The 121896-nt window shown below is 42.5% G+C and overlaps 1 protein-coding gene and 1 long non-coding RNA gene across 11 annotated transcripts; one reads left to right on the top strand and one right to left on the bottom strand.

The window, feature by feature from the left end:
* The first annotated feature begins 509 nt into the window (after positions 1-509).
* On the top strand, positions 510-1537 carry LOC123281376 (uncharacterized). The gene is made up of 2 exons (XR_006520805.2): positions 510-628; positions 1090-1537. It is a non-coding gene; the product is annotated as an uncharacterized lncRNA (long non-coding RNA).
* Positions 1339-86556, bottom strand: IRF2 (interferon regulatory factor 2). 10 transcript variants are annotated; one of them, XM_070499935.1, is made up of 10 exons: positions 86302-86471; positions 86033-86180; positions 38843-38935; positions 31014-31113; positions 29818-29994; positions 29452-29498; positions 22182-22299; positions 11007-11171; positions 3997-4043; positions 1339-2693 (listed from the first exon to the last, which is right to left on the bottom strand). In XM_070499935.1, exons 3-10 carry the CDS (start codon positions 38927-38929, stop codon positions 2385-2387), a joined length of 1050 nt encoding a protein of 349 aa, XP_070356036.1. In that variant the 5' UTR covers positions 38930-38935; positions 86033-86180; positions 86302-86471; the 3' UTR covers positions 1339-2384. The 10 variants fall into 10 exon arrangements, with proteins under 10 accessions (XP_070356036.1, XP_070356040.1, XP_014694977.1 ...); XM_070499939.1 differs by having other exon boundaries at positions 11007-11165; positions 86302-86453; XM_014839491.3 differs by lacking the exon at positions 86033-86180 and having other exon boundaries at positions 86302-86556.
* Positions 86557-121896: the final 35340 nt, after the last annotated feature.

Below are 121896 nucleotides of genomic sequence, written 5' to 3'. Positions count from 1 at the left end.
GGCCTTACCACCAGATTGCCTCTTCTTCTAGGGCTTGGAGAGGGTCCACCTGACAGATTACCTTACTGTTTCTAGACCAGAAAATTCCACACTGGTTGATGAAGATTATATTTCTGGGAGGGGCTGAAACTGCAATTACATCAGGAATCAAATCTAGGTTTGGTAGCACGGGCTTTAGCACGAGTGACGCCATTTTGGGCCTGTGGTTTTCTTTTTAACAGTCTTAACCCAAGAGCATAGTGCTAAGGAAGCCGGGAGCATCTCTTTCCTCCTCGTGACTCCTCTTTTCACTGAGAAAGTGGGCCTTTCCCTTGAAATTGAGGTAAACACATGGTCAGCAAAGAGCTCCCCACAGAGACAGTCGACCATCAATACTGGCATTTCAATGACGACACATCAACCAGTAAAATGCTTGGTTAATTTTTGCTCAGGGCTGGATAATTTTATGACCACTAATTATCTGTGCAGCCACACATGGAGAGAAGCATAAAAATAGCCCTTTGTCCTTCCATTGAAGGAAGCTCTTTAAATATTAACTTGGCCATCTCCTCCACAATCCCCCAGAGGTAGGAGGTACGCAGCTGAGTCTTGGTATCCTGCTTTTACAGACATCATGGAAGATGGAGAGGTGAGTGCAGTGGGCTTCCCCAAGATCACGGAAATACCTTGAAATATTAATTGGGTGAAGGAGTCTGGAGTTCTGGAATTCACATTTCTCACTTGCAAAGACGTGCCCTAAGTTCTGAGGGCAGGTTCTATGTCTAAGGCCCCAGGTCCTCAAAGGACAACTGTCATAGAGTAGAAACCCAACAAATATTTCCTGTTATTGACAATGTCTTATCCATGGGCCCAGTATGTGACATAAACACAAAATTTTAGTCATCCATATAGCCTACGGATGAGAACAGGAGAAGCACAGAGATGGGTGGCATTTGGTCAGAGTAGAGAAAGAGAACAGGGAAGTGAGTAAAAAGACTCCCCCCAGTGTCACACCAGACTTGGGCTTAACTTTTGCCCTTGACTCTGACTACCTGTGTGACCTTGAGTAAAGGTATTTTCATTTTAAGTCTCTGTTTCCTCCATGTGAAGTGGCGACAGCTCCATCCCGTGCACACCTGGATGCGTGAAGAAGGGAACTCACGTGAGACACTCAGCAGCGCTCCTGGTTCAAGGTGAACACTCAGGAGAGGAAGCCATTCGCATCCTCACAGAAGGAACCCTCTGGGGTTTCTTGCGGTCAACAAGGGAAAACGTTTCGGTCCCCAAGAAGAAACGCTACTTTGTCAGTCCTGTCTGGTGTTCTAAAGCAGACACACACAAAGCCAGGCATGGCGCCCATTAAAAATTTAACTATATATCATATTCATTTATTATCAATCCACAGGATAATTTGATTGCTACATGAGCTCATAAAAGCTTTTCCACCTTTACAAAATTAAAAAAAAAAAATGTGCCACAAGGATGTAATAATAACTGCTGAGAAACAAGAAAAGGAATCTTCAAATTATAAATTTGCTGTAGAAAAGATAAAAAACAATTATATTTTCTTTAGAATTTTACCTTGAATAAAATACTCCCCTGTATAAAAAATAAAAAAGCTTGCTCTGGTTAGAATTAGAGTGTTTTCGTCTTCAAATCTGGGAATTTGCATAATATCTCCATGATAGTTTTCCTTTGTACCGCGTGGCATTCAAGCATAGCAGATTAGAAAGATTTTCTTTTTCTTTTTGTGTTGTTAAAGCAGTCTTAAAATGGGACATCTGGGGAGAAGTTCATTTTCTTCTTCTCCTCCTCAGGGATGTGGAACACAGCCTTTGAGGGGAGGAAAAGGAGGAAAGGAACTGGGTGGGAAGGGACGGGATGGGAGGCGAGAGAGGGGACATGAAAGGGATGCTGAATGTGCTGTGCTATGAAATAGAGCAAGATCAGAGAAGGTCTATCTGTAAGTGCTTTAAGATAAGGTGCAGAAGCAGACTGCAGCGTCGCTCGTACTGCCCTATGTACATATTCACAAGAATAAAAAATTCCAGCTAGTTCACATTTTCTCATCCATTCTGAGGCACCCACTCCACCATGCTGGCCTTGACCGCAGGCAATGCAGCACCTCACTGCCCATGCGGCTGTTGGTCCTATGACGTCCTTGAAGTTGAGGGAGCAGCCCTGGGAGGTCCAGCAGGCTCTAGAGATACACGTCTACCAAGGGGCTGGAGTCCTGAGTTAAAAAGAAGCTCCAGTACTGGAGTTGGACACAGCAATCAATGTTCTATTGTCAAGGCTTTTTCCCTTAGATTTGTCTAAAATAGGTGTCAGAGAGAAAAATAAAATACAAACAAACAACAAACAAAGCCAAGAACTCCCAACAACCACCAGGGGAAGTCAAAGGCCTAACAGCTCTTGACGCGGGCCTGGGTGATATCGGACGTTTTCTTGATGACGCTGGCCCGAGTCTCCCGGTCGGGCCGACTGCTGCTGGGCGCTGGGGTCACGGAGGGAGTGAGGGGCAGGTCTGGGAAAGGGGGCCAGGAGCTGTTGAAAGGCACCGGACAGCTCTCCTCTTTGATGGTGACCTGGAGATCCGGCTTGTTGGAAGTCACGAAGGTCGCCATGCTGGGCAGCAGGTAGGTGCTTCTGGTGCCCATGTTGCTGAGGTACTGTTTGCCTTCAATGTTCCTCTTCCTCCAGTGTGGGCGTCCCTTTCAAAGAAAAGAATTCAGATACGTATTTTCTTTGCCTTCTGTAGAACAGCTTTTTAAAAAAATTTTTTTTTAAATGCACCACAGTTCCCACATGTTGGTGTTTCAACTGAATTTCTTAAGAGTCATGGGATGAGCAGAAGCTTGGCACCTCTACATCCCTCAACTGAAATCCAGACCCCAAGCTGTTCATGCCCCAAGCAATGGTTTCTCTTCCCTTTTTATCAATTCCCATTTGCTACCTCCCAGAAATACAGGCAAGACTGTTCTAAGAAGGCAGGAAAACAAGGCAACTTGGTTTCTAGTTCCCCTCCACTCCGGCTGCCCAGTCTGAGCATTAGGTGGGTTTCAGGCCATGAGGGCTGCTTTATCATGGTGACTTGGTTCCTCACTGATGGCCCAATCTGATCTTAGAGTCAACCTGCATTTTCAGAGGGAGGGAGGTGAGAGACTCTGTAACAGACAGGGGACGCCCCTTGAGGGCTTTCAAACGGGTGCAGCTTCGAGCTCCAGTGTGCCAGGCAAACAGCTGGCCTCCAGGCTAGCTTCATTCAGAGAAGGAGCTGGAATTCTGACCTTGAAGAAACAGGGTTGAAATGTATGGAAGCATCTCTATCTACTGTCCTTTCAGAATTCCTGGACTATACTTTAAGGATTTAGTGTACTAGGAAATCACTAATTCAAACAACCATTAGTCAGTCAGCCATTCTTTCTCTCTCTCTCTCACTCAAAGACAGACACAAAGCAGGCAGTTAGCAGGAATGCTATCCATCACCATTACAGCTCTTTCCTGCCATTGTGGGAGCCCAGCCCAGAGGAGGGAAATCGGAGCAGGCCACTCAGAATCAAAACTGAACACCCGCCTGGCCTCTGGGCACGGAGCACAGAGGGCAGGGACTGCAGGTGTACATGGAGATCTATTTACTTCGTGCTTTCTGACATTTACTTCTGGTCATTGCTCTTGGACACTTGGACACTCTATTTCTGCTTGTGAAGTAGGATGTTTATCGTGGTAAGAATATCAACGTTTCCTGTCCTTACTTCAGTTTCCTTTTCCTGCAGTCACAAGCTCTCTTTCTATGGTAACATCTTTCTTTCCTCCCATTCAGTTCCCAAAGCTCCATTTTATAATTCGAAATCCAAAAGCATCATAAATTTTACGTTACGTATATTTTAGCACACTCACACACAAGAAGTCCAAAAGTACAAATGGCGATCAAAAGAAAAGAAATGTACCTAGCAGCAAGGAGACCCCAGTCCCCAGCACGCCCTTCAGGGGGTGGGGGCGGGGAGCCACGCTTACCTCCGTGCTCTCTTCATCACTGGGCACACTATCGGTAGTTTCACTTTCTGTTCACAGAGAGAAAAACACAAGGCCATCATTCCTGCCACTCAAACAGTTTTGAGGCTCAGGCAGTGTTTAAAAAATACATCAGCACTTCATTTTTCAAAAGAGAAATGGGTAACTAAACTCATAATTCCGTCCCCTCTGTAACGTCAAACACTTGCACTTGGAAGATGCTAGAGGGAATTCGGTTTCTCTAATTTGGGCCCTTCAGAGGAAGCATTCAGAGTTGAGGGGGAGCTCACTTTCCAAGGCCAGGCTATGTTTCTTCACGGCCACTACTTCCCAGTATGGGTGTGGGCCCGCCCCCCCTGCCGGTGCCAATCCGCTTTCCGCTCCCCATGTCCTTGGCTCACCCTGCCTCCACGTGAAGCCCCTTCATCACTGCTGCTCTATCCACAACGCCCCACACTGGTCTTCTTTTCCAATCCATGAGCATTCGTTCATTCAAGTCCCAACTCAGAGCCTTCCTAGGTCACCCTAAGTCTGCTCAGATCCCTCCTTCACCTCATGTCTCTGTAGTAATTATACATCTTGAATTTATAACGTTGCATCTTCCACTTGGGTTACTGTGGGTGGACAGGTTTTAGGGCAGCTCCCATGATCCTCATCTCCTAGAGTTTCCTTTCCTGTGGGACTCCCTCCTGTGGAGTGCGCGTGGGGCCTGTGACTTACTTCGAATCCACAGAACACAGTGAAGGTGATGAGATGTGTGTGATCACATCTTATGCAGGGACCCATCTTATGAAGAGACTCTCCCTTGCTGGCTTTGAGGAAGCAGGAGCCAAGCTGGGAAGACTCGCCTGACAAAGAACTAAGGGCTCCTTCCAGCCAACAGCCAGCAAGAGACCAAAGCCCTCAGTTTGACAACGTGCAAGGAGCTACATTCTGCTGCAAACCACGCGAGCTTCGAAGCAGAGCCTCCCCATTAGATCCTCCAATGAGGCAGCAGTCCTGGAGCGCACCTTGTCTGCAGGTCTGTGCAGGGAACCCCCGAGCAGAGGACCCACCTAGGCCAGACCTGCACTCCTGACCCTCAGAAACTGTGGGATAACAAGTGTGTGTTGTTTAAGTCACTAAGCTTGGGGTTATATTGTTCAGCAGCAATAGATAACTCATTTGGCGACTACACTGATTCAGCCTGCTGGCTGTAAGGCACGGAGCAAGGCACTAACTTCACGCACTGAGCTGCAGTGTCCTCATCTGTACAAGGGGAGGATGAACACCTTCCACAGAGGATTGCTGACGAGAGAGAGTGAGGGTGTGTGGGGAAAGGCCGAGCAAGGGCCCAGCACACAGCTCTCACTCTGTAAACGCTGGTGTGCCTCTGTCCTGAGCTCAGCAGCCTTGTTCAACCCTGGATTTGCACAACATGCTAGATTAACAGAGTCCAGAGTCAATAACTAATGGTTACACATCATCTGAACATATAATACAAGATTTTCTTAAGTGAAAAAATTTTTGGTTTTTTTTTAAGTAAAAAAATTTTTGATTTTTTTAAATAAGAAATCGGTGATGTGCAGTGTTTCAATGTTCACAGCACCGAGAAATGAAAGCACAGAGGGCAGAATTCCTAAAATACACAGACCCTTAGAAATCCCTGAGTCTGGGGCATTCATTTTACAGACAAGGCCGAAAGAGGAACCATAATGGTGAACATTTACAGAGGGCTGGCGCCAGGGCCAGGCTGGCGTCTCTGCATGCATGCCTTGTTTAGCCCTCACGAGGACCCTAAGTTGGGAAACAGCTCCCAGCATGCAGCTCGTGTGCTCTGCTGCCTTCTACCTGCTTCCATCCTGAGCCTGCTGAGGGACTGGCTCCCAGTCTCAGGTCTTGCTGGTGGCCCTGCTCGGACCAAATGGCTCCCAGCCCAGATAGGGCCCTTTCCACCACCCAGAGCACTAACCACAGACCAGGCTCTCTATGAATTAAAGGCCAAAGAACAAACAGACAAACCGAGCTACAGGTTCATTCCTCAAGCAAAGAAGGTGAGAACGTTGGCCACACTGGGCCTACCCTGTGGCCTTTCTGCACATTTCTTGGCCACTGTTCTCCAGTGACTTTTCCTGGGCGTTGAGTGATGGCCGAGGGCTGACCATGAGCATCTGGAGGATGTGCCTCTCCTCTCCTGAGAACGAGCAGACTTCCCCAAAGCATCCCTGACTGGGAGCAAGAGGGGCCCAGAGAAGCCCCCTAGCCACCCAGACAAGCCGGCAATGCCAGGCACAAGAAAAGTTTCTACACAAAAACAAATTACAAACAGCAGAAAAGGAAAATTCCCCTCTTCACATAACCCTCAGGCTAGCCCAGTATCCAGGGAAGGCAGGAATCGGTATAGCCACTCCCAAGAAAAATGAGGAACAGAGACGTTGAGAAACCTGCCAAAGTTGTGGACTGAGTCAGCAAAGAGCAGAGAAAACAAAACTGCACTTCTGGCTCCAGGCTGTGCCCTGAACGCAGCGTCTGCTTGCCGAGGCACTCCACTGCTCAGCCTCTGACGAAATTTCAAGATCCCCTTTCCATTTTTATGCTTAGCTTTCTTTGTGCTCCAACGCCAAGGTTTCTCTCTTCCTTCATATACGTCTAGGCCCCCTCCACTCCTAATTACCCTGCATGAACGCCACCATCTTCTGTTCCTTTCCCCTTCAAAGAAAAACCAGGCAGGCTTTGGGAGCTGGAACTATGCAGAAATGAGCAGTGGACACCAAGGTTCTGGGATTCCACCGCAGTCCAAGCCCAGAGCGGGAGAAGTTGGAAGGTGGACCTGGGTATGACTCCTTGGTAAGAGCTTGCACAGACCATGAGCATGATCGCAATGCTAACCGCCTTTAAGTACCCAGTTTTCAACCTCAGGGAAATAGTCTGAGACAAGAAAAGACATACATGTTCTGAGCTTATGTTTTCAGCTGACACAAATGCTAGTTGAGAGCATCATTTCTAAATTAAGATCAACTGCTTCTGAAGCAGTTATGAAGACTCTCCATATTAGCAAACTGAGATTTCTAATTTTTGTTGTTTAAAGAGTGGCCTTGAGTGCCGTCGGCCTGGGAGCAGATGCTTGAGGACCCAAGACCCTTCTCCCAGAGTAACAGTGGTTCTCACGGGCAACCCTGAATCGCTGGCTCCAAGTGCTCGTTGGGTGTACTCATGCCCATTTTCCTCTGTTTCCTTGGTTTTACTTTACCATTGCCATTTTCAAGATCACTTCTTATACACAAATGAGTTCAGTGCAGCTGCTGCTTCCAGATCCATGTTACTGCTGAAATACCAACATAAGTTGTTATTTCATTTCCCCTTTTGGATTGTTTTGGATTTGGTTTTTTATTTACTTTGAATACAATGGAATAAAAAAATTTGAAGTTGTTTCACTAACACGCATGGTCTGAATAAGTTCAAAGTGTTTACAGAGTAATAACAGGGACTTGAGTAGCTCATTTCATCTTTCTGGTCTCAGTTTCCCCAAAAGTAACGGGGTTGACAGGGAAGGGGAGGTATGGATTAGATGATCCCAAAGATGCTTCCTCCAGAGCTGCAGTTCTAGAAGGATGCTTGTCTTAGGTCCACACTCCAGCTCAGTTTTTATTGTCAAACCATCTGTAGGGAGGGACACCCTATCTTCTATGTGAAAGCTTTCTTGCACTCTGATCCTGGTACATTTTCTGGAAGGCTCTTGTTTGACAAGTTTGATTAATAAGATTGGCAAGGATTTCTTTCCTTTCGTCATTTCCTCAATTACTTTCACTAGAAGGTTCTATTAAAAGGTTCAAATCAAGAGTCCTCTTAATCTCAAAGCACTCTTATCTTTGCCCTACCCAACAAAAGGCAAGCATGCTTTGGTTTCCACAAAGACCCAAAGTCTTTACTGTTGGCTGCTGGTCAGTAGGCAATCTCCATTCTCTCATTCACAACCAATTAATCCTTTACATCATGCTCTCTTCTCCAGCTATTCTCCATTCTCTCATCCAGCCTCCCCCAATATACTAGTGTGGCTTTCTTTTACTAAACCATCAACAACCTAATAAAATCCTAGTGCCACACACCAGACACGAAGCCACTTTATGGGAGACGTTTAAGAGGAAAATGACTCTCCTCTAGAGTTTCCCAAGGTTGGGCTCCCAAGGATGAAAGTTTTACGAATCCGACTAGAAAGTGATGTCGTCTTAAAACATCCAATGCAAGTACTTCCACTCAAAGAAACTGTCTCATTTCTTGTTCACCATATTTAGCCCATAGAGAAAGCCGACTTGCAAAATGAACGTGGTTTTGTAATCCGACTGGGATTATATTTCAACGATCAGTAGGGGAAAAAAATAGCAAACAGCAGCCTCCAAAGACCAGTTTCCAAAACAAGTGAATGAAACGATTAGAGGAGGTTGAAATTCAGTTCAATAGTCCAAACAAAGGAAGCCTGTGATGAAAAACAGGCAAACAGGCTCTTCTACTGGGGAACAAAAAGTTAGAATGGGGAAGACAACCAAAAAGCTGTCTTTCTTAGCAGCAGGCGATAAAATTCCTGACTAAAATTAGACTTAAGCTAGCCATGGTCAGTAACCGATGAATTTATGTGTCTGTAAGCTCTAGAAAAGTAGCAGTGGGAAATATTTTGGCTCCCTCCAAAAGGTTCTGGAGAATTCAGACAATGAAAACAAGGGAAAGAACTAAAGGGGAGGCTGAAAAGCCAGGCTCTAACAAACCCCCCCACTGCCTGCCAGCCTGGCCCTAAAATCCTTCCTTTCAAATCTATGCAAATGTCCTGGAAAGGGTAATGAAATTTTCATTTCTCTCTGCATGGATCAGCTGTTCTCGGCATTCTTCTGCTAAAGCAAAATGCCACTGCTGGCAGAACAGCAAGAAGAGGTCTTTCCAGAATTCCCCAGAAGACTTCGGAAAGTCTTACTCAACAGATAAACAGATAAAAGTCTATTCTAAAGCTCCAATCCCTTAAAAAAAAAAACCCCACATGGGATGTCACAATGCCTGCAGCAGCATGATATAGAAGAAAGTCATATATTTTTAGCCATAGCTATGTAAATATAAGTAGCTTAATGTTTCAAGCCTTAGTTATCTCAACTGTAAAATTAAAGCATAAACATTCTGCTCTGCCTCCTTTGGTGGGTCCTTGAGATCACGAGATGTGGCTGTGTTCTGAACAGCAGAGCCCCAGGCCGTTGCACAGGACAGCATTATAGTGAAACGGTCAAGAACAGGCCTTTGGCATCAGCTACACGTGGGTTCTAACTGTGCTACCAGTTGCCCATCCCTAGACACACTACTTTACCCTCATCACCTTACATCCCTAGAGTTTAAAGAGGTAATAATGATACCCAGGCTGACAAGGTTATTCTCATGATAATTAAATATAAGTCCATCGCTTCCAAGCATTGAGCACAGTTCCCAGGGCACAAACACATGCAACAAAGAGTCGTTATTATTACTGGGGATTGGCCAAGGCTCAAGAGAGACTGGCACACATAGGACTTCAAAATATGTTTGATGAATAAATAACTGACAAGAAGCTTATCCTGTTTGACAGATTATAAGCTCCCTGAAGCCAAGGTTTGTTCTCACATTCCTTTTAAGTTCCCGGCACAAAAGAAAGTTAGGACCTTGAGGACATGATGCGAAGTGAAATAAGTCAGTCACAAAAGGACAATACTGTGGGATTATTCCACGTGTACAAGGTCCCTAGAGTAGCCAGATTCATAGAGACAGAAAGTAGAATGGGGGTTGCGAGGGGCTGGTGGGGGAGGATGGGGAGTTAGTGTTCAATGGGCACAGAGTTTCAGTTTTGCAAGATGGAAAAGTTCTGGAGACGGATGGCGGTGATGGCTGCACAAGAGCGTTAAGGCACTTAATGCCGCAGAAATGTACACTTAAAAATGGCTAAAATGGTAAATGTAATGTTATACAACTTTTACCACAATTTAAAAAAATAAGTTAAAAAAAAGGAAGTTGGAGTTCAGGAAACACGAGGTTAGTGTAGTGACTGATAATTCATAAACAACCTGGCATTTGAATCAACGTAATTCTAATGCTGATTCTGGGCCAGTCGCTGGGGTGGCACCTTAAATGAAGGACATTCTATTTGGCAGCACATAAAGGACATTGCGGGGAATTCTTGAACCATTTATTCGAGCTGACTCACGATAGGGCCTCTGCTTTTTGTTTTTAATATTTGCAAGCAATGACATTGATTCAGAATTCATATTTCATAATTATGATTATATCCCCCCAAATTAAGTGGAGTTCATCAGGAAGAGAGTATAAGATGATGTAACGTTGGCAGGAAAAAGGAGCTATCACCTTATTCTGTAAGGATGGAAGAACCAACGGACTCTGGTTCTAATCTTGTGACTGTCTGGGCCAATTCCTGCAATTATGTGGCCATTTCCTTGGGAATCAGAAATGGGCTCAGTCGCCTGGTCCAATCAGAAGCTGTACTAAATGAAAAAAGAAGGGGGAACTATGCGGGAGTGAGAAGTGAACTTGGTGGGATGAAATGGAGCTTGAGGTCTGAAGCTTTAGTTCAAGTCTTGGTCTAAACACTGTGCGACCTTGAGCAAGATCCCTCAGTTCCAAAAATGAAGGAACTTGAAGAGATGATCCCTAAGGCCCTCCCCAGCTTGGTCAAACTGAGATGCCAGTAAAAACACTCTTCCGAATTTCTGATAACGTGTGCAAATAAAATAGACTCAGATGAACTACTTCCCCCAAGAAATCTTATTATTTGTAGGTCATGTATGAAAATGTTACGGGTCATCAAGTAAAGAAATACTGTGACCTTGGCTTCTAACTGAGAACAAGAAGATGTTGGTTGAGAAAATTAAAGGCAAGAATAATTCTAGCAGGAATAATTCTTGGGACAGAGGAGAAGGTCTCTGCTGTGTGGTGAAACGGGTGACCCCAGACTAAAGGACAGCCTCCTTTGTCCCCTGCTCAGCTCCAGAATTTCCCTCCTGCCCCCGTACCTGCGTAGGAAGACACGGGGGAAATCTGCAGAGGGTAGAGCTCACTCATGCTGACCGGCTGCTCATCACTCTCTGTGGTCACCTCCACAACTTGGCAAATGTCTGGCGGATTAGTGACAATCTCTTGATCCTCGATGTTGCTGTCCAGATGGGACTGTCCTACAACTTCAAAGAAGAGAGATCCATCATGCACCAACGTCACTTGACTTCACAATTCTAAGACACACTCTCAAGAAGGAAGACCTTCCCCAAAATTGCCAAATAGCCAGGAGTGAACTCCTGGTCACCAAATGTCGGCGCCATGGGAGAAGAACAAGCCTTAGCTTCGGGTGAATGTCTCCAGAGAAGCAGCCTGCCAAAAACCTGGCTTCCAGGGCTATTTCTAGCATGCCTGCCAATGGTGGTTACAATGTCCCAAACCGAAGCCAGTGACAGCCAAGGCTGCAGGACCAGAGGCTGCATCCAGATCTAGCCCCAGGGCCAGAGAAACAGACAATGCTTTGAACATGACCCATTTCTGTTCTCTGCTCTTGCTCCGAAAGAAGCTGATGTGCTATTTTCTGGGTTCCTGGGGTCCAGAGAGACATTATCAGATCTTAATAAGGAGGAAGGACCCCCAAAATCCACCCCATTGTGTCATTTCTAGCTGTGGGGTGCTCTGTTCATTCTCCCAGTCTCTGCAGGCAACATGACCACTGGATGAAATATCAGAACAATGGAATAGAATGGTATCCCAATTCTAACACACAATAGTAGCATCAACTCCCCAGGACGCTGACAAGATGAATTCTAACCACTTTGGCTCTGAATCCTGCCTTTTAGTTTTAGATCATTGTAGATTCACCTACAGTTTAAGAAATAATACAGAGACCCTGTGTGCCCCTTATCCAAGTTTCCTCCGATGGTAACACCTTGCAAACTATCGTACAATATCAGGATATTGATGCTGATAACAATCTACGCAGCTTGTTCAGATTGCCTCAGTTTTACTTGTACTCCTTTGTGTGTGTGTGTATTTAGTTCTATGCAACTTTATGACATATGTAGTTTCACATACCTGCCACCCCAGTCAAAATACTGAACTGATGGTCATCACAAGCACCTTCTATGCTACTCTTTTGTAACTATATCCACCTTCCTTCAGCTTCCTCCCCTGGTCTCTGACCCCTGACATCCACTGATCTGTTCCCGATTTCTATAATTTTTGTCATTTCAAGGATGTTTCATAAATGGACTCACACAGTAACTTTCTGAGATTGGCTTTTTTCCACTCAGCATAATTCCCTGGAGAGTCATCCAAGTTGTCGTGTATTTCAATAGTTGGTTCCTTTTCCTTCCTGAGTAATGTCTCATGTTATGGACGTATCACAGTCTGTTTTAACTATTCACCCATTGAAGGACTTCTGGGTTGTTTCCATTCTTTGGCTATTACAAATAAGGCTGCTATGAACATTCATGGACAGGTTTTATATGAACATAGTTTCCACTTCTCTGGAATAAATACCCAAGAATGCAATTGCTGGATCATATGATAATTGTATGTTTAGTTTTACAAGAAACTGCCAAACTATTGTCCAGAGTGGCTATATCACCAGCAATGTATGAATGATTTAATCTATGCACATTTTCACCAGCTTTTGGTGTTGTCACTATTTTTTTACTCTAGCCACTCCGGTAGGTGTGTAGCAACATCTCATTGTGGTTTTAATTTGAATGCCCCTAATGCCGTGTCCAACCTTTAAACAGAGCTGACCTTACACTTCTGTTGGCAATTGATTGGGTGGAATATCCCTGAAAATTGGCACCAATAAACAAATAGGAATAACGGTGTTTTCCCACGGGCCTCAAGGCACTTTGCCATCATAATCAATGTTTTGCTCACGCCTGTCTAAGTTACTCCAACATTCCAGCCCACGAGAATGGCAGGGCAGGCATGATTAGCCTGTCATAAACAAAGAAACTCGGGCACAGAGGAGAGTGACTTGGTTTACACACAGTGCTCCACGTCCCTGACATTTTCTGGGCCATCCGTGAAATGTCCAAGATAGGCTGGAGGGCAGCACATTCCAGTCTCCTTGAGAAGTTAGCCATTGTGGACAAGTTCCTGTTTTCACTGCTCAAAGTATTTTAATTGCTCAAATATTTTTGTTTACAAATGGGTTCCTGTTTTAACTGCCTTGAGCGGGTAGGGCGGAGGTGGTGATGGAATGACTAGATGAGGTAGGGAGGACATTTCTGATTTCTACTTAGGAAGGGTTTCAGAGGGAGTGAGAATTGATGGGTTCTCTAAGGAAGAAAGGAAAGGCACCAGAGAGGCTGGCAAAGGACATTTCGGGATGTGACTGGAGAGTCCACAAAGCCATAGCAGACAGAATGGAAGGGGAACTGGATTCCGTTTAGGTTTTCCTGGAGGGGATAAAATTAAACAAAAGGCAGGCTGGCTAAACACGGCAGGTAGACTCCCAAATTCCTATTTCATCCTTTGGACTATCCTATTTGAGCATGAGAGCATCAATTACACCCGTCGCCAGACACAGACTGAGTGCTGACACTGACCTCGCTCTAGTTTCTTCTGCCTCATCTTCCAAGTAAAATAAAACAGCAGGAAGACGAGACATGTCCCGTCCTTTCCCAAGTCATGGGTGGAGACAGAAACCAAATGGGGGTGCGTGTGTGTGTGTGTGTGTGTGTGAGGAAGGGGTGGGTGCAAGCAATATTTTACATGCTAAGGCAATTAAGGTCTTATACAAATTTGATTTAAATAGAAGTCACTTTAACTCCCAATACTCCAAAATTCACTTCTCTCTTGCACTGTCCTTCCAAATAGAGAGACAGCAAGCTACTAGGGGTATAAACCACGGCAGCAGCTCAAGCATCTTCCTAACTATATCCCTTGGTTCTCACCAAGAATTCTCTCCCTCACTGTTTTTCCCCATAATGCCCAACTCGGTCATTCAACTAACAAAGATTTACCGAGCACCAACTTTGTGCAGGACATCGTTGTCAAGTGCGGGGAAGGGCAGAGAAAGATCAGTCTAGTCAAGGATCTGGTTTGTAAGAAGTCCATGAGGGCTCCCCACCAGCAGACAACAATCTAGAGAATAAGTTTAGGACACTAAGTAGTGAAAAGAAAGATGTGGTGGGGGAGGGGAGTGAGGCCACATGATGAGAGTTGAGGAAGTGGAATATTTTTTTCCAGTTAAGGAATCAAAGGCTTCAATGAGGCAGTACCATGGGGCGGGAGGGGGGAGTATTCAGTATTCAGAATTCAGAACACCTCTGTTTTTCTGGAGCCTTTTCCTGACTACCCCGGGAACATACTGACCTCTCTTTCCTGAGGGCGTCTCACTTACTGACCCATTGCTCAGCCAAAACTGCAGTGTGACACAACCTTATGACAGTTCTTGACTTCCTGCCTCGCATTCAAGTTAACTCTCTATATCTTTACTTAACTTTCTTCTTTTTTTGTTTTTTTGCTGAGGAAGACTCACCCTGAGCTAACATCTGTTGCCAATCTTCCTCTTTTTTTGCTTGAGGAAGATTGGCTCTAGGCTAACATCTGTGCCAATCTTCCTCTGTTTTGCATGTGGGTCACTGCCACAGCGTGGCTGATGAGGGGCATAGGTCCACGCCCAGGATCTGAACCTGTGAACCCAGGCTGCCAAAGGAGAGCGTGCCAAACCACTAACTACTAAATCACAGGGTTGGCCCCTATTTAATTTTTTATTTGTGTTATCTCCCAACCAAATTATGGCTCCTCAGAGAGTTGAGACCCTGCATTTAGAATTTTTTGTAACAAGTCATAGCACATGCTCACGGCTTACGCCAGAGAGCAGCTCAACGAATCTCTGCTGAATAAATAGATAAACGATCAGACTAAGCTTCACTGTCTGGAGCCAGAATCCTGCTGGAGTTCATGACCACTTGCAAATACCGGATGTAACAATGAATGTTTTCTAGAAAATCTGAAGACTTCTGGCAAGTGGGCTTCTTAAACCAAGATGAAGTGATAAGGACATAGCAGGCTGTAGTTGCCAGGGGCTAGCGCAAGGGGGAGGAAATATTTTGGGGTGATAAAAATGTCTTATGTCTTGACTATAGTGGTGGGTATGGAACTGAATGCATCTTTCAAAATTCATAGACCCGTACTCCTAAAAGGGGTTAATTTTACTGTATTTCACATAATATATAGGACTTATGATAAAAAAGTAGATAAGCATCTCTATTCAAGTTTTACATGCATCCTCAATGCTGGTGACCAGGATACGAAAACGAGCTTTTGTTTTCTCAGCTACAACCTGGATACCAGTTAATCTAATCACATCACCTCTAAGGCAAACATCCCCGGAGGAGTGTGTAGTCTTATGCTTCGGACAGGAAGGACCAGTTCTCTCCATCCGAACATCACCGAGGGCACTTTAGAAACTTCCCAACTCACAAGTCGCAAGCCCAAGAGAGAAGCAGGGAAAGCCCAACATCTGAGATGCCCTCCAGAGGTGCTTTAGGCCCCATCCCTCCGCAATCTCTCTCTCTCTCTCTCTTTTACGCCAGATGAACTGATTTCCCTGAACCACCAACCTTTGCCCCCAGTGACAACACAGCAACACTGACTCCTGACCACTGAAAAGACACAGAACAGCAACCTTTCAGCCGTCTGCTACAACAAAGAGGGTCAGACGTGGCAGCAGTATCCTGATGGATAAATAAGAGTAACAAACCTAACATCCACTGAGCGCTGATCTTTGCTCTTCCCACCATGAGACCAGCTATAAGACCTCACAACCCCACAGGAAGGTACAATTATCACTCCCATTTGAGACACGAGGAAAGGCATCATGGAGAGTTAAATAACTAATTCAAGGTCAGACAGCCAGTAAGTGGCAGAACCAGGACTCAAATTCAGCTTTCTCTGATCCCAAAGCTCAGCTCAAGTACTGAGCTGAGTACACGATACGGCCTCCCTAAGAGAAGAGTTCATGGGGTCCAAACTGAGCTACTCGTGGCTTTCTAAGCCCCTCTCAGGATAAAAACTTTCAAATCTCACCTTATGAGACTCCGGGCTCCTAACCAATAATGAAATTGCTTTTCAACAGTTCTATATCGGGCGCCAAGGAAATCCTCAAATGGTTGGAGGCGCTGGAAATCCAGTAAGCTTCTCCAGCTTATTAAGGTCAGCACATTAGGAAAAGAGTCACCCACAGGAATGTAATTTTATCTAGACCCAGTTGCTGAGAAGTACAACAATATTATTCATGGCTGGTTACTGAAGGACCGGTTGGATTCCTTAAAAGGTCATTCTTACTTTGTGAACAACTGTTGACCTAATGGAGGGCCCCACCTGAGAAGGCAGGTGCCCCAGGCTTCAGAGAAAGGTCTAAAAGCAGAGACTATTCAAAATGGAAAGGCGGGTTGGTGCTACCACTTTACAGCTGCAAAAAGCTAAAACCCAGAGAGTCCCAGTGAATTGCCAATGTCACCCAGGTAGCTGCAAGGTCAAGAATAAAGCTTATTAGTGGGGCGTATAAAATTAGACCATCCGCATGGTACCGTGGAGAGAAATTCCTTCTCGACCCTATCTGAAAGTTTGAACACCAGCCCTGAAGACACAGCACAGATGGATGCCACTTCTCTTCCTCAAATAGAGTTTAGCATGATTTTGATAATATCACAGCCATAATATTATTTTACACCTCCTAACCACACAGTGATTTTTCCGCTACACTCATTTGATCCTCACAACAACCCTGTGAGGTAGGCAGGATCAGTATTACTATTTCCGTTTTATATATGAGGAAACTGAGTCTCAGAGAGGGTCAGGGGTTTGCCCAAGGTCTTGTGGCAAATAAAAAGACTGCAGGACTAGGTCTAGAACCCAAGTCTTTTAACTTCTAATCCAGTGTGCTTTTTTCCTTTTTTTTCTTATGAGGACGATTTGCTCTGAGTTAACATCTGCTGCCAATCTTTCTCTCTCTCTTTTTTGCTTGAGGAACATCAGCCCTGAGCTAACATCTTTGCCAGTCTTCCTCTACTTTGTACGTGGGGTGCCTCCACAGCACAGCTGATGAGTGGAGTAGGTCCACGCCCAGGATCCAAACCCACGAACCCAGGCTGCTGAAGCACAGCATGTGGAACGTCAACCACTCGGCCACGGGGCCAGCCCTCCTCACTTTATTTTTTGTTAAATAAAATATGGTTATGGTTTATTTAGGTGCTCAAGAGCGATGGTGGAAGAGACAGTCTCTATGGGATTAGTGATTTCAGAGAACAGAGTTCTGTCCTTGCACGGGCCAGGTTGATGGCTCTGACTGCAACAGGTTGACACAGGTGCAAGGTGAAGTAAGACTGTGATTGGCAAAGTATATTCTCTTCACTCCACGAGAAGACAGCATCACACGCTACTAGAAAGGGCAGCAAATAATGTGTCCCAATAAAAACTCAGTAGAGGTCATCAATATGTCTCAAGGGTCAACAGTCGGGAGGCAGAATTCTGAGTAAGACTCCTTGGGTTGGCAGCTCACACTGACCAGTGGAACCACCAAACGTCCCTTTCTTCCTGTGCTGTGTCAACACAGTCTTAGTGGCTGCTCCCAAGACAAAACCCACAAACAACCTCGCTTTCTCTCTGAATAGGCACACGGAAGTCAAGTTGTTCAGCATAATTCAAGTTCAAAAACAAGTAAAAGAGGCGCACAGGGGCCAGGTCACCAGGACCCCGGGGACACCAAGGAGATTCGGGTCTTTGCGCTGGGGCAATGGTGACATGACTGTACATTTTTAAAAAAATCATTGTGAGTGGAGAATGAATGGAGAAGGGGTGGAATGGAATCAGAGCTCAGGCAAGAGCAAAGGCGACTGCGAGTATCGGAAACAGAAAGAGGGCACGGATTTAAGAAATACGATGAGGGAAGACAGGAAGATTTGATGCTTAATTATAAATGAGGTGGAGGAGACAAGGGGGGGGAGTAGCAAAGTAAATAAGCCTCATAAAAAGATGGCAGGTTTCTAGAGTGAATAAAAACTTCTTAAGGTTGAGAAAACAACAGCCAAACTCCACTGCCGAGGGCTCCCGGTGGCACACAGTGACCGGCAGCGCATCCCACGCAGCCTCACCTCTGTGCCTGGCTTTCCAAGGCCCACTTCACCGAAGAAAAATAGGACGTATTCTCGATTCTGTGCGTGGGTATAGTGTGACACCTTGGTTCACATCTCACATGGAGTTTCACATTGCTAAGAGTTTCCTAGGGGTCCTGATAAAATCGGATGCCTTGTCTCTGGCCCCTGCTCCTGAGGGGTGAACAGCTCAGCCCTCCCAGGAGAAGGGGCACAACAGACAGCCCACCGAGAACGAGCATGGAAGACCCTCACTGGCTCCTTCTTAAGAGGGGAGCCTTCCATTTAAAGACGCATCCCAAAGCTGCTTCTTATCCTATAGGTGGGATTTTTCATATCTTAAGTATCAGGAAAAATGGCAAAAAGAACAAGGAACAATGGGGTGGAAAAAGATGAAAACATAGTTCTATAGCCTAGCGTCGCCCTTGGCCATCCCCAAATCACTATGAATTCTGGTGCCAGAGGCTGCCGATGTTGAGTTAGAACCATGAGGCCCTCGTGGGAACCCTAAAGTTGGTCTCTAAGTTGCGAATCTGTTCTGTTCTTTGAGCCCTCCCTGTTGATACTCAAGTTTCCAAGCTTGGCTAAAAAAGCTACTCAAGGTTTACTTTAGATAAAGTCAGTCAAACTTGGAAGCGATTAATTAAAAAGTACATCCTATAAAGTTCACTTTGGGCAGCTGAAATCAAGGCAAAATCACATTATTTCCTAGTTGCTATATGTCTTCTCACTAAGGATTGTTTGACTGTCTTCAGAGTCATGAACAGCCTCCCTTGTTTCATAGCAATCCTTGCTTTATGGAAGGGTGGGGTTACCTTTTATCAAGAAACACAATGGGGTTATAGAGCCCTGCCTAGGCTAGTCAGACAGAATGTTCGCACCTGCAAACATTTTACACTGGCCTGGAGATGATTGCAATGCAGCTCAGCCGAAGCATTGCTAGCCTGGGCAAGAGGCCAACGGGGTATTGTCAGAACAATCCAACATGTTGCTGGCTTCTTCCGCTTCCTAAAAACAGAAGTCGCCACACACACAAAACAATGCAATGCTAAAGAAAAGCAAAAATAAAAATAAGGAGGTTTTTCTCCCTCCCCTTAAAGGGAAAGCAGGGATCACTCCTTGGGGGTGCTAACCTGTGCATTTAACACACAGGAGAGACGGAACATAAACGATACGTCTTAAGTAATGGGACGCCACACTCTTCTTCAGTGTGCACAGCTAGCTACATCTGGAAGGACAGTCAGCTGTTATGGACAAGAGGGTAAGATGAGGACGCAGCCCGCTGCCAACTGTGAGCGCGCGCATGTGTGTGCGCGTGCTTTCCTGCTATGATTTGTGGCAAAAGATAAAACAGCAGCAATCAGCAAGAGTTCATTTGTCAGGGCAACAGTACATTTCACGTTTTACACCCTTACTGGATTCGCTTAGAAAACAGCCAGAATAATAATGTCCTGCGTGGCTGGCCTCCACTGGATTAAGTTATTGATTTTCAGTCTATTTCCCTAGAAAGCCAGCAGATGAGATGAAAAAATACTATCCTATTAAGTACTCATTCCAGCTCCCAACTTTAATCTTATAACACAATGCTTATGAAAGTAGATTGAGAACACCCTGAAGCTTTCATCTGGGTGCCAACATAGAAAACCGGAATGAACTCTGGGTTTAGGACCAAATGAACCAAGAGCAAGAAATGAGGTCATTTTTAAATAAAGCACTTTTAAAAGGTAAAGAGAGACAGAAAGAGCATCTCTCAAATTCCACAGTGGCCTTGGAATCAGAATCCCTGTTTCTCATCTCTACCCACAAATCACAAAGACTAATTAATAGCTAATTAACGGTCACATGGGAGAGTGTGGACTAAAGCTCTGAGAAGAGTTTAAAATCTGAGGTGGTGCCATTGTTAGCAAAGACCACAAACTACCCATTTCTTTAAAATACTTGTATGGATCCACTTCATATATAATTGACATACCTTCATAAGGGCCACCAACAAATTAGAAAGAGTTTTTCAAACTCATTTTACTGCCAGCCCTTCTTATTTTATTATAGCAGCAACCATACAGAAGGACAAAGGACAATCACCCAATGGAGAATTCACATACTGAAGACTCAATCGAAATGTTTTTAAAAAGTAAAGAAAATTCCAGTACAATTCTGGCTTTTGTTTGGCATTTTATCTGGGGCTGAATTCACCTCATAAATGTAGGGGAGCTCCAAAAACCAACCAGCACACTCAAAATAAAGCTGAATCTTAAGAAAAAGTGCCTGGAGATTGGGCGAACATCTTCCGTTTTCTAAAAGGCTTGATGGGCACAGGCTTTCCAGGGACTGCCTGCAGAGGAAGGGAAGATGGACCCAGGAGGGTGGGGAAGCAGCACGGGGCCTTGGAAAAAAGGGCCCAGGAGCGAGGAGAGCTGGGCTTCTGGTCAGGCAAGTCCCCTGGCCCCAGAGGGGAAGTGAGAAGAATGCTCCATCTCGAAGACCTCTCTCAGCTCAGAAACAACTGTGGGACCAACCCAACGGCCTCTATCCTAAAGTGCTGGTGTAGACCTGAGCACTGGGAGGAAGGCAAGGATGCACCTGTCCTGAGATATAGCTGTCACTCAACATCTGCTTCATTCTCCCTCCACACCGCACCCTGCCGAAGACTTCAACGTTCCCGGGAGTCCCTGCTACAGGATTCTACTTCCCAAATTCCAAAACCAAGGGGAAGGAGGGGTGACTGATGTCTGCAGTGGCTGCCACCTCCTGTCCATACTCAACTGAGAATCCAGAAATGAAGGGACCAGGACATGAGGCCTGCTCTTGTCGCTCTGGTTGATCTCTCTGGTTCTTACCAGCCTCAGAAGCCCTGACTGTTGACAAAATGGAGCAAAGTTTAATGGACCAAAAGGGACCTAAGGGCAAAGAAGGCCCAGTACTGGATTCTGGGGCTAGGCCTGCCCTCTTGCACAGAGCCCCCACCATCCAGTCACCACAGCATCCCAACGGGCCTTTATTGAGATGTCATTCACACTCGCCACCCTCCTGCCTAAAAGTCTCTAAGAGGTGTTTACATTATGTGTGCGTGTGTGTGTGTAAAACACCTGTGCACTTTACTGTCTGTTATACTTCAATTAAAAAAAATTTCCTTTGAAACACACCCTCTAGCAGTTTGGGAATGAAACCCAACCTCCTTCCCACGGCCTGAAAAGGCCCCCACGACCCCGCCCTGCCTCCTTCTCTGAGGGGACCCTCATGCGGCTGTCCCCATGCTCACTATGCTCAGCCACACTGGCCTTCGTTCTAGTCCTCCAAGGGTCTTCCTACGTCGGGGTCCATGTTCTGCTGCCTACCCCACGCTGCCCCGCCTCACCCACTGGCTTCAGGAGAAACGTCGCTCCTCCAAGAGGCCTCCAATCTAAATCCAGACCCTGATTATTCTCTCTCAACTCTTGGTTCTTTTCTTTTGCAGCATTTGTCCCCAACGGTAATGCTGTCATTATCTGTGGCTTTACTTGTTTACCATCTCCTTCCATGGCCTTCCTTCTTCCCCAATCTATTTCCTGCTCATGGTACTGGGTCTAGGATGCAGAAGGTGCACACAAATCTTTGTGGAATCAAAGTATGCCTTTTAACAACATGGCTCTGTGCCTCAGTTTCTTCATCTGTAAGATGTGGGCCACCTGTGTGGCAGGTCTGCCATGGAGCAGGCACTGAGAGGACTCATGAAGATATCTTCCCTTTCCTTGTTCCCAAGTGAAAGAAATAACACTTTTGTCCATGTGACCAATTATTGAAAGATTGAGAACCACTAATCATTAGTCACTGGGGGAAAAAATTTTTTTCATCTATTTGGACTCCCCTGAGAAGTCACTTTTCTTGAGGCTGACCCAACTAAAGTTCCTTTATCTGATCTTCAAAGGTCTTTATTTTTCAGCCCTAAGATCTGGGAGCTGGAACTTGCATTTTGAGATGGTTCCAAGACCTCCTCCCACTGACTGTTATTTCAGACCATGTTTTACAGATTTTCGACCACAGGGGGCTCCTCATGTGTATAAGAAATGAGACGTCAAAACAGTTTACCTATGATGTTCACCGTACTATCCACTTCATTTTTTATAGCTGAAGTCAGGACCGCATACTCAGGAGAAAGATCACTTACTCCATTACTAAGCCCCAAAGATGACTCAACTGGTTCTTGCTAGGAAGAAGAAAAGAAAAAAGAATTGAGAACACTTCCTTTTCCCTCCCTTTTCTTAGCTTAAATTCTACCCTCTGTCTACTTTCTTTAATGCTAGGGTCATGTTCATCTCCCAAATGCATTTCCTACTTCTTTAAAACAGCCAGGAGCTAAAAAAAGCAATTTCTGCAGAGAGTATACTGCTAGGTATCTGCTTTCTTTCATTTTCCTTCAAGAAAACGGTACCAGCACATCTGGCTTGCCTTTCTGAAACGCTTACACCTGCGGACAATAGCTTTGGGGTTCAGGAGAGCTGCATAACTGTCTATCAAGGTGCGGAGCTGCCTAGATTCCAAGTCTTCCTTCTCTGAGGGAGGGAGTGCTCACAAGAGTCAACTCTTGGCTTTCCCTCTATGGGAGGAATCATGGCACCCCTCTTACAATTATTTCCAAGGAGAAGCTCTGCCTTAACCATTGGCCCAAGAGCAGGAACCCAGAGGATGTTGTGGATGAATTCTTCTCAGATATGGTTTGCCCAGGACTCTGGCCACTTGAGCATCCTGTGCTGGGTGCCTGGCCGATAACATGGGCCAGACTCACAGCTGAAGCCTCTCTCTCCTGATGGAGTCCAGTCAAGCAACCTCACACCCATGGCTTCACATAAATGCCTTTCGAGTGCCTGAATGTCCCATGCAGTCTGAGAGGCTACACGTTTGGACTAATGAAACAATGAGAACAAGTTCCTTTTCCTTAGTACAGCTCTCGATTCTGCTTTATTCAAGTGCACTAGAACTCTCCAGTCTCTGAGAGTGCCAACCTCTGGGAGAGCCAGTCTGGAGGTACATATTGACTTTGAGCATTTTGATGAGACAGCATCTCCCCAAGGTAAGATTGCATTTGCATCTATGACAGCAATTGAGTCGGACAAAAAAGCCACACAGGACACCTCCTGGGAAAACCAAAATGGACAGGAGGGAAGAGGAGTGGAAAGAACACAAGACGGGAACAGAAGACCACATGAGGCAGATGTGACTGCGCTTTGAAAAATCCAGAGTGGTGGACGCCTCTGAGGCATGCAGGGTGTTCTTACCAATTTATTTTATGTGCTATGTGAAATCAATGATGAACCTCTTAAAAATCTTAGGGAAGGAGGGGGGGATTACCTCCTTCTTCATGATCCCACCTGGCAAACTCCCTCTTTGATAACCATGACTTCAAAGACATCACTTCACCGTACAGCTTAGTTCTAAAAACTCCCATACTGCAGCGTTGACAAGATGCACCAAAGGGCGAACACAGGAAGGGCCTGGGACAGCCCCACTGGGCAGAAGTTTTACCCCTTTCTCTTGCAGCATCTTGCATTTTCCCCTCTTTACAAGTTCCAAAGAAATCTGTTGTTTCTGGAAAAAAACTTCACTTGCCTGTGACTTGAGTCACCATCTTTTCTCCTCCTTTAGAGCCAAACTTCTGAACTAGCATCTGCCTTCCCCACCTTGGCCTCCTCACCACGCCCTTGTTAGAGTCTGGTCTCGCTGCCACTCCACTTGCAGAATCAAGCTCCTGGCTGCCAGGGATGGTAAGACAGGCCCGGCTTTGCAGTCACACAGCCCTGGGCCGCAAGCCTGTCCCTAGTTGCATGACTTTATTTAACCTCTTTAAGCCTCTCTTAGGGCACTGCAGATGGCTGTAAACTGACGACAGTAATGGGACCCAAGTCACAGGGATGACGTGAAGACGAAACAAGATAAATATGCACCTGGCACTTATTACTAAACAAATGCTCACTATTATCTAACGTCGCCAACAAAACTCTGCTCTCCCAAATCCAACGACCGTTCCTCATGTCCCTTTCCCTCAGTCCCATCCTCTGGCATCCAACAGGAAGGCCACTCTTCTCCCTCTTGACAGCACGAACTGTCTGACGTTGCTGCAAGCCTTGATCTTTCTGATGGCACCTTCTTTCTTGCTGGCTTCCCCAATGGCCCCCTTCCCATCCCCCTCTCCCCAGTCATGCCCCACATTTCATCATTCCACTGCCTTTTCCTCAATTCCCTCAAAAGGAACTAACTACAGAACATTTGATTGTATGGGTTTCTTTTCTTATCTTAAGTTACTTTTCTCTCATTCTGCTACTAGGTTTCTTATGAAAGTAATGAGGTAGTCAGACTTGCATATATTTAAAAACCTAAATTATTCTGATTTCTCAATTGAAGACATCTAACTGTTTCACATGATCTACAGTTTAATTAGTGGCAAGTGATACTTTTATCACTTTTCCCTTGCGAAAACCATGACTCAGACTAAATTAATTTTCTGAGATCACACTACTTTTAGTCAAAGGAGATACAAGAACTTATCTCAGAGTCTGGTCATGCAGCAGGGTGCAATTCCAGCGCTTACTGTCTTAACAAACCCTGTATCCTATGCTAATTCCAATGGGGATAGAGACACAACTATTTTCAACACCATTTTACTGCCCCCATCCCTACCTTGTATCCTGCACCCCTTCTATAATGGAACAGTATTCTACCAATGGAGGCTGCATCAGATTGGTCTGAACCCTGTTTTACTCCTCCCATCCTCACTTCGGAAATAACCTGTTGATTTCCAAGTCTTCAGTGTAAACCATCTCATTGGTACCATCACTCTAGAAGGACAATATGGTAAACTGTATGGCGAAATACAGCTAGCGTCTCCCTGAAAGGTTTCCATCTAGGGTGCAGAACAACTGGGATCTTCACCATACTCACTTGAAATTTTTGAAAAAATGATTAGAATAGGAATATCTAAACCTAAACTAAAATCTTTTTTTAAAAGCAAGGAACCGAAATTAAGAGAAGAGGCGAACAGTTCTCTATGGAACCTGTGCATAGAGATCGTGCAGGTCACGAACGACCTCTTCCCACAGCATCTCCTGGTCCTCCATGGTGCCCACTCCTGCCCCATCCCGCCCTGCTGTACCATAACCTGGCCTGGTTAATCTGGAACCAGCCTCGTCTTTCTGTTCCCTTCCTTACTTTACACATAGGCTCTCGTGTCAATCAAGTAGTCTTAGTTTCTAATCCTCTCATCTTGCCCCAAGAAAAGCAAAAAAAGATTGTGCCTAGGTTCAGGATCCTCCATGGTGCATTTACTCTGCCAAATATTTATACCCAAGAATGATTTTGTCAATACAGAATCCAAGGTTTGGTCTACAGTTTAAGGGATTTTAGGTGAAAGCAAACTGACACAAGAGAGCATTCAGGGCAGGGGCTGCCTGCTTTAGACCTCTAAAATAATATACCTTGAGTTGTCTCAAAGCTACACTTGCCGGAGTGGTTTGGGTGTAGGCCTGAGTCAAAGGACCACCCATCCCTCTACTCAAGGCCATTCTGTCTCATCCCTGTGAGATAGCCCCTTGTCTAGATGTCTCTTGAGACCAAATATAATGGCCAAAATACCATTTCCTATTCCCAACCCAAGCCTCCACCCCCAGAAATCTCATAACTCATCTACACAAAGCCAGTCTACTCGAAGCCAAATTTAAGGGCATCTCTAGGTCTCTCCACTAACAAAACTTTCAGGCTGACAGCTGATCTTTGCCTTGTGACATTTTTTGAAACACACATATGCACTGATGACGTGCAGTCTAGTCCTGCTCACTATTGTGTTTCTTCTTCTTATTTCCTTAGCTGTTTACCTCCACACAGGTGAGGCCTAGTTCAAGTAAAACACAGCTCACTGAGTACGCAGCATATACTCACAAAGAGAGCATCAGGGAATACTGAGGCAGCATTGCTATACCTACTGTGTGTCCAGTGGGCTTTGCATCTCCCAGTCTCAGGGAAGCTATGTGCTGAGGGAACATACAGCATAGAGATAAATTGCATGAATGACCCAAGAAAAATGCTGACAGTTGGCTTGCATGTTCTAAACATCCTTCACTAGTTAAAACTTCAATTCAACTTGAAGTGAATGAAGATTGGGAAGAGCCTGTTTCAACAGCAAATTTTCGTCCTTAGTTACTACACACAAGACAACTCTTCTCAGTGGAAGAAAACTACCCAGTCCATCCAGTTGCATATTCGCACAGGACACATTAATTCAGAGCTGAGGGGTTCTCACATACAACAAAAAGTCATGTATTAACAGCTCAGTAAGGACAACGTCCTTGAACTACACAATTCCAGACAATCTGGAGAGTTAACTTCTGAAACATTCTACAGAAACATCAAGTGAATACTATGGCATGAGCAGTCATGAGCTACAGAATGTGGGAAGCCCACTGGCCTTATTTATGCTCTGCTGCTACACTGGAGGACAAATGCAAGTAGATTTAAATTCAGAAGTTAGGCAGTGCTTATTTCTGATGAACCATCTGCCTTTTGCTGAAAGAATAACGTCCCTCTGAGGGATGAGTTTCAGGTATTGACCATATCTTCATCACAGAAGGATTTCACAACATACACTTTGCTGGGCTGGAACTTGACCCGCACAATTGCACCTAAGAGGAAAATTCTTGCTTCCCTGGGCCAATATGGCCAGCCCCAGCCAGGGCTGTGCTTTTTATAACTTGCCCATTGGAGAGGACATGTGATTGCCATTGCTGATGTGACTGAAGATGTCCTTTACTTACAAGAACACCACGTGTCAACAATTCTAAGATGAATATTTCCTCAAATTTCCACATCCTTGAAATAAGATGTGCCTTATAATTATTTATGTGTCATGGTCTCACTGTAATCAGTTTTTCTTGCTTAGAGATACATACAATAATGGTGCGTCTGATACTCATTGGCACCTGACGTTCAGTGGAGTATGGTGGATATGTCTGAGCAAAGTCTGTTGAAAAGTGAACATCTGTTACTCCATTCTTATCTCTCCATTAACTGAGATTATGAAATTGAGTCTGCATTCTAATGTCAAAACCCACACTCCCACTCCATGTATTATATTTATTCATGCATCTATTTAGCCAACAAATACTCATGCATCTATTCAGTGATCAATACATGTTAATGATCTGTTCTGTACCAGGCACTGAGCCACATGCTGTATAATATACTCATGCTTAAGATTATAGCAAATTGTTTGTGGGGAAGTTACCACATATTTGTGGGGAAGCTGTACTTTTCTGCCTAAACAATACTAATCAAAATGTAGGCCCTAAAAATATCCAAAATGTGGGAAATTTCATACAACTAAGTTTTTTCAATTGCAAGAAAAAATAAACTTTTTAAAAAGTGATGTAGGGGAAACCTATAGATTAAAAAAAAGTAAGAGAGAGGGTATTATGTTGAGTGAAATAAGCCAGACAGAGAAAGACGAACTCTGTACGACTCCACTCATAGGTGGTAGTTAACATATAGACAAAGGGAACTGATCGGTGGTTACCAGGGGAAAGGGGGTGTCGGGGGAGGGCACTAAGGGTGAAGTGGTGTACCTACAACATGACTAATAATAATGTACAACTGTAATTTCACAAGGTTGTTAACTATCATAATCTTAATAAAAAAAATAAGAGATATATCCAAAAAACACAATATTGACCTTATACAGCTCTTGATTCAAGTAAACAGACTGTACAAAAATTGTAATGTTTATGAGACAACTGGAGATCTGACCAGTGACCAGATATTTGATGATACTCAGGAATTACTGTTAATTTTTTTAGATGCAATAATGATATTGTGCTATCTTTAAAGAGTGCCTATCTTTAAAGATATATACAAAATATTTATGGAAGAAATGATAGGACGTTTGGAATTTGCTTCAAAATAATGAGCTGAACCACATGAAATTGTGTTTGGTAAGTCAAAACTGGTTGGATATCTGTAATTTCATATTGGATGTCAGGAAGTGGGTGGAGGTGCTAATGAAATTAATTGACCACGAGCTGATTAATGTTGAAATTGGAGTAATGGTCTATGGAATAAATCTTACTCATGTGTCTTCTTCCTGTGTGTATAAAATTTTTCCACAATAAAAAGTTAAAACAAAATTAGGCCTTAACACTACGCTGTATATAAAATAAGTCACAAACTAAGAACATTGAAAGTGAAACTGGAGGTTATTGTTGCTGAAACACTCCACTTAAAATACTGATTTTCCACTGTTGAGGTAAATATGTCTGAGACTTTACCAATTTATCTAAGTGTTCCCTCATCACAAGTCTAACCTTACATCTGAAGTAAATTTCGCTGTATTTTTTCCAACTATTTTGACTAACTGGCTTGTTTTTAAACATTGTGCTGTCTGGACAGTTTTGTTTTTGCTTCAACAGTTACTCTAGATTAGAAATCAGAATACTTGGCATCTCCTTTAAGTTCAGTTCTAAATAACCATGTGACCTTGGCTTCAGTTTCTTCATCTGCAAACAGACCTCGGTAAACCTTAAGACAATCTTCTCTCTGATGGTTTTACGAGTCTGAGACTATCGTGTCTGTTCTTTGCTTGGCAACTGAAGCTTATCCTCAATTTTGCACAGGATTATCTGGCTATTCTCTGGCTATTTAACAAGGGTAACCCAATCTATACACAAAGATCCTCACATGGCAGGGGATTCAGACTATACAACCTACTGAAAAGCTCACACACACACACACACAAAACACATGCGTGCACACACACACACTCATCCCTATGGGAAACCTTTGGGAGTTATGTATAGCAGAGCACAAAAAAACTACTGAGAACCATACTAATAAAGTGCTTGAACTGACCACTGTGTCCCCAACCTAATGGCCTGTCATGGAATACATATATAAAATATAGGTAAAACATTTTAATCTAAGTACATAATATGTAACATACTTCAAAATATATTTAATAGCCTGAAAATACACTTAATGTTATCAGATAGTAGCTGGTTGCTGGAGCTTAGCTGGAACTAAGTGACCAGCTGGCAATAGTTGTGGGGACCAGATGGAGGCCTGAGACTGTCAAGCTCGGTGTGAACTTGTGACTTCATTCATAAATTGCTCAGTGAAATTGGATGAAGCAGGGGCTATGTGTACTTGAGTCTGCAAGCGGGTACATGCCAAAGAGGAGACATGTAAAGCACATAAAACACAATAGCAGAAGAAGAAAGATTAAATACTTCGCAGAGCTCACATTACTTGTTTTTACGAGACAGAATATGAATCATTAATATGGTCAAAACTCTGGCTTTCTCTCTGAACAACCAAAGATTACCTTGATGTGCTTAACTCTGTCTTCTTTTTCTGTCTTTGGTTTCTTTCCTGTGGCAAGAAAAAATAGTTCTGGATTAATTCATGAGGACCATACAGAGAAACAGTTTCCCTACGTTACATTTTTTCTGAAAATCTCAATGAACCTGTTGCTTTAATCTGTATGTGGTCAAAACTCCAAATGCTTCTTCTAATGCCTTTGGGGACCTGAGATTCATTTTCCCCAACCAGGTAAAGCAGAATGATCATCCACAGTGTGAGCAGATGTTCTATCCTTGGTGTGACTACAGATGTGGAAATAAAGAAATGGGAAAGGCACTGTAGTATATACCGAGTGAGCACAGTTTAGTCAGTAAACATCTTGGTCTACCTTTCTTAGAAGGTCGCTCAGATAAGGGCAGCATCCGGTACACCCTGAAGGCATTGTTTCCCTTCTTTATACTTCTGTCCTTGACTTCTTCAATATCAGGCAAGGAGTTCATGGCACATCGAAAATTCGCCTTCCATGTTTTTGGGTCAGGTTTATCTACTCCCGGTTGATGCTTTCCTAATAAAAATAGCCAAAAGAATTAAGGTTAGGGAAAAGAGGGAAAAACACTCGATACTGGGTATACATGTCTGGAAACACAGGATTGCTGGCCAGGGGGTGCCAAGAACCCTTTCTGAATTCCAGGCTACACCTGCAGGGACCAAGCGTCCTGGCTTCCTGGGACTGAGAAGGTTTTGGAGATGTGGGAATTTTTGTTTTAAAACCTGGACAGTCCTGGGAAAACTGGGGCAGGCTGGTCACTCTGGCTCTACCAAACATCTTGAGAGAAAACTAATCATGGTAGAAGAATGGAGAATCAATGTTAAGTAACAGAGAAGCCCAGGAGACCGGGAGGCTGACAGGCACAGGTGACTCAAGTCTCTCTTTTTTGTCTGACTCTCAAATATTCAGTAAAAAGTCCATTGCTGTAAATAGCTCCCTATTTACATTCTGTTCTCAATAAATATATTATTTACTACCTTTTGAGGAGATAAATTCAACCCAAATTTATAGCTCCAGAACAAATAAATTCTATATTCCCCTGGTACACACATGGGAAACTTAATCAGAATACCACATCTGCAGGAAATTTAAGGACTAAGTTTCTGTGGCATAGGTGGAGCATCTCTTCTGAGTGATGAAGTGTGTACCCCACGCATCCTGGATGTGCCTGGGGACAAGTCACAGGTTTTTCAAAGCTATCTTCACAAGGGCATAAGCCAGGAGATTTTATATATGTAGTGAAAACAAAAATAAACAATAGTTAACAGGGTATTGCATAATTGAAATTTCCTAAGAGAGTACAATTTAAATCTTCTCACCAAACAAAAAGCGAAATGTGAGGTGACGGACTTGTGAATTAACTCAATGTGGGGGGCGGGATCCATGTTTACGTTCATCAGATCATCATGTTATACGCTTTAAATATCTTACAAGTTTATTTGTCAATTCCACCTCAATTTAAAAAAAGAAGGAATGAAAACAACAACAAAATCCAATAGTACCTGCCTCGACAATCAACACAAGGGTTTCAATACCTGTATGGATTGCCCAGTTTCTAAAGAGTGGGGCATCCTTCTCCACATCCCACCCATGTCTAGCTGCATGCATCCAGGGGATCTGAAAAATCTTCTTCTCCTGGAAAAAAAAAAAAGTAAATAAGAACTGCAGCCATGGGTGTCAGGCCACCATTGTGGAGGGTTCTTAAGTTCTAGCTGGTAAGATTCCCCACCGAGTATCACTGGGTTTGTTGAGTGTCTACAGTAAAATCTATTGTAAACCAAACCCACTTCCCCACTGGGCCCCAAATCCTACAGTCTACCCAGGTAAGATTCAGCGTCATGCGGAGTCTGGACAAGAGGAATATATTCCAAGGTCAAAGCTGATGATTTGGGATATGCCAACGTGTTCTGTTATCTATGTCACTTCTCTGTTCTAGGACCCCAGATAACTGGCCACTTACTGAAACTTCTAATGCTTAGTCTTATCGCTTATTTCCATCATTTGGTAAAGAGGAACTCCAGCTGCCTCCAGTAAATCAAAAATTAGGCAACTTTCCAAAGTAACATCCATTTGTGCTGCTAAAGGGACATCAGGGGGTATCTGAGGCCACTGCCACAGAGACCAAATATCTCAATCTGCTTGTGTAGCCAACAGAAATAGAAGATTCTGTCTAACGCTCTAACTCCTATGTGTCTACCGCCCTGAATAGCAAGAAGTACAAACAAAGATGTATTGAGTACATGGAAATAATACTCCTTTTTTGGAGAAAAGTCCCTCAATACAATTCTTCTTATACCAGACTTTCCATCTCTCTTACAGCCCAGGAGGTAACTCAAAATTGCTTAAATCGACCCTGGCAAACGCATGATCGGAAACTAGTGCTTTGGAAACAAAATCACACTCATAGTAAAACTACATATGTGAAACCTGGTTCGACCAGCTCTCCTGGCAACGCCAGCAGTTGCTACGCTCCCGTGGCACTTTATATTTGACTACACATGTTCACATGGTCTCAGTTTTGTTTTGTGCAACAACCTAATGAGTTACGGATATGTCATTATTTCCGCTTTACAGTGGAGGAAACTGAGACACAAAATTAAATTATTTAGCCAAGGAATTTATGGTAATAAGCGCCTAAATTCAAAACCGTGGTCATGTGATCCCATATTCAATCACTTAATCACACCACACATTGTCCCCTAGCGTGTCGATTTAGAGGTTTTGCCATCCTACGACAGGTCTGTTGACCTGGATTCTGTGGAGATTAAAGGCCAGGAAACTCTCAAGGTAGTTCTGGTAATTTCCAGGTATAGGGTCCCTGCACAATACACTGGGGAAGGAAAGAAAATGCCAGTAGGGATTTTTCACCACTTTGGTCTTACACAATGAAACATATAAACGGTCCCAATTGACCCAAAAGGGGGCTCCGTGCCTCTCTACAGAACCAATTACAAAGCCTGAACTAAACATATTTCAGAGCATTTGAGAGTTCCCCAAAAACTGTTAATGGGAAAATTCTACTGCATTTAAAACTCAGTTAACTAAGAAGAACTGAAAGCAAGAGACTTTCACAAACCCCTCCTCGTTCCTTCTGCATCATCCGCCGAGAGCGCACGGTTTCAGGTGAGTCATTTTCAAAACGGCAGTCATCACAAAGGGACTGAGTAAAATTTTATTTTTTAATGCAGATGAAAATCAGAGAGCAAAAGCACTTAATGCAGTTTTTGATGTTCACATGAAAATGAATTTATTCCGCTGAAAGAACTTTTCCTGAAGTGCACAGGCAGAATCTAAAGGTTTATGCTTAAAGATACAGATCTTTCAATAATTTGCTATTGTACTTATTTCTAGGTCAAAGGAGTTTGGGGTGAAATCTATCTCACAAGACATAAAGTTGATTCTGATAAGAAGGTCTTTTCAAGCATTTGCAAGAGCACACATGCACGCGTGCGCATGTGTTCCCAACCACCACCCCCCCCCCCCCCCCCCGCCCACACACACACTACCAAACCTGGTCTCACAGAAACCATGCCAAAATCATGAAACCACAAGCATAATGACTGAATCCAGCAATTTTGCACTGTGGATCCTCTTGAAACGGGCAAAGGACCTGAACAGACCTTTCTCCAAAGAAGATAAATAAATGGTCAATAGCACATGAAAAGATGCTCGATATCACTAACCATTAGGGAAACGCAAATCAAACCAACAATGAGATACCATTTCAGACCCACTAGGATGGCTAAAATAAAAAAATAAAAATAGAAAATAATAAGTGTTGGTAAAGATGTGGAGAAACTGGAACCCTCACACATTGCTGGTGGGAATGCAAAATGGAGTAGCTGCTGTGGAAAACAGTTTGGCCGTTCCTCAAAAAGTTAAACACAGAATTCCCACACGGTCCAGTAATTTCACTCCTGGATATGTACCCAAAGAATTACAAACAGGTATTCAAACAAATAGTTGTACGTGAATACTCATAGCAACACTACTCACAAGAGCCAAAAGTTAGAACCCAAATGTCCATCAATTGATGAATGGATAAAGAAAATGTTGTATATGCATAAAATGGAGTATTATTCAGCTACAAAAAGGAATGCAGTATGTGCTACAACACGGATGAAGCTTGAAAACATTATGTTAAGTGAAAGAAGCCTTACACAAAAGGCCACATGTTGAATAATTCCATTTATATGAAATATCCAGAAAAGGCAAATTCATAGAGACAGCAAGCAGGTTAGTGGTTGCCATGAATGAGGGGAAGAGGAAATAGGGAGTGGCTGCTCCATGGGTAAGTGTTTCCTTTTGAGGTGATGAAAAAATTTGGAATTAGATAATGGTGATGGTTGCATAATATTGTGAATGTACTTAATGCCACTGAATTGTACACTTTAAAATGGTAAAATGGTAAATTGAAAAAAAAAGCTACATGTAACTTTTAACTAGCTTTTCATATTGCAAAAAAAAAACAGGAAATACAGGGGGCCAGCCTGGTAGCGCAGCAGTTAACGTCGCACATTCTGCTTCGGCGGCTAGTGTTCACCGGCTCGGATCCAGGTGTGGACCTACGCACTGCTCATCAAGCCAAGCTGTGGCAGGCGTCCCACATATAAAGTAGAGGAAGATGGGCATGGATGTTAGCTCAGGGCCAGTTTTCCTCAGCAAAAAAGAGGAGGATTGGCAGCAGACGTTAGCTCAGGGCTAATCTTCCTCAAAAAAAAAAAAGAAAGAAAGAAATACAAATAAACGCATCACATATCTTTTTTAAAAAGACCATGATGAAAGGTAAAGAAGATGAAATTCATTTTAAAATTGAAAGACATTCTGACCAGTAAACATTCTGGTCATACATCATTGAGTTCTATGGGACGTTGATGGTGTTGTTCTGTGTCTGAGTAGACTCTGTGACATCTGCATGCGCCATCAGAAGCCCTGAGTGCCCAGTCCACACACGCAGTGGCTCTACACATTGTGTATGGAAGGGCCGCATGTACCAGAGTCCACTCATGTGTACAAATATATATAGAACTCAGCCCCTCTCAGGGCAGGAAAGGGAAGCTTTGCTCAGGTTGAGAGGAACATTGAAGCTTATCTTGAGCATCTCTCTTCTCTCCCTCTGCCTCTTTCTCTCTCCCAATATTTATAAGATGTTCCAATTCAATTTTGTTATTTTTGTTTGGGCTCCTTACTCTGTTCCGAGATGGCTTGACATTTACACAAGCACAAGCTTGCTTTCAAAGTGAAGAGAAAGTAAAGGTCTGGAACTACCTGATGATCTCCTGTGCTCAAGGAATGGCCTTGGCAACTGGGTCCAGGCAGGTCTCCAACGTGAAATAAGAACATCAATAAACAGAGTGGGAATCAATCGGAGCTCCAAGAGAAACGATGAACCCGGATGTGGCTCCCTTCTTCAAGAAATGGCCCAGGGAAACCACAAGCAAGCACGTGGACAGGTCCAGAACTGAGCTGGTTTCTTCAGCAAGTCAGTGGCAAAAAGGAAATAAAAGGAAGGGCTTCTGTTCACAATCAGGAGAGACGTCAAGTCAGAAGAAGCAAGCCAACCTGTGGACCCTCTCTGGATTCTGAGTGAACAAATCAACTGTAAAAAGATATTTGGGGAACACTCACAGCATTTTGATTGTGAACGGCGCAGTGATATTGACAAATTATGATTTTTTTTCCAATTGATAACAATATTGTGAATATATAACAAAATGTTCTTAAGTCTTAGAGATGTACACTGTTAGGGAGTTGCTTTAAAATACCACACACACACACGTATGGACTTAAAAAGATGTTAACAACTGTTAAATCTAGATGTGAATTTTAAATCTAGATGGAAATTTGCTGTACTATTCTTTCTAGTCATTAGGCTATTCTAACACACTATGTATGTTTGCAAATACTCATAAAGTAACTGGCCCAGGCCAAGGCCCCATTCATGAGCTGGTTATAATGCTGCTTTGCCAGACTTCCTCACTGCTCCTTCAGAGGAATCCAAAGGACCCATTTCATCACCACTCTCCTCCAAATTTACTCAAAATAGGAGATGGAAATATATTTAAGGCATTAATTAACCACCTATTTGTCTCTTACTAAGAAGGGACCGGGTTTGATGCACCATCCCTTTGATGAGATATATCACAACTGCCAACTCAGTGTTCATAAGTCTTAACAGAACAAAAACACAGCTGCCAATGCTGCTCCTCTTCAAGTATGCATCATTCACCCATTTATTCACAGAACAATATTAACCGAGTATCTTGTAAGTGTCAGGCAACAGGCCTGGCACCGAGTGTGCAGTAACCATCAAGACGCCATGGCACCTGCCCTCAGGGGGCTTCCAGTCTGGAGCACTTCACCCTAAATACCAACACATCCTGAACACAACTAAGGCATAAGGCAAAACCACATGGACGGTTCCCATTTTCTAGGAGTTACAACAGTCTTCAGCGGGAGAAGAGATTCTAGAATGATCTCAAACCACCCAAAATACCAACAAGGATTCTTAGGCAAAATGCTTATGAACGGGAAGGAAATAATATTAGAGTCTCAGTTAAGTATATACATGAACAGATGAATGCCACTAGGCCCGAGTTAGCAGAAACCTCTAAAAAGATGCCCTGCAGGGGTATAGGTATGGTGAAAAAAGGTCCCGACCCCATCTGAGGTCTCCAGTGACAGTAACAGCACTGCCCACATCACAAACACGGCCACATGCCCACTCTGGCCAGCCCCAGTCAGAGGCCTGCTTGACCAGGCCCCTCAGGCAGCCCACGGACTCCTGTGCCAGTGTTGTCCTGAGAGGCGCCATTTTCTGCAGCCACATGCACGTTCTTTTTCCTTTAGCCTGGCTCATGCCCAGTGCTAGGAGAGGAGCCAGACAAGATGGCGGAAGGGTCTCCTTGCCCTCTCTGCTATGGAAGAGAACTCATGAGCCAAGAGCCAGTTGAGTGAAGTTCAGTAGTAAGGGCCACCTGAGACGAGCTAAGTTTTCAGCTGCACAAAGAGGAATCCATTTACTTTCAGAAAAACATGGAGAGAGTGGATGGAAGAAAGGTGTTTCAATGGAGAGTCGCAGTAAGGAAACAACCCTAAGAGGGTACATTAGTTTCCCAGGGCTATTATGACAAATTGCCACAGACTGGGCAGCATACAACCACAGAAATTTCTTCTATCCCAGTTCTGGAGGCCAGAAATCCAAAATCAGCAGGGCTGTGTTCCCTGCAAAGGCTCTAAGGAGAATCTTCCTTGCCTCTTCCAGCTACTGGTATTCCAGCCATTCTGTGGCTTACAGCAGCAGCATCCAATCTCTGCCTTCTCCTTCTCATGGCCTCCTCCTCTGTGTGTGTCTCTTTTCCTCTGTCTCTTATAAGGACACTTGTCATTGGCTTGGCCCAGCTGGATAATCTAGGATGATCTCATCTTGAGATCCTTAACTTAATTACACCTGCCAAGACCCCTTTTCCAAATAAGGTCACACCTACAGGTACCGGGGCTTACCACGTGGACGTATCTTTTGGGTGACCACAGTTCAACCCACTAGAGAGGACAATGGACTGCAGCAATGTCAAGTGTCTGCTGGGAACAGGAGACACGATGACATTCTAAGTTTGCCCCAGCATCAAGCCAGCCGAAAAGGGTAGATGCGTTTTTTAAAAAAGGAAAGGAAAAAACAAACAACTTACTTCTCTTCAGAATTCAGGAACACCTGCTTTAATTTCACACTCTAAATCAATATAGGCAATGTTATCTTGTTCTTCAAAATATAATCCTACTTAACTTTTCTGTGCCTCGGTTTTCTCGTTTGTAAAATGGAAAAAATAAGAGTATCTACCCCATGGGGGGATTGTGTGAGTTAATGCATGTATCTTGCTTAGAGGAGTGCCTGGCTCTTAATATATGTTAGTTTTATTATGATGATTATCATTGTTATCGAGTACCCTATGTGTTGTCAACTCTCCTTGACTATCATCTCCCCTTTCTTAAATCTCCACATGCGTCCCTGGAAGCCCAGCAGGCAAAGGTGCAACCTGATTTCTTGTTTATTTCTTCGGAAGAGGTTAATTACAAAGCCCCCTCAGGATACAAATCCAAAATACTGTAGATATAGCAAGCCTAGAAAAAAACATTGTTTGCTATAAGACCTTAAGATACACGACAAGTCACACGAAACGAGCATACGGTTTATTTATTTCTATTTACTTCACACCCCACTTTGTTTCAGAAAGGAATCACTTAAACAGATACATTCAAATAAAATACCATTAATTTAAAAATAAGTGGATGAAGGAAAAAGAACAAAAATAAGTAAGATCTGAGAGATATCTGAAAAGATAAAAGGAAGCCAGGAGTGATATATAATATAAAAAAAATAACGCTGCAATATTCTGTACACTTGTTAGAAGCGGGCCACAATCTGGCACTAAACTCTCAAGAACGTGATACAAAGATAAAGCCTGACCCGCTAAATTATTCATCGTGTCCTTAAGACTGAAAATGAGGAAGGGGGTAGAAGAGGAAAAGGAAATTGCTCAGAAGAATTGCAATATTCCTGGTAGTGGGAGAGGAAGCTCTCTCTTGGGCCCTCTTAAAGAAAGCATGATATATTATATATAGTTGCTTTCCTAGATTATAACTATCTATTTCAGGGGCTCTTTATTTTTATAGACACTATCTTTCTGATTCACCCTTAACAGGCAAGATTGATTAAATTGAGAGTTTAGGGGTTGATAAAGTAAGAGAGCATTTACGTACAGATGGGGGCAGGAGGGGGCTGTTTGTAAATGATAGATTCTTCTCTTTTAGGACGAGTAGGCACACAAACAGGGTTCCACAATAAAGATAAAGAGAAGGCATTTTTTAAAGACGAAAACAAAAGTTTTCTTTACATAGAGAATACTGAAAAGAAAATCAACATGCTCCATTCTCAACAGAAAGCCCTAGAGTTTCAAGTCCTCTAATCCGAGAAAGCCAGGAGAAGCAAGGAAGGTGTCAGCGCTGGAAGAGGGAGGACTCATTCAAGAAAAACAGCGAGAAGCTCCCCATCAACAGTCACGCCAATACCAAAGGGGAACTGAGAGCGTCAACTCGGGGGTGAGGCTCCAGTCTGAGAAGATGATAAAAGCCTTCTTTATATGATAACTTGACAGTTTTATGATCATTTTTGGTCAGTTGAGTTTTATAATTAATAAGCATAAGATTTTGGACACAAAGAACAATTTTACTTTTGGGGGTCCACATGCACGTGTTTTTAATAAGGATCTCTCGAACTCGCGCTCTCTCTCTCTCTCTCTTTCTCTCTCTCTCTCTCTGTCTCACACACACACACCCATACACACACACAGGCACCCAATGCACTTACCTTGTTAAGCCACTTTAGCCCTGGTATCGTATTTGAGTTTATCTGTTCCTCCAGCCATGGCCGCATCCGCATCCTTTCCACCGGCATGGTACCCTTTTGCAGAAGAGAAACACAACATGAGGCATTTGTGCTGCTGACTGTCATGTCTGCACTATAAAGTTGTGCACCCCAGCCCCAGCCTCTTCTTTTATCCCTGTCCCCCAAACCCCAGAGCTAAGGATTGGAGAGCTAAGGCAGCGTACTGAGGGCCTTTGCCCTAGAGCCACCTGCCCCCTCTTGAGCACTCTGCTCATCCTGAGAGGCTGTCTCGGTGGGGCATTGGTACAGGCCAAGCCTGCTCTCAGCTAAGAGGGTCTCATGGACGCAGGAGGCCTGGACACGCAGAAACTCGTCTAGCCAGAGGGCCCAGACACCTCCGGGTCACCTTTCCTAACGCTTCGTCTTACCTTCTCCTAACCTGGCTGTGTTTACAGCAGACACCTTCAGTGTACCAGGCATTCACAGGACCAGTATTTTACAAATACCTTTGGGTATTATCCTTCCAAGAGCCAAGGTGGACAGAGCAAAACCATTGTGGGAAAGAGTTACCATAACCATCTCAATCCCTTTGGGTATCTGGGTTATAGAAGTGCTTTCAACCCCCAATATTGGCACTTGAAAGCTCTAAAGGAATCAGTTCACTTGGTTCCAAGGTCCTTCACCAACGAGTTGTTCCCTCCTGACGTTCTGTCTCCTTCAGAACGCAGCAGCATCTTGCTCTGGTTTCAGTTTTGCTTTTATGTTAATGCATTCTCTTCACTCCCTCAAGGATCCTTCTTCCCTGCCACCCTCCCCCTCTGACCTCACATCATCCTCCCTCTGCCTGTAACTTACTTTCCCTCTGAAAATCGTTTCATGCTCTAAACACCTTTCATCTACCAGCACACACAATGCCTCTCTCCCCTCCTTCTGAAACCTTTCCAGGTGGTCTTTCCCTTGTCCACCTAAGTATATGCAGAGTGGAAGCACTAACAGAGCTCTGTCTACCACTCATCTTCATCCTATTTACACGTAAATTTAAATTTAATGTGGGATTCAAAAGCCAAGATTACGCCAATTCAAGCTTCCATTCCGTAGGACTTCATGGACAGTGTGACATAATCCTCTTTTCAACCCCTAGCTGTCTCTTCTTTATTTCACTCATCTCCTCCCCAAAAAATGAACTCTGAAAATTCTATTCAGATGAATTTGGGCTGAGATGATCGAAGTCTCAATAACTCTCTCTTCCAGCTAGCAAAGGACTTCCTCTCTCCTCTATGCCCTCCCCCCAGCTCATGCCAGAGTGCAAGCATCATTACATGAACCAGCTAGGGCAGCACCCTTTGCCTGTAGAGCCTAATTAAATTCTGGAACTAAATTCTGGGACCTGCCTTTCCCTTGTACATCTCGCCCAGTTCTGATCCACTCACTGTTGCAGACGCCTCCTGCTCCTTGCTCATACCATGCCCTCTGCTTCTCTTTTCCGGGGCCTTACCAATCCCTACCCATCTTCCAAGACCCAGCCTCCACCCTCCTTCTCCACAAGGCCTTCCCAGACCACTCCAGCCTGAAGGAATCCTCCTCCTCTGACTCCCACAATACTCACTGATCTTATCCTGCTCATGTGAAAAGCAAACACTGCCTTTGGGCAACTGTTATATATTGTCTTTATTCTTATCTAACTCTTACCTTAACTATGAACTTTTCAGCTGTGTACACCCTCTCTTCCTAACACACAAAGCTAAGTGCTTTGAGAGTGGGAACTCTACCTCTTATAGGTCTTTTCATAATCCTACAAAGCCCAAATGCTGCCCTCCACCCAAGAGATGGTCAACACAAGAACTAGGCCAGTTCTGAAGATCAGCCAAGGGGGGTGACCACTGCAGGTTGGCTCCGTCCACTCATCTGGTGGCTTCAGGCCACCATTCTTTGGGATGAGTAATGAGAACCCTCAAGGACAGTCCAAAAGGACATGGAACAGCCACAGGGAGCCCCCAGTAGGGTTTCTCTTAGTGGTTCTCAAGTCGTTCCACTCACTCATTCATTCATCCACCCGTTCAAAGATCATTTATTGAGAACGATATTCCAGGAACAGGAAAAAGTAAGACATTCCCCACCATCAAGAAACTCCTAGTCTAACAGGAGACAGGGAGGAAGAGAATTAAGACATGAAGAGTTCTGTGTACAGAATGATAAGGAGTGACAGAAGAGTTCTGGGAGCGCTGGGGAAAGCTGTCCACGGAAGACCCCACTGGGTGACTGGCCACGGTGAGGGCTCTACGCAATGGGGTAGCAATCACCAACCCGGTCAGATCCTCCCTCTCAGGAAGCTCTCAAGGTGCAGAAAGAGGACAGCTAAGTCCAGGGCAGTAAAGAAAGTAGAGGGAGGGGTGGAAGGAGGAGCAGCCACATAGTTACGAGTTCTTCTCCAGGGACAACATGACAGGCAGAACTGCTACGGGTCACTACCATTGCTGCTCTGCCTAAACTTAACAAGGAAAAAACAACAGGGATGTGTAAACGGCCCTACTCCCAATTTGTCACTACAATAATATGATATTTCTTCTCATATTTTTTTCACAAATGACCCAGTTCGAAAAAATGATCACCTGAAATGTTTCAGGAAGCTTTCTGTCTTTAAAGCTTCCATGGGGAGATAAGAGTCAACCCTCATTATTTGTGGGCTCCCTATTTGTAAAATCACCTACTTGCTCAAATGTATCTGTGACACCCAGGTGCATCCTCAGCATGCTTTCATGGGTCATTCGCAGGCACAGAAAGAGGTGAAAACTCTGAGTGGTCCAATGTACACATTCCCAGCTGAGGTTGAACAACGAGACATTCTGACTTCTTATTTCAGCTCTCACACTGTAAACAAGTGTCCTATTTATGGTCTATTTAGTGCAAAATTTTTCACATTTTTGCGCTTCCCGTTGGTGATTTTGCTGTTTAAAATGGTCCCCAAGAGTGGTCTCTCTGAAGTGCAGTCTAGCATTCCAAAGCCCAAGGAGGCTGTGATGCGCCTTATGGAGAAAATCCGTGTGTTAGATAAGCTTCGTTCAGGTCTGAGTTACAGTGAGGTAGGCAGTGTGAGTTCAATGTGAATGAATTAATAGTTTACCTCGGATAAAGAGTCTTTAAACAGACACAGACATGAAACAAGATTATGTATTGACTGACGAAAATGTTGCGACTAGAGGCTCCCGGGATCCTAATGTTCTTATAAGAAGAGGGAAATTTGGACATAGCCCCACACAGAGGGAGCGTCATGTGAAGACACAGACATGGGAAGATGGCCATGTGCAGACAGAAGCAGAGACGGGAGTGATGCTGCCACAAGCCAAGGAGTGCCTGGAGCCACCAGAAGCTGAAGAGAGATAGAATGACCCTCCTGTAGAGGCTTCAGAGAAGAAGAGCCCTACAAACGCTTCAATTTTGGACTTCTAGCCTCCAGAACCGTGAAAGAATAAATTTCTGCTGTTTAAGCCCCTGAAACTAATACAGAAGGTACTTTGAGGGCAGGAAACAGCCCCAACCTAGACTCAGGTGAAGGAAGGCATCCTGAGGCCATGAGAAGAAGAGAAGACTCTGGAAAAGAGCCGGGGCAGGAACACTGGCTGCCAGAAGGCAGTCGGCAACAAGCAGCATGCCAGAGACAGGCTGACCCTGCAGGGCCTAGAAAACCATGCCCAGGATTTTGGCCATCATCCCAAGACTGAAGAGAAAACTGAAGATTTATGCAAATGAATGATATGATCCGTTCTGTTGATAGTAAAGGGAAAAGCTGAGTACAAAACCCAGACCAGTGCGTCACCAACTTTAACGTGCATACAAGTCTCGACTCAGTAGGTCTGGGCGAGCCCCGTGATTAACAAGCTCCTAGGTCCACACTCTGAGCAGCAAGGCTCTGGATTAACTTTCATTTTTCCGAGTCACCTGGCTCTTCTGTGACTTCCTGAAAAAGTCTGGTCATTCTGCAGACACCCCTCCCCCATCAGTCTCAGTGTGTCAGATTCCGCTGCCTCATCTACCAGTCGGTCCCTCCTTATTTACATACTGTGCCTTCCAAAGACGCAGCTCAGCCTAACCTCAAAGCTTATCGTGTACCTAGCCCAAATACTACGGAAATCACATATGTAAAAATTTTTCTAAATCTTTAATCAGGGCTGGTGTTAATGATAAGCAGATTTCTGGGAAAAGCAAATATAGCAAGTATGTTATCAGGGTAGGGCAAACTCTGTTATAAAGGGCTTCACTTATTTCAGGTTCTATGTCTTTTTGTTTTTTTTTTTTAAATAGCTAGGACATCCCCAATGATACACAACGAAAAGCTAACCCTTTTACATGAAGGTTCTTCCTCTTTTTTACTTGACTTTATGGCCTGGCCCCACCTCCCACAAACTGAACAGGTAATGAATGACCAGTGGTCTCGCCACAGGACACACAAGAAAAACACTGCATTTGACACAGATTTCTCAAGATGATCAGAGGTTGAGTATGCATCCTTACTTCTGTGAAAGAAAGCAAAAGTGGAATTCTACATTGAGCCTAGCACCAGAAACTCATCATTTAGTTTGAGGCTAAAAATAAATTATATTTCCAGAGATTAAAAGGCTAGGATGACAGTCACAGAGGGTCAGAGAACTGAGTACTGAGAAAAGACGCTCATTTGGCATGATTTTCTAGCTTTCGTCAATGAAACTCAAGGTGATAGATTGGTCTTCCTTCTGTAAGGCAAGTTTCCCACAGTCACCAACACCCAGGACACATGAAACTTGAACAGAGATGAAGAAGGCATGAAACTGGATAGACAAGACACAGAGGTGCTATTTTTGCCAAGAGAACCAAAATACACCAGAAATCGAGACACCTGTGTTCCAGATCTGACTTTGCCATTAACAGCATGTCTCCTTGAGCTCATCACTCAAACTCTCTGGTCCACACTTTGAACATCTAGAAAAACGAGAGGTTTCAAAAAGACAATTTCTGAGGTTATCTATGATTTCAGGAATTCTTTTGTAAAACGAAGGCTCATAATCTGATTTATCTTTTTTGTAAGTTTCCATTCTTGTACACTGGGTTGTTTTTAAAAGTGAAATGGTAAAATTCTATGGTTCTATAAACCTAAAATATGGAGCATCCACCCTCGACCCTGGCAAAAAGAACTTTCTAAAATCAGCTATGTTAGACCTTTGAGATTTGGGGTTGGGATCATCTTCAAAACCATGGCATCGGGCTATAAATCAATTCAGTACATGGTGGGTATTTAGAATATTACTGGCGCCAAGGATGCTGCATAAAGGCATGCAAGCTGTTCACTGTGATTCATGGGACATAAATCATGTCCCCCATGAAGCTGACAATGCTTCGGTCCTGATTAGTGTCATTAACAGCATCTTGAATATTAACATCAATAACTTGGAAGTTTAGATCTTGGAATAGTAATAGCAATGGCTACTATTTACTGAGCACTTACCACATGGCAGGCATTAAAACCAGGGTTTTCTTTGAGTTTCTCATTTAACTCTTAGAAGCCTAGGAGGTAGGGACTTCATTACCCCACATTACAGATGACAGGACATGTCAGGGAACTGCTCGAGAGCAATCTGCTGGTAAGCAGGGGAGCCAAGACACATTCAGGTCCATCTGAAACGCCCAGGCTCAGAAACCGTAACCTTACTTTCATCTTACTTTAGAAGCACTCAGTGATCATGGCCTTAACTCTTCTATGTACTGAGCCTTTCCCAACTTGTCTCTGTTTTGCATACCACTGACTCATTAATCTTCCTGAAATACCACTTAAATCATGTTAATGTTCTGTTCTAGAGACTTCTAAACATCCCCGCTGGATTTAAGATAACAAAATCCCTGGCTGAGAGGGGAGTGCTTCTGGTAAGAGTGCAATAGGAAATTCAGACCCAACTCTCACCGTGGATAACTAAGAAACTTGGACAAATCATGTCTTTAAAAATATGTTTAAAAGCATCAGAGAACTAACAAGGTAGTACAGAATTAGGAAGGCAAGATCTGGGAGAAGAAAGAAACCCAGGAAGGTCAAGCCTGCCATTTGGGGCGGTTCTTCTCTAGTCTAGGGGCATCTGCTGATTCCAGAAGAGGAGGATGCAGAGAATAGCAGCTGAGCAGGGTCTGTGACACTTCAGTGGGACAAGAATTGAAGATGAGGACCCAACTAGGAAAAGGAAGTCCTGGAAACCGCTCCCTCCAAGCTTGGTATGGGATAAAACTAGATCTTTGTAACTTCAGCGTATGATTCTTTTTCTTTCCTTATTAAGTCGAGAACGCTCACGTTTTCACTTAAAAGAAGCACTTTATAGCTTCTCGTTGGTATGTCTGAATTGCCAGCATCACTACTCGTGCACTTTTGGGCCATGATTAAATAAAACAAGGGTACTTGAATGCAAGCACTGCAATACTGTGATAGTCAATCTGATAACCAAGAAACCTACTAAGTGACTAACGGGTGGGTAGCATATACAGGGTGGATACACTGGACACAGGGATGATTCACATCCCAGGCAGGATGAAGTGGAACAGCACAAGATTTCATCATCCTACTCAGAATGGCGCACAATTTAAAACTTATGAATTGCTTATTTCTGGAATTTTCCATTTAATATTTTTGAACTGCAATTGACCACAGGTAACTGAAACCCAGATAGCAAAACTGTGGACTAAAGAGGACTACTGTACAGATATCAAATGTTTTCAGACACAGTCTTTAAAATTATGCCTAATATGTTCGAGGAAATAAAAGACAAGATGGAAAATTTTGGCAGAGAAGTGGAGACTATAAAAAAATAGAAATTCTAAAACTGAAGAATAAATAATTTAAAAACTCAATGGATGAGTTTACCAATAGATTAGACACCACCAGAAAAAAATAATAAGTGAACCAGAAGATAGGTCAGAAGAAAATAAACAGAATGAAGCACTTAGAGAGAAAAGGTGGAAAATATTAAAAAAAATAAAAGCCATAGGAGATTTTATTTTTGACATAAAAAGGTCAAAAGTATGGTTAGTTTGAAGTTCCACAAAGACAAGATAAAGAATGAGGCAGAAGCAATATTTGAAGAGACAACGACCAATTATCTTCCAACCACAGATTTAATAATTGCAGTCATGCACTGTGTAACAAGGTTTCAGTCAACAATGGACCACATATGTGATGGTGGTCCCATAAGATTGGTACCATATGGCCTAGGCGTGTAGTAGACTATGCCATCTAGGTTTGTATAAGTACAGTCTATGATGTTCACACAATGATGAAATCACCTAACAACACATTTCTCAGGATGTAGCCCCATTGTTGGGTAATGCATGACGGTAGTACAAATCCCAAAGGGAAAAATACAAAAGAAGTCACACCTGGACATACTGTAGTACACTTGCTGAAAACCAAAAATATAGAGGAAAATCCTAAAAACAGCCAGAGGGAAAAACAGTCATCACCTTCAAAAAACAAAAAAACCCAGAAGCCTTATGGTGACTACTCGACAGAAACAATGGATGACAGAGGACAATGGAAAGACGTCTTTAAAGGACCGAAAGAAAATAACTATTTAAAAATTTTATACACAGCAAATATTTCCTTCAGGAATGAAGAGGAAATAAAGGCATCAGAGAAAAACTTAGAGAATTTTCCGTCAGCAGTCGCACAGCTCATCAGTTCCCAGTTAAAGTCATAGGAAACAGGTCATAACTGGGCAAGTGAAGGCAAATGTATGGGAACGAAGATGCTAAGAACAGGGCTGGAGTTTGAGTCTGTGTTGCGGAAGCCCACCATAGGCAGTGCCTGGCCCCATCTCTTCTGCAGCTGTATCATTTGTTTTAAATTGTCTGTGAAGGCTCTTGTCAACGAACAGCCCTCCCTCCATAGCCACGTGCCCACTGTCTTCCAACCTACAAAAATGCTACCCTCCTAAGAAAAGCCAGCTCAAATCTATTTTCATCCATTAAACATTCTCTCACAACTCTAACCACTGGACACTCTTCTCCTATGACACATACTGTCGGCAGTATCCTGTCATCCAGCGTATCAACAGATATTTCTTAAACGCAAACTATTACAAGGAACTGTGCTAAGTGCTATGGGGGATTCAAAGATGTATAAGATGTGATTGCCACCCTCAGGAATTAATAAGTTAACTGGGGATATGAGATATAAATCATATAAAATTAACTAATAATATTATAATTATAATAATAAAAGACTGCAATAGCGATAGGAAGACAGTCTATGATTAATTGCCAACTAAGTGGCCCAGTTCCTAAGGAATACATAAATCATTATTAGATGGGTTTGTAAGGGGAGGCTTGATGGTAAAGGTAGAGCTTACAGGATGGGGAGGGATCGCCTAAGCAGAGAGAAGGTAGCAAGCAAGCCAGACAAGGTGAAAGGTTGGCATCAATGGCCAAAGCAGGACCCAGGAAGATGTGTTTGCTGATGTGAGCAGAGCTACTGACTTAGGCACCAATGTGGGTGGAGCTTCGTAAGAGTCAGCCAGCATGTGAGAAGCACGGACTGGATATTTTACCTAAATCATCTCTAACCCTCCCAACAGCCTTAATCAGCTGAATATTATGATCCCTATTTTAGAGATGAGGAAAAAGTATAGCTTGAAAAGGTAACTAAAAGAAAGAAAAAAGAAAGATATGTCCAAGTCATCCAAGCCTCTAGATGAGGAACCAAGATTTGAACCCAGGTCTTTCTCAGCTAGAGACTGAGCTTGTTGACAGAGGCTACTAGAACTTCTGAGCGCATGACATGAGAATAGCCGTGTTTCACCCTCATGATCCAAGCAGCACTCTACACAGGGGCAAACAGAGGCAAGGAGATAAACTAGAAGCTACATCTCTGGTCCAGGATGGTGGGTATGGGAACGCACAACAAGACCACAAGTAGCAATACACTTGGAGGAATAGGAATAGAGATTTTTAATAGTAATTTCTCCTGGACATACAGTAATCCTTCCCAAATTGCAAGTTCCTCTTACATGGCATTCTATACTCCTCACATTGACTTTTGTGTACCTTTTCAGCAAGAGTAAGAATTTCAGCTCAAAATTATGTGACCTGAGAGGAAGCTGGAGTTGAAAATTGAAAATCATCATCATCACATCATCATCATCACCACATCTGTTCAGGTGCTTACTAGGAATCAGACACTAGGCCAAGCGTTTTTCATGCATTATTTCATTTAATCTTCAAACAAGCTCTCTGACGCATAGTGTCTTATCTCCATTATACAGATGAGGAAATGAAGCTACTTAGCAAAGCTACGGAGCTATTAAGTGGTAAAGCTAGGATTCAAATTCAGATCTGCCGGACGCGGAAGAATATGCCAGAAAGCTCTACACCAAACCTCTGGTAGCAACCCATTAAGGGTCATGAAATCAACTTATTGGATTAAGATCAGCATTACTGGCTGAAGATGGGCACTTCAGTGTTACTGTTCAAGAACACAGAACACAAACTATGAGAGTCCCCAAATCAGAGTAAGCATTGTTTCATTAAACTTCGGTTTCAATCTTATATTCTATTATACTGCTACTGTGGTCAACAGTATAAAAAGCATTGCACTAGGCTGAACTGTTTCCCAGGTGTGTGTACAGATGTGTGTGAGCATGTCGGTGGCGGGCAGAGAGGAGGTAATGGTGGAAAGTCAAAAGCAGAAGAGAAGGTACAGGAAGATGAGAAGCAGCAAACACTTAGAACTGTACTGACTCTCGGAAGACAGAAGTGAAACGTTGAAGAGAAGTCTAATGGCATGTGCTTGGCACGAAAATATCATGTTTACAGGGAAGATAATAGGACTCTGTCTGTTAGAGTGAGGGGCTGAGACCTACCCATTTGGCTATACTTAATCCTTCTCTGCCTACAGTATTCAAATCACTTTACATACTCTGGTGGGGCCCTGGAGGATGAAGTCAACAATTACCAGTCATGAAATCAGAAAGACATTTAACATTTGGAGAGGGTGCCAGACACAGAAAAAAGCCTGCCTGTCAGTGTACACATTATCTGCATCAATGCAAAACCAGTTTTAAAAAGTTTTGTTAAACTTCAGGAGAATTAGTGAGCAATGGAAATCAATTGTATGATATCCATTGTATCACTGATCTAACCCTTATTTCATTCATTCATCATTTCATTTTATTGAACTTTTAAAAAGATGTATGGCATAGAGTCATTTAAAGATTGTAGTCTCTAGCCCAGTTTTTCTCAAGGCTTTAAGCAATTCAACCATGAGTTCTCCTACTATGTGCATTTTTCAAGAACCCAACCTTGAATGATGTGGCAGGATTGCTGCAAATGACTACCTTCAATATATCATAACCTATAGTCATACTTTTTTATACTTTTCTAGTTAACTATACCAGCATCCCAAAACTGCCTGTGCAACATTATTACCAGGGGAATTAAAAAAAAAAGATTCCCCAGGCCCATCCTAGACCTACTGAATAAAAATCTCTAGGGCTTAGGAATCAGGAATTTTTTTACTATCCTAGGTAATTTTGATATGCAGCTAAGTGTAGGTATCACAACCATTTAGTACCTATTAGCCCAATGGCCTTCCAGATCCCACACATTTAATAAACATCTCCAGTTGAGTCATGGAAAAACAGGGAGGCCAGTGGTGAATAGATTTCATCGTGAATGGAATATAAATGCATATGAAATTAAAATTCTCAAATGCCTTTAAATACCACAGAACAAGTTTCCCATACTGAGAATCGTCCAGATTACAGTTTTGCATATTCGCCATTCTACCCACAATTTTCTTATCAGGCACATTTTCTACATCCTTTTAGAAGATATTACCATTGCTACTTTACAAAAATTTCCCTGCCTCTGACCACAAACTACTGTGGCACCTGAAACAGGGTGATTTCACCTCTGATAGCAACTTGTGCTGCATCATTGCAACCCCAAGCTGACAGAGAAACTGACTTATGGCCTCCACGTGTGTTCTCGAAAGGCACCAAAATATAACTGGTTTTCAGTACTGCAGGTGACCCAACGGTCATTCTACGAAACAGTTCTCAGGGCAGCCTAAAGAGAACAGGAGTTCTCCATCCAGGGAGTAAGCCTGAAAATACATGGAAGACGTGACGTCTATGTCGCGTGTGCCTTTCCGAGAGAGGACTCAGAACCCTACAGTCCGCTTCCCTGCTCCCTCTCCCCAAAATGGCCACTCTCTGGCCCCATTCGCTCCCCAACACAGCTGCCCTACCACCTCTCCTCTACAAATGGGTCTACCTTTCTCCTCCTGTCTGATCATGCGGCAAAAATTCATGACTGGGCTGAAAGATACCCAGTCATAATAATAATACCATGATCGATTTTTGGTTTATTTGGTTTACCACCTCACCTGAGCTTTCAAAGTCTCTGCAGATCTTTTTGCAGAGACTCATAGCTCCTGTTCTTGTTCCCCACAGAAGCGATTTCAGAGCTTCCACCTTCACACTCGCTAATTCTCTTGCACATTGATCAGTCCCAGCAAATGATCTTGCCTCCAACCTCAGAGAGAAAAACAGAGGTCACCATGCTCTTCTATCTGAATTTCTGACTCCCTTCCCCCTTCAATCTTATCTGGACTTCTGTGACCTCCTTTTTCCCTTCTTCAGACCAGGGGAGTGGTAAGGCCACACTCTCTGGAACAGGGGATGTGGAAGGTTTAAGAAGAGAAATACTGAGATTGGTTTCAGGTCTATTGGATTTGAGATATCTTTGGGATATCCAAAAAGAGATGATGGGTGGGCAATTAGATATGTGAGGCTGGAGCTCAGCAGAAAAGTCTAGCCTGGAAATAGCCAACCACCCCTTTACAGATTGTTCAAATGCCATCCCTTCCACAAAGCCTATCCTGGCCAATTCAAAACTTCTTTTGACTTCATGAAACACACTGCCTTTAATATGTATCTTATGCTGCCTTGTAGTCTTTGTTTCATTTTTATGTGCCTTATGCCACTGAAACAAACACTCCTTCCCAGCTGGAAACCTAGTTAGCATTGCTACATATGTTAATATGTAGAACTATGTAGTCTTATACCTTGCATGCAACAGGCACCGGATTAGCACAGACCAGCCCTATCCAGCAATCCTGAACATGTTCAATATCCACCCAGTCCACCAAGGCAGCCACTAGCCTCCTAAAATGTGGCCAGTATGAATGAGGCACCATTTGTCCCCAAAGATACACACACAGTTTCAAGGACGGTTCTGGTCTTTCCCAATCACAGGGAGGGGTTAGGTGTCTGGTAAAAACAAAGCATCTGCATAGGAGCCCCCAGGGAGTTCCTGAAGAGGCAGATCACCCACCTAATACCAAAACTGCTCTATTTTGAGAAAAGCCTGGTTTTGAAAGGCCTGACACTCTGCAAGCTTAATTTTGGAAGGCAACCTGTTGGTAAGCGGAGGAGCTTCTGTGTGAGTAATCCTTTTCCACGTCCAGACCTGCAAGCCCTCAAAAACACCACCAGCTGGCAGGTACAGAGTATATGGTATCCACACTACACCATGATGACATTAACAATTGCTAACGGGTATTAAGTGCTTAAAGCTGTTAGGCAAGTTCTAAGCTCTTTATGACTATTAGTTCACTTGATTCACAACAATCCTTGTAAGGTAAGAGCTACCCAAAATCCCCATTTTACAGATGAAGAAACTGAGGCACGCAAGGTTAAATAACTAGCCCAAGGTCACACAGCTGCTGAGCGGTAGCGCTCCGATTTAAACAGGAGTCTTACGCTTACTCAGTTTGGATTATGAGGCCAAATTGAGGCCACCTAAAGAGGCATCGAGGACCCGATGCTTCCCAGTCTGACACAGCACCTGCACTGGGAGCCTGTGCTGAAGGGGCCAGGAGAACCCCAAGCACGCTCAAGCTGCAGGAACTGGAACTGGGCCTGATGAGTAGAAAGCAGCTTCCCAAACACCCCTCCCTGGCCCCCCACTCAAGTAATTCACGCTTCCTGCCCCTTTTAGTACCTTCCTGGCTGGTGGAAATCAGCAAGACCTACTGCATATCCTGTCCAGGCAGAGCTTTATTTTTGTAATTTATACTAGGAAAACAATATTTCCCCAACCCCGCTTCCAAAATAAAAATATTTTTCCACTCTCCACCCCTTCACCTCCATCCCCTCTTTAAGAAAGCAACAGGAAAGAACCAGGGTGGGTATTTTTTCTTGAGTCCCTGGATGTATTCTCCAGGTGTTTCATTTTAGTGTCTCCCTCTGCCATAAGGCAGGGTCACCTGGCCCAGAGCATGGGCCACCTTCGTCCTGAGGGGGTCTTCTGAAAGCAGGGGAGAAGAAAGAGCTCCCTGCCCGGCCTATTACTGATCAACCTGGAGAACTATACCAGGAACACAAATAAGCCCCATAGAAAGCTGATGCTCCATCATCTTAATGTTAATTTCACATTAACAGTTCTGTAAGGATCTGAAAGGGCTAACGAGCGAAGCATTCTGGGTATTTGTCAGTTTCCACCCCTGCCCTGTGTATGAAGAGCAAACTCTTGGCTATGAGGCCATTTTGCTTCCCCCTCATTTGTAGTATCTGGCCCTCTACCAAGAGCCAAACCCCCATGCCCGCAAGCCCCGCTCCAATCAGCTGAAGTCGCTCAGCACCCTGTTCGTTCTACACGGCTCTACACCAACTCACTTCTCTCTTGGAATCGAGGGGCCAGTTTTAAATCCACCCTCCAAAAAGGCTTCACCTGACCAACGCAGACTCAACTGTTACCACAACAATCGTTTGTTCGTACTGATATGAGAGCCCTGAGGAATATTTGGATATTAATGACTATCGATCTTGTCTGACTCTTGGCTAATTAATTTGACCTGGAACTTCCTAAAAAATGATTATGATCTCCATAGGGCCTAGCACTGTCCTTATTTATCATCGAGTAGGATGGTGGCCACGATGCAGGACATCACTCAGGGTCCGACAGCCACCATGACTCCTGGACAGCATGGCCATCCACGGGCAGAGTGGAGACCAGGGAAGGCCCGTGTCCACCACAACTGGGCAAGGAGTGAGCCTATGGCTAGTGCCACTTCCTTATCACCATACCTTATATGAGACTAGGATTGGGGAGTTGTGACCTTAAATGAGAAATCAACCTGCCATTCCCCTCAAAACTCAGAGATTCCTTAGTCTCTGCCACTCTCTCCACAACTGTAGGAGCCACTCAGGTTTGGGAGTATCACCATGGCTACTCCCCAGGGCGCTGCTTCAGGAACCAAAAGCAGGGGTAGCAGAACCCAAGATCCTCATCCTCAGCTTTCTCACCTGTAAAATGAGGATCACTTCATTGGGTTTGTGGTAAGGATCAAAGAGGATGTGAAAAGTGCCTAGCCTACTATCTGATCAATACTGGATATTTAATAATTAACAGTTCCCGCAGGCACAAATTTATGGTGAAGGATGTTCGACAGAGCATTATTGGTAATAGCAAAAAATTTAATTTGATCCAAGTACCAGCCAGTAGGAAGATGGTTAAATAAAATGCGGCAGACTCAAATAATGGAATATTGCAACTATACGAGAATATTGTATTTGTACAAAAAAATGTTCAGAATATATATGTTCATGTAGCTAATATATATAATTATATACCCTGTGGATGTGTTTTTATATATTCTATATAAATAATAAATAATTCAATATAGTTCAGAATATAATACAAGTTAATAAGTGAAAAAAAGCAGAGTGGGGGTCGATTTTCAACCATGAGGGTAACAAACATCTAAGACATGCTGGGCCGTGGATGGCTTCCCCATGGCTCGAGTCCCAGCGCTGACACACTGCTCTCTTCTTGGACAGCGCTGATGACAGTCGGAGCTCACCCCCACTCGCACTCCAGCTGACTCTCGGAGGCAGCCAGCACCGCCTAGTACAGGACTGCCAGGGCGCACCAGGACACAGTTGTTTGGCCCAGAACTGGGCAGCAAGAGGAGGGGAGCACCCCAAGCCTCGTGGCTCCATATCAGGTGAGGAAGCTTCCTGAACAGTTAGAGTAACAGGTTGCAATACTTTACAGCACAGAGTGTCTTAAGGGGTGCGGTCCCCATGAGGAATCGTAAAGTCCTACGACATCACAGTGAGTGCCATCCTGTGCTCACTCCAAGTCCTCAGTTTTCCAAGAGCCCAGATGTCAGCAGAGCACTGTAATTTTAGACTAGAAAATAAGAACAATATGGCAACAGAGAACACTCTTCTCAAAATGACTGAGAGCTTCCTTTTACCTTCCCTCCCCCCCTTCCTCCCTTTATGACTGATTTAGCTCAAAAGCCTAGTAGGTGGAACTGAGCAAAGCAGATATCCTGGATTGAATAGTGTTGCCCCAGAATTCATGTCCACTCAGAACCTGTGAATATGACCTTATTTGGAAATAGGGTCTTTGCAGATGTAATCAAGTTAAAATGAGGTCACAATGGATTAAGATAGGCCCTAAATCCAATATGACTGGTGTCCTTAAAAGAAGAGGGAAATTTGGACACAGACAGGAGAAGGCCATATGAAGACAGAGAAAGAGATTGGAGTGATGTGTCTACAAGCCAAGGAAGGCCAAGGCTTGCCAGCAACCACCAGAAGCGAGGAGAGAGGCATGGAGCAGATTCTCCCTTACAGTCTGCAGAAGGAACCAATCCTGCCGCCATCTTGATTTCAGACTTCTGGCCTCCAAAACTGTAGGACAATAAATTTCTGTTGTGTAAGTCACTAGGTTTATGGTACTTTGTTATGGCAGCCCTAGCAAACTTAACATAGTAGACATTAGTGGAGCGTGGCAGAGGCATCCCAGTGTGGGGTATTGGCATAAAGAAGGTATCCAGCTGGGTGGGAAGAGGCAGCAGCACCTGGCTTGTGGAGTACTGAAACCCACGTTGGGCAGCGAGGATAAATACAGGAGGAAGAGAGCAGCCCAGACTGGGCTGTCAGGGCCCAAGCAGAGCACATAGGCTCCTGTACAGGAGGGCAGCAGTCCTGTCCAGAGTATAGGAGCCAAGGAGTGAGGTGAGGAGGGCATCCTCGTTGTGGTGGGTGGCCATATGGACGTGAGATTGGATACACATAGGCAATTTATTAAATGAATTAATACATTAAGGGGGCCAGGTTTCTCACTATTGGAGAAGGAAGTTCAAATATAGAAAGAAAACTAGAATGACACTGGTTTTTGGATTGGAATAGGACTGAATTCATGGTTTTTCATACATCTCGATAAATACAGAAGTACCTATTGATGTAAAAAGTATGTGTGTGTCAGTATATCTGTAAATAGTACATATATTCCCTAACCCCGTCCACTAAGAGAGTCTGGGGACAGCAATACGCCAGTGGTGATGAGAGCATGTAGTGCCCAAATCTTCGTTTCTAAATACCACTCTCCACTAAAAGGAATCAGGCCCTCTTGGAAAAATGGCTTATTCCAAGGCTAGGACAGAGGAAGCAAAAGATGAGCCTGAATCATCTTTTTGGGCCAGAAAGCAAGGAAGTGCTGAAATAATACTGGGAACACATCAAGAGGACATAGCAGCCAACTTGAAGGGGCTCCCACTGGCTAATACTGAGACAATTTGAGCATCAAAATAATAATAAAAATGTGTTACAGCCCACTGAACAAAACAGAGATCTATGAAAAAGTAAACAGGGGGAAGAGAAAGCTTTCCCAGAAAGTAGAATGCCAACTAATAAATGTGGAAAGATGATGAAACTAGAAGATCGCCATTTGGCAGCTATGGAAGCAGCAATTATTCAGTCAAGAAACATCAATGGATGCTAAACCCAGTAGGTAAAACATTGATGAGAAATGGGACACTTACAAAGTCTCAAAGCACCTCCCACAAAATATTTTTCATTACAAAAGGAAAAAGAGTAGCTTTACAATGGAGAAGCCTGACACATAGATCCTCAATCAAATAATCAAATGAACACCACCAGTAAAGGAGGAACAAGTCAAAGTCATACACCACCTGAGAGGATGCAATTAGAAGAACAGAGCATCCCGTCTATGATATTCTTGCAGAAAATGCACAACCTGAATCTAAGCACGAGGAAACCGCCAACACACCCAAACTGATGGACATTTCTATAAGATGACTGGCTTGTAATTGTCAAAAATGTCAAGTTCATGAAAATTAAGGAAAGATTAAAGATGCATGACCCCTGAGCCTGGATCGGATTCTTTCGCAGGAAGGAACATTATTGAGACAACTGGCAAACCTGAATGGGGCCTGTGGGATTAGATGCTACTAACATCAATTGCCTGATTCTGACAATCATGTTGTGGTCATGTTGGAGAGTGTCCTTGTGTGCAGGAAACACACCCTCAAGTATTCAGGAGTGATGGGATGTCACGTTGGCAAGTTACCCTCCAAAACTTCACAAAAAAAATTCTTTGTACTATTTTTGCAACTTTAGTGTAAGTCTGAGATTAGTTGCAAAGGAAAAGACTTGGCGAGAAAGACAATAAAGTACATAAGTGATTTACGGCCCAGAGAGGGAAATGACAGCATTTCTGCAAATACAACAAACTCGAGAAAATTCCCTCTGTGGTGCTTAAATTAAACTACTGGCAGTTTTTTCTTAACGCAGTCACCACGACTGTATGAAGTGCACCCCATCAATCACTTTATCGGTCCATCCATAAGGGGCAGAGTAATCAAGCAACAATTACCTGAACAAGGAGCCTCACAGCTCATTTCCTGGGGAAGACGAGGTGGGATGGTCCATAATTCAGTGAAATTGTAGGTTGTGTACAAAACTACAAGTGAGCCGACCAAAAAGCTCGCCTGAATATTTTAGAGAAGGCTCTCAGGTTTAAGCATCAAAGACTTACCTCCAGTCAGACTTCTATACTAATATTTAATTGAAGTTATTTAAATTTTAAAACACAAGTTTGGTTTCCAAGTGACACAGCCTCACCTCACAGGTCAAGTCGGCAGCAAAGGAAAGAAGTCAGAAGCACACCTTCCTGAGCTGCGACGGATGGCATTTTTTTCAATATTCAGCCTTCAGAGGCCCCACACCACCGTATTCTCTGTGGGACTTTTCGGGCCAGCTCCAAGTTGTCACCGGAGCCCCCAAAGCCGGCATTCCCGGCATAGTTTCATTTTCTTTCATGACAATAGTTCCTACTCCCACAGCCTTTCAAGCACTTGGCTCAAAAAAGGCCCACCGTGAGTAAGGGTTTTGCTTTTTGTTTCTCATTTACAACTTTTCTTCAACTTGTAGAATTCAGAAGCCGGAATAACCTTCTGTTCTCCTTGCTCCAACTTGGCTGACGATTTCAGTAACTACTTTGGCCGCAAAGGAACAAGCAGAGCACACATTTACTGTTCTCCAAGAGAATAACTCTAACACCGTAGGAAGAGAAAGCGAAACCCGTGGGTCAAGAACAATTCCTTCCTTCAACAAAGCTGGTACCAAGCGGCCATACTGACTGCTCTGCCCCACCCCCACCCCCAATCTGTTATCTGCCTGCAGCCACAATACTCTAGTAAAAGTACAAGTATCACCAGCTTAAAGCCCATTGTTGTCACGTGCACTGGCTCCAGTGTCATAACCCCTGCTGTCCTCACTCCAGCCAGTGGGTCTGCCCCAAGGCCTCTGCACCTATCGGCCCTTAGTCTCAAGAGCGACCCCTTTCACTGGGTAACTCTAACATTCTTCAGGTCTTAGCTGCAAAATCACCTCCTCAGCCAGCCTCCCTAGTCTCCCCAGGGGAGACCAGGTCCCCAAATCTGTCTGCCCCACTTGACAAGAATCTCCATGAGGCCAAGACCAATTCTGTGCATTCACCACTCTGTTCCCAGGGCCTAGTGTGGCCAAGGCTGATGCTTAATAAATAAACTATGAACTGACCGTGTTGCCGGGCATCAAAGATAATCAAAGGGGGAAGAAAGGTGGGGCTTGCAGCCTAGTAAAAGAAGGCTGGCACACAAGCAATTACAATGAGAAAAATGATGATATGCCGCTAAAAAAAAAAAAAGGTGTATATAAATGCTGTGGGGCATTCTGTCTAAGAAAGCAGTAGGCTATACATTTAAAAAATTATTTCTTATAAACAATGCTTTAAATTATTTTAGGGTTTCAAGATATGATCTGGAATCTTTGTTTATTTATATGAGCATTCACTAGAAACTTACTGATGCCCGTCAGCATCACACTGTCCATTACCAAGAACTCACAGATGGTCAGTATGGGGGCCATATCATTCATTGCCCAAAATGGAACACTTTTGAGTGTGAATTCAGCCTTATCTATAATTATACCTTGCCCCATTTAGATGTCAAGAGGACTGTCCCCGGAAAAACCAGGATGTGAGAGTATTCTGGTTGTAGGAGATAGTTGCTCATTTATTCAAAATGCTTGGACCAGATACGTTTCAGAATTCAGCAGGTTTTGGATTTTAGAGAAATAACAGGGTGCAGACACCATACAGAACATAACACCCCCAGCAATATTTGGAGCAGAACCCCTTCATCCAATACAGTAATATTTCTGCAGTAAAATATGGACATTCACACGAACTGGGACTAGTAAAAACTATGAATAGCTTCATGCCAATCAGGGCAGAGTACGCTGCCAAATGAGTCATGATAAAAACTTTCAATTTTCAAAGCTTTTTGGATTGCAAATAAGGGATTTCGGATCTGTAATTAATTTCAAGTTATTTCTATCCTTGGAATATATGATTGTTCCCATGTTATACAAGGAGAATCAGCATCTTCTTTAAATTGTGCTAACATTCTAAATTAATCTGGCATGCCCTATGCTTAAATTAGTGAGTAACAGCACATTTTTAGGCCTGAAATGAAAAAGTTTAATGCAAACTGCTTTTGCATCTTAAAAAGTGGAGAAATACTTTTGCTGAATATTTTTATAAAATTTGAAATCTTAAGTAGCCATTTCAAAATTTTTATTGCCTTTACATTAGGTCTACCTAACAATATGTATACATGTTTTGTTTAACCAATCTAATACATAAAACATGTATTTATAAAATAAGAAAATTTTTAGGATTCAGATTTCCTTAAAATATCCTCTCTAGAGTTCTCTTACAATGACACTGCCCCTTCTCCTATAATATTTTAAATCTTTGATTTCAAAAATTAAATTTGTTTCAAAGAATACTTTTGTGAGTATCAAGTTAAATCAAGTTTATTTGTTTGTTGATTACTGTTTATGCCGTATGAACGAAAACTCCCTCATCCACTGAAATGGGCATAGGGGCCACTCTCCCATTTAATATAAACCCTACTGCTCTGTGGAGACCATCGTGTGAAAAAGAAAAGACTAAATATGTATAGGGGCACGAATGCAAATTCATGCAAGGAATCGTCTGGAAAGTTTACCTCCTCCATTTTTTAATCACTTACAGTAATTTTGAATGAAAGGACAGCTCTATCATTGCCATATGAGAAGTACCAGACACAGTGAACAGTTTAGGATCTGTGGGACTTGAGCAGAAGTTCAGTTGAGAGATCCTTGGGCACATACGTCCTCCTGGCAGTGTGAAGAAAGGATGGTCAAGGTGAAGGGGTCCCCAGAGACCTTCCTCCCGTGAGGCCAAGGCACTTATACCAGAATTTACATTTGCATGCACCAACCTGAATACAAATATATGCATAAAAAAGTCAAAACTTGCCTCCAAAAAAGTGCTCTCCTGATTCCCCAGGAGATAATGATGGTGGTAGGGACCACGACAGCAAAGACTATAGACCACCTATGAGGTAGCTGGTATTAAACCCTATGCTTTACATACATTTTCTCACTTAACCCTCACGATAACCCTATGCGGCAGGTATTATTATTATTCCCATTTTAAGAAGAGAAAGCTGTGCCCGAGCCCATGCCAAAGCTGACTCTCCATCACTGAGCTGCATTATCACAGACCTGAGTATCCAAAATAGGCCTCAACCCTGAGCAGACAGTATCCATCTACCAGGCCCTTTGGGTCCTCAAGCATAAACACTAAAAACAGGGTGTGTTTCCCAAGCTTTACTTGGAGACCACACTCGTTCCGACAGTTGCTTCCTCCTGTCAAGAACGTTTCGGGAACACCAACCTTCAAGTCCCCCAGGCCTACAGATCAGAAAGAAAACACAGAGCCAGTTTCGTGGCATCTCCCAACACTTTCTGTTTCGTTCGGTCTTTGTTCTGAGGGAGGGGCAGTTAAGAATACAACTCACCCACAAACAAGGAGGGAACAAGAAAATAAGTGAGCTGTCTGGGGCTGTTCCTAAAAGAGGAAGTCTTTTGACCCTGCATAACTCCAGGGCTGCACTGATGAAAACAATTGTGTGTGTGTGTGTGTGTGTGTGTGTGTGTGTGTGTGTGTGATCTCTCACCAGATCCAGCAGCAAACACAAGCATGCATTGAAAACCTGAAGACCCTAAGCAAACTTTGTAAAACCTTCACACTCCGTCTGACATCCCCTCTCCGGGGATGTTGGCAACAACAGGAACCCTTGACGGGCAGGCACGGGGCCCACCAACACTTGAAGGAGAGTTATGGGGGTAAGGATTTAACACTGTCACCTGTCTTTCCTAGCCTGCAGCCAGCAGAAGAGGGGGCAAGGAGAACCGAGGAAAGGGGCCGGCTCCCCAAAGTGACTGCTGCTTCTTTCTTAAAGAACATTTTCCGAATTATACAGTTTCATAAAGAATGTAAAGACCAAAGGTTTTGCCTCAGGAAAGTCACTCTGCACCTCTCTATCTGATGCATCAAGAATGAGGGTTAAAGAAGAGATCATATCCATACCCAGGGGCTCACAGAAGGAAGTAAGAGTCTCATCAGAGCACGCCCTTTTTAACTTTTTCATACCGGCTGCCATGGAAGTAACAGAGCAGAAAAGGCAACAGTGTGGACTCAAATTGAGATGCCTGGCTCCAAATTCCAGCTCCATCACTTTTTAGCTGTGTGACCTTGGGCAGGTTACTGACCCTCTCTGTTCTCACAGGGCTTTGTGAGGATTGCGTGAGGAAATATGTAAAACATTTAGAATGTTTACATCTCACATGTAGCATGGGTTGGAGTATCAACAGGTACAAAATTTCCAGACAGCAGCTTGACAATAGATATCAAAAATTTGATAAGTGACATCCTTTGACCCAGTCATGTTACCTCTAGGAATGTTTCCTAAGCAATTTAATCATGTGTGAAAAATGTCTTCCAAAAAAACAAAAATTTACAATGATCATTCAATCTGCTGCAGGTATAAATGTAGTATTCTTTCTTGTCAAATAAAATAAGACGATGAGGACGTTGTGTGAAGTTGCACAGATAAATAACTTTCCAGATACATGTAAATTTTAAAAATCTAAGAGCATTCTTTTAATCCATCACCTTTTTAAAGAAGTTTCTAGAAGGTTTCATAGAAGGCAATAAGGACCTAAAAGGGTAGATTGACTTTTAAAAATATTTCATCAACTTGAAATCACGCTGGCACCACCGGGTGTGTTTGGCGGCAGACTCCAGTACCTAGATGGCATCAGATTGCACAATTCAGCAAAGCAAGACTCATGGACAGATTTCAAAGCATATGGACTGAGGCTCATACTGCATGTGCAAACCTTCTTTCCATATGGAAAATGGGAAAAGCAGCGACCCTGTTTTCCCTGAATCAGCACGTCCTCTGAGCACCGCCTTTGCAGAACAGAAGTAAAGCACTCTGGAAGGCAGAGCTTCTCCTTTTGGGAGTTACGTGAAGAGTTCATTTAAGACCGTCCCTCTTTCCATGAATAGGCTGGTCTCCCTGGAGCCAGCTATGTGAGTCAGCAGTAGCCTGGAAAAGAGATCTTAGTCCTCCAGGACACAGGGAAAGTGCAAAAAAGTTAAATACAAGGATGCATGCGAGAAAAGTATGGACGACAAAGTGCATACGTGAGACACACACACGCTGGCTTGGGGAGGAGGAGCAGGGCAGGACATGGGCAGGACCTGAATTGTCTGAGTTGCTTCTATCACGCAAGTCAAGGCATACCTTCCACTCGCTTTCCACACTCTACAGACCTACAGTGGGTATGTTTGGTCCCACCTGGAATACAGAAAAGCCAAGGGGACATAAGGAAAGAAGAGATGGCAATGCTTTCAGTACTTAAGTTTGAAAAGTCAAAAAACAGAGATTCTTAGAAGGGCCAGCATACTGGAACCTTCTAAGAAAACCTATTTGCATAAAATGACAAAACTGCTTACTGCCATCTGATTTCAAACCCATTACTGGAAGAGTGTTGGAAACCTTCCCAAGACAGTTGCCTGAAATCATTTGCTCCGTGAGAGGTTGACCTTGAAGGGTACTGTCTATCTTTTCCCCTGGATGAGAATAAATGATTCCCCTCCTTCATTCCATATCCACCAGGCTGTCCTTGACGGCCTCCTTGCTGCCACTTCTCCTTTCGGAGTTTCCTTTGAGTTGTCCCCCCTGCTAGGAAGGTCTCAATAAACCTTACCCATTATTACTATTATTACAGAGCCATCCAACTCAACTCTTTATGTTCAAATCAGGCTGAGATCCAACTCACAAACTATAAACTTACGCACTACAGTTTTCACAAGCTTGTTTCTATTCCTGAGATGAGACATCCTGATTACCAGTGAATTCTAACTGGAAAAAGAGAGCCAAATTGCTACCTACTCAAAGTACAGGAATACCTCGGAAGCAAGAACGCGTCTCTCCTTTGCAAACTGCAAAATGGTCTTCAAATATTTTTACAAGATACTTATTGCCACTACACAAGTCCCAAATGGTACCTGGAAGTTGGATTTGGCATCCACTGTATTGTCCCCATTTCCCTTCAGCCAACCCCTTCCAGGACCTTTTCTCTCCTTGTTGAAGCAGAATGTGTTGGAGAGAGCCCAGGTGTCATGTCAAGCACATCCGGATTCGAACTTCACCACTCAGCCTCTAACTTCTCCAAATCTTAGTTTCCTCATCTATAAACAGAGATGTTAACAGCAACTTGGCAGAGCTACTGTGAAAAAGACATGGATAAAGGGAAGTTCATACTAGGAGGAAAAGTATGGGATGATTGCTTTGATCTCCCCCTAAGACCTCCCCAGTGAAAGTGTCAAATAGTAGAGCCAGTACTCCACCCAACAGCAGACTGGACAAGGCCAGATTGGCTCACAAGGAGCAGGAAGCTACCCAGGGTCCATCTTCTGGAATATGACTGTAGTCTCCACCGTGAACAGTGCTGGGCAGCTTAATCCTCCCAAACATCTTATCACCTTGCTCAAAATCCTTCAGTGGCTACACAATGCCCACTGAATAAAATCTGGACTCCTAGCCACCATAATTCAGCCCCACCTCACCTTTCTGACTTCTTATCCTGATTCTTTCCATCTTCTAATATAACCAAAGCTCACAGCTTCACGGCCTTGAAAACAGTCATATCTGTGTGTAAAGTCCTGGTGAGCAGGAATCTCATCTTATTCATCTTTAAATCTCCCAAAATATCAGGTACAGTACCTTGCACATTGATATGTAGTAATTATTTATTGCTAAGAAATTGGGTGACTATTCTAGAGGACCCACTGGGGGCAGGGGATGGGGAGGAAAAGCTGTGATGGGTGAAACTTACTAAGTACAGGTGATAAGCAAGCAGAGGGGGAAAATGACTGCAAAAAGCATGCAACCTAAAAACGAATAATTCTACTACTTTCATGACATTTGCCAGGTGAATCGAGCTAAGTATGTTAACAAACTTCTAAATCACATTTACGCAACATTTCATCCAAAAAATCTTACTGAGCCAAGCGCTGTGAAGAGCAGGATGTGCCAAGCATTACTCTGTGGCCGATTACGAAGATGATGAGAACAGGATCTCTGGACTCAAAAGAGTTTACACTGCAACGATGGAAGCAGGTACACAAATGACCGACTCTAAAACAAGGCATCTTATCCTGAAGGTGATTCTAGAGAAACAAACCGAGGATGATAAAACTTCTGCTGATGTACCTCATATATAACACATCCCACGATAGCGGAACTTGGGCATTCAACACCTTGCTTCTTGGTTCTTTCTCTGCATCAGACTCACCCCCATGATTTCATAGCCTCACAGTAAGGTGACCCCGCATTTCATATAGGTGAATCTTCTGGAAGGCATTTGGGAGGAGTTTTACTGTATTATATAAAAGCCCAGAAGAAACAACTCTGGAAGGCTTCAAAGACGAGGGGACAACTGAACTGGGCCTGGAAAGCTAAGAGATCTTCAGGTGGAAAAGAAGGAAAACATTCCAAACAAAAGGAAGAATAACAACCAAGGCAAGACGGAGGAAGTGTGGACGGCGTGTAAATATTAGTAACATGGAGAAGCTGTGCCCCAGGGAATATGGGTGGATGTGGTAGAGAAACAGCTGGAAGACTTGCCTAAGGTTGGCTGATTAACAGAGCGCCACTTGTCCTTGTACCTTAATCAGGGTCCCTCTTGACTCGTGAGGGGAAAGCCCCCAGTAAACCCCTGGAAGCACATGGCTGACCCGCTTCCCACCTTCTGTCTGGTCCCGTTCCTTACTAGGAAACACAGCACGTGAGCCCTATTAGCTCTAAGGTACTGGGATAGGTCTGTCGTCTGGACAGGAAATAACAAATGGAGAACGAGGTCAATCGTTACAATTTAATTCAACCAACATTTATTGAGAACTGGGTATATGCAAGTCATTTTGCTGAGCCCTCTAAGGAACAAATAACTATACTCCAAAATTTATAATCAGATCAAAAAGGCAGTCGATGATCATAGATGTAGAACATGATATATAGAAATATAACAGAAATATCTAGGGCCTTTGAATAAGATCTTCAGATCTCATTCCTACAAGGAGGTGAAGAGCTCAACAAATACCTATGCAATGCTATCGGCGCAGCCAGTCAACCAAGCTGAGATGGGCTCGGCGCCAGATGGTGGCGCGGTTTTCACCTCAGCCATGCTTTGGGGATGCATATGGGAGGAACGCTCAACGTGGTACAACCAATACACTAGCCCCTACTTATTCGCGGTTTTGTTTTTGGGGGTTTCAGTTACCTAGGGTCAACTGGTCCGAAAATATTAAATGGAAAATTTCTGAAATAAACAATTCATAAGTTTTAATTTGCATGCCATTCTGAGTCGTGTGATGAAATCTCATGCCATCCCTCTCAGTCCCACTAAGGGCATGAATCACCCTTATGTCCAGCGTATCCAAGCTGTATACCCAACATCCCCGTTAGCCCATTAGTTAGGAAAACACATAGTATATATAGGGTTTGGTAATATCCACGGTTTCAGACATCCACTGTGGGTCTTGGAAGGTATCCCCCCGCATAAAGGGTACCACTGCAGCACTAGCTTCCTGAGTCCCTGTAGTTTAGGCTCTACCCTAAGGTTCCATGGACCAGCCCTTCCATGGTCTTCCACGGGCATCACTCAGAGAACGTGGCCAAGCGCTCCTCATGTCTGGGTAGGGAGGAACCTGCTGGGCCAATGGCCAGTCTCACTGCTGAGGTGACACTGAGATCCCAACCACTCTTCGAGCCGACAAGACGAAGAAGTTGTGCTGCGGGAGGTGTCGTTCTGGGGCCCCTTGCCATTCACTGTCTTGGCTCTTGAACTTGGGTTTCTCATCCATATTAAAGATGACGTCCCTTTCTCCTTCTCACTTGAGTATTGGAAACCTATTCATAATCACTTCACCCTCTTTATAAACCAAATCAAAACAACCAAATGAGAGTACAAAAAATATTTTTGTACCAACGCATCACTTCCTCCCAGAAATGTACGAGAGCACCTCAAAGGCAGGCCTGGGAATTGCCCACAGCGCAATCCGGCCAGTCTGCAATGCCCATCGTGTCTCTGAACAATGAATGCATGCCTCCCTGTCGCTCCTCTCAGAGGAGGCAGGTGCACAGCTCTGCCACTCCCAGCTGCTAACAGCCATTATCTATCAGTTTCTAAATGTAAGGGGGAAAGTGTTCCAAGGCCTCAAGAACCTTCCTCCCAAAAAGCTTGCTCTTTCCTCAGAACAAAGTCTTTCCTGGAAACACAGGAACACGTGTCCTGAGGGGTCGGGGCCACCGGGAACCGAGCCGGACACTCCCTTGATCTGTCTGCTCCCGCCACACCAGGGAACTCTGAGGGCACCAAGAGCGTAAAGAATTTTCCAGTCTATGTCTTTGCTTCTGCTGTTCGTTCAACCAAAGACGCCCCGCTCACTCATTTGCCAAGAGTAACTGCCCTCCTCCTTACGGCCAGTGGGAGGTCAGTGGTGAAGCACACCCCAGCTTCTCCGGTCAAAGCTACAGCTCCTTCCTCTTCTCTCCCCCAGCCTTCTGCTTGCTGCATTTCTATTAAGCACACATGTCACTCTTTTTGTTACTACAGATGGTAATTTACCTGCGTGTCTCTCGAAATGATGAGAACATGAGATTTTCAACTTTACGTCTCCACAGCACAGGGCTTCACACACAGCGGTTCAAAAATGCTCAGTGAAGGAATTAACTCTTCTCGGAGTTTTATTTAAAATATGTGTTTGCAAGGCCAGCCGGGTGGCATAGCGGTTACGTTTGGTGCACACCCCTTCTGAGGCTGCTTTGGTTCCACAGGCAGACCTTCACCACTTATCTGTCAGAGGTCACGCTGCGGCTCATGTACAAAAAGAGGAAGACTGGCAGCTGATGTTAGCTCAGGGTGAATCTTCCTCAGCACAAAAAAATAAATAAAATAAAATATTTGTTTGCAGAAAGGAGTGTTCAACGTAATTTCACCATTATCATATTTGTTTTCATAGTACTTCAGGCTAATTTTAAGCACTTTTTTTTATCCTTGGCCCCAAGCCTGAAGGGAATACAAATTTTTGCAACTCTTTTTATCACTCTGCCTTATGTCAAACACAGACATTATGTATCTTCTTCCTAATTATTTACAACTCACTCTTGGTTATAATCCATATGTTATCTTGCCAGGTTATATTATTCAATAAAGACTCAATGAAATGAAATGAAAAATTTGAGCAGACCGTAAAAGTAACCTGACAATAAATTTGCTACTGTAAAGTTGTGATATTTCACTGCATTTTTCACCAACTATAGCTCTTATAATAATATAAATATAAATATATGTATAATATGAAATATATTTTAATATATTTATTATATTATATATTATAAAATGTTTTATATTGCATATAATATAATAATATAAATAAATAGTTTCTCATTCTGTCAATAATTCACAATAAATACACAGATGCTTTTATTCATTTTACTTAACGGATCTGTTATTACAGTAATAAATTTTTTCATCCACTCAAGTAGTAGTATTGAACCATTATTGAATGTATTACATTTGAATTCCCACGCCCCTAAATGCTATTCTGAGGCTGCTTTCACTCACTTTTATCCTAAACCACAAAAGTGATGAACCCTAGGGTCTTTTTCACAAGCCCCAGCATGGAAGGTACCATAGGAGCAGCCGCTGCAACTAATTCATTACCGTGTTCCAGCACTGCTATCTTTTTCTTTTTATCAGAAATTTTAGGATTAAAAGTACAACAGAAAAAAATTTAATTCCTTCCTACAGAGTTCAACAAAACATACTGAGTATTTAATCTGGCTGCAAGAACCTGGCAGCTCACCCGATTTCTCCAGCTAAAAAAATGAAGGCGCAGACTATAATTTCTAAGGAAACTTCCAATTCTGTATTATGAGGTTACGTACTTTTATCTGATTCCCCATTTACCAATCCACTCTGATTTACTTCATTCGGTAGAATTTAATTCCTCGGTAGGTGCTTCATTGCTTTACAGCATCTCAAAATTTTTTAAATGCTTTTGTGCCGCATGTTACACGTACTGTAATGAGGGAGAATCTCTGTTAGTCTTCAGGCCATACTAGCACATCATTCTGGAACCCACAGAAAGAATGACTTGATTCTACAACTCAACAACAAAAAAACCAAGTAACCATTCCAAAATGGGCAAAGGACTGGAATAGACATTTCTCCAAAGAAGATCCAGAAATGGCCACGAGGCATATGAAAAGATGCTCAGCATCACTAGCCACTAGGGAAATGCCAATCAAAACCACAATGAAATACCACTTCACATCAATTAGGATAGCTATTATCAAAAAAGAAAAGAACAAATTTTGATGAGGATATGGAGAAATTGGAACCATGTGCATTACTGGTGGGAATGTAAAATGGTACAGCCACTGTGGAAAACAGTTTGGCGGTTCCTCAAAATGTTAAACATAGAGTTACCATATGATCTACTGGATTGAAAGAATTGAAAGCAGGGACTCAAACAGACGGCCTAACCCCAATGTTCATAGCAGCATTATTCACAATAGCCAGATAGTAATAACAACCCGAGTGCCTATCAACAGATGAATGGCGAAACAAAATGTGGGAATATTATTCAGTCTTAAAAAGGAATGAAGTTCTGACCCGTGCTACAACATGGATGAACCTAGAAAACAGCTAAGTGAAACAAGCCAGACACAAAAGGACAAATATTGTATGGTTTACTTATATGAAATACCTAGAGGAGTCAAATTCATAGAGACAGGAAGTAGAATGGTCGTCCAGGCTGGGGGAAGCGGAGTTATTGTTTAGTGGGCACAAAGTTTCTATTTGAGACGATGAAAAAGTTCTGGAGATGGATAGTGGTGATGGTTGCACAACATTGTAAATGTATTTAATGTCACTGGGTTGTATACTTAAGATGGCTATAACAGTACATTTTATCTTATGTAACTTTCTCATAATAAAAAAATTACTACTAGACATGCATTTATGCACTCACTACTTGCTGCCACTGTTTCTTTGAGTCCTGTCATGGACGATAATTATTCTTTAATTCCAGGCAACTTGAAGTATTCATTGACCAAACACACACACACACAGTCACACACAGACAGAGAAAATGATGCATGTTCAAAATTAAGGGCCCATTTTCCCTTCATGACGATGCAAAAGACAAGTGAACTCTACATGCCAAACTGAACGTGGAAGAATTGTGGAAAAACAGCAATAACCACAACACAACATGTTGTTTGATGCTCATTACGTGACACTTATTAAGAATCAGTCTTTTAGAAAAGAAAAGGTATATATTTGGCCCAAAATTTGTCATTTTAGCACTGTTGCTTGCCCTACAATCTGAGACAACTCCATGTGGCCCATGGGGTTACTCTAGAAGGGATGCACAGACCTCTAAAATCACTTCTGGAACTGTGGTCTTCACTGGCCAATGGCTTGATTCTGCTTTATCTAGCCATATAAATTAGGCTCCTAACTATAAGGAATGCAGGTCATCAGACACGCCCCAAGAGGATGTACTGGGGGTGTGGGTTGTTCCAGGTACTCCCAAGGACCAATACGGATGGTTCTGCTCCTTTTTCTCTCCATTATACAATGAAAGTGGAACCTTGGGGAACCCGCAAGGGAGGCCCCAGTAGGGAATGCAGATCCACCTCACTACCTCAAATCCAAGCTGATTAGATCTCTATCTTTTTATTCTTCCCTCTGCATAAAGTTTGAAGTGAGTACATACTTATTGAATAAATGACTGACTGAATGATCGAAATCGTCCATTTTTTCAGTTGAACGGAGTGCCCTTCTTTACTCCATCTCCCAAACTGCAAACTGATTTTGAAGAAAAACAAAATAAAAGTCTTAATGTATTAAAAGCACCTGTAAGAGAAGCAATAATATTTTAAATTCAGCCTGACTTCACAAATCCTCAGGATGACCACACCCAAAGGTGGACATGGCAGTTCATCTACATTCCCTTCTGGGGCTTCCCTTGCAAACTCCCCTACTTCCCACTTTCACTGTATAATGGAGAGAAGAAAGGGGATCAGAGCCATCTGTGTCGGTCCTTGGGAGACCTAGAACACCCCACATGCCCCGCCTCACGCCTGACTTCTCTGTCCCATTCTAGCTGAGGACCTTAACTTTAAAGGTTAGCTAAACAGTGCACGTGAGTGATGTTTCCCATACGAACAAAATCCCAACATCCTCGAACAGAGTCAATGAAGATTTACCTTCAGGATTACTATTTTAAAGTGAGATTATACCTTCCTTTTCTTCTGTCAGTTGCAAATCCCCAAACTTACTAGAATTCACTTAAAACTAATCTACAGTGTTTTCATTGGAAGAAAGCAATCAGGAAAGCTCTGACCCACTGAGCAGCTGGGAATTTCTTTGCTGAAGGTTTGGTTTAGTCTTTATTTTTCTAGCTGCTGGCCCTGCTAACATGATTCAGTGAAGGTCGTATTTAATCTTGCAGAGAAAAGCTACCTAAGCAGTTCTTAGGTAGGCTTCAGTAAAAATAAATTGCGTTGGCTGTGTGGATAAATCTATTGCTTCAACCCAACAATTACAGTCCAAGAGAACAAATGAAGGCAACAGTAAAATACTGCACTTGATTTCAAAAGAATTTCACTGCATGTATGTTACAGCTGAGTGTTTGTTAATAACAAAGTTATTGTTAATAACTAACCCACAGAGAAAGTAACAGCTTGCAAATGTGTCTATCCAGTTTATCAGCAAATGTAGTTTGTTTATACATACAGGAAGATATTCAGTACCACCAGTGAAACTTAAATGTCAAAGGAATGGACTGACAAGATTTCCTTAAAGACCTAGGTACAAAGGAGAAAACCAAACAATTTTTCACCTTCTGAATGTTGAACCCCTAATACAAAGCGACAAATCCTAATGCAAAGTGACAAATCCCAACGTTATGTGCTCAATACATACACTACTAGGTTTCTAACACAAAGTAGATCCGTGCCATCCATCTCGAGATGGAATTCAGCCTTCTGAGCTAACCTTTGCTTTAGGGCTGAAAATCAAATCAACAAATATTTATCTACCTTTTACTGTGGCAGGTTAAGTACTGGTGGGGAATGCAAAGAAATACAACACGATCCTAGTTCTCAAATAACTTGCCTTGTAGGTGTTATAAATGGAAAAATCCAAGGAATCAACAATTTTCACAACAGTTCAAGAGGCTAGGAGAGATTCAAGATGTTTGTGACTAATTGCCCATACAAATGGCATACACAGTGTGTTGCTGTTGAAGAAATTCAGAGGATTTATTATAGTCATGAACCATATAACAATGTTTCAGTCGACGATGGACTGCATATATGACGGTGGTCCCATAAAATTAGTACCATAGAGCCTAGGTGTGTAGTAGGCTGTACCACCTAGGTTTGTGTAAGTACACGCTATGATGTTCGCACAACAGCGAAATCGCCTAAAACGCATTTCTCAGAACGTATCCTCATTGTTAAGTGATGCATGACTATTTTTTTTAAATTTTTATTGAGTTAATGATAGGTTACAATCTTGTGAAATTTCAGTTGTACGTTATTGTTTGTCAGTCGTGTTGTAGGTGCACCCCTTCACCCTTTGTGCCCACCCCCCACCCCGCCTTTCCCCTGGTAGCCACTAATCTGTTCTCTTTGTCTACATTTTTAAATTCCTCATATGAGTGGAGTCATACAGAGATTGTCCTTCTCTATCTGGCTTATTTCACTTAACATAGTTCCCTCAAGGTCCATCCACGTTGTTGCAAATGGGACGATTTTATTCTTTTTTATGGCTGAGTAGTATTCCACTGTATACATATACCATATCTTCTTTAAACAATCATCAGTTGATGGGCACTTAGGTTGCTTCCACATCTTGGCTATTGTAAATAATGCTGCAATAAACATTGGGGTGCATAGGACTTTTGGAATTGCTGACTTCAAGCTCTTTGGATAGATACCCAGTAGTGGGATAGCTGGGTCGTATGGTAGTTCTATTTTTAATTTTTTGAGGAATCTCCATACTGTTTTCCATAGTGGCTGCACCAGTTTGCATTCCCACCAGTAGTGTATGAGGGTTCCTTTTTCCAACATTTGTTACTATTAGTTTTAGATATTTTTGTCATTCTAATGGGTGTAAGGTGATATCTTAGTGTAGTTTTAATTTGCATTTTCCTGATGATCAGTGGTGATGAACATCTTTTCATGTGTCTATTGGCCATCCATATATCTTCTTTGAAGAAATGTCTGTTCATGTCTCCAGCCCATTTTTTGACCAGGTTGTTTGACTTTTTGTTGTTGAGTTGTGTGAGTGCTTTATGTATTATGGATATTAAGCCTTTGTCAGATGTATGACTTGCAAATATTTTTTCCCAGTTAGTGGGTTGTTTTTTTGTTTCAATCCTGTTTTCATTTGCCTTGAAGAAGCTCTTTAGTCTGATGAAGTCCCATTTGTTTATTCTTTCTATTGTTTCCCTTCTTTGAGAAGACATGGTGTCTGAAAAGATCCTTTTAATACTGATGTCAAAGAGTGTACTGCCTACATTTTCTTCTAGAAGCCTTATGGTTTCAGGTCTCACCTTTAGATCTTTGATCCATTTTGAGTTTATTTTGGTGAATGGTGAGAAAGAATGGTCAATTTTCATTCTTTTACATGTAGCTTTCCAGTTTTCCCAGCACCATTTGTTGAAAAGACTTTCTTTTCTCCATTGTATGCCCTCAGCTCCTTTGTCGAAGATTAGCTGTCCATAGATGTGTGGTTTTATTTCTGGGCTTTCAATTCTGTTCCATTGATCTGTGCACCTGTTTTTGTACCAGTACCATGCTGTTTTGATTACTGTAGCTTTGTAGTATGTTTTGAAGTCAGGGATTGTGATGCCTGTAGCTTTGTTCTTTTTTCTCAGGAGTGCTTTAGCAATTCTGGGTCTTTTGTTGCCCCATATGAATTTTAGGATTCTGTGTTCTAATTCTGTAAAGAATCTCACTGGGACTCTGATCGGGATAGCATTGAATCTGTAGATTGCTTTAGGTAGAATGGACATTTTAACTATGTTTATTCTTCCAATCCATGTACATGGAATGTCTTTCCATCTCTTTACATCATCATCCATTTCTTTCAGAAAGGCCTTGTAATTTTCATTATATAGGTCCTTCACTTCCTTAGTTAAATTCACCCCAAGATATTTTATTCTTTTTGTAGCAATTGTGAATGGTATTGTGTTCTTGAGTTCTTTTTCTGTTAGTTCATTATTAGAATATAGAAATGCTACTGACTTATACAAATTGATTTTATACCCTGCAACTTTGCTGTAGTTGTTGATTACTTCTAAAAGTTTTCCTATGGATTCTTTGGGATTTCTATATATAAGATCATGCCGTCTGCAAACAGGGAGAGTTTCACTTCTTCCCTCCCTATTTGGACTCCTTTTATTCCTTTTTCTTGCCTGATTGCTCTGGTCAGGACCTCCAGTACAATGTTAATTAAGAGTGGTGATAGAGGGCATCCTTGTCTCGTTCCTGTTTTCACGGGGCTAGCACTCAGTTTTTGCCCATTGAGTATGATGTTGGCTGTGAGTTTGTCATATATGGCCTTTATTATGTTGAGGTAGTTCCCTTCTATGCCCATTTTGTTCAGAGTTTTTATCATAAATGGCTGTTGGATCTTGTCAAATGCTTTCTCTCCATCTATTGAGATGATCATGTGATTTTTATTCCTCAGTTTGTTGATGTGGTGTATCATGTTGATTGATTTGCAGATGTTGAACCATTCCTGTGTCCCTGGTATGAATCCCACCTGATCCTGATGTATGATCCTTTTGATGTATTGCTGAATTCGGGTTACCAAAATTTTGTTTAGAATTTTTGCATCTATGTTCATCAGAGATATTGGCCTCTGGTTCTCTTTTTTCATGCTGTCCTTGTCAGGCTTTGGTATCAGCATGATGTTGGTCTCGTAGAATGTGTTAGGAAGTGTTCCATCCTCCCTAATTTTTTGGAATAGCTTGAAAAGGATAGGTATTAAATCCTCTCTGAAAGTTTGGTAGAATTCCCCAGGAAAGCCATCTGGTCCTGGGATTTTATTCTTTGGGATGTTTTTGATTGCTGCTTCAATCTCTTTCCTTATGATTGGTCTGTTCAAATTGTCTGCCTCTTCTTGAGAGAGCTTTGGAAGATTGTAGGAGTCCAAGAATTTATCCATTTCCACTAGGTTATCCATTTTGTTGGCATATAGTTTTTCATAGTATTCTCTTATAATCAGTTGTACTCTGTGGTGTCTGTTGTTATTTCTCCTCTTTCATTTCTGATTTTGTTTATTTGAGCTTTCTCCCTTTTTTTCTTTGTAAGTCTGGCTAGGGGTTTATCAATTTTATTTATCTTCTCAAAGAACCAGCTCTTTGTTTCATTGATCCTTTCTACTGCCTTTTTCATTTCAATAGCATTTATTTCTGCTCTGATTTTTATTATTTCTCTCCTTCTGCTGACTTTGGGCTTTGTTTGTTCTTCTTTCTCTAATTCAGTTAGGTGTAGTTTAAGATTGCTTATTTGGGATTTTTCTTGTTTGTTAAGATGTGTCTGTATTGTGATGAATTTTCCTCTTAATACAGCTTTTGCTGTATCCCATATGAGTTGGTATGGCAGGTTATCATTTTCATTTGTCTCCAGGTATTTTTTTTATTTCTTCTTTAATTTCTTCAATGATCCATTGCTTGTTTAATAGCATATTGTTTAGTCTCCACATCCTTGTGCCTTTCTCAGCTTTTTTCTTATAATTAATTTCTAGCCTTATAGCATTATGATTGGAGAAGATGCTTGTTATTACTTCAGTTTTTTAAAATTTGTAGAGACTTGCCTTGTTTCCCGCCATATGGTCTATCCTTGAGAATGTTCCACGCGCACTTGAGAAGAATGTGTATTCTGCTGTTTTTGGATGAAGTGTTCTATATATGTCTACTAAGTCCAATTGTTTTAGCTTTTCATTTAGCTCCACTATTTCCTTGTTGATTTTCTGTCTGGATGATCTGTCCGTTGATGTGAGTGGGGTGTTGAGGTCCCCTACTATTATTGTGTTGTTTTTAACATCTTCCTTTAGGTCTGTTAATAGTTGCTTTATGAATCTTGGTGCTTCTGTGTTGGGTGCATAGATATTTATAAGCATTATTTCTTCTTGATGAAGTGTCCCTTTGATCATTATATATTGTCCCTCTGTGTCTCTCTTTACCTGCCTTATTTTGAAATCTGTTTTGTCTGATATGAGTATTGTGACACCTGCTTTCTTTTGTTTGCTATTAGCTTGGAGTATTGTCTTCCACCACATCACTCTGAGCCTGTGTTTGTCCTTGGGGCTGAGGTGTGTTTCCTGGAGGCAACATATTGTTGGATCTTGTTCTTTAATCCATTTTGCCACTCTGTGTCTTTTTATTGGAGAGTTCAATCCGTTCACATTGAGAGTGATTATTGATGCATGTGGACTTAATGCTGTCAATCTGCCGCTCATTATCCTGTTTTCCTGCATTACCTTTGTTTCTCGTCCTGTGTGTTTTAGCCTACCCATTGACTACTGCAATTCCTTATGCCGGGTTTCTTAGATTTTTCCTTATTTATGTTTTGTGCCTCTGTTCTGTTTTTTAGTTTAGTGGCTACCCTGAAGTTTGTATTTAGAATCTCGTGTATAATATAGTCCATTTTCTGGTGGTCTCTTACTTACTTGGCCTAGACTGATTTAGTCCCTTCCCTCCTCCCCTTCTAAATTATTATTTTCCTGTCTTATTCCAACTCGTGTTATAAGTTTGTGGTTAGAGTGATAAGATCGTCTTTGCTTTGGTGGTGTCCTTCCCTTTATCCTAATGCTATAGTTGAATATTTGCTATCCTATTCTGTTCTATCTATTTGTCTCCCTACTCTGTGGTTCGTGACCCCTTTCTCCCTTTTTTTCTTTTTTCAGGTATGAGAGCCTTCTTGAGGATTTCTTGTACTAGAGAACTTTTGGTTACAAATTCCCTTAACTTTTGCTTGTCTGGAAAAGATTTAATTTCTCCCTCATATCTGAAGGATATTTTTGCCGGATAGAGTATTCTTGGGTGAAGATTTTTATCTTTTAAAGTTTTGAATATGTCATTCCATTCTCTCCTCACTTGTAAGATTTCTGTAGAGAAATCCACTGAAAGTCTGATAGCAGTTCCTTTGCAGGTTATTTTCTTTTGTCTTGCTGCCCTGAGTATTCTTTCTTTGTCATTCATTTTTGCAATTTTTACTACTATATGCCTTGCAGTAGGTCTTTTTACATTGACAAATCTAGGAGATCTGAAAACTTCCTGCACACACATTTCTCCCTCAATCCCTAGATTTGGGAAGTTCTCTTCTATAATTTCGTTAAGCACACTTTCTGCTCCATTTTCTTTTTCCACGCCCTCAGGTATTCCGATAATTCTTAAATTGGATTTCCTCATTGAATCCGCTATTTTTCTGAGATTTTCCTCATTCTTTTTAATCCTTAGTTCTCTTTCTTCCTCTGTCTGGAGCCATTCAGCCTGTCTATCTTCGATTATGCTAATTTGCTCCTCTATGGTGTCCACACGGGCATCCAGGGAATCCGTATTCTATTTTATCTGATCCATTGTATTTTTCATCTCTAGTATTTCTGATTGATTCTTCTTTATAGTTTCAATCTCTTTTGTGAAGTAACTCCAGAACTCATTGACTTGTTTCTCTATGTTCCCCTTTACCTCATTGAGTTTTTTGATGATAGCTACTCTGAACTCATTTTCACTTAGTTTACCTATTTCCAAGTCCTCAGGACTTAATTCTGTGTTTTTCTTGTTTTCCTTCTGGTCTGGAGCTTTTATAAATTGCTAAATGGTAGAGGAGCAGTTTTTGCGCATGATGGTATTATTCGGTTGCAGTTAAAGCCTGTCGCCACTAGATGGGGGTCGAAAGCCATGTGTTCTGAGCCCTCCACCTTCAGCCGCGATAGCGGTGCGCAGCATGGGTCGCGGGAGGAGGGATACTTTCTCTCACATGCCGACCTGGATTCCAATCAGCTCTTGCTCTTTGGTTTCCCAGGGCCCTGGCTTGATGGGGTGCCTGCACGGGAAAGCTTTCCCCCGTTAGCAGGTTTCCACTGCACGGGCAGTGGAAGTCCTGGATGATCCCACGGTGGCACGGCCCCTCCCCCGCTCCTTCCCTCACCCGCTGCAGTGATCCCAGTCTCTAGGGGAGGGAGTGAAGTTCTCTCTTACCCCATTCCAGCTCCTCTGAGGAGGGCTCCAGCCTCTCCACCCTCCGTCGTTTTGCTGCTGTGGGTCTCTGATGATCTCTGTATTATTAGAGTTATTGGTTGAAATTCAGTTGTTCCATTTTGGTTGTAGTTTGGAAGGGAGAGAGTCCCAGGTGAGCTCACTCCGCCACTTCACTCCTAGGGCGCTGGGAAGAGTCGAGGCCTGACTATTTTATGCTGAAGAGATCAGGTGAGGTTTGTGGGAGGAGGCACAGGGAGACACATGCAGTTATAACCAAAACGACCACTCTAACTCTGCTCTCCTTCGGTCCTTTTAGGTTTAGTCCCCGTACTACAACTTTCCCCGTATTTCTCTTCACTCCTTGCTTCATTTCCTAATCCTCCACCATCTAATATGGCAGCCACTGGGGACAAGCAGCTATTGTGCACTTGAAATGTGACCAGGCTGAATTAAGATATGCTGTAGGTGTGAAAGACATATTGGACTTTGAAGATTCCCTAAGAAAGAATGTAAATAATCTCATTAATATTTTTACATTAGTTACATGTTGAAATGATAATCTGTTGGACATACTGGGGTAAAAAATATTATTAAAATTACTTTCACTGACTTCTTTTAATTTTTCTAACATGGCTACTAGAAAATTAAAAATTATACATGTGGCTCACACTATATTTGTATTGGACAGTGTTGTCCTAATCAATATATTGGGGGCAGGGAGGGGCTGTGCTTTGGCATTCTGCCTCTGAAACAATGGTTATACTCAACTCAAGTTTCATAACAATCCAAAAATGCCTCCAGTATCTATATAGGGATCAAAACTACTCTAAAATTTTTTTCAGATACCAACTAGGAATCTGGAGGTTTCTTCACTTGTGCAAAGTCAGAAGTCACAGTTTGACTGAGTCATACTGAGTCATTTTCCAATAGGGGACTTGTAAAGGTTGGTGTATGGGGAAAATGAAACTTCTCTGAATTCCCCAGGGCTCTTGTGAACACCTGAGCCACTGGAGACCCAGGAATGCACACCATAGAAAGACAGAGGATGTATATGATGTAAAGATAGGGAATGTTTGCACTCACTTCCCCTAGAAACACCTTACTCTTCACATGCCACGAGAACTGGATCTGCAGGCATTTGTCTAAATTAATTGCTCTGATCCAAAAGGACAATTAAATTTCTCTTATCTCCTCGAGAGGGCCAAATGGTTACAGCCTGGACTAGGTCCCTAGGATAAGTTCCCAGGGTGCCAGGAAGTCCTCTCTCTCTAAGCATGTACATTTCGAAAGGGATGAGGCCCAGACCTCCTATAGGGACACCTCTAAGTTGTAAAAGCCTTACTTTCCAGAAGTTTAGGATGAGAACCCTGCGGTCCTTTCATCCCGTCTCAAAGAAGCAAAGGTGTTTTCTTTTCTCTCTCTCTCTCCTTTGAGAGAGGAAAGGGATGGTTGCTCTGACCGTCACCTACAGGGTGTAACCCACACCCAGAGTCCATCAGTTCTCATAGCATCGCCTGAGAGTCTAGGTATGGGGGACCAGCACCAAACATCAATCTGGCTGTAAAGACCGATAAAGAACTTTTCTCCTACCTCAGCGTCTTGTGTTTCTACAGTGTTCACATGCATCAAAGACGTATCTGTGAAGTGGGGTAACATCTCAGACTCTCCACAGTTCTTGACAAAACAGCATGTCCCAGCCTCACAAAAGAGCCATCAATCTAAGCGCCTTCAAGTGGTAAGAGCTGAATGGGGACAATGGCATCTCTAAGAACTGGCTAGGAAAGCCCTGATTCTGGAGCCTGGCTCCACACACCAAGGCAGAAAGAAGTCAAGAATGGCCAAGTCCACGCACAACATTCACCCAGCAACATCCAGTTTACTTGTCCTAATCTTATACCCCAGAGGTGAGGTCACGGGGGACACTTTAGAGCTGTCTTGAGAATATTTTTTCTGGTTTTAAAATTGTGCTGTTGCATTAAATTTGGGAAATACAAGTGTTTCAAGGAGGTAAAAAAAAAAAAAAAAAGCCTAACACCCACAATGCCACCATCCAAATGTTTTCTTTCAGGTTTGTTTCTGAAATGGTGTACATACAAACACACACACATTTTCAAAATAAAATTAGGGTCACAATTGACATCCTCTTTTTCTCTACTCAACATATATCACAAACATTTTCCCATCATTAAAAGCCAAAACCTGAATTTTATAAGCTGTCTATACTCAGTGTCTGGATGTGCCATAATTCATTTAAACGTATTCCTATTGTTGGGTATTTAGGTTTTTTCCAAGTTTTCACTACAAAAAAAGCTAAGTCAATAAACATCCCAGTACATAAATCTTTGCCCCATCTCTGGTTATTTCACATTAAGTAGGTTCCTAGAAGCAGAATTAGTGGAACAGAGAGTTTGACATTTTTAAGACCTTAAGTATATAACACTGAATCAAATTCCAGAAAGTTTATTTCAGTGTAAATCCCAACTCCAATATGGAGTGCTTAGTTTCAAAATCAGTGAGCCTGTGATGGCATTCACAGTTCAATCTTAACTTGTGGTACCTATTCCTTAGGGAAACACAGTGGCGGCCCATTCTGTTTTCCCTCCTACAACCTCACAAAAATAAAACAGCAGCAAGGAAGACCAGCATGGGGAAGGAAGGAGGGCTAAGATAGCTCCAACAGTATTTCTGATAAATTTTATCAACATGTATCGTCCTCTTGGGCCTCATCGTTGCCTCCAAAGGCAATTTTGGATTGAGTCTGAGGCCTCAGGTGGGGGTATCAATTCCTGCATCCTCTCCAGCTGCAACACTTCTCACCCTAAGGAGGCTTCAACCATGCCCCAGTGATAGACACCCACAAGCTCTTGTTCGCTTGTCTAAAGTCAGTGAGGCAGGGCGGTTTCCTCATCAGACTTTATTCTTCCCCAGCCTAAAAAGGCCTAACTCCAAGGTCGGAAAGGGAGGGTCCTTCCAGCATTTCAACTTGTCCTGGAGTTACTCTCAATTAACCACTAACTTCTTTCCATCACCTCTGAAACGCCTTCAGTGACTTTTGCGGCAAGACAGAAATGTACCTGCGTGACTCCCTCTTTTCTCTCTCCCACTGGAGAAGTCAGGAGGCACTATTCTACTCTCCACCTTATTCTCTTTTTTCAGCTTCTCATCCCCCAAAGGTCACCTTCCACCGCCCTCCCACTCCTATTCCATCCCTCCACACACCCACTAACACCCTATCCAGGTGTTAGGACACTGTCTTCTCACCACGGCCACTTTTCTCATCATCTTCAATAATTCTAGGGTCAGGGGAACAAAAAAAGCTCCCTTCCAAGATAACACATTAGATATGACTTGAAATAAAGCAATTTGTATGCGGTTCCTTCTCATTCAAAATGTCAACCTCATGAAATGGGAAAGTCCGTAGCATTCTAAGCTTATGGAGCTATGCTGGTGTAGCCTGTCTATAAAATTTCTTTAGCTCCTACAAAAACCTGACATTGACAAGCTCACTAAGAACAAATAAATTGGAAGGTCACCTTCCCTTTGATCACATTAGGTGTGTAAGTACCAAATGCTGTTACACAGTTAGCAACAGATTGCTAAATATGCCTGAAAATTATACAGCAAATAGTTAACTCTCAAAGGTATACATTTGATGAAAACTGGACAGGATTTTTATCACCGAAAATCTTAAATTAAGATAGTTTGTAGAACTAAATTGGTTTTGCCCTTGAGATAAAAATGCTTAAAATCCATCATCAGAAAGCACCAGACAGCCTTCTGTTTCTCATAAAAATGGAGACTACAGGGGCCAGCTTGCTGGCATAGCGGTTAAGTTCACGCGCTCTGCTTCAGTGGCCCAGGGTTCACTGGTCAGATCCCGGGGACAGACCAACACACAGCTCATCAAGCCATGCTGTGGCAGCATCCCATATACAAAATAGAGGAAGCCTGGCACAGATGTTAGCTCAGCAACAATCTTTCTCAAGCAAAAAGAGGAAGATTGGCAAAAGATGTTAGTTCAGGGCCAATCTTCCTCATCAAAAAAATAAAAATAAAAATATGGAGACTACAAGGCATGCACATCTTTTGCTTGACTCTAGTACTTTCCCGCTTATTCAAGCTGAACGCTAAACTGAGAAAAGGGCATATAAGCCCAAACAGAAACAAACAGAAAACAAACCCATAACTCTTTATGGCCTTCCCAGACAGAGAGACATACCATAAGACAAAGTCCTTCTTGTCTCTTCAGAATTAAAAATTCAAAGTATCACAACACTAATACCATTTTTGTATGACAAGCCAGGTCAACATGGGCAGAGCCAAGAAGAGTGACCAGATTCCGTATTCCAAGCATCATCTACAGTGTGGAGAACAGGTTCCATCCGCTTGTTTCCTGCATAGTGTGGCCTCTGAGCCAATAAAAAATAAAAAGATTTGGCCCTAGGAGGAGATCCTCCATTCAGTGGCTCTCCACCTTTGCTCTGGCCCACACACCTGAGAGACAGGGACCCAGGACATCCTGGTGAATATCAGAGGCTTACCAAGGGGGTGGGGGAATCTTAGGATGAGAGGGGCAAGAAGGGGAAGGGGCTCTCAAATCTGAAGGTCCCTGTGTGGTTTCCAAAAGCCCCCCAAACCCCAGGCAATTTTGATGCACACATAGGTCCCATCCCCCAAAGATGACAGAACATCGCAGCCCCATTTTACAGATGTAAAAACTAAAGTCCAGAAAGAGGAAGTGATGCAAGAGTTAACAGAAGACTGACCGTCAACTCCAGGCCTCTGGACTCCTGAGTTCATTTCCACTACACAGAACCATGTACACAGCTGGTGGTCAAGAAATATTTAATAAATAAATGAAATAAGGGCACAATGTTTGTGTTTAACAAAATAATTGCTTGGGTTACTACAATGATTCATACCCTGGGGTTCCTGGATCCCCAGGAGAAATCGGGTGAGGGGGAAAATCATTTTAAAGGGATCTTTGAAGGTAAAAAGCTGGCAACCATGGGCCTGCTGCCTGCATCCCTGCCCCCCAGGGAGGCCTGGGCAAGGTCCTGGGGGCAGGGTCCTGGGGGCAGGGTACAGCTCAGCATCAGGGCCTGTAGTCTTGATTTACTGCCTGTATATTTCCCGTGGTATCTTATATAAAATAGGAGCTTCAGGTTAACTCTGGACCCTATAGATAGTTTATCATTCTTTGTTGAAACAGCAAGATTTTATCAAACCTCCTCACTCCTGTTCCCACCAGCCACCCACATCACGAGCACCACTCCTCAGCCCTGGGCAGACATTACACACCAAACATTGATCACACTCAGGCCAAAAGGAGGGCACAAATGAGCAAACAGGGCAGAGAGCCCTGACCTGTTACCCCAGGATGGGAAGGAACACAGTGTCCCATACAGACGAAAAGAAGAACTGACTTTATGATTAACAATAACTGATATTTCACAGCAATTTATATTATTTTATATACTACTTTATGTATTTTTGTGTTATATATTGTAAGTATATATTATTATATTTTCACATATGTTGTCACTTACTATTTTCACATATAAAGTGTTCAGCACACAAGAAGCATTCAGTAAATGCAAGTTAACTGAATCCTTTTAAAGATGTTACAAGAAGATAGCAAAATCAGTTAAGGGCCTACTTGCAATAACACATAATGAATTAGAGAGTCTGCCACAATGATGAAGAAAGCCAGACTAAAGCACATCGAGCTCAGGAAGATTTTTTTCTGATACAAAGAAGGAAAAGATACCAGTCCAATCACTGTTATTTTCATATCATTTGGTATCCATGGATACCATCTAACTTTTCTTCTGACAGCAAAAAAAATTCACTGACAATATAATATTTCATTGTTAAATACTTTGATGCTTTACATAAAATAGTTATTCTATGTTTAATTCCTTAGCATTATCTATATACTCTTAGAAGGAGTAAAATCCCTTCTTGCTGAAAATTCTATGCGAGAAAGTCAGTGTTTAATCCACAGTCATGCCTCCCTGGCTTTTTTAAATTAATAATAATCCCATAGAATCCTGAAAGTTAAGGCCTCACATATTTGTAGAGTGCTGTAACTTATGCAACCGTCTTTCATAAACAGTATCTCATTTGTTCCTAAAAGCAACCCTAACGGATACACAGTTAAGTATCATTATCACCTTCCATAGAACTAACCCCACCAGGGAATTACTCTATTTATCTTTCAGTTGTGGACTGTCAGCTCACCAACCCCAAGGCACCATCTCCCCAGAGGGTAGAGAAATTGTCTTCCTGTTTCCAGCTGAACCCTCAGAGCCTAGCACTGTGTCTGGGGCATAATGAATGTTCTAGGCATATTTATGAGATGAATAAATAAAGCCCCTTCTCGGCCTCAAGCCCGTTTTGGTATAAAGCACACACCGGAACCATGTCCCAGATACCCCATTTAGAGTTCACTGGTCTGTTCTCTATCAAAAGGAAACTGTGTAAAAATGTTCTAAAAACAAGAGCTTATACTCAATGAGACTAAAAATAAAAGTACACTGTTCTTGGAAACATGGGAAAATCGATGTACATCAAATGTAAAACACTCCAAGTTTCAAATTTTTCACTAAATTAAAACGTCTTGAACTACCCTTAGTATATTGAATTTGTACCTAATAAAGAACTTCAGAAAGCAGAGGCAGAGAAAAGTGGGGCCATCGTTGAGAGAGCTGTCAGTACTTTAGGACAATCATTTGCCATAACTTGCTTCCAATTTAACTAGAAACCCTTACTTTTGATTATGATGTCATTTTTACAGGTAAGTCTGAAATACATGGAATTATCTCTAACTTTTGAAGGTCAACAGAAAAAAAGACAACTCATTGAGAATGAAATATGTAAATGTTTAATATTAAGAAGCAGCTACAAATCATAACAGACAAGAACTCTTGGATCTAGAGGCCAAAATCTAACTTCTTACATAACAGGCTGAGTTATAAATTATAATCATTCACTAATTACAGTGAAATTCCGGACTTTGCCACATCAATCAATAGATGTTCCAAGATTACCCCTTAAAAATACCAGGTTAAGTCCCAAATATTCCATCTGCGGAAGTTCCTTTTAAAAAGACAAGTTTTTCTAGGAGTTTTTAGGTTTCTATTTTCACCCTTTCCTCCTCCAAAAAAAGAATGATTGGGGAGAGAGGAGCGGTTTGAGAAAACGAGAGACTCTTCGATCTGCGTGCGTGATGAAGATAACCAGGGATCACCATCCGGGTCGTGGTAAGGGAGCGCGCATCTGTCTAACATCAGGACACCCACCTTTCATACTCTGTCACCAGGCCCCTGTCTGCACCTGTCCTCAGGCACCGAAAAGTGCAGGCTGCTAAGTCCCAATGTTATTTGCAGGCAATCTGAAAACTAATAAAAGACTGCAGGCTCGACAGCAACCTTGGTGATTCCTGACAATCCACAACAGGAAATGTAACTATCCTCCACCCTCCCTAGCCATTCATCAAAAGCAGACCGAGTCACAGCAACAGGGACGCCAGAGGCAGGAGGCAAATGCCAGCACTTTTCCTCCTTTAGAAAGACTCTGCATTTTCTTATTCGGTAACCAAGATCGAGGAGCACTACCCACTGCTCACACTGGAGGGAGGGGGCTGAAGAGGGAGGGAGCGGGTAAAGTGTCCCCAAGTCCCAAAGACTATACTATGGGGTTAAAGACGAGTGAAGGCCCCGGTGCTAATGTGTGACAATTAGCCAGTCCCAGGGGTCACATTTACAGCTGATGACCAAGGGTCCTACCTACACTGACTGACCCGGGCGGCCCCCTGGTGCCCGGAACACTGTCCTTGCGCCCGGCTGGGGCTGCCACCCTCCTTCCCTTCTTCCCCTCTAACGCGCCAAGGGGGTGAGCGCAGCAAACGCACCCACACCTGGGGCCTCAGAGAGACGCCGGTGCGTCCTGGGGAGGAGGATGGGGCATCCTGGAGCCCTCCGAACTTGGAGAGGCGCCCGAGCCCCCGCGGGGGCCGGCCCCCAGGCCGGAGCGCCGAAAGTGGCCGCAGGCGGGCGGGCGCCACGACTGGCCGCGGCGGGCAGCGCTCCGGGGGCGAGCCCGGCCGGCAGGGCGGAGAGGAAGTGGCGGCCGCGGCTTTGCACCAACCATGTTCGGCCGGCGGGCAAATGCCACTCGGCGCCCAGAACTGGGTCGCAGGGCGCGGGGCAGGCGCTCACGTCCCCACCCTGCGGCAGCCCGCGCCCCCAGACCCCAGGGGACACGCGCCCACGCCTGCCAGCGGGGCGCCGCTCGGTCCCCGGAGGCTCCCCGCCCCCACCTCGCCCGCTCTGCAGCCGAGGCGGGTCAGGCCCAGCGCGCCAGGCCGGCCCGGGGGCGCCCGCGGGGACCCAGAGGCGCCCGGCGCTAGGCCGCGGCCGGGGCAGATGACCCCTCGGCGCGCCGCCCGAGCCCCCCGCGCGCCGGGACAAGTGCAGTGACAAAGCCCCTAGGGCCAGGCCGGGCGCTGGCCGGCGGGAAGGAGGACGCGGCGTCCCTCCGGAGCGGCGGCGGCGGCGGCGGCGGCCCAGTCCCCAGGAAGCCGGGCGCGCCGGCCAGGCCCTGCGCCCAGCCCAGCTCGGAGCCCGCCCGCCGGCTCCCGCCGCTGACACCCGACGCCCGCGACCCTCGCCGACCCCAGGGGCGGGCGAGCTCTGGGACCGCCGCGGGGCGCCCCATCAAGTTTCCTGTCGCCGCGGCGGGAGGCGCCTCGCCCGGCCGGGGCGCGGGCGCAGACAGCCCGGCGGACAGCGGGATCCTGCTTATTTACGCTGGAGGCTGCCTGGAGAGAGGCGCCGCCGCCGGGCACCGAGAAGGACCCGCTCCCCTCCTTCGGATCCGGTGGCGACGGCATCTGTAAACACACACGCACATACATGTCCACGACAATTTTGTTTTAAAAGGAGGCCCGGCTCCAGCGGACGCGCACCCCCACACACGACACCTGGGGCGCAGAACCACACAGAGCAGGTCTGTGTCCATGGAGCCACCTCTCCTCATCTGCAAATCCAAAAGTGAAATTAAACCTCCACCGACCTCCTCCTCCTCCTCCTCCTCCTCCCTCTCTACCTCCTCCTCCTCCTTGCAGCCTCAGCAGCCCCAGTAGCAGCAGAAACAGCAGCAGAACCTGCTTCCCCTAAAATCAGATGATCCATAACGGCGCCGACTGTTCCTCCAAAAATCGGTATTAATATTTATGAACCTCAGCATTTTCCGTCTGCAAAACATCGTGTCAAACCATCAGGACACGCACGCACACAGATCCCCTCCGGTCCTCATAAACATGCCCTCGAGAAAAACACAACGCACAGTCACAACTATTATTTGAAAAATGTTACCTCTCAGTGTGCTTTTTCACGCTACCAATACAATTCCGCAAGGTTTAAATGTTGCTAGGGTGTATGAAATGGAAATGAAAGCCCGTCAGATGAATAATCGCAGGAGCAAAACTAAAAGTTACTCCCCGGCTTGCCTGAGAACAGTCCAGATCGAAAGCAAAACAAGGAGAGGAAACTGCGAAGAGCCGAGGCTGGAAATCCCCCCACCCCCCGCCCTCCTCCTGCCTCCCTCCCTCCCTCGCTCCCCCTCCGCCCTCCTCCCTCCGCCCTTCCTCCCCAGTGTTTGTTTCAGGCTTGTGCAACCGGGAGTCGGAGGCGGAGGGAGGGCGCGAGCGGCCGGGCCGGGAGGTGCGGAAGTTCGCCGCCGCTGTTCATTGGCAGGCAGCGCCGCTTTCATCATTTCTCGGAAAAGTCAATTTCATTTTCACTTCCCCACGTCGCGGCAGCGGGAGCAACAAGCGGCTGCTCGTGAGTCTGTTTCTCGCACACCGGGGCGCCCACCCTCGCCGCGCGAGCACTTGGGGGGCCGGGGGGTTCTGGGGGTTGACCCGGCGCAAGCTTGCGTTCAGGCCAGAAGCTAATGGCTGTCGGGGAGGAAAGGGGGTACCTGACTCTCCATCCTAAGGGTTACCTGGAGGTTGGGAGGGAGGGAGAGAGCGGGCGTCCGGGGAAGCAGACGGCCTCCCGCCATTCTCTTTGGTAGGGCAGATGTTTAGAACCGCTGTCTTCAAAGTGAATAAAAAGTCACTTTGTAACACTGCCCACCTCAAAGAAGCATAAGGAGTAATTAACTGACAAGACAGCGTTACTTAGATAGTTATGCAAGAACTGGGCCACGGGACTTGCACCCTTAACCTCATTTGAACCCTTATCAGTGGCTCAGGATGTAACCATGTGACGGCTGCTGCCATCTCTGCCACCACCTGGCGCTCTGTTCGGGGGCTAGCTTCGAGATAAGGAAGGCCTTGCTCTAGTAAATCAACAACAGCACGCTCCAGTGCACCAAACTTACCTTGCTGCAGGACCAGGCGGCAAGGATATGGGCTCATTCCTTGGGTGCAACAAATTAAACATATCTAAAACTAAGCTCATAACATCTTTCCCTACAACCTTGTATTGGTCATTTCATTAACTAGCCAGGAAACTGGGAGGCATCATGGACGCCTGCCATTCCTGAGCCCCTGGAGTTCCCTGGGGCATGAGTATTGTTTCCAGTGTTCTGGGCCCCTACACTCATAAAGCATAGAATGAATTTCACTCTGTTCTCATGCCCCTGGTGAAATGTCGCTGCAGACCAAAAATATAAATACGAACCCCAAATCCACGTGGTATTGATATACACAGTCAAGATATATTTCTTAGCCCTTTGATGAGATGCTTCTAGTGGAAAATGGATCAATATAACAAAATATAACCTCTTTGAAAGTCTCTGGAAAAAAGTAACCTTTGCCATACCAAGGAAATCTGAGGAAACACCTTGATCTAATACAAAAACCATTGTTGCAACAGTCTTGTATAATGAAACCAGAATGATCTCCTCAGTGAGGCATGCTTGTGTTTTACCTGTGGAATGGAACATCCTAAAGGAAGATCTCCCTGGATGCATCAGGACCAATTTCTTTTCAAGGAGTCGAGTAAGGACATGTAGAGATGGATCTCTCCATGAATGGAACTCAACTAAGGAAGAAATTGAAAGACACATTCCAGGGTAACTCCTTTCAAATGGGTTTTTTACTTATTTTTCTAATAAATGAGAATAGTTTCATCAAATAATCATTCAAGTAACAAACATGTAGTAACTGCCCAAGAACTTTTCTCAGCACTGGGACTACAGTAGTGCACAAAACAAATGAAAAATCTCTGCCTTCCAAGTTTTCTTACAGTCTGTACATCAGCATGTTAATTTCCATTTGCATCGTCCCAGTCATTGCACCCACATCACCTCCATCTATAATCACAGCCTTTAGAACTGTACGTTAAAGTTAAGAATATAGAATATGATGGCACACCAACTAAAGCATTGCATATTTATGGCTGTGATGAAATCAGTAGCCCCTCATCTGTCTGTCAGTGGATGCCCTGATTTTCTCCACAGTATCACTGGTACCACTTCTGTCCTGACCACTAAGGCTCTCCTTCATGGTGCTGTAATTCAGGGGTTATAAAATCACGGAAGGCGAGTGTTCCACACTTGCCAGAGCAGTTGACCAATACAGAGCCATAGATGAGAGTTCCGCATTGCAAAGAATCTTATTGTGAAGTCCATGTTGAATAAACATACAGCCAAGTTCGATTTTAGTTGAGACCATAGAACGGTGAAGATGTTGAAAAAGACTTCGATCAAAGTTCAAAGATCATAGGCACCAAGTTGGTGAAATTCTTGACTATTACCTCATGTAATGGTTTCTTCCGTTTTACTAGAAACTCTGAAATGAGGTTCATTTTGTTGCAATTATTCTCTGAAAATCACCAATTTAAATTGAGTAATATACATTGCCCAATCCTTAGTAATAAATATTTATTTTGTCCTGTTCTTCTGATGAAATAAGGGAAAAAATACTGTTTAAAATTGCCAGGATATATGTGTGCGTGTGTGTGTGAGGAAGAGAGAGAGTTTTTCTTCTCCAAAAGGAAGGCTTTCAACTTTGAAAACTTCATAAATTGTTTTCTGCTATAATTTCTCTGTTCCATCGCAAGTGGCTTTGAAATATTATTTCTCTATGGTGAGAAAGTAGTGCTTTTACTTTTAAAGTCAGAAGGAAAAAGTATCTATAGCTTTGCCTTGAAATTCTTTAGAAAGAATTACTATAGTAGTTTTGAATATTAAAAATATTTTAAATAAGAAATAAATTTCAAATTTGTAATGTAAATTCAGTAAGCCACGTGATTTACTGAATCTGAATATTTAAAGAACTTTTCGTTACAGCTTCCACTGTTTCTCCATAAGTGCCTCACTCGCAGCATATGAAGCTTGGTGGCATTCAGTGTGTCCTCTTTGTCCCCAAACTTCCTAGTGGTTTGAATGATACATCTTTATTCTATTTGAAAATGTTTCAAAACTTGCCAATCAGAAAGACAGAAGAGCATCATAAAACAAAGGATTGAGAGTATTTTTAAATTCTCTCATTTGCTAGAAAATCTCCTCTCCGCTAAATCCAAAATGTGCCTGACAATTCATATATACAGCTTTTGGCACTCCCTCCTTAACCTTGGAGGCACCTCTGTGACATTTCCCACCCGTGTTTATAGAGCTCCAGGATGCTCCAGACGGTCTGAGAGCTGCTGTGAAGACAGTAAGGACAAGACAGGCCCCTGCTCTCACGGAGCTTACATTCCAGTGGGGGTGATGTCAACAGACAGACAGACAAGCAAACCAATAGAATGGTTACAGATTTGTATTAGTGTTCTGAGGGAAATAACCAGAGCTTCGATAGAAAATACTGGGGCATCTAGGTGGTCAAAGAAGGTTCCTCAAAGAAAATGACATTTAAGCCAAGACTTGAAGAATAAGAGGACACTGTATTAGTTTCCTAGGGTTGCCATAACAAAGAACCTCAAACTAGATGGCTTAAATAACATAAATTTATTCTCTTACCATTAGGGAGGCTAGAAGTGCAAGATCAAGGTGTCCATAGGGTTGGTTCCTTCCGAGGGTTGTCAGGGAACAATCTGTTCCATGCCTCCTGGCTTCTGGTGGTTTGCCAGCAATCTTGGGCATTCTTTGTCTGTAGACATATCACTCTGATCTCTGCCTTCATCTTCACATGGTGTTCTCCCTGCGTGTGTGTCTGTGTGCAAATTTCCCTGTTTTATAAGGACGCTAGGCATATTGGATTAGGGGCCCACTGTACTCCAGTATGATCTCATCTTAACTAATTACATCTGGAAAGACCTATTTCACATAAGGTCACATTCTTAGGTTCTGGGAATTAGGACTTCAACATATGAATTTGTAGGGGGATACAGTTCAATCCGTAACAGATACCCATTGAGCAAGGAAGCCCCTAGGCAGAGGAAAGAGTGGGGACAAAAGCCCTAAGAAGCAAAAGGGTCTGGTGGGGCCAGCCCGGTGGTGTAGTGAGTAAGTTTGCATGCTCCACTTCCACAGCCTAGGAGTTACAGGTTCAGATTCCAGTCGCGGACCTAGCACCATTTGTCAAGTCACGCTATGGCAGCATCCCACATAAAATAGAGGAAGATTGGCACAGATGTTAGCTCAGAGCGAGGCTTCCTCACCAAAAAAAAAAAAGGGTCTGATATGTGCTGGAAACTGAAGGAAGGTGAGTATGACTTTAGAGTTGTGAGTGAGGGTAAGAGAGGCACAGGCAGAAGCCAGGTGGGCAGAGGCCGGATCAAGGAGTTTGGGTTTATTCTAATATCAATGAGAAGATTTTGAAGGGTTCTGTGGTTTTAAAAGGTCACCCTATAAATTTCTCAGTTGTCTCCTCAGCATCAATGAAATGAGAGGATTTCTTAATTTGTTGATTTCTTAGAGGAATTTGCAACTGTTCTCTCATTGCTCTCTCAGTTCATTACTGATGAATTTGCAGAGGAAATACAATGCATTTATGATATTCTGAAACAGTTTAGTCTTTTTAATTCCATTTTTGAATTCCTAAGTTAAAATATTTATTTCCCTTTAACTTTCTCTCTGATTTTCATCTTCATAAATGAAGTAAATTTTACATCATTTTTTCACTCCCTCAAAAACTTTTCCTTAAAAATAAAACAAAGAAGATACATTCAACTGTGGATCCCAGGCACACACTTTTCCTCAGACTGTTTTGAGTGAACAGTGATAATTTTCAGAGATTGTGTAACCACAAAATCAATATTCATTCCAAAATTTAATGGTTTCAAATGTATTTCACTTTGTTGATTTCTAAAAATTTTCAGATTTTTTTCCATCACAAACTCCTTATGTAATAAACAGTTTCCACAGAACTGAATTTTTGTTGACAGAACAATCAGCATAAATAAAAGCATGATTTGCCTTAACTGTTTTGTAATTTGAAAACAAATATTACTTTAAACAGCCCATCACATATTTTCTCAACCTCAAGCTGTGGATCCTGGTTTTCGGCACCACTCCTCTCTTGACAACCAAAAAAGATCCACTTTTTTCTGTTTTACATATTGAGGTTCTGAGTAAGATTTCATGTAGGGAAAAGGTTCTGTTGCTTAAAAAAATAGGGAATAAATCAAAGTCACAAATACTTGCTTTTAGTTTTACTTCATTTTGATATAATTGGAGATAAGAAAGAAAAGACAACCAACCATGGGTGAAAAACCGTAAGACTGAAGGAGAGACAGAAATATGGACACCGAGTAGTTGAAGCGTGTGTGAGCATCCACACAGTTGAGTTGGTTCCCGTTGGGTAGCCAGGCCGGGGCAACCACAGTAGAACACCAACATTATAGGTTCATCATCGCTTGAGTTGCTCAAATTGTCTCCATATTTCTTTGTTTTTATTTGCTATCTTGATGAGAACTTTTTACCTTTTCAGCGATGCAGAACCAACAGAATCATGACCACTTGTTTCACAATGTGTGCGGTTAATGTCATGCTTTTATGACTAATGGACAAATCTTTTGCTCTCATTGAGAAACTGGAGGAACATTGCCCTAACGCTGTCATCTTTCTCAATGCTCATAAATATCTTGCCACATATACGCTTTTCCTTTTGTTGATATTTTTGCGTATGATAAACTTCAGATAAGCATGATAGTAGGAAATATTTATGCTACATTGAGGGTAAAAGGAAAATAAAGTTTTATATGTACAGATGACCACCCTGAAGATGTTCACATAAATAAGACCAAAGGGAACTAAATCAAAACATTAATAGTGATTGTCTCTGAGTAATGGAACTGTGGATAATTTTTTTGTCCTATTGAAAAATTAACATTTTTAAGAATAGAGTTTTACTTTTATTAAAGTAAAATTTTAAGTAATACTTTTATAGGTGATTTCAGAAAATTATTTCTTGATATGCTTGTGATTTTTATATAAATAACTTGTAAGTTTTAGCTAGTTTGTTCCATAGTACTTCAAGAAAGAATGCACTAATTAATACATCTTATATCTTACACTACATTCTTTTAAGAATTTTTAAATTTAGGCCTCTTTAATTTACATAGAAGATAATTTTTTCCAGTTTTATTGAGAAAAAATTGACATATACATCACTGTATAAGGCATACATATGCATGATGGTTTAATTTACATATATTGTGAAATGATATCATAATAGATTCCACTAACATCCATCATCTTATATGGATACAATAAAAAGAAAAAAAGTTTTCCTCCTTCTGGTGAGAACTCTTAGGGTTTACTCGCTTAGCAACTTTCCTGTATGTCACACAGCAGTGTTAACTGTAGTCATCACGTTGTACATTACATCCCTAGGACTTATTTATCTTTTAACTGGAAATTTGTACCTTTTGACCACCTTCCTCCAATTCCCTGTCTCTCCACTCTCTGCCTCTGGCAAACACCTGTCTTATCTCTTTTTATGAGTTTGGTGTTTGGTTTTTTTTTTTTTAGATTCCACATATAAGTGAGATCACACAGTATTTATCTTTCTCTGTCTGACTTATTTCACTTAGCATAATGCCTTCAAGGTCCATCCATGTTGTTGCAAATGGTAGGATTTCTTCATTTTTTATGGTTGAATAATATTCCATTATGTGTGTGTGTGTGTGTGTGTGTGTGTGTACACAAAATTAAATTACAAAGAAATATATGATTTCTTTATCCATTCATCCATCGATGAACACTTATGTTGCTTCCATGTCTTGGCTATTGTAGAGAATGCTGCAATGAACACGGGGGTACAGGTATCTTTTTGAGTTAGTGTTTTCATTTCCTTTGGATATAGTCCCAGAAGTGGAATTGCTGGATCATGTGGTAGTTCTATTTTTAATTTTTTAAGGCTCCTCCATACTGTTTTCCATAGTTGCTGCACCGGTTTACAGTGGAACCAACACTGCACAAGGTTCCCTTTCTCCACATCCTGGCCAGCATTTATCTCTTGTCTTTTTGATGATGGCCATTCTAACAGGCATGAGGTGATATCTCATTGTGGTTTTAATTTCTGTTTCCCTAATGACTAGTGATGTTGAGTATCTTTTCATGTACCTGTTGGCCTTTCGTATGTCTAGAAGATAATTTTTTCCTACAAGTGCTCTGTAGTTTCTCCTAGTCTTTGATAAAAATATTCATTTTTAAGACACATTTTTGTTTTTCTCTTAGCAGTGCAAATATTGACTCTCCAAAGGAACGTGTAAGAACCAACTTGTCAATTGATGTGTCTCCGGATCAGTAGCTGTTAAAAAGTGATACAGCCCTTGATCATTATTAAAGTTTAAATAATCTTTTGCTTTGATTCGCATCAGGTTTTAAATATGATGCTTGAGAAAGATTGAGAGTAAGAGAAATCTATAGCAACTAAAAAATCCTTTCTAATTGTAAATTTTCATTTCACTTATATGCAAATTTCAGTTACTGTGTTCTTAGCAATCGAATTCTTAGATCACAAACATGAATGAGGACTCTAAGAAAAATATCAAACTTTTATGTGAAATTTGTTCTTTCTGCCTTTCTTCTTTCTGGCACTTTCATATTTAGTCATCATATTTCCTATTTTGCTTGCTTAATTGCCACATACAACAAGATTAGCCGACGGGGAAAGAAAACATCTCATTTGAGGGCAGTGAAGGAAAGGCCCTTTCTCTCTCTCTCTCTCACACACACACACACACACACACACACACTGGAGGAGGGTTATCTGCATGCAGATGCTCATTTGGAATTCAGAACATTTTTTCCTGCAGAAATAAGAAACTATAATAGTATAAGTATATAGTTTACCTTCATTATAAGTTAAAATAAGAGTTTGTGGGCTGGCCTGGAAATACACCATTTTATAACGTTGTACACATGGGAGAATTTCACTCTGAAATCTAAACGGCTGTTTTCAAAAGAAACTATTAGAGCACACTGCGTTGTCTGGGTCTGGCTCTGCCCGCCCTCCGCCCTGCTCAGGGCTGTGCTCAGCAGCATGGAGAAGACAAGGAAGAAAGAGACCTGGTTCCTGATCTCAAGGCATTTGCAGTTGACATTGAGAGACAGGGCCGACAACGAAAAGATGATTATTACAAGAGGGAAATGGTATGCGTCCCCTCTCCCAAGTAACATTGGAATACATTCATTTATCTGTTCATTCAGCATCTGTTTCTTGACTTTACAGTAATTATCTCTCTTTTTTATATTTTAAATGATATTTCTAATGTAAATAATACATGATTTCCATAGACTGTTAGAGCAACACAGACTTATTTGTAGTGACAAAATCAGAAAGAACTTGAATGTCTGCTGGCAACTGAAGGATTGAATAAAGTATGGTTGATCATCCTATGGAATGTTATGCACCAATAAAAAACAAATTAAGAATGTTTGTTGATCTGGAGAGGGGACCAGGATGCATTATAAAGAATAAAAATAAAGATGCAAAGAAATATTCATATTATGATCTTTTTGCAAACACAACAGTGACCCCCCTCCCCCAAAAAAAGTTTGAATTAAAAAGTATAAAGGGGGGGACCAGCCAGGTGGCATAGTGGTTAAGCTTACACACTCTGCTTTGGTGGCCTGGGGTTCACAGGTTCAGATCCTGGGCACAGACCTAGCACCACCCACATAAAAAACATACAGGCAGACTGGCACAGATGTTAGCTCAGCAACAATCTTCCTCACAAAAAAAGGAAAAAAAAAAGGATAAGGGTGTATACACAAAGCTGTTAATATTGGTCACCTTGAGGACAGGTGGGTTACTAATGTTTTTCTTCATTTATCTTCATCTTGGGGGAAAAAATGATAATTTTAAAACAAAATGAAAATTTGGAAATACAGAGTGGATTAAAGAGAAAAATTAAAATCACTTTGATTTGATTTCTATTATGTTAAATGTGTGTGTGTGTGTGTATGTGTGAACTGCCCTGGATAATTAATTCGAAATGATTTTTCTTGACCATCACTATGTTTATGTCAACTCAGGGGCCTCCTGGCAAGACTGCTTTAACCCAAAGCCACCCAGTAGACCCACGATGAAGACCCCTTTAAGCAGGTGGGCATTCACTTCCCTGTGGGATCTGCCTGCTCCCCCTGTCGGGAGGCCCATCTTAACCCTGTCTGTGTATCTCTGCTACCTAAATGGTAAGGAAGAGTTCCCTAAAGTGTAAAACTGTGGGAATAAAGGGGCATTGCTCTCATGCCAGCATGAGCCCTGCTCCCGTTAAGGGTTCTCTGCTTTATCCTGATGAATCTACATCATCTTAAAGAACCAACACGGCTTCCTTCCAGGCAGGCGGGACGTACTCACAGGAAGGAAGCAAGCAGCTGGTGGGGACTGGCCCACTGAATACACTTTAAGAAAGTGCTGGGGGCATTTCTGCTCGACAGTACTTGGAAGCCCGTTATGCTGGTTCAGTGGCCTCTGGAAAAGTGGGTACCTTAGTCCAGTTTTCTCTGTACCTCTTCTGACGAATTATGCACCAGGAGATTCATGTCCATTACATCAACATGACACTTTCCTAAGTCAAGCACAGAAGTAAACACTTCCAGAGGGTAAACAACGAAGCATAGAGTGGAAAGAAAGGCACAGAAGGTTTCCCACAGGTAGCGAGACGTGAGCTCTACATTAAAGAACAGGTTAAAAATAAATGAGTAAAAATAGGTTTGTGTGTGTGTGTGTAGTTAAAAAGACTTGATACACACATGTGTGGTGATAGCTTGTAATTAGTCTTTGGGTGGTAAACATGATGTAATCTACATAGAATTCGAAATATATTATGATGTACATCTGAAAGTTATATAATGTTATAATCCAATCTTACTGCAATAAAAAATAAAATAAATAAATAAAAATAAAAAGCCTTGATGGGGCCAGCCCAGTGGCATAGTGATTAAGTTCATGTGCTCTGCTCCAGTGGCCCGAGGTTCACAGGTTCAGATCCCAGGTGTAGACCTACCCACTGCTCATCAAACCATGCTGTGGCCACATCCCACATACAAAATGGAGGAAGATTGGCACAGATATTAGTTCAGTGACAATCTTCCTCACCAAAAAAAAAAAAAAAAAAGCCTTGATAGAATCTTTCAGACTTTAAAACATCCTATCATCCCACAGAGAACACCCATCTAACAAACTCATCTGGTCTTATAGTCTGAGCCAGTTCTGTTTTTAGGCCAAAGGGATTTTGTTGAATTATACATTAAATATATGGGTAGAGTTAGGAAGCTAGTTTTTTAAATTAAAAATTGGAGATGAGGGGTCAGGGGGAGACTCCTAGATCAAACGTGTGGAAGAAATATGTACATTTAATAAGATCTCTGAGACATCTCTTTAGCCTCTAAAACTATAGATTAAAAAATCATTTCCTTGTGATACTTTAACAGATTCCTTAGGCTTGGGAGAGAAAATTTATGGTCACCAAATCAGGAAATTTTGAGGAACGTGATTTTCCAGATTTAAAAGGGACCCAATGTCTGCACAATACATGAATGAAGATATGTTGTGGAGATCTACCTCAAGACTTTCACCACAACTAAGAAGTAAAGGGACAGTTTGGCCATGAAAGAGTATCAAGGACTGGACTTGACCTCCTGCAGAAAACAACTAGAAAACTGAACAAAACACGAAACAGCTGTTTTCAGGCATTGAGCAACAGGCAGCACAGGACTGTGATCCTTGAGAAAAGGGAAATGAAGTGAGCCCTGTGCTTTGTGTTAGAGGCAATTTCCGTACTGTAGTTGCAATGATGAGGGGACCCGAATAGAACCAGGAAAGGGGCTGAAGATACAAAGATCAGTGATCAGAGAGCTGGAAGTAGTGAGGCAGAGTTCTCAAAAAGAGGTAGGGATGCAAAACAGAGCTCTAGAAATGTTTATGGTCCCCTTTAGTGTTTGCTGAGGGTGGGACCAGGCATGTGGAAACCCATCCTCCAAAATGCTGGACAAAGAATGACTGGGGCTGGTACACTAAATATTCCCAGAGCCCAGGCAGATCTTGGAATTGATCAGATTCCTAACAGGCAGAGTGGAGAGGCCTTACTAATCATCAAAGGCCTTTATGCCTCTCTGGTAGGGCTGAACAATCCTTGGAGTGAAGGCTACTTTCTGTATGTCTTAGCAGAATTAAAAACAGGTCTTAAAGGAATAAAGCTTACATGAAAGTAAAACTATTTGCCTAAACAAAACCAAAAACTCATTAAAGTAAGACAAAAAACAAAAATCCAGACATTCAACATCAAATATGCAGTATCTAAAATCCAATAAAAAATTATGAAACATGCCAATAAGTGAGAAAATATGACCCATAATCAAGAAAAAAAGCAATAGGAACAGACACAAATAAAAGCTAGAGATGATGGGAAAAGCAGACAGGACTTTTTTTTTTAGCTATTATAATTGTGAACACATATTTAAAGGAAAGTATGAACTAAATAAGGGAATAAACAGAAGATATAAAAAAATGACATTTCTAAGAAAAAAGTATACCATCTTGGGGCTGGCCCCGTGGCCAATGGTTAAATTTGGTGCACTCTGTTTCAGCAGCTTGGGTTCAGTTCCCGGGCATGGACCTACAACACTCGTCAGCGGCCATGATGTGGTAGGGACCCACATACAAAATAGAGTAAGATTGACACAGATGTTAGCTGAAGGTGAATCTTCCTCAGCAAAAAAATAGTAATAATACACCATCTGAAAGGCAAGCTTAACTGGACAAACCCAGACTCAGGTCTTGGTTTCTAAATCAACTCTCCAGTACAAGAAACCAGGGCTCCTTGGAGAAATGATAGATTCAGGGCTGGGGCAGAGAATATACAAGATGAGCCTGGTGCCAGAAAGTTAAGTCCTCAAGAAACAAAATGATGGAGGTATGTCAAAGAGACAGAGGAGCCAACCGAAAGGCCTATGCTGGAATGGTTTGAATAAAATAAATAAGAAGTATTGGATTATAACCCAAAGTATAAAATAAATACCTATGAGTCCATACTGATATAAATCAATGATAATACATACATACCTACACACAAATAGCTCATATAGAAGAATTTGAAATGATTTTCTGTAGGGACTTCTCTCTCAAGGAGGTAAAGTGTAACTCCCACTCCTTAAGTGACTTCTTTCCAAAGAGTACAGTATAGAATTAGGGAGGAAAGTAACTTTATAATGAAGAAACCCAACAAACGCTACCTCAGCCAAGTGAGAAAAGCTAACATCATCAGTGATACATCAAATTGATAGCATGTACCCTTAATATGAGGCGATGAGAATGACACTTTACCTCTGTGGTCTTCTTCCCACAAACCCATAACTCCAATGTGGTAGGCAAAATAATGGCCCCCAAAGTGTCCACTTTCTAAAGCCCAGAACCTGTCCTTGTGGCAAAAAGGACTTTGCAGATGAGATTAAGGCTATAGACTTTGAGGTGGGGAGATGATCCTGGAATATCTGGGTAGACCCAGTCTAATCTCATGAGTCCTTAAAAGTGGAGACCCTTTACTGACTCAGAGACAGAGAGAGAGGAGACGATGGAAGAAGGGTCAGAGGGACAGAAGGGTGAGAGAGAGTTGCTGGGTTTGTAGATGGAAGAAGGGACCACTATTCAAGGAACTGTAGATGGCCTCTGGAAGCTGGAAAAGGCAAGGAAACAGGATCTCCCCAGGGCTTCCAGCAAGGAACACAGCCCTGATGGCACCTTGATTTTGACCCAATGAGACATGTGTCAGATGTCTGACCTACAGAATTGTAAGTAATAAATTTGTGTTGTGTAAACCACTAAGTCTGTAGTAGTTTGTTACTGCAGCAATAAAAAACTAATAGTTCAGTCCAACCATGAGGAAAACATCAGGCAAACCAAAACTGAGGGAATTGCCACAAAATATCTCCTCCAACTGTCAAGATCATCAAAAACAAAGAAAGTCTGAGAAACCATCACAACCTAGAGGAGCCTAAGAAGACATGATAACTATAGGTAATGTGGTATCTTAGAGGCAAAAAAGGACATTAGGTAAAAACAGGAAATCTGAATAAAGTATGGACTATAGTTAACAGTAATGTGTCAATGTTGGTTCATTAGTTGTAACAAATGCACCACAGTAACGTAAAATGTTAACAACAGGGGGAACTGGGTGAGGAGTATACAGGAACTGTCTGCACTGTCTTTGCAATTTTTCTGTAAATATAAGACTCTTCTAAAATAAAGTTTATTTTTGAAAAATTCACTGGATAGGATTAGCAGCAGATTAGACACGAAAAAGCAGGGAATCCTAAGTCATAGCAATACACTCTATCCAAAATGAAGCACAGAGATTTAAAAAAAAAAAAGACTGAAAGAAAAATTAAACAGAGACTGAATGACTTTGGGAAAATGCAAAGAAATCTGACATATATATAATGGAACTCCCAGAAAGAGAGAAGAGGAGAGGCTACAAAAAAAATCTTTGAAGAAGTAATGACCGAAAGTTTTCCAAGTTTAATGAAATCCACAGATGAAAGAAGCTCAAGAAACCTTAAGCAGGATAATCAGACAAACAAACAATAAAACATAGTAAGGTGTATCTTATCAAATTTCTGAAAATACATGATAAAGAGAAAAATCTTAAAAGCAGCCAGAGAAGAAAAAGATATAATATAGAGAGGAACAAAAATAAAGATGACAGCAGACTCCCCATCAGAATTTTGGAAGCCCAGAAGACAATGGAATGATACTAGTTAATAATCAGATTGATGAATTCAATATAAAAAACCCTATACTGGACATAAAACTTAGAACTTCCTTAAAGAGATAAGATTTGCATAGTGAAAACAATTAGGAAATGGTTCTAGGGCAATGTGTCATGTGGCACATTGTATGTAGGCAAATTACGCTGCCAATTCCCTGAAGTAACCTTTTGACAAAGACAGAGTCCACTGTTGTAGTGGGTTGAACGGTGGCTCTCAAAAAGATTTATCCATGTCCTGACACCCAGAACCTGTAAATGTGACCTTATTGGAAATTGGGTCTTTGCAGACATAATTGAGTTAAGGATCTCAAAATGAGATCATTCTGTATTATCCTGGTGGGTCTTAAATCCAAAGACAAGTGTCCTTAAAAGAGACAGAAGAGGAGAAGACACACCCACAGAGGAGAAAGTGATGTAAGATTAAGGCAGAGATGGCAGTGATGGTACTGCAAGCCAAGAAACACATGGAGCCACCAGAAACAAACAGGCAAGGAAGGATTTCCTCCTGGAGCCTCTGAGGCCACCTATGGTCATACTCATGCTTTTGTTGTATATATAACATTAATAAGTATTGATTAACTACCCCTATCTTTGTAAGTACACAAAAACAAATAGGTATAAAATCTTTAACCCAACAACTATCTACATTATTTCATTGAACACCCAGATTCTACTTTTTTTTGGTTGGCTGGTTGGCTTTTTATCCTACTTCATCTCAACTTTATGGTCCTATGTGGTCCTATATGGGGTTCTGGGTGATTTGTCCCCTTTGCCAAGTTGATAATTTGCCAAAAATCAGGCAAATTCTTGACCTTGCTTTTTCATACATCTTTATTCCTATTTAATGCCAGGAGAGATCAAGAGATTGGGAGAAAATGGAATGGCACACAACGACTAGTTTTTTGTTACTTCTGGCAAAATGATCAAGGGGTTTGTTTTTTCAGTCTACACCTAAGAATAATTTTTTAAAAACCTTTTTGATATATTCATACTTTTAATATGGATAACTACATAGATTAAAACTAAATGTGTGGAGCCAGCCCGGTGGCGCAGCAGTTAAGTTCACACGTTCTGCTTCAGCAGCCTGGGGTTGGCTGGTTCGGATCCCAGGTGCAGACCTGCATACCGCTTGTCAAGCCATGCTGTGTCAGGCATCCCACATATAAAGTAGAGGAAGATGGGCATGGATGTTAGCTCAGGGCCAGTCTTCCTCAGAAAAGAGAGGAAGATTGGCAGCGAATGTTAGGGCTAATCTTCCTCAAAAAAAAAAAAACCTAAATGTGTTTTCAGAGTTGATAAAGCTTAATCTGTAGAAAAATTTTAGCTATTTCATGTGGCTCAACAAAAATGTGAATACACATACAAACACATATATTCTGTCACAGAATCCTTAGCTTAAGCCTATGTCTGCTTACTTTTAACGATATTATTGGACCCATTTTTAGTAGAATGAGCCATTTTTCTGAGATTGGTGAGAGATTTGGACCAAACCAATATTCCCAGCCTTTTTATCACCAAAGAAGGAAGGAAGCATATGGAACTAACATTTACTGAGTACCTACTATGTACCAGGCACTCTGCTGGATGCTTAAACACTCAGTCACCCCAATGGGTCATTCCTTGGGAGGCTGGGGATCTAATTCCCATTGCAGTATTTTATCATCTCTGCCTGGTCTGCTGGAGGAGACCCTTTGCTGGCATCTCTGCTTCTACTTTTCTTTCCTGACAGTCCATCTGGACTTCGATGCACCAGAGGGGTATTAAAATATATCATGTCACTTTCCTGCCTCAAGCCCTTCAGGCATTTCCCATAGCAATTAGAATAAAATCCACATGCCCTTCAGTGGCCTGTAAAACCTACAAAACCTGCACATGTGGTCTGGCCTGCGCCTCTCTACCTCTCCCTCACTTCATCTGGCACCGCTCTCTTTCCTGTTCACTGCGCTTTAGACCAGGGGTCAGCAAATTACAGCCCACAGGCGAAAGCCGACTGCCTGTCTTTGTACAGCCCCCGAGCTAAGAATGGTTCTTACATTTTTAGACATTTGGAAAAAATTCAAAAGAAGAACAATATTTTGTGACACATGAAAATGACATGCAATTCAAATTTCAGTGTCCATAAATAAAGCTGTATTGGAACCCAGCCATGCTAGTCCGTTTGTGTTTTGTTGACGGTGGCTTTTGTGCTACAATAGCCAAGTCGTTGCATCCAAGACGGAATGGCCCACAAAAGCTTAAAATATTTACGAGCGGGCCCTCTGCAAGAAAAGTTTCTGGGCCCTGCTTCAGTCACACGGGTCTCCTTTCTGTTTCTAAAACTCGCCCTGTTCATTGCCCCCCCTCAGGGCTTTCTATTGCCTGTTTCCTCTTCCTGGAATGTTCTTGTCCAGCTCTTTGCATAACTGGCTTGTTCTCATAAGGTCTCGCTTCACATGGACAAAACCAGCAGAAGGTCCTATATGATCAGACGGCGTCTCTTACCTGTGAAAGGACCAGTCTCCAATCCTTGGATAGAGAGATTGGATTTAAGATTCCCATCTGGCAACAGTGAGGAAATGAGAAGCTTTTTGGAGGTCAGGGTCGGCCTGAGCCCCGTAGACCTGGCGATTCCTTCTGTAGTCAGCGTGCGTGGCTGTTCCCCACCTGTTGCACCCAGGAGACGACGAAGCTGGAGGAGGAGCCTCTGTTCCATCTGCCAGACTCGAGGGAACCAGGAGGCTTCAGAGACTCTCCTCATGGTCATTCCAGCCACATCGCCCTCGTATTATAGCCAGCAAAGCAGTGCGCACAGCCCAGAATTCTTGGCATAATTTGTGGACGTGGGAATTATAAAGGAGGGTGAGGTTTTTCCTTCATTACAGAGCACTGGTCCACAGAAGAAGGCAGTAGCCCTCTGGATAAAAGGTAAATAAATTTAGCATGTGGTGTAGCCAAACTGCACAGATCTTAGATCAGAAGACCTCCCCTCTCCACAACAGCTGGAGGACCCCAGCGAGCCATTTGCCCACTCTGAGCCAGCTTCCTCTTCTGTAAAAATACCAACTCGCCTAATCCCTTTAGAGATTCTTAAGGATCAAATGAGAAAACATTTGTAAAACTGCTTTGCAAACTATGTCCTAGAGAAATATAAAGTATTTCACTCACCTTCTCTTAATACCATGAAACAGTAATGCCATATTCTGCTTAATAAATGCCACTGTGACAACTCCCACCATTTTGTGCATATTTTAAGACTATTTAGTTAAATTGGTATGTGCTTAAATGCATCATTTTGTTCTTACAATATATAAAGAAAAGATACATATGATTTTAAGGGATGTCAGCTTAAAATGCAAATACGTTCTGTGAGATGCAGGGGGCGGTCCCTCTGAGGCAGCAATGGGAAAGGGTGATTCTGCAAAAGAAAGCTGCAGAGATCAGAGATTAAGGCCATGCCAGGAGAGAAACGCATCGAACCTCCTCTCACTTTTATGGGGCAGTTTTAACTTAGAAACGATATATTTCCCAAAGCAACTCAGCACATGGGGTTCACAGTAGGAATTGTTGCAGTGTAACCGAGTGTACCAAATACCAAGGGTCCCATTCTGACAGAGGCTGCTAAGGGAACTTTTGAACTGGGATTTAGAGGAAAAATGCAGCAAATCCTTAGAGAGTGAGGACAATCCTGGGCTAAGGGCTAGTTGTAACCTAAACTGCCATTTCTGTTAAGGCCTGTGTGAGGGCCCTGGCCCTGGGAGTCAGGAGACATGGGTCCAAGTCAAGGATCTGACATGTTCTAGCTCTGTGAAGTTGCTGTCTTGGAGCCAGTTTTACCACCTGTAAAATGGGCACAGTACGCTCTACCATTCAAGCTTGTTGCGAGGAGTAGAGATAAAGCATGAAAAGCAACTTGCATGTGCCCTGCTGGAAGGGAAGCAGTTGTTACTGTTCTGACCTGCTCAGTCAGTCACTATAGAGATGGACACTTTGTTGAAATAATATCCTCTGCACTAGGCTGCCGTATTAAAGATACCAGTGTTCAAGCAGAGCTGATGTTAGAAGCTGACACATCCTCCCCGGAGTACCTGGAGGATCTTTCCTTGCACAAAGAATGAAGTGAGACTGGGGTCTGACTTATATCATTTGTGCAAAGCCAGAGCCACAGGAATTGTTCAGAATGGGGGCCCAGGGCCTAGGGAAGAAACCCTAACTGTAGTCAAGAAGGAAAGCCAACATCTGAGCTAGAAAAGCTGACTTGAGCATCGGGTTGGAAAGGTAAGAGTAGGAATCAGACAGTAGGCCATGAGCCAGGAGAGGCCTGAGCAGGTGGCTACCTAGATGGCAGATGTGGCCTATCTGGAGCTGGGGCATGGCGGGGTGCTCTTCTTCCACTGCCGCTGCAGAACTAGCTGACTGTGCAAGGCCAGTAACCCTTATCGCCCATCCCCACACACTTGCACCTGCCCACACCTTCCTGGATGGATCCTTGCCCAGCTGCCTGTCACACCCAGTGGTATCCGCAGTTCCGCTCTTTTCCTCACCTGCAACGAACAAGAGAACAAAGGGAGGAGCAGGGTTGGGCCAGGTAAGAGGCCACTCAACTTGGCCAGCAGCTATAGGTGAGCAAGGAAACTCCAGGCCCGTGGCAATTTGGAAGGTCCCCCTGGCACAGATGGAAGGGACAATTCCATGTGACAAGGGCCAACCCTCTTGCCCACTTACAAACCCACTCTCTCAGCAGAGATCTCTACAGCAACTCAACAAGCATCTTCAAAGTTTGAGGCTTGGAGGTGAAGAGAGACCAACATGGGTTCTGATGAGAGACAGACCCAGGTTCCTCTCCAGATCCAGGTTGCTCTTCTCCATCTCTCGTCCATCTTCCCTTCCTGACCACCAGCACCAGCTGGCAGATAGGATTACCAGGCGATAGTTCAATATTATCAGCCAATGTATAAAAGACGAAGGACAGTTTAGGATTATCGATAAATAATGTATAAAAGAGTGGAGCATGTAAAAGATGAATACTGGATATTCTTCAAGACTTTGTGTGATCCTTCATATACAAATGTACTTTGTGAACTTCCAAGAAGAAAATATAGCATGTAGCATTTTTCAAATTTTATTGCACTATAGAAATTGTAATGGGATGAATTGTGTCCCCTTCCAAATTCATATCTTGAAGGCCTAACCTCCAGTCCCTCAGAATGTGACTGCATTTGGAGATAGGTCCTATAAAGAGGTGATTAAATTAAAGTGGAGTCATCAGAGTGGGCCCTAATCCAACGACGGGTGTCTTTATAAGAAGAGATTAGGACACAGAGAGAGAGACACCAAATGCGTGCACACAAAGAGAGATGACCATTCAAACACACAGCAAGAAGGCAGCCATCTACAAGCCAAGGAGAGAGGCCTCAGAAGAAACCAACCCTGCCAATGCTTTGATCTCCGACTTCCGGCCTCCAGAACTGTGAGAAGATAAATTTCTATTGTTTAAGCCCCCCTAGTTTGTGGTACTTTGGTATGGCAGCCCCAGCAAACGAATGCAGAAAACCTACTAATATTTTAATGATCGGTTTGGGATATGCTGGAATAGTGTTAATAGTCATTTCAATACTATTTCATTAAAATTTATTCTGGACATTTATTCATTTTTATTTGTTAGTTATCTAGCATCACTGATTTATAAGCACTAATTCTCCCTACCCTTGCGTGAGCTCATTGCACTTGCTTCACACAAATCCTCCAATGGCCAGTCTCCGCCGTTAGACAGACAAACACCTACCGCGCATTCTCAGGCTATACTCTTAATTCCTGGACAGGGGCTTTAGGACTGTGGTGGCTTTGTACAGTGTCAATGTACCTAAGCTCAATCCCAGAAAATCTGAACAACATCTGGAAGGCAAAAGTGAAACGGCAGCCATGTTTGTAGTCAGAAGGTCGGTGTGGGGTCAGGCGCTGTTGCAGCTCACACACAATGCGAGCCATCTGCTGGCTCACTTCGCTGATGCAGGGCAGCAGCGCTGCCTACAGCTCCTCCAGCTGCTTCTTCAGCTTCCGTGAATCCTGGTTAGGCTTGTGACTCACTCCATGGCGAAGTGCACCACCTCTTCCTCAGGTCACCTTCATCATTGAAATTGGAGGATTGAAGGTATGAGAGACCGATGTGGGAGACCAGGGTTCCAGTTCATCCATGTGGGTTCCATCTCGTCCACACAAGTTCCAGTTTGAGCTTGCTCTCTTCACATCTCCACTTCCCATCCATCTTCCCCTCATGAAGCTAGCCCATCCTGCTGACTTCAGCCCCAAGTCCTGACATGGGGACCACAGGTTGCACAGACTGCCTGACCAGTTCCCATAATCACATAATTCTAATCCCTACAATGAATCCTTTGTTTCACTCAAAGTGGTTTTGCTTCTCGGATCAAATTTTAACTGATACAGATTTTGGAACCAGGATGAGAGCTGCTGTAATAAAAACCTAAAACATTTGCACTGGCTTTGGGACTGGCCTTGAAAAGTCTGTCAGTGAAAGCTTAAATAAACATGGGGAAAATATTATTGGAATCTGGAAGAAAGGAGACGTTTTTATGTAGTGGTGGGAAGTTTAGCAACATTGACACCTTTGGTAACTTGGAAAATAGAAAATATACCAATGAACTGTGTGATCTAGCTAAGGAAATTTCCAGAAATGGTGTTGAAAGTGCCACCTGGCCTCTTCCAGCTGCCTACAATAAAATGAGAGAGTATAAAGATAAGCTAAAGAACAAACAGATATAAAAGTGACAGGACTTGCTGAGTTCGGAAATAAAATGGTTTCTCATTCCCAGATGGCAAACAAATCTAAAATTAAGAAATGGCTTCTGGATCTGGTTCCAGTAAAGATGGAGTGAGCAGATTCCATGCTCTTTCTCCTACTGATTACATCTAAAAACCCTGGGCAGAATACATAGAGCAACTAATGAGGACTCTGAAAGGAAATAATAGCAGGTGGGTTGGGGAGGCAAATCCAAACTCCAAGACAGACCAATAAGATAGTGAGTGTCCTGGGTTTTTTTCTTTCCATATCTCTTGGCATAGACTCAGGACAACCTGAAACTTGGAACTGCTTAAGTGGCAAGGACAGAAAAAGATCCAAGAGAAACCCTCCCTTTCTGATCAAAGGAATGGAGGCGGGAGTCCCTGCATGACAGAGATAAGAGGGCGAATCCTGTTTTTGTTCCCTCCTGGCCTGTCTTGATGTCATAAAGCAGTGAGAGTTGGAGCTCTTGGGGAGAGGATGAGTGTATTTTACATGTGGGAGGGGTATGCGTCATTGTGACCAGAGGGTAGACTATACCACCCAAAGATGACCACAACAGTATCTCCCGTCCCACATGCTCTTTGACAATGTGATCTTGTCATCGCGCATCAAGAGGTGGTGTCTATGTCTCTTCCCCTTGAACCCGGGTAGATCTTTGCGACTACTTCAACCAGCAGAGTATAGCAGAAGTAATAATATGTGACCTCCAAGACTAGATCATAAAAGGCAATGCAGTTTCATCCTGGCTTTTTCTCTGGATACTTGCTTTTGGAACCCAGCTGACATGCTGTGAGGAAGCCCACCTCACATGGAGGAGTCACATGAAGGCCTCCCGACTGACTGTCCAGCTAAAGCCCCAGCTGACAACCAGCATTAACCTCAGATTCCAGCCCCAGCCACCACCTAACTGCGACCACATGAGAGACCCCAAGCAAGAACTGCCCACCAAAGCCAAACCAACCCCACGATTGTGAGAGATAATAATAACAAATGATTTTCGTTGTTTTATGCCACTAAAGTTGGGGTGGTCTATTATATGGCAATAGGTAATTAGAACAGGGACCATAAAAACAGCTGTTTTGATTTCTTGTTCATCAACTTTCACCTTCTCCAAATCTATCTTCCTACCTCCCACTTGGAACCACCAGCCCTACATATTGGTCATTAAAGTTTCCCCACCCTTTGTCTCACACTGTGGTTTGCACTTCTCATCTTGGCCTTTAGCAAGTTACACTTTCCTTATTGACTAGGGAACCCTGTACCCTAGATACTGACACTGGGAATTGCCTCCAAGATTCACCCTCACTAACCTCACCCATCAAATGTGAGACCAGCAAAGTAGAAAGGAGAGCTTGTCACATGGTAGAAATATTAAGCCTAAAGAGATTAGAAGCTTAGCAACGTCTTGTGAAAATGGGGAAGAGTAATGAGTGTAATTATTATCATTGAAGTATCAAATTATGGACATCTAAAGAAATGCTATAGAGAAATACAGAATAAATAATAAATGGAAGGGAAAAATAAGAAGGAGAGAAAGGAGGAAATGAAAGGGAAATGAGCAAGAAAATAGAAAAAATAGATACAGGGTCAGAGAAATAAGGAAGGAAGAGATAAAGATCACGAGGTGAGAAAGAGAAAATGGGGAGAAAAAGACCAAGTACAGTCCATAATACTTGAAAGGTATACCAGAATATCTGCTGAAAGCAGATAAACATAAGTGGAGTTCCAAGACAGCCAAGGCAGTGTGCAAAAAAAATGTATGAACACTGTACTGTCTGTAATCTATACTTCATTTAAAAAGTAAAGGAGAAACAACGTACCAAATAGACTAACGTATACTGATCTTATGCCTCTGCTGTTAGAGCAGTAACATGCAAGTCGCTTATAACCTATTAACAATGCAAAATTATGAGATTTGGAGATGGAACCTAAAATTTTGAGTGCATCACAGGAAAGACTCTTCAAAGATGACTCTGCTTTCTATGGTGCATACAAGAAGATTGATAGAACAGAGTGAGTAATGGAAGTTGGCTTCCTGACTGTCTGTTAGGACGTTAATCATTAAGAAACAGAGCATACTCTACCTTTAAATAAATCATGCTGAAAGAAGACAATAGTCATGATAGCTATGGAGATAAACAATAACAATATAAGCAATACAGTAGAAACCAGCAGTCTGTAGAATGGGTCCCCACTTTACAGAAAGACACCAAACCAAAGAAGCAGGTTCTTTCCTACCTGGAGACCTTGTACAATAAACCATCACTGCATAATGGAGGACAAAGGGAGGTTGGGACCTGTATCTCTATTTTTGGATGAGAAAAAATTATTCTACCAATCAGAGACAGATCCCAAAAAAAGGAGATAACTTAATCTAGCTTTACTCCTGGTTTGAGAGGGCTTGTGACAGAACTTTCCAGCCAGTGTGCTTGGGCAAATGGGTTATAGGTCGGCCAAAATATTGAGTCCTTTACCCCTTGGGATGGCCATGTGCAGCCCCATGCATTTACCCCAGTGTGCAATATACAGTATCATTTTCCATCATCATTTTCTAAATGTGTCCAATGAAATGGAGAAGGTTGAGAGACTGGGTTGTGGTTGAGTTGATTCTATACTGATGAGGCCTTCATGTAGGTAACAAAAGTCTATGTATAATCTCTCCTGATCCCAACCGAGTTAAGGAAAAGGGAAATCCATTTCAAATTACCTTACTATTCGCTTGGGACTCCTGCCAACCCAGGCTCTACTCCCAAATTTCCATGGGAGAAGTAGAGTAAGGTAGGGGAAGAGTAACGGGGTAAAGGTCCATTTGTCGCTTATCAGCTAAGTGACCTAGGGAAATATACAAAGATCATCTAAGGAAATCCCTTCACTGCATGGATGAGGAAACCTAGACTCAGGTTAAATAGCTTAAAATATCAAAGATATGGCTAGTGATAATGCCAAGACAAAAATCTCTATTCTCTCCAGTCCCAACATGGATCTGCCACTGCCCTTGAACCAGACTACTGCCCTACAAGCCACAAGTAGATTATTCATTTAAACAAAAGAAAAAAGCACCGTGCTCACTGTCACTGGGGGAGATCAGCAGAGGTGTGGTCCAAGGAGACTGGCTGTCCCCCAGACAGGACAGTCAAAATGGGCCAAGGGCCTTGACATGCTCATAACATTAAAGGTCAAGGTTCTGCTTTGCTGAGCAAGAAACCCCAAAATTGGTTGCATCGTGGGAGGACAGACTCATACCAGCTAGCTCCAGTGATGTGAAAAATAAGCCAGAATGCTTGGTTATTACTTCATAAGGGGGAGTAGTTCTTTTCAAAGTCTGCTCCATCCTCAGCTACCCCTTCCAGGTATCCAGGTACCTTAGAGGCTGCGCGATAAGCATGAAATCAGAGCACAGGGATTCTCAGACCCTGAGACCCCTGATGGAGCATCCTGCCCCAAATAGGGGATTTCAGTGGCTGCCAGTTACTTCCTTCTCCCCTCTCCAACTGCCAAATTCCTACTGTCCAGCTCCTTGCTTGAGAGGATGGTGATCTGCCACCCCCCTCCTATGAACAGTCATTCTTCCCTAGATAAGGCAAACATAGTTGATTCATATTCCTCCAGGCTAATAACACCTGTTATGTTTAGCCTCGGATACGTTACTACAGAGGCCCTGACATAACACATTGATTAGCTTGGGGCATCTCTATCTCCTTAGTCAATAATTTACTGACTAGTCTTCAGTCTGACCTTACTCAGTATCTTTGGATGCTTCCTCATTTAGTCCCAGAGGTTAACCTTCTCTCAAAGGTGTGAGTGTCTCAATGTTACCCCACTTACTGACTACAGTATCTGCTAAAAGCAATGCCTAGTGACTAGTTTGGGTGCCAACCAAAGAATTCTCATGGACTGTGTTTTGAGAAATCATGACATATTATAGGTGCTGATTTAATATTTTCATCCTCTGGCACAAGGGGCTGATTTTGCTGTACTGAACCATATTTTAGCACAACTATTATTCTCAGCCCCTTTTAGTCCATTTTCCATGTCTTTTTCTTTTTTTTTTTGTGAGGAAGATTGTCCCTGAGCTAACATCTGTTGCTATCTTCCTCTTTTCACTTGAGGAAGATTGTTGCTGAGCTAACATCAGTGCCAGTCTTCCTCTATTTTATGTGGGATGCTGCCACAGTGTGGCTTGATGAGCAGTGCTAGGTCTGCACCTGGGATCTGAACCTGTGAACCTTGGGCCACTGAAGCAGAGCACATGAACTCAACCACTACACCAACATGCCGGACCTGATTTTCTTCTTTTTTTTGCACAGAAGGATTAACCCTGAGTTAACATCTGTTGCCAATCTTCCTCTTTTTTTTCTTTTTCCTTCCCAAAGCCCAAGTACATGGTTGTATATCCTAGTTGTAAGTCCTTCTACTTCTTCTATGTGGGATGCCGCCACAGCATGGCTACTGACAGATGGGTGGTATGGTTCCATGACCAGCAAATGAACAGGGCTGCCAAAGCAGTGAGACCACCGAACTTTAACCACTAGACCATCAGGGCTGGCTCTTTTTCTTCTTTTTTAATCTTTTGGCTGTCTTGCCCCTTAAACTTAATCCATGGCACTCACACACAAGTATTAGCTGTACTGACAAACTGCCTCAGTTCCTTCTGGAAAACAGCAAAAACTAAATCCTTATTTTTGGTGCAGAGCTCCACTGCCAGTTCTCAGCTAGGAGATCTCTGAGAGCCTCGGTTTCCTCATCTGCAAAATGGTGATGGTCACTTTAGTCATCTGTTTTCTTCACAAGACTGCAGTGAAATTCAAATAAGATAAGGTAGCTAAAAATGCTGTGAAAGCCTTGGCAAGCCACACAAATGTAAGGAAAAGATGGAGAGAAGTTGCAACAAAAATAATTAGGCATTCACATTCATTTGTTTTGATATGGCTTTTGTTCCTTTCTTGCATCTAATTAAAATCAAGAGAAATTAAATCCTACCTGTATACGATTGTTAGCGACCAGGGTTATGTGTTTGCTGGGCAAGGAAAATATGCCCACAAGTGCCTGGGAGATATAATTAATTTGTTTTTTCGATGCTTTACGATTAAAGCCCTATGAGGAATTCTTATGGCTTTTTATCCTTCCAACCATTTTGATGCTAATACAGGGAAGTTCAGTAGGCATGAATATTCTAAATATATATTACATTTTTTAATGAGTATCTTCATTAATAGTTATGGTTCATCATGTGACCGGCCTTCTCAAAAGGAAGAGGAGGAAGATGGCCTTGTACTTGCTTGGAGAAGAAAATTTGGAGACCCAAATAAGTAAATTTAATGAGAGATTTCACATGGAATGATTGTGGGTTGCGGGCAAATTTTACCCTGCCTCACAGCCGGAGCGCTTTGTCCTGGAGTGTCACATTTCAAAGGCCCTTGTTCCTGGGAGCCATTTTCCCACAACTATATTGATGCTTTTGCAGCTGCTGCAAGGTGTAAAGATTTCATTTTAAATACAGAATGTTCTCCAGCTCCTGTAATAACCTGCAGCTGTTTGAACATTCGGTACAAAAAGTTGAATGTTGTGCATTGTCCCTGGAGCTGCGTCAGACCAGAGCAAAATATTTTCCGCTTCCAAGAATCAGTGAAGGGCCACCTATCAGTGGAATTTAAAATATTTCTCCAATTAAGCTCCAGACCTACAGAGTCAGTTTTGAATGTGAGAAGGGACAGCAAGTTCACAGAGTTGCTCTAAAAAAAGCTGTTCTTGAGATGACAAAGCTCCCAGTTTGGAGCAGCCTTCAGCCCTCTTTCTGAAGAAGGAAACACCTGCATGCAGAGGGAGAGCAAGGCCCTCATTCCCTCCGGGCAAAATGAGAGAGATAAGTGGGTGGATTTTTCAGTGTTGTTATTGAACGAACGGTCAACATCTAGAAGAAATGAATGCCTAAGTAACAAGTAATGTACATGGTGGACAGACAATAGATGATAGTTGAATGCATTAATTAGTGAATAATCTTAATACAATTTTAGCTTTCGAGAGGATTTCCTTTACAAAACTCTATCAGTCTGAGTTCAAGTTTTTCCTTAAAATTCTAAAAATACATGGATGTAAGTTTGTAGCACCACTTCAGGACAGGCACCCAGGGATGGGTGAAGGGAGATGGGGTATATCTGCCTGACGAACCAGATTAGTTGAACGAAACCCGGCTTGCTACTTAATGAGATAAGAGGTCCCCACAGATTTCTCTTTTAGCCCACATCCTTTTCTATCTGTGCATTTCAGGAGCAGCCATTAGCTGGACCCTAGTTTATTGCTAGGCTACCACTTTTTTTCTTTTCAGATTGTTCGGGACTGACCACACTAGAATTAGTCACATTCCAAGTACTTGCACCAAATATCTGTAACACTAAGTGTAAAACAGTGGTATTTAGTTGTGTTCTGGAGGAATATTTGGGTAATGATTCTAGATTCTAGAATTAGAAAAAGAAATCATGGGTATGACTGTCATTGTCTTCTATCATCTATTCAATCTGTCTGTCTTGCTTTTGTTTCTGTCATGAAGATAGAATAGAAACAAAATATCATGGTCTTCTTTTTGCCACTCAGTTGCCCTATGTAACCATTTAATTTTTCTCCTCCCAGATGGGACCCAGGTGACAAGGTGGCAACTTTCAGAAAAATATTTACTTTCCACAGAACCAAGATGTCCTTGGTGGAAGTGACCTTTGGGGTCTAGGATCCAAGGTTACACAAGAGGGTTTGGTGCACAGAGATGCTACAACAGACCCCTTCTCTCTCCTTGTCCCAAACCTGAGGACCTTACTCAGAAGAAGAGACCCTGGGATTTGTCACATTGTAATGTCTGCAGAAAACAAGTTGTGGGCCTGACAAAGCCAACCTTGCTGAGTTTTCTCCTGTGAGTGCTAGATAGTATCTCTCTATGTTCCTTTAGTGCTGAGCAGCTTAAGGACACGGTGATATTGGAGCCTGCAGAGTTTCCCAGAGTTGGACACCAGGATCCCAAGAGCAAATGTCTTAACTCAGAGCTGTGACTCAGAGGCGCGTAGAGAGCATCCTCATCTTACTGCGTTTGCCCAGGAGCTGAAGGGCCTTTTACAGTAAAGTCCTTCAACCTTGAAGGGAGTGACAATTCAGGATCCTTTAAGGTACACTAAGAGGATACAGGAAAGAAGGAGGGCAGTGGAGATGGAAAAGTGAACATTCTTTCATCTACACTCTTCCTTTGTACCTAACCTCATAGTCTCACCAAGATCATGGGCCACAGCATCCTTCAGGGGGCTGTGAGATCCGGAAGTCTCTCAGGACAATTCCTGCTTAAAGATTCCCTTGTTATGCTGAATGGTCGATCCAACCTGAAACTACTTACCTTTTCTTCTCTCAGCATCTCTGAGCTTCTTTCCAGTGAGAGCACTAGTCTTAGGGTGGTATTAATGGAACCTAACCACACTGCTATGCTGCTTTTCTCAGCTTCTTTTTATTACAAACTTTGCTCCTAACACATTTGAGGGTGTGGTACATAAATGTACATGTGACCTTTTTGTTTGTCACAACTGAGAAAAATGATGAAGCATTAGGGATGTCCTAGTTTTGAATACGCAATATCAGCAGATCTTTCAGTTTAACTTTACTTTAAAAAGTGAGATGCTGTGTATTCCAGCCTCTGTCCTCTTGGCCCTTCCTCCTCAGGTCACTCCTGTGAGCTCAGCCTGATGACCAGTCCTCAAAGACTCTTCCTGTGTGACACCGAGATACTAAGGTACAGTTTTGAATGGTGGAGTTTCCTATTCAACACTCCCCAACTCGGTCCTGCCCCACCCCATTTGGGGGAGTACAGACAGAGTCACTTGCTAAAACGGAGAGGCAAGTGCCCACAGCTGGCCAGGCTGAGCTGTTTCTGAAGCTCAGTGCAGCTATGACTCATCTCTTCTGCAGTCCGTTAACTTCCCACTCCTCTCACCAGAGCAGCTACTCCTCTCACTCTGACTCCTCCAAACCCACTTATTTTCAAATTTGCTCAATAACCATAACATTCAAACCCAACCTGCTCCATGCAGAGGATGCTGAGAAAACACACAGTGGAAGTCAAGGGTCTGAGGAAGAAATGATGACCACAGAGCGAGGACTTATTTTCTTGGACTCTGGGTGGTAAGAAATAGCTGCTAATGAGAGACAACAGCAACTTTTAGGACATGTGCCATCCTGCCCAATTGAGTTAAGGGAATGCAGTCATCCTAACTGGTGATTTTCAGGAAGTCACACCAGATTTTAATTAAATTCACAGGCTCCTGCATGATTAAGAACATAATACTTTGGTGCCCAAGCCGGATAGGGCTGGTAACAATGAGTGAAAATGGCTTTCTGCCATAAAGTAGTGATGCTCAAACTTACTCTCCCTGTGACTCTTCCAGGCCCTGTTGCCAAAGGCACAAAAGGAAAGTTAAAAAAAACAATTTGCAGAGAAGGCTCAGGTCTTTCCTGCAGGGTGCCAGCTGCCAGTGCAATAAAAAATACATTTTTTATTTATATTTTCAAAACTGACGGAGATAGGAAAGAAACACTTATCGAGGAAGGAGAATTGGATCGAACATTTACCATCTCAGATTAAGTCTGGCAATGATGACTATATGTATTATGGTTTAACTAAATCTTCTATTAATCATTTTTTTTAAAAGGTGGGGGAGGATTGCAGCTGGACTTAAGAGAAACTTTTGGAAGAAGAGACAAAAAGAAACCATCCATTTGGAGCAAGGTCACTGAAGCCAAGTACCAAGTAGCACCAACCCCTCCCATCCTGCCACCAGTCCCCGTGAATTTAAAGGAGTCTGCAGTCATGCAGCCCTTTCTGAGTTAGCACCCTAAGCCCACCTGTATCCAGTCAGCGTCCAGGGACTCCAGAAGCTCTCAATACTTTGCAAAGAGGAAATATTCAACAGATTCATTCAACAAATATTTGTGGAGTGCCTGCACTAAGACACAGGGTTTTAGGGTAAAGATAGTTGGCTTGGATATTAGCCCAATAAAATTAACCATTGGACTATCAGTGGGAACCCCAGAGATAGATATTCAACATGAGCCCGAACTAAAAATACAACTCATTTCCTATGTTGTGGAGTTTTTTTTACTTCTTTGCTTTAAAAGTTAGATCAATATGAGTATAGCCTTTCACTGTAAACTGAGCTCTGGACATCTGTATGTAACTCTCAGTGGAAGGCTCACCGAGAAGTCTGTCAGAGCAGCTCTTTAATCTCATCATGTTTAAACCTGAACTTGTTGTCTTCCCTCCAAATCTGTATGTCGGCTATGAATCACTCTTACGTGCCTCTGTTCCCTTGCTTCCAAGATCCGATCAATCTCCACATCACACCACTTCTACCTTTTGAACATCATTCAAACAAAAGTGACCTACACTACAGAAGTGATCTCTTCTGTAGACAATCTATCAGGCAATCACAGATGGGTACTATTATTCTCATCCCCATTTGACAGACGAACAAACAGTATTACAGGGGTTAAATAACTTTCCTAAGATCACATAACTAGTATATGGCAAAGCCAACATTCAAGCTCAAGTCTGTCTGATTCTAAAGACTAGGGTCCTTATGGCCTGTGCCTCGAGTTTAGCAATCACTGCCCTAGGTGAAGCCTTATCCCTTCTTCGTATTGGTCTTTCACTCTTTTTTTCAGTTTCTTTTTTACCTTTATTATATTTTCTAAAGTTAAGTTTGTAAGGGTATAATATACAAAATAAAATTCACTCCTTTTAAGTACAGTTTGATGAGTTTTGACAAATGTGTATGGTTGTGGAACTACCACCATAATCAAGACACAGAACATTTCCATCATCCCAAAAAGTTCTTCTTGACCTTTTACAGTCAATCCCCTGCCCTAGTTTCTGACTATGGCAATTACCAATCTGATTTTTCTCTCTATAGTTTTGCCTTTAAGGAATGTAACATAAATGGAATAATATAGTGTGTAACCTTTGGTATCTGGCTACCTTCACTTAACATAAAGCTTTTGATTTCATCCTTGTTTTTGTGGGTATCAATAGTTCAGTCCTTTTTATGGCTGAGTAGTATTCCTTTGCATCCATGTATCTCTGTTGGTTCATCCATTCACCAGATAAAGGACATTTGAGTTGTTTCCAGTTTGGGGCTACTATGAATAAAGCTTCTAGAAACATTCACATACAGGTCTTTGTATGAACACAGGTTTTCTTTTGTCTTGGTTAAACAAATACATGGGGGTAGGGTTATAGGTCATATAGAAAATGTATGTGTATGCTTGACTTTATAAGAATCCCTCAAAATGTTTTCCAAAGTGGCTATGTAATTTTGCATACCAACCAGCAATGAATAAGAGCTCTAGTTGCTCCTTAACCAGAACTTAATATTGCCAATCTTTTTAATTTTAGCCACGCTAATATGTACGTAGTGGTATCTCATTATGGTTTCTATTTGCATTTCCCTAATGACTAGTGATGTTGAGCATCTATTTAATGTGCTTATTTGCTATCCATATGTCTTCTTTAGTGAAAAATCTATTCAAATCTGTTATTAATTTTTTAATTGGATACTTCATCTTTTGATTGTTGAATTTGGGGAGTTCTATGTTCTATGTACAAGTTCTTTATCAGATATGTGTTTTACAAATATTTTCTCCAAAGCTATAGCTTGACTTCTCACTTTCTTCTCAGTGTCTTTCAAAGAGCAGAAGTTCTTAATTCTGATTAGTGCAATTTATTGATTTATTTTCTTTCATGATTCCTGCTTTTTATTTTCTAGGTAAGAAAGCTTTGCCTAAGCCAACATTGCAAAAATTTTCTCTTACATTTTCTTTTGGATATTTCATAGTTTTAACTTTTATATTTTGGTCTAGGATCTATTTTGATTTAACTTGCCCATGGTGCAAGGTAGGACCAAAGTTCACTCCTTTGCCTATGGATATTCAATTTTTTGAACATCATTTATTTTTTTAATTAATTTTTTCAAAGATTGGCACCTGAGTTGACTATTGCCAATCTTCTTTTTTTTTTTCAGCCGTTTCTCCCCAAATCCCCCAAGTACATAGTTGCATATTTTAGTTGTGGGTCCTTCTAACTGCGGCATGTGGGACGCCACCTCAGCATGGCCTGATGAGCGGTGCCATGTCCACGCCCAGGATCCGAACCGGTGAAACCCTGGGCGGCCAAAACAGAGCACGTGAACTTAACCACTCGGCCACGGGGCCGGCCCCTGAAGACCATTTATGAGGAGACTATCCTTTACCTGTTAATTTATGCTGGTACATGTATCAAAAGCAATCAACCATCCATGGTTGTCTTAAATGCTGTAGCTTTATAACAAGTCTTGAGTCAGGTAGTATAGGCTCTCTAACTTTACTCCTCCTTTCCAAAATCATTTTGGATAGTCTAGGTCTTTGCATCTGATATAAAGTCAGCATGTTAATTTTGCCAAAAAGGCTTGCTGGGATTTTGATTGGAATTGTACCGAATCTATTGACCAATTTGGCATCTTAACAATATTGAGTTTTCTAATCCATGAATGTTATTTAAGTCTTCTTTAATTTCAGCAATGTTTTGCAGTTTTCTATGTACAAGTCTTACTTTTGTAATTAAATCTAGTCCTATTTCATTTTTTGATAATATAAATTTTTTAAAATTTCAGTATCCAATTGTTTATAACCTTGTAACCAGTGACCTTGGTAAACTCATTTGTTCTAGAAGCTGTTTTGTGGATTATTTGGGATTTTCTATGCAAATGATTATGTGACCTGTGAATAAAGACATATTACCTCTTCCTTTCAAATATTTTTGCATTTTATATAATCTTTTTGCCTTGGTGTACTAACACAATACTGAGTGGAAGTGGTGAGAACTGACATCCTTGCCTTGTCCTCATTCTTATGGGTAAAACATTGAGATTTTCACCATTAAGTATGCTAGTTGTAGGTTTTTCATAGATGGCCCTTAGCAGATTAAGGAGGTTATAGTCTATTCCTTGTTTCCTGAGAATTTTTGTTGTTTGTTTTACCATGAATTGATGTTAAATATTGTAAAATGTCTTTTCTGCATTTATTGAGATTATCATATGGCTTATCTTTTGCCATCTATTAGTGTGATGAGTTACATTGATTATCTTCAACCATTTAAAGAGGCTTGCATTCCTCAGATAAATCTGCTTAGTCATGATGTATTGTTACTTTTACATATCGCTGGATTATATTTCTTCATATTTTGTTAAGGATCTTTGCATCTGTGTTAGTGAGGAATATTAATCTGTATTTTTTCCTATATGGCTTTGTCTTGTTTGGGTATCAGTGCAATGTTGGCCCATTTTCTGGAAGAGTTTGTGTAGAATTGATACTATTTATTTCTTAACCATTTGGTGAAATTCACCACTGAAGTCATCTGGTCTGGAATTTCTTTGTGGAAAGATTTTTAACTACAAATCTCATTTCTTTTATTAAATTTCTTTAATAGAAGGCTGTTTAGGTTATCTGTTTCTTTTTGAGTGAGCTTTAATAGTTTGTGTTTTTCAAGACATGTGTCTATTACATCTAAACTATCAAATTTATTGACATAAGGTTGACCATGATATTCCCTTATCATCCCTTTAACATCTGTAGGATCTGTAGTGATGCCCCTCTTTCATTCCTAATATCACTCATTTCTGTCTTTTTTGTTGTTGTTCTTCTTCATCAGTCTGGCTAGAAGTTTATTTTATTGATCTTTTCAAAGAAACAGCTTTTGTCTTATTTATTTTCTCTGTTTTTTCCATTTTCTAGTACATTGATTTCTGCTATTGATTTTTGTTAGTTCTTTCCTTCTGTTTCCTTTTGGTTTAACTTGTTCTTGATTTTCAGGTTTATTAAGGTGGAAACTTAGGTTAACAATTTCAGAACTTCCTTCCCTTCCAATATAAGCTTTTTTTTTTTTTTAAAGATTTTATTATTTCCTTTTTCTCCCCAAAGCCCCCCAGTACATAGTTGTATATTCTTCGTTGTGGGTTCTTCTAGTTGTGGCATGTGGGACGCTGCCTCAGCGTGGTCTGATGAGCAGTGCCGTGTCCGCGCCCAGGATTCGAACCAACGAAACATTGGGCTGCCTGCAGCGGAGCGCGCGAACTTAACCACTCGGCCACGGGGCCAGCCCCCCAATATAAGCTTTTAATGATATAAATTTCCCTGTAGGCCCTGCTTTAGCTGCATCCTAGAAAGTTGATATGTTGTATTATCAATTTCATTCAAATTATAATATTGCCTCATTTTCTTTGTGATTCCTTCTTTACCTATGGATTATTTAGAAGACTGTTGATTAATATTCAAATATTTGAAGTTTTTTCCAGATTACCTTTCAGTTATTGATTTCTAGTGATCAGAAAACTTTGTATGAATTTCTGCATTCCACACTTTTCTCCTCAAAACCACACTCTAAATTAAAAATATCTCTATACATTGCTATGGCATAATCTCCAGAATACAGCGTGAATAAAAGCAAGGTGGAAATATACTTTGTATATGTTTTTAAATAGAAGGATAAACCACAAAATAAAGGAAATGATTCCCTATAGGATGGATTCAGGAACCAGGGAGAAGTGAAGGGTAGAAACTAGATTTTTCTGAACGTGCTTTGTTCTGTAGATTTCATTTTGGAAGCATGATTATAAAGCAAAATTGAATAAAAGTTAGAGAAAATAGCAAACTCTTGAAATTAAAAACAATATGATCACAGAATCATACAGACTAGCAAAACGGCGTTTCCACAATGCTTTGTATTTGCTTATAAAAATAAACAAATGCTTCATCTGGACCTTCTTAAAAGAAGCATTGTGGCTTAACTTGGCAAACTAGTTTTTGTCTGGCATGCAGAGAATAGAGAGGGGAATATAAACCCTACATCTTACAGAGGACATTTTGTAATGAGAAATACCTACTTGCTCATATTTCTCCCAAGTAAAATTTTTAAATTTCTATTTTTTGTAAAGAAAGTAAATTTAGCTGTAGGATTCGTCTGCTGAAAATCCTTCAAGGACTTCCCACTGCTTACCTGAACAAGTATGATACACACACTCTTGGTGGTACCTGAGATGATTTTAAGCAATCCATGGATAAATACCTTCTAAATTTTTAACTGTGATTGATTTATTGTAAAATGTCTCAGAAAAATAAAATGAGCATAACAAAACTGATTTCAAGAATATTATTGCTTAGGCCAAGATTAAGTAAAAAGTGAGCTGATTTTAACATTAAACAATTAATATTACAGAGACAACATGGATATGGCAAAAATTTGAAGAGACTGGGCAAACAGATGGGTTGGAAACACGGCTGACAAGACGAAGTTCAAGGTTTCTCCCATGGCAAATGGGGTGCTTACCTTTCCAACCTCATTTCTTACCACTTGCCTGGCATTTTATGCTTCAGCCACAGACGCCAAATATCAGTGGTTTTCCACTCCCCAAAGTGTCTTGCGTTCCTATGCCTGCCCTTTTCTCCTCACCTGCCTTCTCAACTCCCAAATTATCCTTCAAACCAGCTTTCAGGCAGACTGGACATCTGCACTTCTGCAACAACCACACTTACCCACAGGATATGGCAATGACCTCTTTGTATCTTTCTAGCCCCCAGGACTACAAGCTCCTTAGGACAAGGACTGTCTTATTCATCCTTGTATCCCCAGTGCTAGCACAGTGATTATTAACTCAAAATTTTCTTCCATAAAACGTAGAGTCAGTATGGTCATAAAATAGTAGTTCTTTTACTGAATCTCTTCGACGTGCAAGGCATGGTAATACACAATTGGTATCAAAGAAGAATAAAACTAAACCCCTTCAAGGAGCTTCTAATGATCTCATTTAATCCTCAGAACGATTTTATGAGTTAGGAATTATTCTCTATCTTACAGATGAGAAACTTGAGCTGAGGGGCAACAATAAAGCATAATGGTTAGAAGAGTAGGTTCTGCCATTAAAAAGCCTGTGTTCAAGTCCATTTAACAGCTCTGAGTGGCTTACTCA

This window comes from Equus asinus, chromosome 27, assembly GCF_041296235.1.
Source record: "Equus asinus isolate D_3611 breed Donkey chromosome 27, EquAss-T2T_v2, whole genome shotgun sequence".
NCBI classification, from domain to species: Eukaryota; Metazoa; Chordata; class Mammalia; order Perissodactyla; family Equidae; genus Equus; species Equus asinus.
This window is presented reverse-complemented; position numbering and strand designations above follow the sequence as displayed.

What these genes read in the sequence shown, in the direction of transcription:
- IRF2 (XM_014839489.3), bottom strand. Translation starts at nt 41,625, where the DNA reads ATGACCCATGAAAGCATGCTGAGGATGCACCTGGGTGTCACAGATACA. An exon ending in TCACAGATACATTTGAGCAA is followed by an intron (nt 38,936 to 41,568) that starts GTAGGTGATTTT and finishes CTTCTGCAAAAG; the next exon opens with GGTACCATGCCGGTGGAAAG. An exon ending in TAGTACGGTGAACATCATAG is followed by an intron (nt 11,172 to 22,181) that starts GTAAACTGTTTT and finishes TCTTCTTTGAAG; the next exon opens with TTGTAGGACAGTCCCATCTG.